A 144179-nucleotide genomic window follows, 5' to 3' on the forward strand; every position below is an offset into this window, starting at 1 on the left:
AAGGCAGGCTGACAGCAAGAGCGAACACATTCCCAAAGCCACAAAACTAATTATGTTGGCACACACCAAAGGCAAGTTTACCCTTTTCCCAGACTCCTGTTAGATGCTTTGTATCAGCCAACTCTATGAGAGGACTTTCCTTTGCAGAAAGTTTGTTACATGCGCTGTTAATACCACCTAGAATGCACTCGCTCTTCTTTTGGCGACCGTTCTCTAATTTTCCAGAGGGGAACAACCTCTCCCTCTTCTGACTCCATGGACTTCTAGTGGAGCTAAATCGATCCTCTCCAGGGATGAGCAGGTGACTTGAGCCTAGCCAATAGGAGCGGCACAGTACCCTAGTCCACCTTGATTGGTTATGCTTGAGCACAAGACCCAATCAGAACCAAACTAACACAATGAGATTTTACTGGGTTGGTGAGAGAGTACGTTCTCCTTCCCGCTGGGAATGCCAGCAGTAAGGATATTGTAAGACAGTGCTTCTAGGAGTCAAAGAGTGGAACCAGAGGGTGGAGATAACACAGTAGAGGACAGAGAAAATGAGCCCTAATGACTTGTTTGTGCTCTTGGCACCAGCTGTGCCTGAAGCCAGTTCTGTCCCTGGACTTTTCAGTTATGTGAGCAAATAAATTCCCTTATTTCCCCTAAGCCAATTTGATTTGGGTTTTTAATCTCCCACAATTGAGAGTCCTAATTAAAACAGGAATGAACACAATAATGCATTTTGTTAAATCTATTTCTTTAAAAACTATCCATTGAGCACCTGCTGTGGGGCTTCTAAAGAAGTAGAAGGCATTGTCCTTCCACCAAAAGTTGCTTGGTCACCAAAGAAAGAGACAATGTTCATACACCCATGAGGTACAGAATCACTTCTACTTAAAACAAAAGCGTTAAGTTTTGTGGATCGAATGATATACAAAAAGGTTGTGGTGATGCAAAGAGAAAGATCAATGTGGAAGGCAGAAGTCATATTTTCTTGGAGGTGAGATAAGCTGGCTCAGTGTCAATTTGGCATTTCTCCCCTCTTAGCCAGATGGGCCTGGGCCAAAGGGCTTAAGCTTGAGATAGCACTAAGAGTCATGGTCAACTTTGGGATCTTCTTACGGGCCACGGGAAAATCCAACCAATTCAACTTCCCCTTCTCACGTGCTCTTTGTGAAGCTGGATTTGGGGGACTATCCCAGTGCTCCAGAGGTTAGGTCAGATCATTTGAAGTCATGTTGCCATGCCCCTGCAATAAAGGCTATTAATGCACTACTCTTAAAACTAAAGAATTATTAATAAAGTCAATATTGATTAAAAGTTAAGAACATTTTTATTTAAAATCAATAAAGTCCTCTTATTGATTTCACATGACGATTATCTGAAAATCAGTCAACCAACATCTTCAAGCATCCATTGTGGACCTAGCACTTTCCCTGGTGGTGAGGGAATATGAATGCTTCTATGTAAGACCCTGCATTCCGTGAGCTTTAAAATCAGTAGCGACCTACACAGCAAAGTAGATAATCATTAAGTGCTTATTTGTGTATGAACTCAAGTGCTCCATGAGCAAAGGCACCATGTAAATATTTGCTGAACAAATGCATGAATGAATGAGAATACTATTATTAATATTATGCCCACACATGAGCCAATAAGATGATGGGATAAAGCATAAGAAGTCAAGTCAATAGGTACTCCATGTCATAAAGCTCAGAGAAAAATCGTAAAATTTGTAAACATGAAAAGGTGAGAATAATTAATTGGTAGCACATTCACAGTGAGCCATTAATGGAAGCTAGGGTGTTGGAAATAAAATCCTAAGCTCTGAGGCTAACATCAGAAGGAATAATTGTGGGATGCCTGGGTGGTTCACTTGGTTAAGCGTCTGCCTTCAGCTCAGGTCATGATCCCAGGATGCTGGGATCAAGTCCCGAATCAGACTCCTTGCTCAGCGGGGAGTCTGCTTCTCCCTCTGCCTGCCGCTCCCCCAGCTTGTGCTCTCTCTCTGATTGATAAATAAATAAATAAATCTTAAAAAAAAAGGGACAATTGCTCTCTTTCATTAACAGTCCTTTGGGCTGCTTCTACTATAGAATTAAGCCAGGTTGATAAAAAGGGGTACCATATAGTCAAACAAAAGAAATAGTTGTGATATATTAGTTAAGCTTAGCAGTCCATAAATGCATATGCATGTTTATCTGATCTCTATAAAAAAAAAAAATAGGGTGTGCAGGTCCAAGTAGGCAAAATCCTGAGCATCCTTGCTTACTGAGCATTCATATTCTCTTTTGCAGGAGAACCTGACCCTGGAGTTCACTACACATGCTGCTGTTCTCACCGAGTCAGGAACATTCTTGGCCATCTTCCTGGTGCAGGGAACAGCAGGACAGTTGAGCATCTCTGGAAGGCTGGAGCCTGCCGCACACCCAGGCATAATGCAGCAGGTTACCAAAGCCATGCTTCACTGCGTCCCTCCTCCAGGGCCAGTGAGGACAACCAGGAGCAGTCCTCCCTCTTGGAAACCATGCCTAATACAGGTTGTTTCGATCTAGGCTTGGAACATTCAGCATTGGCCTCCGTCATGACAAGGGAGCTAACTCTCACTCTTCCTGGCTGCTAAGGCAGAAGACATCATGCTTTTTGTCACCTGGCAGATAAATATTCAAGGGCACCGTCATCTAAGCCACAGGGGCAAGCTTATGTGAGTAATAGTCTCTAGCCTGGCACCCACTCCTCTGCATTAGGAATCACGGACATTAGAGAGGGGTCCAGACGGTAAAGATGATTCTGACTTCTTGATGATAACACAGGAACGTTGGCAACCCCCGATGCTGCCATAATAAAGATTCCGGTCATCAGAGTGCAGTAATTACCCTCAAGAATCAGGCAAAAGTTCCGGAGTGGATGCCACCCATGAGTAGGAGTGAGGGGGGCCAACTGGAGAGAGCTGCATTGATTTCAATGTCCATTACACATGCATTGGAAAACAAGACTCTCACTGAAGTCATTTGTTCTGAAATTTACTTCCCATGCTCTACTGTTCCCAGGGAGAAGAGCGGCTGCGCTCATGGACACAGACCTGCTTTGTAAATGCAATTAAAAGGAAATGAAGTTTCGCTTAAAACGCTAATGAATTTTCTTTGTGCTTGTTTTGTAGCTTGGGGGTGATAGGGACATAGGCTCATCTTTTCTTCCTATTAGAAGATATAAGAGTTTGTGTATAATGATCTGATGTCTGTAGATTCACTAATTCCATCCAGAAACATTAAAATAAGCATTATGCTGATGCGCCAGTTGTCACAATGTGGCGTAACAGAACTTTGCTTGGAAAAAAAACTGAAGAACCGGGTGCTTTCAATAGCACAGACCCATTTTTCTTTCTTTTTTTTTTTAACTGCTAAAATATTGATATATCCACAACTCTCCATTCATTTCAGTGGCCTACAGCAGTTGGCTCCTCAAGTCCCGGGTGGCTTGCTACTGGAAGCAAGTAAGGGCAACTGGTTCTCCCAAGGATGCAAGAAAGAACCTGGCCTTTTATATTTGCAACTTTGCCAAACCTTGTAGAAGTTTGTAAACACCATAAAATATGTTACGATGTTTACAGCATATGTCTCTTATTGTTAAGAACTATTATGAAAGTATGAGCAGAGTCTACTTCTTAAAATATTTTTTATATAATAGTTATGGCATCCAATTATACAATAGTAATTGTGAATAATTATACCAAACCCCAGTCTGTTTTATGACTACTTCTCACGCTGAGCTCGTATACTCCACATAAACACCATCTGTATCAAACATAAAACTCTTAGCTGTTCTAAGAATACAGGCTTACAAAATGCAGCTTATTAGTTCTGGGGCCAAGCAGTTTCAGGGCTGTTGCCCGGGCCCCCAGAAACCACAGGAATCCAATGATCCCCTCCTTCCTGGGCTGCGTTCTGTTTCATTGACGTAGAGCCTACCTACCTGTAAGCTCAGGTTTTCTGCAGGAATCGCGGCCAACGCGTGCAGACCCCTGACACACTTCTGCAGAGATTTTGTGTAGCACTGAGCATGCTTAATATGCTCTGGAGAGCTATGTTCATTTCCTGCAGGAGTGGCAGTGATAGAGGCGCTTGAAATTGACCAAATGGTGCTTTGTGAATTTCCCTTGGGGACGTGCTGGTGCCGTCTTGGGATGCCGGCCTTCGCCTCCAGAAATCCCCAAATGAAGGTTACCCAGGAAGAGGCCCCTCACTTTGTAAAAGTTTTTAGCAATTACGGAGAACAACTTTAAAAAATGTGACTCTGATCTTGGAACAGTTTTGGTTCAAGAATTTATTTTTTTTTTAAGATTTTATTCATTTATCTGTCAGAGAGAGAGAGCACAAGCAGGGGGAGTGGCAGGCAGAGGGAGAGGGAGAAGCAGACTCCCCGCTGAGCAAGGAGCCTGATGAGGGGCTGGATGCCAGGACCCTGAGATCGTGACCTGAGCCGGAGGCAGACGCTTAACCAACTGAACCACCCAGGCGCCCTTTGGTTCAAGAATTTAAAGCTCTGTGGAAAGTTACCTTCTCAAGAGTCTCACTTCCCTATTTTGTCCAAAATATGAACAAAGCACATATTTTGTCCCCAAAAGAGAAATAATACGTTCCTCAGCAATAAACAAACTTCAGGCACAACCTACAAATAAATGTCTTCAGAGAAGTAAACCCAATCCAAAAAAGATCATTTGCACCCATTTTAAAAAGTCACTCTGCTCTGACTGGTTGCTTGTGTCTACTGGTTGACTGAGGCCAAGCAGCACATTTTGGGGCTCTCAATGATCTAGAAGCAAGTATCATTGCCACCTTTCCTTAGCGTATTTCAATCCTGAAAATTTTCCCTGGTAATCGTCCCAATCTCCTTGCTAACTCAGATTTTAGGATTTAAACTGTGAGAAAACACACTTTTTTTTTTTTCTTCAGGGTAAGAAATGTCTACCTCCAAATAGCTTAAGCAACGATTCTATTTTCTGCATATGAAAGGCTAGCGCAGTTCCCCCATGGAATTACGTTCTGCTTTAAAAAGAACTATAGCTCTCCTCACAATCGTTGGCCAAAATATTCTGAACATCATTAAAAAGTCCCATGCTAGGTATGCCAGCATTTGGACACAATTTATAAAAATGTTATTATGGAGAAAATTGTGCCAGTCCTTCCAGGTAACTGTCCAAACATCCAAAGATGGATGTCTTAATTTGGCATCCAAAAAAGCACACCCGAGGTCGGACTACATGTAGGTAATTTCCTCAGATGCTATTATTTGTCCCCTGGGATTCTACATACTCAATAGCAATTACAGAGGAGAGGATTAAGAATGAGCAGAGAGGGTGAGGGTGGAACAGCAGGCCTGAATGATTTGGACTAAGATCTTGTATCAAATTTGCAAATTACCAATTAAGGCAGGTTTAGAACATGGCATCATTTTCTCTCATTGTGACAAAGTGAAAATTAAGACTCTCTCTGCGTGTCAGAGGGATGACATATAACGAGGACTGTCATCAGAAAGAATCTTACCTGGTAACAAGAGATCCTTGGATGCGAGGCAACTGACCAGAAAGAAAAAGTAGGCCAAAAATCTGAAAATAAGCATCAGACGTGGGTCTCAAAATAACCAGGACTCCGTGGACTCAGTATAAGTCACTCAAACACCTTGCAAATGAAAGCCCCCCTGAATATTCATTCACCAGAATGCTCATGCCTGGTGTTCCGGGTGAAGATGTTAGAATTGTCATTCATTTCTATTCGATCTTAGCAAGTGACTGTCTGCAAGGTAGCTTTAGAGCTGGGTTCATTTAAGATTATGGCAATAATAAAATCTTGCAGACAGGGGACAAAGGATTAGCGAGGTGCTCACCTCTGTATTTCCTTTAACAAGTGGTGGCCTAGGGTAGAGCACACCCTACTCAGCCAGGGGGGCTGTGGTCTCAGAGATGGAGTGGTAACTCACAAAGCAGTAGGCAGGGTCGCTAACCGCACAATCCCTAAGGAGATGCCTTCCCTATACAGTCACTGACTTCCCATGCTCAATATTGATTCACTGGATGCCTTAAATAATGCATAACAATGCACATCTACCTCACGTTCGCCCACCTCAATCTTCCTTAAAACCCGTTTTTTTCCCCTTCTTTTTTACACAGATGGTGTGGTATCGTACTTTGGCATTTCTGGGGTAGCTCTAGCCCTAACCCTCAAACACCACAGGTCAAAGCTGTTCTCCCGTTGGAGAACACAGAAGTGGCGTGCACTCTGGTTTACTGCCTGTCCAGCCCTAAGGAAAACCCGGGTTATTATTCTCTTTTGTATTGATGGATTTCTGTCATCTGTGCATCTATCTATCTATCATCTGTTATCTCTCCACATCCATCATCTATTCACACGCACATTTATTTACATACCCTGTACACAAATATATAACAGATACAAATATATGTCCTAGATATGCCATTCATATATAAGTATTAGAAGATGAAATAACAGGGATGCTACAATGAGAATATTTCCATCCCAGTTCCGACTGTGCCTCTTCTAAGCAGAGCTACTGGAACACATTACAACCCTCTCTGTGCCTCAGTTTCCGAATTTGTTACAGGAGGTTAACACCTGCCCTATCTAGAGAGGGAACTGCTTTGAAAAGAGCAGAACACTATACACATGCTCGGGCTAATGAGATGTTTTACAAAAGAGCATTATTCCTCTGCTAAGAAGTGTACATCCACATTCACGTTTTCTATCTGTGAAGGTTCTTCTTTGAAATTAAATTGAGACCATAACCAACATCCCTCCCAGGGCTGCCTGCCTGAGGTTTTACTCAGCAACAAAGCATGGGCTTCTTTTCATCATTCATCACATTTGAGTTCAAGCACCGAGAGGTACTTTTTACCAGTGGTGAAAATAGTTTTCTTTTCACAGCAGAAACACAGAAAAATCACCTCCCCCTTGATGCTCACGGAGGGATAAGCCTTATTCTACAGTCGTCGCCCAAAATGCCTTACTTTGGCTGTGCCGTTGGTGTGTTCTTGCACCAGGAAGGTAGGAGTGGGGTGAGGCGAGAGAGCACAAAGTGACAGCTTTATTGTGGTATGTGAATAATTTGAATATTGAGGTACGTTTTAAAGTGGCAATCTTGTTCCATTTTTCTTTCTGCTTCAACACCAACTGGATACCCCCTTCTCGGAAGTCAGTTGATAAAGCCCTTCATACATTTAATCAATCTTGATCATACCTTTCTCATTTGGACTTCAGTGCTTTTTGAGTTAAGCCCAAGTCCCTCGCCGGGCTTACCCAGACCTTTGACAAATCTAACTCCTAATTTCCTTTCTAGTACTTTCCTCTGCTTCCCTCCCCAGAAGCACTGTGTGTCCAGTTTGCTATCCTGTCTACTGCTGTTTTGATGATGCTTGTGCTATCGACATGAATGGCTTTTCTCCTGCTCCCCTTGTCTGGAGACATCTCCTGTTTGTACCAGGATATGACTTCCATCCTGGCCCACTGAAATCCCACCCAACCTTCGGGGTGCACCTTAAATGCCAATGATCCCACGCAGCCTTCCCTAATACCCCTAACCAATTGCGATCTCTTCCCTTTCTAAAAAAATACTCAATTTCTTAGATTACAAAAAAAAAAAAAAAAAAAAAAACAAAAAACAACCCACCCAGAACAATTTATGTCTCTTGTTGGCACACTCATCATTCTGTCCGATGGGTACATTTCCCTGCCACGATAAAAAATAAATAAATAAATAAAAGCTCCTGACGTTGAAGATGGCTTATTATTTTATTATTTTTTAAACCTTTATTATGGAAAGTTTCAAACATATACAAAGTAAACAGAAGGTCTTATTTATTTTTGCGTCTCCTTGGGGACCCATCACAGTGTTTTGCATGTAGCAGAGGTAAATTTAAGTAATTAGGGTGCTAGGCCAATGGAGCCACCTGTCTGCCTATCTCACTCCATGTTTCATGGGGGGTTAAGCTTTCCCGCCTCCATCCCATGCTGGCACACACATAGCCTTCACACCTGTAGGATCACAATCAACATGGGCTGAACTGTTCACTGACTTTAAAATTCAGGGGAAGTGTTTAATCCTGAAGGTTACTTCAGATAGTCGGCAAAGCTAACTATATTTGAGGGGACGGGGAGAAAATTTTATCCAGGACTATTTTCTAAGAGAATACTAATCTGGTTGTGAGTCTGTGTGCTTTTCCCAGTAAGGCACATCTCTTGTAAATGTGCAATATTTGATGGGTAACTGACAAACAGGAGGGCTGTCTGAACATACCAGGATCATAGCTTGTCTTTACCTTGCACTGTTAGCCGACACAATATCATCATGAGATGTCCTCTCCTTCCCCAAACCTCAACCTCTGACTCTTAAGTCTATAATTTTAGACAGGCTTTTTTTTTTTTTAAACTTGTGTCTACTTAGCCCATTAATTTCTGCTATTACTGTGTGTGTGTGTGAGCAATGAAATCCTGAAAGCGAACCAGAATTCTAGTGATAGATTACATGCCCATGCTGTGTCATATCCAATTAACTCAAATTGACTGTACAGTGCATTATTCTGTGAGTGCATGGAAGATCAATAAATATGGGGAAAATCCACCTCAGCGCCCCACTTTCCCATCCGATTCTAGTAGATCGGTGGCGGATCATGCTGCCGTGATGTGTACGCTGCAGCTCAGGCAGGCAGGTGGTGCGCAGACACCATTCAAACTTGGCCTATTCAATCTCAACGCCTCTAACTCGCCATTCATGCATAGCAAAACACCATCTGGTCCTATTTTGCCTCCAGCAATCACAGCTGACCAAAACCGATAATAACAGCTGTTGCAAAACAAAAGCCAAACAAAGGGGGTTGGGGGGGGGAGGAAAGGTTAGATTGAAGTCCAGTGCTGAAAAATGCTCCATGAAGTGAGTTACGGGGAAAGAAACCATTCAGAGGTCTGAAGCCCGCTGAATGGACACAGCGGAGGACTTCTACTTAAACTTGAGATATTAATCCATCTGTCTAGAACGCCTTCAGACCTCCGTCAGGTGGTAATATATGGCAGAAATTATGCTGCACGAAGGCATTTAAGCTTTTGTTCTTTGAGTTGAGAACTAATGACCCCGTGTCAGCTAAAAACGAAAACTCCTTATGCTCCTCCGTCATAAGGCGGTACAGGTTAATGCGAAAAAGGGAACGTGTCTAGCCGGAGTAATGAAATAATGCGCACCCGGCAGGGGGAGAGAAAAGGTGTGCGTGATAGAGGTGTGTGTGGGGGGGTGCCTGGTGGGGGGGGGGGTGCGAGGGAGCCTCGTTAACGTCTCGACACCACTTAAGAGGGAAGGCAGTTAGACCATTTAGAAATCCCACTAATCAGATACCACATTTCTCATGCCATTTTTCATTACCCTGATTTATTTCTGACCTGTAACCAAAAAAGTACAGCAAGTACTTACTGACGTCTCAGGAATAGGTACCAGTCACATGTATAAATTGAAATACAAGTTGATTTGTTATATGCTTTGGCGAATCCTGAGAAGAATCATCTGGTGACAAGGTTGGAGAATTCTTTTCATGATTCAAGCCTTTTGACGTTTTAAACATACAGTTTTGCCTGATGATTAATTTTCTTAAACTGTAGTAATAAAACGATTTTTTTTTCCTTGAAATGGACCATCAGTGGCTTAGCAGCATTTAATCAAATGTGATAAAACCCAAGATTTATAAAATCATTTAATAGATGTTACAACACCTGCTTCTAACTGCAAACAGTTGAAAACAGACTTCGCTTGCAATTAAGTCTTATCACTAGTGACATTTTTTTTTCAAGCAATACTTCATGGGTTTTCAAAATGACAATGACAGAACTAATACACAATTACTGTCACATGTAGTTTAGCAATTAATTTTGAAGACATTTGTCTAAAGGTTTCACAACAGAATATAAAATGGTTCTTATTGTTATGTAATGTTAGTTTCAATTCACAGAAAATCTCTTACCATCAGCTCTGCTTCTGATGGGTCGGAGGCAAGCAGATCATTTCTTTGTGGAACACAATTGCCTCCTTGTAGATGTGATTAGGCATCGTTCTAAGACTGTTTGAACACTGATACCTGTCAACTAATACATCTTATGAAAAGCTTCAATTTAGACATAAGTTTTTCTACGGCAAGAAATCTATAAATTTATAATTAGAATCTCTTGCTGTTCAATATTTGTACATAATACAGAGTACGAGAGGATTATGAAATATTGAAAGCTGAATTCATTATTCATAGCCCACAACATACAGTAAATATTCTTTGAAATACAACAACAACTTTGAGGAATCCATATCCCATTATTTCTGAATGTCTTGCACACGGGAGCTATGGACACCATAACCCACACCCTCATTTTTGCCAGATTAGGATTCTTGTCAGGGTTGACACTCGCTGTTTTTAATTTTCATTTTATCATAAGCAGTTTAAGACTGTTGCCAGTGGTAATTTGCAATTTTTATCAAGACCTCTTCATTACAGCTTCTGACAGGACAGATGCTGTAATTAATCATGCAAGACAACTGGGGATAGTGGTCACACTGTTCTCAAACAGGAGCCACTACAGAGCAAGAAAAGGGGGGAAGAAATGAACACTGAAATACTTATTTTCACCATCCTTTTTAATAGCAATAACAACACAATGCCGGCCAGTTCTAGCCCCAAATAGAAGACAATTGCTTTTTCCTCTATACTTACCTTGCCACTTGCATCTTAACAAAAGGATCATCAAATATATATATATATATATATATGTGTATATATATATATATTTTCAATTTTTTAAAGAGGTCCTGGATTTGGACCGTACGATCCAAATTCCTAGCAATGAATATCCTATTTCCAACTGAACAAGGAAGACGATGCTTTGGCTTAAATAAAAGTTGGTATGTGGCATCTTTCCCATCATATACGTAATTCAAGGAACCGAAAGTGAAATTTGACATATCATTTTATTTGAAAAGTGAACATTTTCCTGGTTGTTGCATCAAAATACAGTCCACAGTTTTTACTGAAATGTGTTTATTCTATAGCAAGATAAAAGCATTTTTGTTTTAGTTAAGCAAAATACAAACAACTTAATTGCTGCTATCGTAACTCATAAAAAAGTATAAAACAGCATAAAAACACAATAAGCAACGTAGCAATGAATGGTTTATGTCACCAGTGTTTACGTTAAAGCCTCGTTTATGAAAACTTTACAACACATGATATGAAAACTTACAACTTTGAAAGAAAATATTTACATTGATTATTCAGATGTGGTGCGTCTTTTAAATATTCTACCAGTATCACATCATAATAAAAACTCTTGCATTTTTTTTAAATCTTAACTTTTTGTAATAACTGTTTTCATTTAAGTGCATTTCCCTTTTTAAAAATACAGTGTTTTTATTTTTCGAAACTTGTCACTCAAAACACAGAATATAATATTCACATTCTTTTCTCCTAATTGGAATGAGTATAATGGGCTAACAGTGGCCATAGATACCATTACAACATATACTGTGGTTTGATTTGGAGAAGTCATGGGTTAAAAAAGTGGAAATGAGTCAATAATGGAACCTAATCACTTGCATTTTTTTTTTTCTTTTCTGGAGAGATTTAGGAAAAAAAATAAGAGCTTTGGCAAAAGTCTGTGATTTACATTATTTTTTTTTTCATGACAAAAAAATGCCATCAACGATTCACGTCATACAAATGTTTGTATGAAACTGGATCTTCATATTTCAGGTAATTACGACTGTGCTTTTTTATTTTTAGGGCTCCGGAATTTCAAATAGCCTCGAAGTGTGGTTTATTCACTTCTGGGGGAAATAAGGCCATTTTCTATGACTCAGAGAGGCCAGTTTACAGTCATCAGTATGTCCCAGGATTCATTAAACGGTTTGATTCACATATTGTAGGTATATAGCCTGAATAAATAAAAAAAGGCATCACATAAAAGAGCACAGCTTCTCTTGTTTAAAAACAAAGTGATTTATAGTCAGCTAGAAGATGATACTCAGCTACACTGTGTTCTTATTGCCTATCTAATAGACACTTGAGAGGACCATGTGATCTGTTGCACATTTCTGCATCACCACCAGCAACTTACAAGCTGCGGCCGCGGCCGCCCGGCGGACCCTCCTCCACCGCGCTCCTCCGCGCGCCCACATCCGAATGCACCTGCCTGTCGCGGGCGTCTTCAGAAAATACTGACCTGCGACAGTACTTGAGTCTGTGTCTGAGCCTGTACTTGCGACTGGTGCTGCTGGGAGGCCGGCTGGGGGCTCCCGATGGCGGGGAGGGGCGACGTCATCTGGGAGGTGGCGGGGGAGTGCTGCCGTGGGGAAGGCTGGGACGGGTGCTGCATGTGCTGCAGCTGCTGCAGCTGGATGTGCTGCTGCAGCTGCTGCTGCAGCTGCTGCTGGCTGATCTGCTGCTGGAGATGCTGCTGCTGCTGCAGGTGCTGCTGCATGTGGTGCTGGAAATGCTGCTGCTGCATCTGCTGCTGGATCTGCTGATGCATTTGGTGCTGCTGCAGCTGCTGCTGCTGCATCTGCTGCATCTGCTGCTGCATCTGCTGCTGCTGCTGGGTCTGCACGGAAGGGCTCACCTGGGTGGACGACGCCGAGCCCACCAGGGTCGTTCCCATGGCGCTTATCAGCGGGGCCCCAATGTTCGATGGCATGTTGGCTGCGATGGTGACCGATGTGACAATCTGGTTCATGGGGAGTCTCATGGTTAGGGGTTTGGGGGCGATCGACCGAGGGAGCGACTGTTGGAGAGTCTGAGGGGCGGCTGACACGCTTGCGTGTTGTGACAGCGGAGGGTTGAGAAGGAGCGAGGATGTCAGATTGGTGGACGCCAGGGTCTGCTGAACAGAGCGGATGGTCTGGGCTTCTGCTGATTCAGCAGCAGCCTGCATGGTGGGGGAGAAAAATCCCCAAATATTTAGATACCCAAGGACTGACAAGATTTAACTGGTTTTAAGTATTGTAAATGGATTTTTAAAAAAATGACTGCCATTACCCGTTCTTCCCTGGACCCAAGTCTCTTGTCATGTGACTTTTTAGCTTCCCCTCCCCAGAGGTAGAGGCAAATCCCTTACCCCTGGGATCTGGGCTGGCCCTGTGCCCTTCCAATCACTCTGGAAATCTGCCATCATCATGTGTGTGATAAGGGACGCATGGCCCAGGCACCACTCAAATGCCAGCCAGGCAACTGTCACATAGGTTAACGGGCCCAGCCCCCACCCCAACCTCCATGCTGACTGCAGACGGATGAGCAGGACTAGTGGATCCTGCCGGGCCTAGACTGCAGAACTAGCCAGTTCCCTGGCACGCTCTGAGATAAACGCTCCTCTGTTTAAATCCCTGGGCTTTGGGGCTGGTTGTTACACAGCACGATGTAGCAAAGGATGACTGATACACACGTTCAAGAAGAACTCTTCTCCAGCAGTTAAGTCTGAGCTAACCCGCATCACTAAGAAGCATATTGAAAGAACAGAGTATCGACTGCCTGCGTTCAAATCGCACTCTACTACTTAACAACTTTGTCACTCTGGGCAAGTTAAATTCACCCATCTGTTCCTCAGTGTCCTTACCTATAAAATGGGGTTCTATGGCACTTACCTTATGTAGAGGTTGTGAGAATTAAACTAACTCATATTTGTTAAGCATTTAGAATAGGGCCTGGCCCATGGAAACACTTAGTATATGTGGGCGATTTTTATGAATTAACAATTACTATTACTAGAAAACCACTACTCGAAAACATCAAGGCTCTGCACGTGCATGGCGGTGTGTGACAGTGCTCATGTGAATATAAGAAAAATGCAACTGAATTCCGTAGAGATATTAAATGCAAGTATTTTACAACCTAAGAAATTGTTTTAGTTTACCCAATATTTTCAAAGATCTCCACAATTTATCACAGGAGCCCTAAATGAGGGGAGAATGTTCAACACTCAGGTGACTGAATAACCTGTCACAAGATAAACAACTGATCAGATGTAAGGCTCAACTCTGGAGAGAAACGACCTATTACATTCTGTGCTAAACATACATAATTACCTCTACAAAAATAAATACTTTTACTCATGCAACAGTGACTGACATGATTGTACTTACTATTTTTTCTCTTATTCTTCACAAAATTAGGTGTTTCTGGAGGGGGGTAGTGGGAGCACCTTGGAGGCCTCCGAGCTGATAACCACTCTCTTCAGTGATATGGAATGTTTACTTCCAGATTTGTATTACTCACATTTTAAAAATCTACCATTAGAAGGAACCTCAGAGGTGATCTCGGATTGAAAACCACTCAGTGTGGGAGAAGCCATTGTTGATGGCTTCTGTTTGAACACACTATTATTGTGAAGCACCATCTATCAGTGGACAACTCTCTGGTTTTGTGCAGAGGCTTGGTGGCGTTGCATGCCTACTGGCTGGGCACATTCTAAAGTCTTAGGGTAAGAAGAAACCTGCAAAGACTCATTCATCATCTTTAAAAAACTATTAAATCACCCATAAGGTAAAATACATACAGTGTTGTACATATACACATGAAAATAATTCTTCTATATTCTAATGTTTAAAAATCACCCAGCTAGTCTTAGGATGAAACTACCAGGGAAGTCTGTATTTAGACACCTGGGCAATCACACCACTGTGCCTTTCAGATGCCATCCTAGTGGCGAGTAGAAATGAGTGGATGGAAGAGATCTTGTTTGCCTGCCAGGTTTACTCCCTTATGTTTTAATATTAAGCTCCTATTAATTTTTGTTGGTTGTTGGAAAGATTAAAAGTAATGTAGTAGAGACACACATCTTAAGAGAGGGGGCCCAGGCTCTGAATGTAGGGGCATAAGTTAAATGCATACATGATGCAACCCTACTCACTATTTCTAATGAAGGCTGAATTTTTGCTGCCTGTGACCTCACTCCTTGGATGACACCTCACTCCTTGGATGAGATCTTCTATCTGGGGCACGGAGTTCAAACTTGGGCTGCCCACATGATGGCCTTTAACTTGAGGACCAAGATCACATGCCCCCGAATCCTTGCCTCCCTGATTCTTTTAATTATTTGAATATGGCCTGACTTTTAGTCCTCACCATCCTGGAGGCAACTGTCCAAATGGGCTTTCGGTTGGCTACCATTCCTCTTTAAATTGTGGGGTCTAAAACGGAACCAATTCTTCAGATGTGGTCTCATCATCACGCTGTACCATGGATATTACTTCCCGTGAGATCACTGCATTAGAAGCTATCTTATACTTCTGGTTCAGACTGAAATTATTCTGAACTTCTACCTCAAGGACTATTTTAGTTCCCTACCAGGGCTCTGAATATAAATTAAGGATGCTCTCAAACTGCACTAACTTAAGGAAAAAAAACAAAACAAAAAACCCCCAACAAAAACACTATTTTAGATTTATTCTTTTTAAATTCCATCCTACTGGTTTTTGGGAATTGCTGACTTCCATTCGGAGATACTTCCGAATCCTGATTCTGGAACCCAGGGTATAACTTCACAGTATCCCTTCTACCTCAGTCACTGACTCGATGAGCCCAGCCGTGGTTGCTGTTTCCTGAATGCCTTTTGAGATACTGGCTCTTGGCTGAAATCCATGTGGGGTCACTTATTCATGCTCTAATGCACAAAGATCACCTATTCCTGCTTCTGGGTAAATGAATGAATGATCCACTTAGAAAGTACAGGTACATTGTTCCTCTATTCGCATCACCCTATCTCATTAGCCAACTACACCTCCATTCTTAACATCTGTAGCCCACACATTCGGCTGTTGTCTGCCAATATGCAAATCTGAGGCCAGGACTGGTACATCTTATATGATGTGTCTTGCAGCGTCTCAGAAAAAGGTTTTGCTATTGACAGGATGAATGTTTTCTCTTTCTAATGAAGTGGAAGGTGTCCTAACAGCTGACAGTGGGGAAAAAAGGAAGGACCTCTCCTCATCTGATTTGGCAGATCTTAATATAAAGCAGAAACAGCTCAGGTGAGGAAGAGAAAAAAGGAATTAAGCCCTTTCTAAATGGCTTTGCCAGCAACTCCCACCATGCCCTTCAGTCTTATGTGGTACTTGAGACAACAAGTATGACAATGGAATGGAATCCCCGATTGCCAGAGGAAATACATCAAGAGCAAAAACATTAGTTCAAATTATTCTCCCCAAAGCCTCTCTAAATTCTAGGAAGGCTAAAGACAAAGTTAATTAAATGTTAAAATATAACCTAATAGCTCACGCTCCTTTTGGATCAAGGTAATAATAATCTAGACTGACATTTGCTTTGGGATACTGGTACATTTTATAATACATCAGGGTCCATTTTATACTCTATGTATAATACATATAATGTCTTTTTTTTATGAAGTACTTGGAGCATAATTTTATTTTTAAATAATCATGAGGTTTATTTATTTATCTGATGTGGAACAGTTTGGTCAAAAATGCAACATCCCCTATTACGATAACACATAACCACTGGAGAATTTATAATAGGATGTCCCAGATATGACCAAAACACCGCCCTTGTTTAAATAGAGAACATTCGCACAGATCTCGGTCTCTGACTAAAAGCAAAGATAAAGAGGCTATTAAAGATCTGTCTTTCATATTTGTGTTTGTTAAATAGTTTCAACACACAGAAAGAGAGACCAGGGAATCTTCTGGAAAAAATTCAGATTCAGAAGCTCCCATTAACTCCTATTTTTTGGGCCATCACTGCGGTCATCTCTCATGGAAACAAGTTAAGTTTATGAGTTGTTCAAGATGCCTTTTTTTGGTCAACTCTAAGGGGAGCTGCCTTGATGTTTTCAACGCTCGGGGGCTACTTTCAACACTGTAATTCAGAGACCCGCCATCTCCGCACTGGTTTACCTTAGAAACGAGGCTGGCCCGGTATGCGGCCAAGGCCTTCAGGTATTCCTTTTTGGCAGCTTCTGTTTTCCTTTTATACACCTATATAAAAAAAAGACCACAATTAGGATCACCTTTAGCATACAATTTCTCAGCCATAAAATGACAGTCCCACAAATGAGGTCACAACAGAACTCACCTAAAAAGTTGGTCTCTGTGGCTTTGATTTTTAAATGTGAACACACACACACACACACACACACACACACACACACACACACACACACAGAGAAATAGTAAAACAAAACCCTGCCACCCTCACTGGAACACAATCTTGATGTTTCCAATGATAAATGAAAACGAGATTTCTGGTTGTAGGACAGATGCTTTGAGAAAAACAGCTGAGGGACTCAAGCTAAGGCAGGAGATACAGTAGCAAGAAGAGTAAAATTGGCTACAAAGGGTTCAAGTTATAGGAAATAATGAATTTCTCCCTCAGTGCCTTCTTTCCCTCACACACATTTCTTACCGGCACCAAATCAGAGGATTCAAAAACCAAGCACAATGGGTACAGTGTTGTGAAGGCACAAGAGAAAAGATGAAACCACCCCGGTTTTCTTTTGAAGGACAAAAAAAAGTGAGAAATAGTTTAAAGATGAGAAATTTCCATGAGTGAAGCCGTTTGAGTTACATAAACAAGTCCCAATATATTAAACGTGATGGGCGCTTCCTTTTCTTAAGGGCGTCTGACGGCTGTGTGTTAGACCAAAGTGTGACCATCTTTTTCTCCAGAGCTAAAAGAGGTAGCAGTCTGCCAGTCCCTTGGGATTACATTTCTGGGACAGAAAATCAGTGCGCCACATACAACAATAAACTCACCGCAGATGGGCAAATCCTACAGCTGCACCGTGCCAAGCTGGTAGGAATGAGGTCATGATGTGTAAAGAAAAATCAGGGGTTTTCCTCCCGTCTTCATTCCTGAGATGGCGATTCTATTTTATTACTAAGAGAGGTCTAGTCTTCTGAGGACACGGAACGTCCATTCCTACTAATGGTCACTGAGAGTTTCACTCAAGGAGCAAGGAAGCCATTCTTCCTCTCCATTTGTGTGGAGGCCCAGGAGTCAAGGCCCTAAGGAAGTATCTCCCACCAGCTTGACTAATCTCTCAAAACCTCTCATATGGCCGAGCTTTCCAATGAACTGGCAATAAAATTTCAAATGCCTGGTGACGATAATGAGACTCGCAGAGGTAGCTTCAAAGTTTGGAGACCCACCAGGACGGCACAAGTGTTTGGACAGATGATCAAAGAAAAGGCAAGCAGGATGGACCTAATCCCTCTGTAGTGCCCTTTCTGAACAACGGAGGCAAATTCCACATCACATAAAATGAAAAGATGATCATCAAAAGTTTATGCATGCAGGATGCTGCCTGAATTTCCCCATTTCTCCTCTGAATGGGTTCTGAACACCACCCTTAAGGGGGACCGAGAAATCCATATAATTGGAGAGGGGCTTGGATTTATACAACTGTGTTTCTAAATTCCATAGCTTAGAAAGGCCTTGATGAGAAACAGTCATATTAAGTGAACGTTCACTCAGAAAATGTATAAGAGGGGCGCCTGGGTGGCTCAGCTGGTGAAGCATCTGCCTTCTCTCAGATCATGATCCCGCGGTTCTGGGATCGAGCCCCGCATGGGGGGGGGTCCCTGCTCGGTGGGGAGTCTGCTTCTCCCTCTCTCCTTTGCTCCCCCACCCTGGCCCATGCTCTCTTTCTCTCTCTCAAATAAATACACAAATCTTAAAAAAAAAAAAAAAAAAGGAAAGGAAAGGAAAGAAAAGAAAAGAAAAGTAAAGAAAAGAAAAGAAAAAAAAAGAAAAGACAAAAGAAAAGTCTAAGAAACACTCTAGTAACTTTTTCATATACAGCTGTGCTGGGTCTTCACCTCACCTGCTTTTGTTCTTCTCCAAGGCTGTCCCACATAGATGCCACGATTTTTGAGACCTCTCCAAAGGTGGCATTGGGGTTTTGCCCTTTAATGGCAGCCTGTGTGTCCCTGAAAAACAGGGCATATGCTGATACTGGTTTCTGCGGCTCGTTGGGGTCTTTCTTTTTCTTTTTCTTTGGAGTCTTGGGCTTCTTGCCAGAATCTGGAGCAGCTCTTTTCTCTCCAATGGCCTGCAAAGCAGGAAGAAAATTCACTGCCTAGAATGTCCTCGCAGAGAAGGCGGCAAGACCTACCCAGGTCCGCAACTGTTCTTTGAAGGTTTTGTTCAGCTGATTCATCGACAGAGGAATCCCCGGCAAAAGCAGGGGAGGGGTGAGCTTTCTTAGAGTTAAACTGGACAGCAGAGATTAGCATTTAGAACATTGATTAATGAGACCCAGAAGTATCTTCAATACATTCACAACATATGCTCTAAATAGCAATTATGAGTAATGAAAAACAGAACACTCTGTACCAGGCAATGAAGTGTGTGTGTGTGTGTGTATGTGTGTGTGTGCAATATACACACGCATTACACGTGTACACATAAAATATTTTACATTTTCAGAGATTTTAGAAGTAAATCTAAGTAATTCAGGATGTTGATCATATTTAGATATTTTAAATGAGGTCCCTGGCCATAGTCGCATGCCATATATATGATCAGTCTGAATTGATTTTTTGAAGCTTCTTTTTTTTTTATTTTACCAGAATGTTACCTTGCTCACAGGTCTCCAGAAACTCCAGTGGAAATTAGCTACAACCCCTGAGCTTGCACAGTAAGAGAAAGGTCAATTTTATTTCTTTAAGTCATGATAACTTTCGAAAGAATAGGCTAACAAGAAATATAAAAAATGTCAAAACTCCTTTAACTGGAGACAGAGAGGAAATTGATATTCTTTATTAAAATTAAAAACCTAGAAGAGAACAGTAATTGATACTTAAAATTACCAAGGCTAAAAAGACCGATAAGAAAACATTCCTACGGAAAGTAACTCTGTTCAGAAGTTGGCTGCCACAGGGACAGTGAGAACCTGACACATTTACCATATGAAATCGCTGAGATCAAAGCCACAGAAATGACAGGGGTATAGTTCCCCACATCTATAGACCACGGAGCTCCAGATTCACCTGCCACTCCCATCATCTAATTTCAGTGATCATTTATCAGAGAAGCAGGAGAAAAGATGTATCAGCCTTGATGTATCCCTCTAGATTACAATAGGACTGAACTGAAGATCATTTTGCAGTTAACTTCATTGGGAAAGCTGAAATGTGTGACAAAATCGGTTTTAAAAACCAGCCTATGGGGAAGATCAACAGAGATAGACTCAAGTTACTAACAGATTGGTTTTTAATGGCCTTGAGTCTCAAATCCTAAATTCAAATTTTCCAAGAGTGTCATTATTTTCTGAATGAAAGGCATTTAGAACTTAACCCGATTACTAAAATTCTTAGGGGGAACACTGCTAAGTAACATGTCTCTGAGAGCTCTGGACCCTCAAAGGTGGGGGGAAACCACAAGTCCTCTTCTCCGTGGCCCTCTTTGACAGGTAACAGCATATGTACTTCATACAAGTAGTTTACACACTTCAAATGATGGTAAGCCACATCATCTCAACTCTTCTCCAAAATGCCATCTCCCGTAACTCACGATTCAATCATTTTCAATGGTCTTCTTTTCCCCTAAATTCTCCGGATAAGCGAGACTTGTTTAACTCTAGTTAATGAATCTGAACTTGTAAGAGACTCGGCTGCTTTGCAGTTAGAGCTTCAGCTGGGACCAAGTTTTCCTTCAGTGAAAAATACTGCTTTAGACCCCTGGGGGGGGGGAAAATAGAGAGACGCAGATTTTCCTAATTGAGTCAAACAACTATATATTGTTTTCCTGATAGAAAAGTTGGCACGTTGGCAGCAACGATGCCCCAACCAATGGCAAAGGTGAGAGTAATTTCCAGAGTAGCCTTTCCAAAAGAAGAACAGCTCAATCTTGCTCTCTGTAAACCAGCATTCCAATGGTGACAACCTTTGATATCTTCCTTGGATAATCGTGACTTGCCCTAATCGTGACTTGCCCTAATTACCTTTTAAGAATAAACCTGAAATGAAGAATTTCACGGTTTAAACAAGAGCTCAGAATTAATTCTCTGAAAGAAACCTGTGCGTAATTGACTGAAGAGCACTGGGGAAGGTGAAGTAGTTTTCCCCTGAAGAGACACCATCACCGATAATTTTAATCTTTCTTTCTCAGCTCAGTTGCTTAAAAGATAACAAACTGGATTCTTTGCCTTTACACAGAACCTAGACCCTTGCTTAAAATGGAGTAAGTGAGGTGTCGCAGATAAGGAAGGATTCTCCTTAGCCAGCAGGACAATTTCAGTGTGGTACAAACGTGAGCAGAAGATCTGTGGAAATGTGAGTGAAATGAAAGGAATCTATTTGAATTGTGCCCTGGCCAGCTGTAACTTAGCTGGGCCTTATTCACATCTCTTGAGTTTCTTTATAATCATTGTTTCTCACTTCACCGTCACAGAAAGCCTTGAGAGTGTGTGGAGAGACTGTGAATGCGTTTACCCAGTCTGTCTCCAGTAGGCAGTAGGGTGCTAACGTGTCGGGACAGAACAAACCCTTCTTCTTCAAATCCCTGCAACATATCTAACCTCCCTTCCCTCCTCACTCTCAACCTTCTCTAGTTCCTCTTCTTCCATTTGCTGCTCAAAAATAAATGATGCTTAGGGCTCTGGCCTTGACTTGCTCCTTACACACTCTGAGAAATCCTGATTACTTCCATGTCTTCACATCGATGTGCTGATGGTCCCCAACTCTGTAGTCCCACCTCCCACGGCCTGAGTTCTAGACTCATACGTGGGTGCTCTGAATTCAGCCCAGACCATGCCAAACTCTCATCTTCTCCAAGGGAGAAAAAGTAACACTCTTTTTTCTGGGCCGATTCTCTCATTTACTTATATCCACGCTGGCTCTCAGACTAAAGCCCCATTTATCTTTTATGCCCTCAAATCCCAGTGGATTACCAAAACTTCATGATTCTCCCTCTTACATGTCTCACCAATCTGTACCTTCCGTCCACTCCTTCCTTTGCTGAAAGGAAACACCTCATAGCAAGTGTTGATCGGTTTCCTTTCCTCCAGGCCCTCCCTCTGTAATGCATTCTCTATACAGCCAAAGCCATCTTTCTAAAGCATAAAGTTGCTTATGCCACTCCTCTAGGCAAATAATGACTCAGCTCTCAGCTACCTGCAGAAGAAAGGCTACCACATTTCAGCTACTGTTTTCTTCAATTCCTATTTCTTTCCTCCCCATATCAAACTGTTCATGATACTCATAAATTGACGTGTACTTCCATTGCTCCCTCGACCAGAATGCTGGCCTCTCTCTTCTGCCTCACAAACTTTTATGTATCCTCTTAGACCTAATTCAAATATCACCTTCTCAATAAAGTCTTCCTCAAATCACTCTCCCAAGCAGAATCGATTACGATCTTAGCACACCAGATATATCAATTATACCTCTAATCACATCTGGAGCTAGTTTTAAACATTGCTTTTCACCCCCAGTGGGGAGTCCCAGGGGGTAGCAATTCTCTTATAAATCTTTATATCACCAGAACCAAGTAAAAGGCCAAGCACAGAGTAGGTGTACAAAATATGATGAATAAGGAACGAGTAAGTGTACTAAGCATAAGTTACTTTATTGAAACAGAATACCTTTCTAAGCATTCAGAAAAGTCCTCCCTGAAACTAAGTTTTTATTTCAAACCATGTGTATTTGAATTATCACTCCCCATGACAAAAGAAGGGATAGGGAATGATTAGAACTTACTAAGTGATAAACATCAGAGAAGGCGCAAGTCTGTCAAATATGACAGCAGCTCAGCCAACTAACTGGATGAAACTTATCCACATGAACATTAACTTAGAAGCAGAGCACTTCAGAATTCCTGAGCAATCTAGGGTAAGTCCTCCCTTCTGCAGAATGAGAAAACCATGCCTACAAGAGTTAGGTGACATGTTCAATGCCTTATAACCAGTAGGAGAAGCCAGATCTCCCAATTTCTAGCGGAATACGCTTTTCACAGAAAATGAGTAAGTAGAAGAGTGAAGAAAAAAGTTAAACTGTCATGAATTTAAAGGCTAGCCAAATCCCAAAAGAAGGTAATACCATGAGTGTAATTCAAAGACACAGCATGGGGTGATTCCAAATTCTCAGGTGGGTGCCATAACTAAAGCAGTCAACTTACTCTGTTGGATTCATCACCATCCTCTTCATTGATGGAACTGGAAGGGGAAGGAGTTGCCGATTTGCTTGCTGGAGGTGAAGGAGACGTGTGTGGCATACTGGCGCCTCCCAAATTCAACCCCAACTGGGCGCTGAGCTGAGACTGGTTGATGGTGGTGAGCTGAGTGGGAGGCATGATCCCAGAGCGAGCAGCATCAGTCATGTGGACGATGGACCTCATGATCAAGGAGTGATCCTGACGGTACTGGGGCACTTGCGTGTGGCTCTGGTCCTAAAACGGCAACAGATAACAAGGGGGGGGGGTGGGATTCTTAGTTTTCCCAAATATCAACAAGCTGAAAACCTTAGCACTTACTCCTTAGATAGGTCTGCCCTACTCCAGGATGATGGTCCCTATTCATTAGCTCTAAGGACTCATGCCCCAAAGCTGAAAGGTCAAAAGCACAAAGCCTAGTCTATTTTGCTCGAGAACTGTCACTGGATGACTTTTAAAGAAAATAATAAAAGACTATTGGCAGAGAAAGAAAACTTCCAACTCTTGCTTCTTATTGAGGAAACGGACAGGAAAGGGTTGAAGCAGAGGTTCAGGCCTTTCTGGCTCACCATTCGATCCAGTCCTCCATCCTTCTTACACACACATTCTGGTTCCATTCCCCTTGACCCAGCTCTGTGAGGGGAGGCAAATCCAGTCTTTCTTTTATCCTTCCGGGAGTGCATCTGACATGTAGAGAGGATAGGCTTAGGGAAGCACAGAGCCAACATCTGTTTGCTTCAGGGCACCCTTTCTATAAAACCCTCTGTGGTTAACCAGAGGGTCATTCCAATTCTGAATTACATTATCGGTGGCATCTGGAAGTCATTCAATGTCTTTAGGATTGGATATCACTTTCTTCTTCTTAAACCTGCCTTGTTTTCTTTCCTTCAACCCGCCATGATTTAATGGACTAATGGATTTTTAAAAAATATGTATAAGGAGGAGGTAGAGATCATCAGAGTTAGCTTCTCTGAAAATTACCACAGTCCCTTCAAAAGTAGCCTTCTGTTCTTGGCAGTCATATAAAAGGCTTTAGAGTTGTTGCTGCCTCTTTTTTTAATTCCAAAGAATCAAAGAAATGAAGACATGCTTTGAAACAACTTACTTCAAGACTTGTCATTTAGTGTGAGTCTGTGAATTTTTATTCAAACCAAATTCTCTTGACTCACAGTGACCCAGAATCTAATTTTATACACAAGCCTACAAATTTTTAAGTGTTCTTCTTTTGAGTCTTTCTGATAAGACTTATTTTTGCTCTTTAAATAAGCAACAAATGAGCTGTAAATATCTAAATTGGAGCGTTTGGTTTCTTAATATTAAATATATAAACACCACTAAAGAAGAAGCTGTAGCTATCAATAGGAAACTAGTTGAATAAATTATGATGTATGGTACCAAAAGTATTATGAGGCTTTTTAAAATAATGAATCAGATTTATGTGTATTGACTTAGAACAGGGTTTCCAATCTTGGCTCTATTGACATTTTGAACCAGATAATTCTTTGTCGTGGGGCTGCCCTTTGCCTTGCAGGATGTTTATAGCAACCCTGGCCTCTATTAGATGCCAGTAACAACATCTCGCTCCCCACCAGTCATGACCATCAAAAATATCTCCGGACATTATCCCTTGAGGGGCAAAATTCTCCCATCTGAGAACCAGTGACCTACACTGATATCCAAAATATCGTAATTGAAAAAACAAGTTGTAAAATAATTACAGAGGATAGCTCCCCACCTTTTTTTTTTTTTAAAGGAGTATCTAAACTTTTAACAATGGTTACATTATAAGGGGTAGAACTGGAAGGGTAAAGAGGAGAGCATCTTAAACGTTTCCATTTAAAAAAACACAAAATGAATAAAAAACTAACATACTCTAGTCAGGAAAAGCCAAAAAGATCAATGAGTCATTAAAACAATATAGCTAATTGTTAGGGTTTCATCTTAAATATATAAACTTCCCATTCATTAATAATTTGAGTTCTTAAATTGCTGTGTCATCCCTGGAGAAACGTGTCACATGTACCAGAACAATCCCACTCTTCCCTGTCTCACTGACAGTATCGATACCCTCTTCCACTGTTCCTAAAATATCACATTCTATTGGCAGGTGTCCCTGTGCTGACTTGAATCACAAAAGTGGATTTTACATTATTGGTTTCTCCTATTTTTTTTTTTTTTTGATCAGCATTCTACCACTCAGCCTTTTCTCCTCAAAAATTTCAACTGTCTACTCTTCCATGTTCTTTTTTTTTTTTTGAGATTTTTTTTTTTTTTTTTTTTTTTTTTGTCAGAGAGAGGGAGCGCATACAAGCAGGAGGAGTGGCAGGCAGAGGGAGAAGCAGGTTCTCCACCAAGCAGGGAGCCCAATGTGGGACTCGATCCCAGGACCCTGGGATCACGACCTGAGCCGAAGACAGACGCTTAACCGACTGAGCCACCCAGGCGTCCTTACTCTTCCATGTTCTTTTGAAGTTCCACCATTGCTTGCTTAGATCACTGCCACCCTCCAACTACTGGCAATTAAGCTATCTTCTTCTTTTTACTTTTTCTAAGTTTTATTATTATTATTTTTTTTTTTTTTAAAGATTTTTATTTATTTATTTGACAGAGAGAGACACAGCGAGAGAGGGAACACAAGCAGGGGGAGTGGGAGAGGGAGAAGCAGGCTTCCCGCGGAGCGGGGAGCCCGATGCAGGGCTCGATCCCAGGACCCTGGGATCAGGACCTGAGCTGAAGGCAGACGCTTAATGACTGAGCCACCCAGGTGCCCCTATTATTATTTTTTAAATAGGCTCCATGCCCAACGTGGGGCTTGAACTCACAACCCCGAGATCAAGAGTCACATGCTTTACTGACTGAGCCAGCCAGACGCTCCTTAAGCTATCTTATTCTTCATTCTGCACTCCATATATGTTCTTCAGAATGCATTTTAAAAGTCCTTTCAGACTCATTTAAATCTAGATGTTTTAAGTATTTACAAGCAACTTCCAGAGTCCATTTGAATTAAGTATTTTAATTTGGATTGTGAAAGAATAAATTAGCTGACTGGCATGACCATGAAATATGATGATCTGATTGATGCAACTTTCTCATTAACACAGAAGTTCCATTGCTCCAATGCCTATGAAAATTAGCATGTACAGATACTTGATTGACTTATCCCACATCTATAGCATTCCAGATGGATCTCATGGTCAAACAGAAGGCCAAGAAATAAGTTTTCTTGGCTTCATCAGCTCTTTCTAGCTTCTACCTGCAATGTCATGGAGCTAGCTTGATGGGAAAACTGTGTTCGAGGGAGCCATGGCCCAACAGTGGAGGCATGTGTCGACAGAGAGAGATGAATGGGGCCCCGGGCTCTCTACCACCATCACCCGCCCACCCTACCCTTCAATGAAAGCACTCTGTATTCATTTATTTCATAAATTGAGAGTGCTCATAACATTTTATTTAAAAAAGAGAGAGAGAGAGAGAAATAATGGGGATTTTCTGCTGTGGAGACAGGGGGAACACCACTCATGAAGCGTACTGGTAGTGGGGCCCAGGCGTTACCAAAACTTAGAGCCATCCACATAGCCTTCACATTGGCAAACATGCTGGCCCCATCTTTCTTTTCTACCACGGGACAATACACCAAGAGCCTCTAAAGTCTTTTCAAGTAACTCCTGAACCACATCACTGATGCCTTATAATGTGCTAGCATTTGCCATGGTCCACAGCTGTCCCATAATAACTTCCTATGCGTGAGGATTACAGTACAAGAAGATTAATGGTAAAAGGGTCTTTTTAGAAATTCAAGTTCCTTTACGGCCACCAATTATTCACATCTACCTTGGGGAAGTTGGTGATTCTTAACAGTTCCAGTCATTTTTCCATAAAAAAAGGTAACCTTTGAAAGACACTTCCTTTGATCTTAGGATTCCCATTTAAAGAAAGATGTCAGCTCAGTTTAAAGGTTACTTATTGAGCACCTGCTATGTGCCAGGCCAGAGAAACCAATATACCAATGCTCAAATCCTTGAAAACTAGCACACGATTCTTTTAAACACTACCCGAGTTAAACATAATTTAAAACGGACTAATAGATTTACTCTGACAAAGCACAGGCAAGAATAATTCATATATACTCCTCAAAAATTGCTTGCAATTTCTCCTAGTAGTCACGACACAATAAGGAAGTATATAACCATAGATAAAGCCCTAAGAAATTTAATGCATTTTTGAAAATCATTACCTCTCACTTATTAAAAATTCAGTCTTAAAAGACTTACCCATGATCACTGAAAGGCAAAGCAACTAGTGGGTCATAACAGATTGCCACAATTATATCCGACATAAGAGCTGAATGCTGGTAGCTTTCACAATTACATTTTCTATCTAGAGTTCACTTGTATCATTTCCTAAGCAGTTCATCCTTTGGGAAAAACTCATTCTTCTCTTCTTGGTCTCACTCTGTCCTCTGATGTTACTAGATAAGAGTTTCCCAACCTCAGCAGGATTGACATTGTGGTCTGGATAATTCTTTGTTGGGGGAGGAGTATCTTGGGCGTGGTAGACTGCTTAGCAGCATCTCTGGCCTCTACACACTAGATGCCAGGATCCTCCCCTCTCCAACCTGGTTGTGACAATCAAAATGTCTCTAGATATTGGCAAATGTCCCCTGGGGGTGGGAGGCAAAGTTCCCGTTGTTTGAGAACTACTTTATTAGGCAATTATAATGAAAACGTCTTGGGTGTGGAGGATGAGGAGGAGCCAACCAGGAAAGGAGGGGAAAGAAGTCATGTTCCAGGCAGAGGGAACAGCATGTGCAAAGTCTGAGGTGGGGGACAGCTTGGCATGCCTAAGAAATGGAAAGGATACCGGTACAGGTGGGAGCAGGTTAGGCCAGGTGAAGAGTGAGAGGCAATGGATCGGAGAAATGGGACTGAGCCAGACCGTGCAAGGTGGGGTCATCAGGGAATGCTTCCTGAGGAGGCAACCCACTAGAGCCAAGGCGTAAAGGGAGAGTAGAAGCTACTAAGCTAGAAAAGAGGGAAGAGCATCCAAGGCAGAGAAGAGTATGTGCAAAGGCCCGGCGCACAAGGAAGTAAAGGAGAGGCCAGTGTCACCAGGCCGGGAAGAGCAGGACTGGCTATGAAACTGGAGAGGCAAGGAATGGCCATAAAATGATAAGTCTTGTAGTCTATTCTAGTAAGTCTGCATTTTATTCACAGTGTAGACGGATGTCACGGTAAGTATAAAGGCTTGGTATCTACCTAGCAGGGTTATTTATTCCAATAGATATTAACTGATCGCACCTCCTGGGCAACCCATCTGAATCCATGGTGGGCAATTTGATTATTATATAAATATATATCCTAACACTTTAACATACGTTTTGAAGAGTACCCAAGTCTTTCTGAATGGGCAGGCCATCGACTTCACAAGATAATAGGATGCGCACTGCCTTCTATTTGCCCATTAAGTACAACTCAACAAAGCCTTGATGGTTTGCATAGGTCTTGGTGTGGGGAGGGCTCAGCTGAGGTTCCCCTCTCTCTCCACCCGATAAAAGAGCCTCTTGTCTTTTTTTTAAAACAGGAAACCATGGAATGGATATTTCTGGTAGTGGTCCTCATTTTCTTAAATTGCCTGAGATCCAGCTATTCCTGAACATTAATTATTTGAGTGAACTGTTAAAATCTGAATAATTTTATATTAAAAAGCAAACTTTGGATCACTAGCATAAATTAAAATCTGGGGACACCTGGATCAACGGAATGCCAAATAAATACCAAGAAAAGGAAACAACACCGTTGTAGTCTTCTAAATATGGGGCCCGCCTAAGGCTCCAAGCCAGACCTCTGCTTTGTCTTATTTAAAAAGGATAAAAGAGGTGTGGAAGACTTATTAGCCCCAAACCGAGACTTTCTCCTGGACTTAATCAAGATTGAAAGAAATTGGCAAGGTGAAAAATGTCCTCACTGTGTAAATTACAATGGGGTATTACCCTGGCCAGGCTTCATATAAAGATATGTGAGAATCTGGGGGCACGGGGGGGGGCGGGTGGTGGTGGTGGTGGTGGTGGGAAATGGGCAGTTTGCTCTTACTTTTTCAGCCAACAAAACTCTACCTCCTCTACATATTAAAATCTGTTTTCACTCATTCCATCTGGCCTGGAGCAAGGGCCGGTCCTCCATGACATCTTCTTGGTGCATGAGTGGGACCCCTTTCCCTCCTCACTGGCATTTAGTATAATATCTTTGTGCCGCACACTTAGTAGTATATAATTACACATCCTCAAGTATTGGGTTTTGGTTTCTTTTGCAAATGCAAGATAGAGGCTTTCAAATTGATATCTTATCTGAGATATCACACATGATTACTCTATTTTTTTCTCATGACGGTGCTGCTGACTTCCACCTGGGTTGATTTTGCCATAAAGGATTTTTAAACATCTAATGTGCACCTTCTGTGCACATTTACAAATAAATATTCTCTGTAACGATCCAATGTTAGGTTTTCATAACAGAGGATAGCATCTAATTAAGAAGCAAATAACCCAAATATATTTGCACGTGTGACTAAACACATTTGCACTGGGGTGGTTTTTTAATCAATATTTCTTGAGAAACGGAGCAATTAAACAATTATCAGTAATACAAATTGCTTTGTATTAATAAAGATCAGAGAGCTACGAATGTAAAATTCAGGTCGGTAATTTTATGCTCAATTATTTAAGTTACGTCCCAGAGCAACGTTAAAATTTTGTCTCCAGATGAGCAACAATCAACTCTCACATACAGCTAGTGTATTACTAACCCCAGTAAACCCTGAAACAAACACCGTTATGACAAATGCATACCAAGGATAATTACAGACCTACATACTGCAAACCTTAACTTCATCAAAATATCTGCACTGAAATAGATAATTTTTACTTAATAGCTACCCTCAGGGTTATAATCAAACATACCTACACATGAGCGTTTTGTGAAAAACAGTCTTCCCGAAAGTTAATTAATAGTTTCTTAGCAAAATAAAGTTTCCAAGAGTTTACCATAAAACACTTAATGGTATTTCACCCACAGACCCTGTAACTCCTTTGTTTTTCCAAGGAGTCAGCTCCGTGCTGATTTCATTTGGGCCTCAATGAAAAGTTTAAAGAGGAAATCCATATTTACGGCCTCTCTTCCATTTTTACTCAGTAGTCAAGGTATGCTCTTAATAGCAAATACATAGTCTTTCATTCATTCATATATGCAACAAATAAAATATTTATTGAGCACCTAGTATTCCAGCCCAGACACTTCCAGGCGTGAGCCTGACAGCAGCCCATGAGACAGGCGTAAGCAGGGGACAGGCTGTGCATGGGCAAAGGAGGCCATTTCAAAGAGTGACAGGTGCCACGATGAAAGGAAGTGGGGCAAGAGCACAGAGAAACTGTGCTAAAACATCTAAAAAAATGTTTGAGCCTCACGCCAGTTTTATTCGGCAATCTGGGGGATTTAAAATGGTGTCTCTCCTGTCCTTGACCCACGGTGTTGGCGGTATGACCATATAGTAGGTAACTGTAGATTATATAGGCTAAAAACAAGATACAATAAATCACAGCATAACTTTCTAGCAATACTTTTCCTTGAGTGTTACCAATCAAGCAAGTGATCACATGTCACACTTCACACACAAGCTAATTGGGGTTTAGCAGAAATTTGGAACATGCTCCCCTTTTAAATAGATGACCCTAAAGTTAACTCAACCTTAAAGACAGAATAAAGAATATTGATTTTCAGCTGTGTATGGTACAAGGCTATTTGTTCTACAAAGAAAGGCAGCTCATAAAAGTGCCTGTGGCCTGTGTATTTGGGGCAGACAATGGTCAAGGTGTAGTGACTGCTAAATTAAAAGTGACTGTGGATGAGAAGCATCTTTTAAAGCAGTCACCAGACTCCGAGTTTTTGGATGACCTGGAAGAGGCGCTGGTATTCAAGAAAGCCACTTTGTCCATAGGATGGCCGCTCTCTAATTGTTAAGAACAATACATGGCACTTTAGTAGGTCTCAGCAAGTATCTGTCAAAGGTTCATACCGTTTCAGTTTGATAATTTGGACTTGAAACAGATAGGTCCCGCTCCACTCAAAGTGGGTGTTCTGTTTAGGTAAGTTGTGCCTTTTCTACCGTTGACTCAGAATAAAAATACTTTTTTTGACCATCACTTGACCAAAAATAATATCTAGCTGAAGTAATCATTCAATCTGTATGAGATTGTCGGCCCCTCCAATGGCTACGTGGCAGTTGTCCTGTGGAACGTAGCTCTACAGACCCTATTGACAATGGCAAGGAACATGTTCATAACAATAATAAGGGCTTGTTTTAATAGAACGTTCCACACATTAAACACATTAATGACCCATGAAATAACTGTTTTATCTGTAACACATTAAGCAACATGGCTAAAACAATGTATTAATTGAAAGTCTGCTACTTCGCGAAATGTAAGATTTTTTTTTTTTTAAGTATAAAAATGGCACGAAAGTCATTTCGTAAAAACGAAAATAATTCAACTTCGAAATCAGAGCCGTAACAAACGACTGTGAGAGAAACTTCGAAAATAGGCCTGGTAGTTTTCGATGTGTTATTCTGATATAGCCCCATTTCTCTGGTTAAAAGTGGTATCTGTCCAGAGTGTGACTGAAGAGTCTTAGGAATACTTTAAAAGCTTTTAATTTTCTTCTCTGCATGCGTATCTTCTACAGGAACTTTTATCTCTCCTTTTCTTTTACCTTAACAGGTACAGAGACTCCCGTACTCCAGTATGCCGCCACTTACTTCCTGCCTTTTCAATTTCCTAACTCTATGTTTGATGCTACCAGACTAGCATTTTCTATAAATATGCGGCATCACAATTAAATCCAAAGCAGTATCAAACAGAAAAATGTCAGTCCTCTAAACACGAAATATAATGTATGAAGAAAAAGTATGTGAATTATCAGTGTATTTTATAAATTCTCTTTTGGGGGGCATACAAACTATCAGACTAGAGACAATTATTTTACTGTTTCTTGGATATCAAAGAGAATTTTGAAATTCATCAAAGCTAACCTTCTGTTATGTACAACAGGCTAAGCTGAAAAGAATGTTAACAAGTTCAATTTTCATTCAATCAGCACTACTGCTCTCCGAAATGTTTCATTGCAGGAAAGAAATAAAAATAATCTATATGGTAATTATGAGGATGAATCCCCCAGTAACTTTCAGCTACATGAAAGGTCAGTTCTATTCAAGATATTTTATCAGTCCCCTGCACATACTCCTGTCCTGTCATTTTAAATCTGAACAGCATTTTATTTTCCCATTTACAGCTACCTGCAGAATTAAGTACTTAAGCCAAATAAGAAAAAAAAAAAAAAGAAAAGAAAAAAAAAGAAATGTTGAATGCTGGCAAAGGCTATAATAGCACAGAGATAAATCGTTCAGCTGCTCTCTCAAGCCTCTAGGGCTGCAGATTTTTCTTCTCCTGGTGCACTGTGGGTATTCAAAACTTGTTCAACATGATTTCATTTCATTTCAGGCACTGCCTCAGAAAACTAAATTACAGAATCAATCATACAGAAGGTCAGAGTGAGACTTCATTACAAGTATTGCATGCTTGCATGAATATCTTTCATTTATGACTGACCCAATATGTCACAATAGCTGTCTAGTAAAAATAATCCACTTTCTGAAATTGATGTACTACTGATGTCAATGCTCCTCAGCAGGCTGGGCAGATTATAGAGAGGTGTTAAAAAAAAAAAAAAAATAAAACACCAAACCCTTTGGAGCGCACATTGTAGATTTTTAGAATTGCAATCTTCTGGAGATTAAAATAATTTCCAGATGATCATCTGTACTGACAATAATGCTTAGAGGTAAAGATTTTTTAACCAGAATATACTGTTGGTTTTGACTGGCCAGCCATGTCCTGTTTTAAAATATACATATATCTACCACACGCAAATCAAGGTTGTTCTTTGAAGTCACAAATGCATCGACATTCAATTTTCCAACAATTTGCTTTTGACTACGAGGGCATTATTTGCATATTTTGAAATGTGAATGCTAATCACTGGACTCTTTTTAATCCCTCCTTTTTGTTCCTGCTTTCTGTCTTTACATATAATAGCATAAATTTAAGGAAGATAAACATGTTGTGCTTGTTGCCAACAAAAATGCAGCTAATCAGTAATGTGACAAAACTGTCAGTCTTTCTAAAGGAAAACCAGTGAAGCTCTGAAGAAAGGCTGGTTCAATACAACATAAACAAGCTGGCTTTTCTCCTTCTGGGATAGTCTTAATTCACCACAGCAATCCTTAACAGACAACCATATTCATTTGGATAATAAAACTTCTTACTTGCATATGGTATGAAATAGCCAAAGCACACTGGGAAGTCGAATGCATGATGTATAAAGTATTATTTATTATTTTTCTGGTGACCTTCCTAAGGGAAATCTCCGAGGAGCTGCTGTGCAGTATTATGATGTAGCCAGCCAACTCGGTACCCGGAGGGAGATATAGAAGAACCTTGACATAGCCTATTTTTAACCATGCCTCTGGCGATTCTGAATTCAAGTTTATAGGTGAACATGTCAGGTAGTACATAGAACAAAGCCAACGACACATTGTATTCATCATAATTCTGTCCAAGTACATTTTATTTTTTCCAACATTTGTGATTTAAAATCCCATGACATTTCTTCAAGGTGAAATTCCACTAGAATTTTCAACAAGATTAGTTTGTTTCAAGCCAAAATAAATATCACTCAGGTTCAGCAAAACTTCAGAAAGGCACCCCATAAATGTGATGAGGTCCATGTAAATACCATGACAACAGCCTGCACTTAGCTAAAGCACTTCTACTTTTAAAAAATCAATGAAATAATTCAACTGCTTTAGTGATTAGCAATACATTACAAAAGAAGCATTAAAAATTGAGTCCTCTCTCCCAAGGCCAGTCCGTGAAAGCATTGTTCTTTAAGTGTATGTGAATATCATAATTATTTTATGATTCCATCTTTAGTTCTTTCCAATATAGTAAATTCAATTGACCATGAAATGAAATTTCATAGTCAAAATGCCTCCTTTACACTTTTTTATAGCAGCAATAACAGTTTTATAGCTTTAAGGCAAGGTAATTCATCAGATGTTTAATTTAAAGGCAGATTCTTATATTATTAATAAATATTTACCAATTTAATAAAATACACATTTTAGCATGCATTATATGGTCTTTTAACTATTTCTGCAACTTAAATGAGCCTCGCTGAGCATCTATGAATAATGCTGAACCCCGGTAAACTCCCCTGGTGACTAAACACCCTTTTTATTTTTATGATTTCCAGGCACAGCAACTGCAAGCCTGACTGTAGAGGAACAGAGGACAGAACCCCTCATTCCAGTGTCAAAGGGACAAAAATATAAGAAAGTCCACAGGAAACAATTATTTGTGATGGCGAGGAACGTTTATGAATACTTAATGACCATTTCCCGACTGTTTGCTGAATTCTTTTCTGACAAAAAAGTAAAACTAAAAACCCTGATGTTCAGCTCAAACACAAAAGATCACAAGCAAAGAAAATTATGTTGCCACAATCCTATTTGGGAAAGTAATCTTATATTTCAGAGAGCACACTGCATCTTTGCGCTGCTAATCCACTATATATTTTGCAATCATCTGTTGTTATCTGGGGAATTAACAATGAAACCAATAAACATCACTGGCATGGTCCTAATGTGCAGAGAAATATGTAAACAAGCAATAGGATTTGTTTTTTGTTATACCAACACATCTGTTTCATTTCAGCAGGGTTAAAAAAAGAAAGCCCTATAAACTATTAATCTTGTTTTAAGACGTCTGCTTAGTACTTCACCTAGATAGACACAAATGTATTATATATACTATGATGGAATAAAAAAAACAATCCCAGCAGAAGAGTTTAAAATACTTAAGCAGATTTACTCTGGTGATTGCTGACTATAATTGCACACTAAGAAAAATAGAACCAAAATTATTGCATTAGTGATTTTGGCCCTCTGGAGTGCTTTATTCCATGTTTATGACAATAAATAACACGATTAGGTATATTTCACACAATAACCCACTGTATATTTTCCTCTGCTGGCTATGAGCAATTATTACTTTTTTTCCCTTTCTCTGTATCACAGTTTGATATTTCATTTGAGGTAGGAGCAAATCATGTATCATAAACATTATGTTATAATCCAACAAAAGGAAAAGACCTAGGTACCCGGTAAGGGCCTCCATTTCTAAAATCTCTCCTGGGCAAACTTTCGACTCAAGTACATCTCCGTTTTAGACCAAAGCCAAGGGAAGACTGGCTACTTCCAAACCAATGGATCAGACTTGTTGAAAATCATTTCAAGCCAGAAGGATCTTGTTGGGTCATCCTCCTTCAGGTGATCGTCAGCCAACCCATAACCTTCTTGTCCCTGTGTTTAAATGGCACTGGGAAGAACAATCCTCAGGTCTTTACCATGAGAAGGGCGAAAGATTAAAAAAAAAAAAAAAAGAAAAGAAAACACTTTCAAACAATAAATATAGCACCTACCATATGTAACCCACTGCTATGAAGCACGCCATCTTGTTCCACAAGATTTCTTGAGATTGTAATGGAAGGAAGATCCAGGCTTTGAGGGGGAAACTGGGGTGTGAATTCACTTCCCTGGGAAGGTAACGGATCGCTGAGGCCTTGAAAGGGTAGAAGAACATCGGGCATGCCCAGGGCAGGGTCTGACTCTGGAGGAGGCGTGATAGGGGGGATTTCAAACTCCTCATCCCCGAGGCTTGGCGTATGAAATGTCTGCTAAAAGGAAACAAAATAGAGACATCTTCATATTTGTTCCTACATCTTATTTCTCCTTGGAGGGGAAAAGAAAGATTTTGCATGAAAACACTGCATAGCTAGGCCAAATATTTATTTCTCAAATGAAAACATCTTAAACACAGATTTCCATATATAAAGTTTTGCTGATCATTCTGATTAAAGATTTAAGTCTCATTATCATATGGTTTTAATGGAGTATCAGTATTAACAGTTTTTTAATGCGTACTTAATTAGCAACATCTGTCTTTGTTGTTAGTTGGAGCGTCAGCAACATTAGATTTGGCTATATAACAAATTGCCACTTTATTGATATGTTAGCGAAACAGCTCAAACCGCTTACATTATCCACATGCTTCATAAAATGCTGACGATTTTGTGGTGCACACACACAACATTAATCCAGAAGTGAACATTGCACATATTTACTTTCTGCCACAACATATAAAACAAGTAATATTAAATTTGTGGTTTGCTTTTTGAATTTCCTTATTGGTACGTTCCCAAGTGCAGTGAATGCTTCTATGGAAATTGTTACGGTTTGTAATACACAATTTCATATAAGGATTATCAGAACATATATTAGAAGGTCCTGGTGCTTTTATTTAAACTATAAGGAGAGTTATTTTCTTTTATGATGATTTTAGTATGTATTTATCAGGACACTTCTGGCAGTCTTCAACTTTGAAAGACTATCTCTAGGGGCGCCTGGGTGGCTCAGTCAGTTAGTTAATCATCCTGCTCTTGATCTCAGCTCAGGTCTTGATCTCAGGATCTTGAGTTCAAGGCCCACATCAGGCTCCACTCTAGGTAGAGCCCACTTAAAACAAAACAAAAAAAGACTATTTATAGAATGAGCATAGAGATATGCCAATAGAGATGTACTAACTCCACTGATGTTGCTCACTTTAGACAAGTGTTATTTCTCGAGACCTAAGTAAACAGATGCACTACTTTCTTCACTGCTACGTAGATTCTTAAAGATGGCGTTTTGAAATAGGGCCTTTGGATGCAAATCAGGGCTGCCATGTTCTACTAAGCTAACCACCTTTCTTAAAATAGAACTTGGATTTTGTGGGGTCAGGGTAGGGGGGCTAGGTATAGGATACGAGTTTTGGTAGGATGAAGGGGTCAGATAGTTTTTGTTCTTAGCTCAGAGGATCAAAAGTATCGTCCATTATTAGTAGCTTTTTTTTTTTTTGAAGAATTAACTGGTGCAAGATAATTTGAATCTGCTACAATCAGTGAAGAGAACTAATTAAGAACTACAAACCATCATTCTTCAAACTATTAATGATGCTATAACTTAATAACCACTTGTGAGAAAACAGAAATGAACTCAAGGAAAAAAAAACAAAAACAAAACAAAACCATTCCTTGCATATAGACACTGTCAACTGGTAATTGTATCTTCCCAGAAATAAAGAGGTCACAAGCTATGGGAAGCTATGGTGGGACAAGTGAATATCTTGAGGCTCCTGGAAGAGTCAACATATGCAAAACATGAGAGCATAAGAACATATTTGAAAGCTAGAATGAAGTATGAGCTTCTTTGACATATTTATTCTAATCCTGACCCCCCAAAAGATGTTATTGTCTGCCTGTGGTACCCCGAGTTCTCAAACACAAAGGGATGGATTGGCCACAAACGTGGTTGGCTAATGAACATAACCCTATAGCTGCATTTGCCGTTACTTTGGCACTAATGTGGTCTAGTAACAGATGCAACTGTAATTTGTGACTCATTTGCTACCCCATTACTGCTTAATGAAATCTAACATATCACATTAACAATACGGATAAACACTCATTCTTGATATGTGGCATTTGGCTGTTTTCATTACCACTGTAATTAACACTTGAAATATTATTTCAATAAATATTTAAAGTACTTTAAAAATGGTCAGGGTAATCATGACACAGACAGAAAACATAAAGCAAATGTGTGAATTTCAAACTCAGAGTATCCGAGTCCCCATGGTGTTATCTACAGGGCAATATCTATGTGAAGGGAATTGGTTTCAGGCACAATTTCGACTTTACAGCATTCAAACCTAAAGTCTTTCTGAATTAGTTTGCACTCATTAAAATGTTAAAAAAAACCAAATAAATTTACTTTTAATGCAATGATTGGGAAATTAGGCACATGCTATAATGCGGTGCATTAACATTCACTTGGGCATTATTTTTTGTTCAAGAAAAGACGTACGGCAAAATCATTGCATCAGATTAGCTCTTAAACTCTAACATAAAGCATGTCTTATGCTAGGCGGTCAAAATTAAGGAGGCTTTCGTTTTTATTTTTGCTAAAGAACAGAGAGACGTCTTATGTATAATACATCCCTGTGGTGTAATTAAAAAAAAAACTAATTAATTTTAAGGAAGAATCGAGTCCATTACTATAGCATAACCTAGCAAAACAATATAATAAAACGACATTATAATACATAACCAAGAAAATGTTAAAATCTTAAACCACTTTTAAAAAGAGGCAATATACGAACTACACAGTTAAGCATTCCTTAGAGAAAAGAGCAAGCACAAACCCTGTCTATGTCTGATTTGATAACAATAACCACTTTTGGCCCCACCACCAACAAAAAAAGGACACTGACTTTTGCAACTCTGCCGCACGACCACTACCAGGTTCATCATCGCAAGTCTATCACGATTCCTTTTTACAGACACTGACTCTTCAAGTGTTTACCTTGAACATGTTAAAATAGTATGTACATGGTTAAATACCATCTGTACTGAAATGTTCAAAACATTTGTTCCTTTTGATAAAAATGCAAATCTGGAGAACTGTTGTATCAACATATAACAGCCAATGTCTGACACGGTGAATTATCACAGCTGGAATTAAATTGTCTCTGAACAGCTGCTGGGGGTAGAGCTTTCATCAATGTTTGATTCAAACGTAGGGAAAAAATCCTACAGAATGAAACATCATGTTGTCCTTACAGATGGGGTCTGTGTTCATTATCACAAACAACACAGCCGCCAGTCCCGGACAATATCCCTTATCTGGGCCGAATTCTTGGTGGGAGAGAGAGGATGGTCACCGTAAAAAATGATTAATCTATGAATACCCTTAATTCCTGATTCCCCATTTTTTCTAACAATTTCTCCAAGTTAATTTCTTTCATACCCACTTGCTTCCCTATACCAAGATCATTTACAAAGCCATTATGATTTTCATCCTCTGGGGTCAAACTAGTTCAGTTTCCTATATCTGAATGTATTTGGAAAATGAGGACTTTTTATTACAGGAACCCCAGGAGGAAATGTCCCATTTGGGCCACTGGCACCTGTGTGTTCTTGTTTTAAAATCTGAAATCTCACCGTTTGCCCTTTTTTTTTTTTTTAGGAAACTGTTTTTTTTTATCTCATCAAGATTGAGCTTTTTCTGGAGGGTGGGCCAGTGAGCCCAGACAACAGCCGTAGGTCAGTAAGTAGGGAATGCAGTAAAGACAGCAACAAGAAGACGTTTGTTCCATTTGTTCTGGTATGTTCTAGACAGACCCAGAGCCTGCGCGGTGCTGCCTCTAGAGTCAGCCACCCAGTTTTCCCCCTCGATGGCCAAGTCTTGGAGCATATCCTCTCATTCATTCATTCTATCTATATTCATTGAACACCTACTATGCGCCAGGCACCGTAACAGGCTGTGGGGAAATCTAACAAGAGAACAAAACACTCACTTCACCTCACTCCCCCCTGAAGACCCAAGAAACTATAATACTTTTCTGCCACATCATTTCCCCAACCATGGCATCTTAACGCAATTATCCCCAGTGCTAGGTGAAGTTGAAATATTTTCTACTGAAAGTCACTTCCATCCTTAGTTTTCAAAATCACCACCTGATTTGCCCAGATACCAATTCGGGTAGATAGATTTCATGTACTTTCTTCCGTATTTACTTTCATTTGCATGCGTATTTCTTTTCATCAAGAGATGTGTGTGAATTACTAAGGTGCGTAACAGCCTCTGGACAAGTGACAGACTTGTCAGGTCATTTTCTTTTCCAAAAGGTTTTTCTCATTTCTCCTCTGGAGTCGTTACCTTGCACCACGTAAGAGAGATAAATTCGATACTTTGCTTTTCCCTTCAAGCCTTTTAAATGATCTAAATGACACACAAAACATGAACAGACATATGAAGACAGACACCACCTACCTCACTGGCTGCAAAGAAAGCATTGTTTGCCTCAGCCATGTTCATGTAATTATTGTTACTCCCAAACTGAAAGAAAACAGATTGTTTTACGTTAATATGCAGAAAAATAAAGAATCCTGGGGGTTTACTTAATACTCCAATGGGATTTGGCAAGAATGCTGGTGTCATGAGATAAAAGAGCGGTTTTCCTCAGACCGAATGGGAACTGTGACAGAGGCTCTGGGCTACACGCTGTCGGCCGCTTTTCTCAGAAAACAGAGCACAGAGTTAAGCTAACTTGAAAATTCTAGCAAATGGTGGTGTTTCTCATCAAGACTGGCGGCGAAGGGAGACGATGTACAAACATTTGGGCCAACTGGTCACGAGTGGGTGTGGTTTGCTGAACTGGCATTTGTCAGAGGGTGGAAGGCAAAGTTCCCAAGAAAATCACCTTGACACATTTTTAGAGCAGGTTGGGATTTCATAGCGTACTTTTCAGGAACAGATGTCACAAGTGTGAGGAGGTTAAAATGTGAAATAAAGGGAATGGAATTCAATTCTCGGGACTCAAATTCTATTTTCTCGTGAATGGGGTGTGGCGTGAATATAAATAAATAATGAGACTAAAGAGTATTTTTTTAAATCTCCAAACAGAGTTGAAAACGGTATCTATGTCCATCAGAGCTGTTGAAAACAGTGATATTTAATCTCTCAATGTAACATTATGTGCAAAGAGGTTTAAAAAATAAGCGGGATCCTATGAACACAGCAATTTTTATTTAATTCCCTAACACAATAGCCCATTCATACCATCACAAACAAGACTGTATCAGCATTTCAGACATAAGCTCTTTACTGAGAGAGACCTGTTATCAAAATGTAAAACTTGGATTTTGCCAGAAATGTATTTTCAGGTTCAGATGGTATAAGTAGGCACGTTTTGTTGCTTTAAACATTTCGTTATCAGTCTGGCAATATGGAAAGGCTCTGTGAGCATAATTACTTGGAGCTATATTATTTTCATCATCTTTAAATGGTGAAAGAATGCCCTTCTTTTTTATAATGTGTATTATTTCCTTCCTTCAGTGCATCAAATAACACACAGGTTTGGTCTCCAAAGGGTGAAGTGTATATATCCATTCTCTAATATAAATAGAGCTAGTTAATTATTTAAAGTAAAAGGCATAACTTTCCCAAGGGGAGAGAGAAAGAGACAGAGGTGTCCAGATACACAGACAGATAAATGTAGACAATAAATACAGACACATAGACATGGAAGACCCGCATAATCCTCCTCTCAGCAAACCCAACACTTATTTCCAGGGGCCTCTCAGCCCCTGACTCTCAACCTGTAAGATTCGTGCACAGAAGAGGGATTGACATGCTACACCTTATCATGTCAGGGATCCAAGAACTAAGCAGGATTTACAGGAAAGGCTCCAATGGCTCCAGAGGGCTGCTCTGGTCTACAGAAGCAAAATCCCACCCTGGAAAACGACCCCTAAATACATACTCACACAATGAGCCCTCAGATTCATTTGGATAAACATCTTTATGAGGATTTCTGAAAGATGTATTTGTTAGCACTCAACAAAGACCTTTATCTAGTTTCTCTGAAGGCATGTGATATCAAAAACATGGGGGGATGCTTTCACCCACGTATACTTATCTCCAGACTCACCAAGGTGTCTACATGAAATAGGCAGTTTGTTTCATGTCCATCATATCTCAATAAAGTGGTTTAAAAATGATTTTAAAATTAAGAAAGGTAATGTATGTGAGCAGGTGCTCACGCACATTCACTGCTGCCCCCCCCACCCTGCCTCCAGACACAGACATATTTTCCCCATTTTTCTACACTGTTAATTATATGCAAGAAAAAGCATAGGTTTCTGTCTTGGAATTTTCCATGAATTAATGATCCTACGATAAAATCTCAGGCCCCCCTTCCGAATGGCCTTTCTGGGTATTTCTGAGAACCTGGGTCACGATGTGCATTCCAGACACCCATCCTGGCAATCTGCATCCCAGCTTTAACGTTATTTAAATGTAGGTTTTTGTTGGGGAATTAGAAATCCATTTAAGGAAAGCAGCTCATTATCAGAGAGTATTTTTTTTAAGATTAAACTCACTTATTATCTAATAGCACCTAAAACAACAAAGAAAAATAAAATGGCTATTAAACTAAGGGCCTAAACAATTCAAAAAACAAATTAAGCTTAGAGTGAAATAAGAACTGGGTTAGAAATCCTCTTCTGAACAGTTAGTATGCGAATGTAATTACTGAAGAAACTACAGCTAATCAGCTGTGAATTGTATCCATTAATTAGTATTTGCCCTGGAGAAATGAGAAAAATCAGTAACAACACTGGCACCACGGTGCGCTGATGAGCCACGCGCCCGCCGCGCTGCGTTTAGTCAAGCAGGTGGCTCCAGTGGTCCACGTAATTTGAAAAGCTCTCACCTGAAGTACTGAGCTGGAATTACAAAGCACTCCTTGCATATCTTTTGTATCTATATAAGGCCTTAATTAATGGCTTTTAATTTGGAAACACTTGGCGATCAGGCGGGAACAGTTATAAATCATTTCAAATAGGAGCAAAGTTTTCTGTTCAGTTTGGGGTAAAAATATCTCCCCTACAAAGATGGCCGCAAATACTGACTTACACGGGGAACGGTCTTTCTCTTGCACAGGTGGCTGGGCCCCTGGGTTAGCGTGGTAGGGTAGCTGGGTAAGATATAGGATATCCAGTTAAATTTGGCTTTCAAATAAAGAACTTAAAGCGTAAGTATGTCCCATGCACTATTTGGGATATACTTATAATAATAAAAAAGTATTCTCTATTTATCTGTGATTCCACTATAACGGGCTATTGTGTATTTTTACTTGCTAAATTTGGCCACCCTACAGTGTGGTTAAACTGATCAGGGTGAAAGGGATGCCACTTTCCATTTGATTTACCTTACCTGGTAACACTAGCTTAATTTAATTTGTTTTATTTTAAAATGTGACCTATGAATCCTCCTTTACTCATTGTGTGTACGAACAGATCTGATTCTGAGAGGAAAAAGTGATCCTTTGGGGCCCATCTCTAATATAATGACCTTAGAACAATTAACTTTAACTGAATTGTGTACAATTAAATTTACTTTATGTTCTAAGAGACAGTGACATCAGTAAACACAAGATATTACAAAAAAATCCCTAGGTCCATGAGGGAAAGGGGCTTCACTGCGTTCACCACTGTCTCCCCCAAAACCAACAACAATGACCGGCATATTATAAGCCCTACATTGTTTGTTGTCGGGGGCGGGGGGCGGTTAGAAAGATCGATCACATTTAACTTCAGCGTCTCATAATCACACATCTTGACCGGAGCAATTTTATCACTTACTTTTTTTTTTTTTTTTAAAGATTTTATTTATTTATTTGAGAGAGAGAGAGAGAGAATGAGAGAGAAAGCACATGAGATGGGGGGAGGGTCAGAGGGAGAAGCAGACTCCCTGCTGAGCAGGGAGCCCGATGCGGGACTCGATCCAGGCACTCCAGGATCATGACCTGAGCCGAAGGCAGTTGCTTAACCAACTGAGCCACCCAGGCGCCCCATCACTTACTTTTTTATGATGATATTGAGAATGATAATGATAGTAATACTAATAATTACCCTGACAAGCCCTCTACATACATGACTTCATTTAACGTTCCAAGTGTGACTACATGTAATTTATTTTCCCCAGAACAAGTTAGAAAAAAAAAAAAAAATCATTACCCCTATTTTATAGATAAACAGACTGAGGCTTCTAGGGGTCAATGCCCAAAATCAGAGATGTAAACATGGGTGTATGGGATCCCACTTGCTTCACAATATGTATCACTTACGTTCCAGTAGCCACAAAACCTTGAACATTTCACTCAGTGATCAATTCAAGGTTAAAACTCCATTTTTCTCGGTCTTACTCAGGGCTAGAATTTCCCAGGAGGTGTTTCCAGGTACCTCAGTCTAGGAGAATGCTCCTCAAGGAAAGAGTTCCAAGGCTCATAAGTTTGAGAAAGGCTGCAGACCACTGCCCCTCTTTGATGAACCACAGTGCCTGCTACACCAAGTTAAATGTTCTGAGAAGTCCTGCAGCTCATTCATTCAGCAAACATTTACTTATGCGCCTCCTGTGTGTAAGGCACTGGCCACAAAATGGTGAGAAAGATGACAGAGTTCCTATCTGGATGGAGCTTATATTTTTCTTTAAGTGGGAGATAGTAAATCTCCTCCCTCCCCCCAAATTTGCCATGGGACCTTGCTTTTGGTTTCCCCCACAACAGTCTGTGGGAACACTCTGGGAAACCTTGTTCCAAAGCCTTTATTGACAATACTCCTTTATTTTCCCTGAATCCTTACTAAAGCTAATATCCCCATTTTGTACCATGGTAAAGTTTACCCATTTTGCAAAATCACCTGAATAAGATTTTCTAAAAATCACACGTTCTGGGTCATCATTTAATTGGCTTATTTCCAAACTTTCTAGATGGTAGCTCTCCGTGCATATTCCTTGGAAGATCCCTAACTCAACCAATATAAGGTTTTATAATGTGATTTCAGGAGTCAAAACAAAATTATTTCGGATTTCAAACAGGGAGTTACCTATTGCAAAGAGCATATAAAAACATTATGAAAGAAATAGGCCAATTCCAACTGTTTCTAAGAGCTTATTATATATTGGGGGAATGGTCAACTGAGAGGCAGGGGCATTTATGAAGTACACTGGGGATGATCGGTCCTTTCCACTTTGATAGGCTCTAATAGATGTGATCCCCAAAGATATAATCCCCAAAGATATAATTATAAAGCAGAACTAAATTACTCTGCATGTCGAACTTCTGTATCTTAATAATTTCACAAAAGAACATCTTCATTGTACTTGGAGGTAGATTTGCTTTTGCTGCTTGATGAATAATTACAGCTTCGGCAAATACAATTTATGAAGGACATCAATTAAAAAGGAGCATTGCAGGATTTCTAGAAAAATTTATTAGAGACCATCATGTTCATGGCCTGTTTCACCGTGTGAAGTGCCAAAGTAAATTAATGGAGATTGTTAATTCTAGCTTGTCCCGCAAAAGGCTTGGAAGAAAGTAGAGCAGCCCAGACAAAAACCCATCTGTAATCACAAGACGAATACTTCAGCCTGATGAGTCCACACAACATCATTTTCACTGAAATTATTTTGACACCCATGTGAAGAACTGTATGGGCTTCTAATAAAGCAGCATTAACTACAGGGTATCAAAGAGCTAAATGGCACAAATTTAATCCCGAAAAAAAGATAATCCTTCGAATTCTTTTTTCTTTTTTCCCCATTAGATTTGTTAGCAGACACCATCCAATTTGATGCCTCAGTAAGGACATCTGTCAAGTTGCTTACACAAATGAACTGTGCCATCATGGCCCCAGCGTGCCAAGCACGGTCGCATGATGAGAAGGCAGAGTCCCTCTCACTCACAAAGTTCACACACTCTCAAAGGCTCGGCTAACTACCCCCCTGGAAAAGGACTTACCCAAGATAATCAAGTTTTAACCATTTCCACCAGCAGTCATCTGTTTCAAGATAGAGCGCCCCAAAGAGTGAACACAAGCCCAATATGGCAGATGACAATAAATGCTGGTGATTATCAGGGGTGCATCTGGAGTAAAGACAGCCTATACCAAAGGTTATGGGTGTGACAGTAGCTTGGAAACAAAAAACTGCAAACAATGGACCAGGACGTATAATCAGCGGGAGAAGATATACAGACAGCGCGCAAACACACATAATTCTGCTAATTATGTATATAGTTATATACAGAGAAAGTATACATATATCCTCTCTCTGTATATATGTGTACATATACATATATTAACAGGTTCAAATATAAAGCATTGTTTTTTTTAAGAAAATAAACTTTCAAAAATATCATTTGCCTTTCCATATGCTAAAAACTCCTAGATAATTATCTCCCGAGTGCCAGACTCATCTATCCAACTGCCTACAGCATTCGCATTTGGATGTCAATAGGCAGCTCGATCATATGCACGAAGCTGAATTCCTTATCTTCTCCCCAAACCCGCTCCACCCGCAGCCTTCCCCATCTCCTTTGATGGGGAGATGACTCATTCCGGTGACTCAGGCCACAAATCATCCACTCTTTCTCCCTGCCCCCATCAAATCATCAAAGATTCCGTTGGCTCATCCTTCCAGTTATGCCCCCACAGCTGACCACTTTGTCACCCTGGCCCAAGCCACCCATCCCCTCCTGGGTCACCGTGGTCACCTCCTAGCCAGTCCTGCTGGCTTCAACACGCAGAGCCAAAGAGATCCCTTGAAAACCTAAGTCAGATCCTATCTCTCCTCTGCATAGAACTTTCCAATGGCTTCCTATTCCCTCAGGGAAGAAGCCAGGACTTCACAATAGCCACCCCCCCCCACCGTTTCTTCTCTGACCCTTGGCCAATGCTCTCCCCCTTGCTTATCCTACCCTAACCCTGTTGGCTTCCCTGTTGTTCCTCCAGGACCCCAGACACATTCCGACCTCAGGGCCTTTGTGCCAGATGGGTTCCTCTCCCTGAACCATCATCCCCGTCAGTGTCCTCATGGGACACTCATGGGAACCTCATGGCTCACTCATTTCCCCTTAGAGTCTTTTCTTAAATGTCACCTCCTGACGATGCTATAAAATGTCTTTGCAGCCCTCCTCTCCTTCACCATTTTCTATTCCTCTTCCCCATCCTGATTTTTCCCACAACACTTTTCCACGTAACATATTTATTGTCTTTCTCCAACTAGAATGTAAATTTAATGATAAGCATGTGTTGCACTGTTTATGCTGATGTCCCAGTGCCAAGCAGAGAGCTTGATAAATAGTAGGTGTTCAACAAATCTGTACTGAATGAACGAACAGATAAATTAATTTCTAGATGGGAAAGGCTGGTACGCAGAACTGCTCAGGCCCGGTTTAGCACCTGAAATTCAAGCCAAAAGGAGAAACCAAGCATCTGTCCCCACAAGTCCCTGCACAAACCACACCTATGGAAAGAAGGGGAAATAAGAAAGAGTTCTATATTCTAATAAAATTAATATTTTAAACATTAGAGATACTTAGCTTGAAAAAAAAATGCTTTATCCTAGAAAATGCACCAACCCTTTTATAGAAAAGATAGAGAGGCCTGGGTGGGTGGGGTTGGAGTGTGAAGGGGGGTGTGCCTTGGTGGTTGAAAATACACCGCAGCGAGGGGTGCCTGGGTGGCTCAGATGGTTAAGCGTCTGCCTTCGGCTCAGGTCATGATCCCAGGGTCCTGGGATCGAGTCCCGCATCGGGCTCCCTGCTCCTTGGGAGCCTGCTTCTCCCTCTGCTTCTCTCTCTCTCTCTCTCTGTCTCTCATGAATAAATAAATAAAATCTTTTAAAAAAAAAGAAAAGAAAAGAAAAGAAAATACACCGCAGCAAACCACACTGATTTTGGCCTGCAGGTAGAGAAACCAAAGAACAGAAAGCCAATAATCTAACATCAAAGGGGCAAGAATCTGAGTATTAAATATTTAGTAATAAATACGACAGTTAATTTTTTTTTCTAATTTAAAATACTGTTTTTAAAAAATGTTTGCTTTAGGGCGCCTGTGTGGCTCAGTCATTAAGCATCTGCCTGTGGCTCAGGTCATGACCCCAGGGTCCTGGGATCGAGCACCACATCAGGCTCCCTGGCTCCCTGCTCAGAGAGAAGCCTGCTTCTCCCTCTCCCACTCCCCCTGCTTGTGTTCCCTCTCTCGCTTTGTCTCTCTCTCTGTTAAAAAAGCAATAAAAAATCTTTTAAAAAAAAAAAGTAAGTAAATAAATAAATAAAAATAAAAAATGTTCGCTTTATCAGCTAGGTCAGAGTTTCTCAAAGTGTAGCGCCAGGGACCACCAATTAACCAGATTAACCAGATGCCTGCTAAAAAATGCAGATTACTCGATTCCCCAAAGTTTACTGTATCAGAATCTCTAGGTGGCAGGACCCTACAAATCTGTATGTTTAACCAGCTTCTCAGGAATTCTAGGACACACTGATATTTGAAAACGACTAGCCTCGTTCATTTTAGATGAATATGAAAATTTCTTTTTTTTAATAAACCTTTCCGTACATCTGATGATGATCTCATTGAAATGCTGATGTAGCACAAGCTGTTTTGTTTAGAGCAATAAAAGCTCGGCTCAATTATTTCCAAACTCTTCTTACTGTCCTCACTTATAAGAAAATGGAACCTCCCATGAGGTGACCATCAGCCCATCTCTCAACCCTCATGAGCAGAAGAAGGGACAGGAGCATCCTAAATCGGACCAAGTAGGGAATGCAAGTTCCAGTATTAGATTTCTCAACAAGTTCTGTGGACCCACACAAGGAACAACAATGCCTAAACATATGGACTCTACCCAAACACGGAGGCCTCTGGATTTTCATGATCTGGACGCATTTGAGTCTGTAAATTGCATAACCATCTGGACTAGTTAGAGGTGGCAAGGGAAAAAAAAACCCACAACACCCTCTCAAACCCAACTGCACTTGTTTAATATCAGAAAAACAAATAGAAGCAGAGGAGAGTATACTAAGCTTCCCAAATAAAGTTTTCTTTTTAACAAAAATGGAGCCATCTTTGGGACTGGCCCAGCGAGCAAGCATCACCAATATTCAGAGAATGGGAAAAGCAAGCCCTGATTTGTCTTAAACACACCCCAACAAACAGAAGCCAACTGTAACACGTATGCGGCTAAGTGGCCACATCTTTGGTGTAATTCTGGTTTTTCCGCCTCTCCCCCGAAAAGGCCTTACCAACACTGAACCCAGTAGCTACTAGATGCCAACTCATAGGATACGTCTGGGGAATAAATCTACCTTTCTGAAGACAGCAAGAAGTAGAAGATACTCTTGTTGCTTTTAAGGGAGGACAACCCAGTTAGGGAGATGGGGCAACAACATTTTTCAACCTAAGTGCCAAGTCAGGGAACCACGCTGACAAACAATATGCACATTTAGAAGAACCAAAAGGGAATGGCCACTCAGGAACAAGTCTCGAGCCAAGGAAGGAGGGAGGAGGAGGGGGCGTCCCCAGGCAGAGGGAACGGAGTGTGCGAAGCTGCAGACCTACGTGAACAATGGCAAGACCAACGCGGCCGCAGGGAGGTGCCTGTTATTACTGAGAGAGGGGGAGGAAGGCTGGGGGAGATGGCAGGCAGCCAGGCCCTGGAGAGCCCCCAAGGCCAATCCAAACACTTGGAAATGCACTAAATCCAAAGGCCTGTGAAGAATTTTGTTGGAAGGAAGAAGTAGCGAGAGATGGAAAACCCACCCCTGGGCACATGGATAGCCTGAGGTGGACAAGGGTAATACTGGGAAAAACTGGAAGCAAGACCAGTTAAGAAGACTTCAAGGCTGGCATGAGGTGGCAGGTGTCTCGACTGGGCAGAGGCAAGAGTGGGAAGACTCGAATACAGAGAACACTTCATCTTGAGAGTCACACACTAACTGGCTTTGAACTGCGGTCCTGCCAAACCAGCTCTGGGAAGTTACTGAACTTGTCTTAAGGACACGTTTGAATGCCAGCTGATCCGCTTGCTAGCCATGGAACTGTGCACGAGCCACGAGGCCTCTGTGTGCTTCAGGGTTTTGAGGACTGAACAGGTTTGTACCTAAAAAGCCACCTTTTCCATCTGTACTAATGGCAAGGTAACATTTCAGTGAGCCCTGAAGACACCAAAACAGACCCCGCATGTCTGTTTCACACACTGTCATGGCTTCTATTGGCAGAACAGGAGAGTTTTACTACTCAGAGAACTCCAACAGCTTCCCAGTGATGTTTCGAGTACAATCCAAGTTCCTGTATGATCTGGCAGCTCGTTGCTTCTCCAGACTCCCTCCTCACTAAGCCCCAAGCACAATGCCCTGCACACTGCCCGGACGACTCCTCACTCTCTTCTCTGGGCCTTTGCCCCTGCTGCCCTCCTGACCCAACCACTCTCCCCTCTCGCCTCACTCTATGTGGGGTTCGCTTCACAACTGCCTCCATGTGGTCTCCTCTGGCCCAAGGACAATGGGTGGCCCACGGTATGCAGGTGCTCAGTAAATATTTGTTGAACGTGTGAGTGAATGAATAGGCCAGAGAGATCCAAGTTCAAATCCCAGTTCTATCGCTTACAAGCTGGAGATCATCAGGTAAGTTGCTTCATGTCACCGTTCTGAATTTGTTTCTTTACTTCTGAGGACAGAAGAACAGAGCTTTGGGGGGACTGGGCTGTAGAAGGAGTGAGACAACACAAGGCCCCCCTTCTTATATGGAAGAGGCACTTGGTATATGCGGAAAGCTGAGAGGAAGAGCCTGGAAAGCTAGGACTTTGGTCATCTGGGAAAAATAAATGGGTGATGGAAATATTTTACGTAGTATATATTAAGTACCTATAATATAAAAGAGGTAATAGTGGATACTGGGTAAAAAGTATTAAGACTCAGACTCCATGTGGCAGGTGCTACTGTGTATGGATATATGCAAAGCACTCCCCATGAAAAGTCAGCAGATTGCAAAGAAGAGGAGCCATCTGAGCGGGGCCTTGAAGGATGTGTAGGAGCTTGCCGGTGAGACAAGAGTATCGTGGTAGAGAAAACCATTTGGGCAAAGGCCTAGCGTCATAAAAGTGGGCCTGCCTGACCAAGAAATGGGGATACAGGCCTTCTTGGCAGGGAGGGCGGAGGGAGGGTTGAAACAGGAGCCAAAAGGTACAGAGTATATTTTGGAGAGGTTTAGCTCAAACATGCTGTATGGATAAAACGAGATTCACACACGTTTGCAGGTGGCGGCAAGACTAAACACCAAACTGAGGGGAAGAGCAGCTAACAAGAAGCAGAAGATAATATGATTCGGAGCCTAACTTCCAGAAAGTAAGAATAATGTCTATTCTGTGTGTTTCCGATCGTTTCCGGCAAACTGTGGGCATCTTTTACGTAACGACAGAGACTTGTAAAACAGATGTGCTTGGTCTATTCTGGTTTCTTGAAAAGCACTGAAATGATAGCTAAGAGTAGGGATTAGTCTGGATGGAAACGGTGGCTACTTTCTTTGAGGCAGGATTAGAACCAGAAAGACTCTGGCTCCCAAAGTTTTGACCATCACGTGCAGATTTCCATCACTAGCAGGACAGTGCCTCACCTGCATTTAGAAAGGGCTGAGTCTCGTGATAGATTCTAATATCCCTGGGAGGAATAAGAACTTAGCTCTCCTCTGTTAGAGGCACTTCAGTGTGAATTCGTTCATAGGAAATGGATCCACTGTTACTCACAGTAGGTATCATCTGCAAGTATGGTCAGGAACTAGCTCCTCGGAAAAGTCCTCCTTGGGACCACCTTGCCCAACCCTGGCTGCACCGAGTTCTCCTCCAAGCTCCAAGGTGGTCTGTGCATCACTCTGGGCTGTGTTCAAGTGATCTACTTTCACATCTGTCTTCCCTGAAGGCAGATGTAAGAGCCTCATTGGCCACTGAGCACCACTGCCTGGCACACGGTAGGTACTCAAGTGATCAGGCAGTGCCTCGGGATCAAGCTCGGGGGTACTTCCAGCTGGCAGCTTCGGTGTGGTTAAAAATGTGTAACCAAGCTATTTCTTTTTCTGTACACGTGATTCAGTCCACATCGAATTCAGGTGAACCACTGTTAAGGTCTGCCAAAGTACGGCCAAGCCTTAAAACAAAACAGAAAGGGAAAATCAGAGAAGATAAAATCGGAGTTATATTCCTCATGCTTCCAGACTCTGTGGTTCATACTGCAATCAAATGACTAAGGGCCTCAGAGACTTTCCACTGAAAACAAACTTTAAGGTCTCTCACGATGTGACCTATTGATACCGAATACCCTTACTTAGTAAGTCTCCTGGGCGGTGCTTCTTGCACACCATATAAAATTTCAAATGCAAAAAAAGGAACAACATATGAAGCCAAATGTCCCTCAGTTTTTTAAATGAAAACACTGCAACCAATTACAGCATTCCTTGAGTTCCGTAACTGAACTCTACTAACCAATGGTAAAACTCACGCTCTCTCATTTCAGTTGGTCACCGTAATTAACATTTATCATGAATTCCTTCAAAACATCCATGACTTCCTATTATCAGTCTTCTGTTCTTTGATCGCTAAAGTATAAAATGTAGTGCTCTTAAAGTGTAGCATGTTCAGGTGCCTAGAACAAATATGCTAACACAGAGATTCAGATAAAGCCATAGATGTAGATACGCAGATAGAAGCAGAGATGTAGACAGATCACGAATTTTCAACCATGGACAATTTTGCCACCCCCACTCCCCCCCCCGCCAAAAGACATTTGATAATGTCTGGAGAGAATTTTTACTGTCACAACTAGGAGGTGCTTCTGGCATCTAGTGGGCAAAAGCCAGGGATATTACCATGCACAGAGCAGCTCCCACAATAAAGAATTATCCTGTCCAAAATGTACAGTAGCAAGACTGAGAAACCCTGATATAGATCAGTCCACACATTAAGCATAAACAAAAGATATTCCAAGCATTTCAAAAATAAATATTACAGGATTATTGCTTCTGCACTATCCAAACACAATCAGTGGTCTTTCTTCAAGTGGGCATTATGCTGACTTTGGATAGATCTACTTATAAGATTATTGACTGCAATCAAGGATTACTTAAATGTATTTCAAATATGTATCAACTAGTTGGTTGTCAGCTAGGAAGCTTTCCATATACATAAATAGTCAGTTGCTTTTTTCCCCCCTGCTGCAAATACATCAAGAAAGAGAAATAGTGTAACATGATATGCTAAGGCTAACATTTAAAAAAGAGCAACAAATCTATAAATTCTTCCTGAAGAATTGTGACTTCATGTGTTTGTTTTCCAGTCTCAGTCATATTTGATAAACCAAATACTGCAAGCCTACTTAACTCCAAAATCATCAGTGACAAGAAGATCGCAACCAGGTATCTCCTCATTTAAATCAAATAGGATTCACACCTATGAATTCCCTCTAACATTTCCAAAAGTTTAAGAAAAAAGGCTCAGCTACTTGATAAGAATGAGCATTTAAGAAACTCCTGGCTACTGAAACATGTCAGGGCTAGAGTTTTAGAGCCTGGTGGCATGGAGCTTTTGCTCATCACACTGCAAGAACACCTTGATTACATACATCTTTCTGTGATTTGATGATTGCCTGAATTCTGTAGGGACAACCTTTTACCAGATGGGTGATCGTACAGTTTTCATTAGTTTCCTGTATCTCACCAGTTATGTTTGTTTTTTAATCTAACATCTTTGACTAGGAAAGGGCTCACACAAGACTCAAAATCCCACTTCTGATACGGTCTTGGGGCAGGAGGGAGGAAAATTACATTCCTTGCAACCAGCTATTCCAAAATCTGCGATTTAAGATCTCGTAACATGTTTACTTTTGAAAGAGAGGGTTTGTTTTTTTTCCCCCTAGACCTATATTTTAATTACTTTGAGTATGAGGCTAATGGCTTCTTAAACATAACCGTAAAATAAAATCCCTTCAAAGACAGGGCCGTTGGCTTTCATCTGGGAGACAAATAATGGAATTCAGTCAAGATGCCAATGTTAATCTGGTGGATAGCTCAAACTTATTCTAGCATTTTATACAAAATAACCATGAATTTAAGTATTCCTAAATAAAGGAGGCATTTTATTCTTGAAAGCCCAAATAGTCATTGTATACTAACACATTCAAGATTACCTTAACATTTCCTTGCATGAATTTAAGAGATGTGATTATACAGCAATTTGTAAGCAGCTCTCCTTAAATCATATATCAAATTTTATGCACTTCAGCAAAATCCCAATTCTATTCCAGAAGAGTGACTCAACTATATGAAGGACAATTGTATCAAATTGTAAATGTGAAAGTGACCAAAAATGAGGTAAAACAGATGCAAAAATCTTAAAACAATCATAAAAAGATATTTGTGAGGCTGCCTTTTAAGCTAGAGACAGTTTATGGGTACTATCTTAAAAAACTGCCCAACCCTCTTGACACACCACAGTTAAAAAATGCAACCTTGTTTGGGGAGCAAATTTTTGCTTAGGAACTTTATTACAAAAGGACAAACTGCTTAGCTTTAAAATAAAATGTTAGCACCTTTTTATGGTGACTCAAGTATACACATTACCAACCTGTACTGACTCCATTTATTCCTAGAAAGAGATTTTTTTTTTTCTCATTGCTACTAGCAGAAGAATACATATGGCACAAAGGAAAAATTGCTACACATTTCACAGCGCGGGTTAATAATGGAGGTAAAAAATAAGATCCGTCTATAAAGCCTATCTATAAATTTCTTCGGCCATCATAAAAATAAGTTAGAGATATGATCTTTTTTTTAAAATAACTGCAGCTGCTTTCATATCAAGATTAATATTGAAAACAAACCCCATATAATAGGGTCCCCTGGGATAAGTAATAGATTCCATGAGGGGTGTCCATCTGGTACTGACCATAAGCTCCTCCCTTCCCCATTGGGCTGAGGAAGCACTCCATACCAAAAATAAGCACTCACAGAAAGACCATGCCCTCAAAAGCCATGCTTATTGCCCAAATTGTTTCACTCTTATGTTTTAATAACTTTCATAAGGTGATAAAGAGGTGAAGCTGAATATCCTAATGAACAACGGGGCGGGGCAGGGGGGAGGGGAAGGGCATATAGAAGAGAGTTCAACGTAAAAGATGAAATTTCCCCAATGGGAAAATAAATCCTCCAGATAACAAGACAGACATTAGAGTAAGTCAAAGTTCTTGACCCTGGCGTTGACCATTAGAACAGAGCAGAGCAAATACCAAGTGTGCATCTCGTTCCAGCATCGAACAATGACAAACTCCCCTCACACGCCTTTCGAAAATGAGCTAAACCCTCACGTATCGATGCATCTACTGTTGGCCAAAGTTTATTTTAAAGCTGCTCCCTCTCCTAGTCAGGGCAGTTTTTAATACAAGAAAAGTTAACTTTACCAAAGAGACAGGATTACATTTCTAATGGCAGACCCCGAAGTTCATGCTTTATGTGGTCATCTGGAACTATACAGAGTGTTGCTCTGTAAAAAATATTGACCAAGGCATTCTCACCCTGCTCTTGAGGAATGTGAATGATGAAAGGTTGGGATAATAACACGTAGTTTTACAAAGTAGCAGTAGTACTGAAGTAGAAAATGTATCTTTGGCACTAAACACAATGTAATAGATTTTAAATGGAGCCTAACTTTCATCAAATCTTATGGACTCCAAGAATGTAGAGAAACTTCATTAACTACGCAAGGTCTTTCTGAGAGCTTAACCGCATCAAATATAAACATTCTAGAAAGGTTGTACGTCTCAAATTTATTGATTTTATTTTAAACAGTTCTGAAGTGGTTTTAATGACAGGAAAATGGCCAGGGTATAAACATTATGATTCAAAACCATACACATTGTGATATAATTTTTCTTTTTTCTTTTATTTTTGTATGCTTTCTAAAATTAGTACCTACTAGTTCTGTACTCAGAAAAAAATATATTTACAGTGGAACTGCTCAGGAAGGATTTCCCTAATCTCTATCAGCATAAAGCATGTAAGTAAATAAAAATCCTGGAAATAAAAACAGCAATAATCAATTTTTACTGTTCATTCACTTACTCATTCTAACAACAAATATATTCTGATAACATCCAAGTTGCCAGGCAGTTGGCTTAAGTATTGAAAATACAACATGAGCCCAAGAAGTCCTTGCCTTCACGGAGTACATGGCCCTGAGCAGGGAAATATGAGAACCATCACATGAATAGAGAACTATATGGTGAGGGGTGCCTGGATGGCTTAGTTGGTTAAGCCTCCAACTCTTGATTTTGGCACAGGTCATGACTTCAGTTGTGAGATTGAGCCCCATGCTGGGCATGGGGTCTGCTTAAGATTCTCTCTCCGCCCCTCCCACCCCCTCGCTCCAAAAAGAAGAGAAGAGAAGAGAAGAAAAAGAAAAGAAAGATATGGTGAAATGTCACCTGTGAAGTATGCCATGAAGAAAGGCATAGGGTGCAGAATGGATTAGAATGGGTGCTGGTAGACCAGCGAGGAAAATAATCCAACAGACCAGAGGAGAGATGATGACAGCATGAACTAAGGAGGTAATGGAGGGCGGGGGGTAGGGGGGAGGTGAGGAGATGAGGAAAATTAAGAAGTGGATGGAGTCCCAGGATTTTGACCCTGGACTTGATGAGTTGAGAGAGGAGAGCAAGAAGGGGCTGTCAAGGAAGACAGCTAGGTTTGGAGCTTGCATAACTGGACACAAGGCAATGTCATTCATGGAACTAGGGGAGGCAAAAAAGAATAGGGGGAAGGGGGGCTGAATCATGGGTGCATTTTAAATGTGTTGGGATTGAGGCACTACCAAGAGATGTCTGTAGTTTAAGCGAAAGGTGGGAAATAGAGATGGTGTGTGTGTGAAAGACATGGGTGCAGATGTTCAATGAAGCCAGGGACACGAATGTGCCCTAGGGAGAGAGAACCTACAGAGTGGGGCAAGAGAGGAGGCCAAGGGCAGAACCTTGAGGAACTGGAGTGTTTAATGACCCAGATATAGATCCAGCAAAGGAGCCTGTGAAAGTGGCAAGGGTTATAGATGGCAGCTTAGAGAGTGTGGTATTCCTGAGGTCAGGAGAAGGCTTCAGGAAGAAGACAGGGATGGGTGATGGTAAATACTGAGAAACTCAAAGTATGAGGAGGCTGAAATGTATCTGTTTGTTTTAGTGACACCCAGGCCCTTTGCCATTCACAGAAAGCACAGAGCAGAAATACAAGTGGTGGACAGGACCCCTGGCCCTCGAGGAGCTGTGAAGGCAAGACAGACAGACTTGCAACAACATGGAACCATATCCAAAAAAACCCTCAAATACTTACTCCAGGTTTGGTGGGAGAATACAAGAGGAGGAGCAAAAGGGCATGCTGTGGCTAAGGACGAATCACACATACAGGTGACCCCTGAACAGTGTAGGGGTGAGGGGCACCAACCTCCATGCTGTCGAAAATCCACATATAACTTTGATTCCCAAAAAACTAACCACTGACAGCCTACTGTTGACCAGAAGGCTTACTGATAACATAAACAGTCAATTAACACATATTTTGTATGTTGTAGGTATTATATACTGTATTCTTCCAATACACAGCAAGCTAGAGAAACAAAAATGTTATTAGGAAAATCATAAGAGAAAATACATTTACAGTTCTGTACTGTATTTACCCAAAACATCCACACATAAGTGGACCCAGGCAGTTCAAACTTGCATTGTTCAAGGGTCAACTATATAAAGAAAATGTGGATACCCATCATGAGTTCTTGATTTATTATGGAAGAAAAGATGGTAAGGATTATGCCCATAGCATATAAATTACCCCTCAATAGATAAAGAAGAGTCTAAAAATGTCTGTCAAGGAAAATTCCTTAGAATCAATGGACAAAAAAGATTTTCTTACAACAATGCAGAGATGTACCTTTTGGGATTAGTGAAATGGCTTCGCTCGCCTAGGAACTGTAAGTGCTGTATGTTCCAGAAACTTGTTGGTTTCTGGTGGTGACAAGCAGAGGGCCACTCCGTGCTCACGCCTCTACCTCATATCCCTCCCCATCGCCTGAATTATCAGGGGTCACTGAAGCAGCTGAGACAGAGGTGACAAAAAAGGAGAAAGAAAAAGACCCCCCCCCTTCATAATGAGTGGTACAAAAGGGAGTAAAACCCACTTTCTCAATACCCTCTCACTGCTAGGAAAGGTCATATGTTAAAAGGTATTACAGGTTGATTCCAACCTCAAGACTTAATACTAATCTAGGGGCAATTCAAAATTAAACATCCACGTATTGAACAAGAAATACCTCTAATCTCCAGCTTTATTTACCCACACCCTTTAAGTATGAGGAACTTCCAGATGTGTTCAGAGGAAAATGACATCCACTAGGAGAAATGGGATTAAAAGCATTACGCCTGTCTCTGGGACAACAATTGTAAACTGGAAATGGCCACTGTCGCTTGTCTTCACAATATTGTTTTAAAAACAAGAGAATCAGACTAGAATCTATAGTTGAAGTTAAGGCAGGAAATAGTAACTGGACATTTGAGGAAATTTCTCATAAAACTTGAAACCATTCCTCACAAAACAATTTGGTTTTGATAAACTTTGGTGTTGGGGCTCTTTTAAACTGACTGCAAAGCAAAGTGCGTTCCTACAAGGCTACAATTTTTAGAACCAAAAATATAATGACTAAGAAAATATGGAATAAATTCTGAAAGAAAAAATAACGATTAATAGGGAAGAGTGAATTCCATCCACCTTCCCCAATCTGATATTGTATAAAGAATGAAATTTGCCCATGTGGACTCCTTCCCCTTTCATCTGAGGTCCTGTCAGCTCTATTAAGTAAGCAGAAAACTTCAATGTCCCCAAACTTGGGTAACTAACCGACAATACTTTCCCTATATGTGACCTCCTGCGATATATTTTCTGCCTCCACCATACCCACCCCCGCAAGTCTCCTGACTTCGTGCCCCGTCTCCAACTGAAATGCTTCTTCTTTCCACCCCCAATCCAACAGGCCCTTGCCCACAGCTAGGGTCCTCTGGTCGAAATTCCTTGCATTCATCAAGATGCAGAGCAAACACCTCCTTGGCAGAAACCCTTCTCAGCTCAGGCCACCAGAGTTGCAGTGTCCTTCTTTAGAATCTTCAAAGCCCTTCCTTTCCACCTCTTTTATGGCACTCAGCATGTGCTGATAATAAGGAATTCTTCCTATGCTTCACCCACCACCCACTTCCCCCACTACACTGGAAGCTTCTTAAGGGCAAGGACCATCTTGTCCCCTAGGACTCTTTTGCAGGAATAACTATCCACAGAAGGGAGACAATTAAGTTTTTGGATTTATCTTTTCATTTTCCATGAACTTTTTTTTTTTTTTTTTTTTAGTGTTAGAGGAAATACCAACTGAAGACAAAGAAAACAAAGGTAATAAGAGTAAAACATAACAAGGAAAAGGGAGTCAAGTCTTAACATTGTATTATCTGGGTTCCAGGAAATAGACCCCCTCCAAATGGTCTGCAAATCTACAATATTTGACTTATTTATTCACCAAAGGTGTACTGAGTCTTCATTACGGAATATATAAATAGACACACACACACACACACATATATGTACACACAAAGGATTAAAATAAGCCTTGGAGACATGAGCACCAATAATATGTACGTCCCAAAAGGCACGATCTATCTCTTTATTATTAGGTTTCTGATCTCAGCAGAGCCCCTGTGAGCACTCAGCAATCCCTAGTAACTCTTCCTATTCATTTCCTAGAGCAGCTCTAGCAAACCTCTGCCCCTCCCCCACCCCCTCCAGCATTCTCTCCCATCCTTCTGTAAAGAACTTTGTTCCTTACCAAGAAACAGGCCATCAGTTGAATTCTTCACTTGTCACCCCCAAAACCAGCACCTGAAATCATCCTTTTCCTTCGCTTGCCAGAAAAAACACGTTCTTCCGCTGCTACTCTAAATCCCAGCTCCATCGAAATGTGACTCCATCAATCCACCTCTCATTTGGTTCTTCAGCTTTTCCCACCCCACTGCTTCCTCCCCCAACTTAGAAAAATGTTCCAACCCTGTTCATTCCTGGGGGGAGGGGGGGTAACCACTGAGACCACTGAGTCCCTCTCAAATTAGTATCACCTCGCTCCCCCATCCATCCCCACACCTGATCTTTCATTCATCCTTAACCCTCCTGCCATCAGTCTTCCTCTATTTAATAAACCCCTGTCATTAAGTCCACAGTGGACTAAGTCCACCTAATTACCAAATCCCATGGACACTTCCCCACAGTGTCTCGGTCTCAAATGATTACTTTTCCTCCTCTGACACATTCAACCATGCGAAAAGAGTATTTTCATTTGAAAACAGTTACTCTCAGACAGTTTTCTCATCCCCCTGAAGATTTCTCAGTTTCTTCTTAACACATGCTTTGATAATTCATCACGTCCGATGTGTCAACCACCACCAACTCTCCAGTCGAAATATCAGTCGTTATACCGAGTTGCGATTTTGATTGGGGTCTTACCAATAACTCAAAGTCAACAAACCCAACGCAGAGCTTTCCTTTACCAATCCTCTGCTTTTCCTGACCAACTGCAGACAAGTTCCCTTCAAGGAACCAGTCACTATCAGTTACATTTTCCATATGAAACATCGCCCTTGACCTTCTCTCTCTTTTTCCACGAGAGGTCATTCAGCTAGTCGCCTGGCCAGCTACCCATACCTTCTTTCACATTGTTCTTCTCATGGCACTGCCAGTCCCAGCCAGCCCTCAGATCCCAATCCAGATTAGAATCCTTCAATCCATGTCTGGAGTTACCTGTCTTTCCATTTACCTTCCAAATAACATTTTTATTACATTGTAGAACAAAATGGATAATACCGAAGAGTATGATGAACAGAAAAAGCATTTCTCACCCCACCTGACACACCATTCAGTATTTTTGTATAACGCTTTCCCAACGTTTTTGTCTTTCCTCTCCACAGTGTATGGTGTAACCTCTCAGATAAAACTTGGGACCAAAGTGTATATGTAATCCTTTTTAAGCTTAAAGATATTCCCCAACCATTTTCCTCACTGCTACCTTCTAAGATGTAACTTTTAATAGCTACCCAGTATGCCAACGCATGGGCATGGCATAACTCACATCATCAGTGCTCAGTAGGTTTAGTCTTCCAAAATGGAAATCTGACCATGCGTGTCCTTGTGGGGCTTAAAACCCTCCAAAAGCTGCCCACAGCTTACTGATTACAAGCTCTTTTCCTCAGTAGGTCAAAAAGGCCATTCACAAATGGACGTCACCTTATCTCTACAGCCTCATTCCCTTTCCTTCCCCTCCCCGACTGTCAACCTCACCTCCTCTACTCCCATGATCCTCTGCTTCTTGGTTCAGGCCATTCTCCTAGAAGTGCCCTCTCCTCCTACCATCCGATGGTGACAGGTCTTGCTGCCAAGATGCCTGGGCTGTCTTTCACAATGAGTATGACTGTTTGTCTTCCTCATTAGTCTGTGAGCCCCTCTACGAGACACATCACCTTCTTGCATAGCTAAAGACTCAGCAGCCCCTCAAATTTGTGTTAAATAAGCAGGGACCACGGTTTTTCATTCGGGAGTGTCACCAGTGCAGGACTTACGATCTAATACCTATTATAACAAGAGCTCAAAGTTACTGAATGTTAAGTGTGCGCCATGTGAAATGTTGTCTGAGCTTCATAGTTGCAATTTTATATGTATTTGGATAATTATTTGCCGGACATACTTGCCCTCCCCATGGAAATGCCATAAGGGAACCGCCTCCCTTTCTGTTCACTATTTTGTTCTGAGTATTGGACACACTGGGTGGAACATGGTAGGTGCTAAATAAAGGCTTCCTGCATCAGTGAACACCAGAACCTGGGAGGTCACTAACAGTGTAATCTTCACCCTTAAAGAGTGGAAACTCAAGTACAAACGCTAGGGCTGGGGTGTCACATCAAAACTCAGATGATGGTTCAGTATGGTTTCAATGTCCCCTGACAAATTTTCTGAGTGTTTCTTGTCTCTCATGAAAGAAGACATGCACGGCCATATGCCAAGCAGCGCTCAGGGCTGGATGCCACATCGCCCGGAGCAATAGAAAGTTGGGGCTTTTGAAGGACTCCCATCTGAACAGCTCAGATAGGCCCCCTTGACAGGACAAAAGACCGACGCTGAAACAGTACTCCCTCAGTTGTTCCTGGCTTTATACATTACATCCATTTTGAAAAATGGAGCTCTACAATGAACTTTGGTATCAAATTCTTTTGGCAATATTCTGAAAATGTTTTAACAGAGCCACTGATGCCAGTCACTTTTAAAACTTCCAAAAACTTCCTTCGTTTGCCTTTTATGTAGAACATTCCGGAGAAGCTGCATTTTCAATATACTGTACCTGGGACCGAACACAGATGGCCAATCAAAGCTAAGTCCCTCTTCCCCTTCCCAACTGAGTCGGGGCTCCAAACGTTACCAGGTGTTATCGGCTATGACAAGAAAAATAAAAGGCCATATCTTTGCTTCTGATTTGCAGAATGATGAAAAGCATCTTCTTCTTCTTCTTTTTTTTTTTCCCTCAAGAGTGGAGTCTTTCAACTCTCAATTTTGTTTTCATGAGAGCCACAAGGTAGATCAGACAACCCAACTGACAAAAAAAAAAGTTCACCCCAGCTTTCGTTCTGAGAACAGTCAGATCAAAAGAATTTTTCTGAAGGCAAAACAGGTGGGTTTTTCCCCTTTATACTCACAAGTGAAACAAATATGTACTTTGTACTTTCACTGAACACAGAACTGGTGGACAGAACCGCGCTTCTCTGGGCTTCGTTAAATACTCACATCGGCAAAGGACTCCTGTCTTGCAAAGGAAAAGGGGGACTAAACCAGTGACTTTATCACTGGGGCAAAGGGAAACAGGAACTCAGAAGCAGTACTGCAAACAACTCATGCAGAATAAAGTGCAAGGGAGAAATAAATGTAAGGAAATGTTAAGAAATATTTAACCTTATTCACACACACCCCCTCCCCCACCACACACACTCGCTCACTCACGCCCACATGCCCATCGACCCACTTCCTCTCAGAAACCAGCTCTTTGGAATGGTGAGAGCTACAATCTTTACTCAGGTTCAGCATATCCATAAATTGGACCATAAAATAAAAGTAGTAATGGTGAGCTCCCAGGAGAGGTTAAAAAATAAACGTCTAAATAAACGACAGGGTGATGAAAAGCAATAAAGCACTTTTTATACCAAATCTCATCTGAAGAGAATTACTTACTGGCAGGAATAAAGAGAGACAATCAGTGATAAATGTTTGACAGCCTTAAATACTCTCTTTGTCCTTCGCGACCCCTCTGTTTCTCCCCAGGAAATGTCCCTGGTGGTGTATTTTCATCCCAGTCTGTCACGCAGAATCTTCTTTAACAAACTGTGCCTTGGTTGGAGAACATGCCTTCTCCTCCAAAATGCAGAGCCTTTGTTGCCAGCTCTTGAACCCCCACCATTCCTGCAAAGCCCTCCCCTTTATTTGGAAGAAAGGTGGAAGATATTTCCCAAACTCCCATCCCCTTAAGTGCCTAATTACCCAGACAGCTCATCACTGCCACCCCCTTCTATTCAACATCAGGACTTGAAGATGCTTTTCCAGTGTTTTCTAACTCTCCCTGCAGACGTGTGCTCTTTAAACATTTATCTGCACCAATATGGAAAGGCTCGAATGTTCTATCTTAGCAGAGCAGGCCATTTCTGACTGATAATCCCAAAGTCCCCTTATAACCTTTCCACCCATAAGTTTAGGAATAATTTTCCTGGCTCTTCTTCCAACTCCCCAAAGAATCCTGCCATCCTGACAGACAAATCTGCTTGTCATTTGCTGCTACAGCGGACTGTTTTCTGCAAGTCAGGCTCCTCCTTCCATCGGGTAGCAGGGACTGGCAAACCCCTTGCACTGCGGTGTGGCCCTGCCCCCAGCTCTCGCACAGGCTTTTGTCACGGCAGTGTGAGCAGAAAGGATGGGCGTCACATTTGGGCCCAAGCGATTGAGAAGCAGGTGTCGCCTTCCCACTTCCTGTCCCGGCTGGCTACTGGCACTTAGAAGGAAGATGGCAGAGCCTCCATCAGCCTAGGTTCAGCACCAACCAGATCACCCTTGAACTGTACAGGTGAACAGGAAATACACCTCTACTATGCGCACCCCATTTCACCATTGGGGTCTACTTGTTACAGCCATTAGGCTATTCTCACTGGGCCGCTGTCATCTCCTGTTTCCTCATACTGCTCATGCTTTTGAGGCAATCGCCATGGTTCTACATTACTAAGATCATCCCATGTCCTTCATGTCCTTCAGATCTCTGACCAGATCCACCTCTCTAATAAAAACTTCCACCAAAAATCATCCTCTGGACACATGTATTGTTTACATTACCACTCACTTGCATCTGGTTCCATCAGTCTTTCAATCCCTCCCTCAATAAATATTTATTCAGTACTCAACATCAGATATGCAAAGTTTCTACCCACCTGCTTATATGATACTGGAGGAGGAAGAAGGTTTTTCTTGTTTGCATGATTTCCTGTGACAAATCATCCACCTGTGTCACAGGCCAGTGGGTACAAGAGTTTATGTCAACTGGCCCACAAGGGTTTAATTTGCTTATTTATGACAACACCCTCCTTAGTACCTTCCAAGGAAGGGGGGGCGGATAAATCCCCCGTGAAGAATTCCTACAAATGGGAACAGTGCCTGCTGTGGTGGAAAAGGGCATGGGTTTGCAGTCTGGGGGAGGTGGGTTCAAATCCCGCCCATGAGCTGGGGTGATAGAAGCTCTTCACAAGTTCTTTAAATCCTCTGCGCTCCCGCTTCCTCATCTATACAAGGGAGCTAATACTGAAGTTGGCCTTGCAGGACTGTTCTCCACCAGCTGATGAGAGATGTAACCCCCTGTACCTTGAAGACATCATAATAGCGGCTTCCAAAGAGTCCATGGACACACGTATTGTTTACATTACCACAAGTGCTTTTGGAAACAAGGAAGATCTTCCTGTTCCTCAACGGGCAACTACCCCGATGCCTTACTTCTCTTCAAAAATTCACTGGAGATGAATTCGAAGAGAAGATTCATTGGGAGATGTGGAGAAAAGCCATGTGACTTTTCACTAATAATTATCAAATGCTCTGGCAGTGAAGGGAAGGTTAGGTCCCAAATTTCGCACTCTGAGTCAGCTTTTCCAGGTCTTACTAGCTCTGAAACATCTGAGAGACCATACGAACAGCAATGTTTACTGGCAAATTTCAGTACACTGTACCTTGACCATAACCCAATGAGGGATGCATTAGTGTCTCCCCTGGTTGCAGACACAGCTGATTCTGAGAGAAGTCTAGTATCTTGTTCGAAAGTCACATAGTCCACACACATGGGGTGGACACAGGATTCAAAGGCAGTCTGCCCGCTGCCAGATCGTGTGCTCTTAACCACCACCATGGTGTTGATACACGCCGTGGCCCTTCCAGAGCCCAACTGGCACACATAAAATCTCCAAATTCTTGGAGCAAGGCATTGGTTCCTAAAATTTGCCCCCCTAGAGTCATCTAGAACTTCTCCAAATTATCCTGGGGGTGGGGGGAGAGCAGAAGGTCATCCACAAAGCCCTATTTCGGTATCGTGAAACTCAAGGATCACATTTTCTTCTCAGTATAGCCTTTTGACATGAGAAAGGTGGCCAGTTGCCCCCACTCCATCATCAACAATGATCGAATACTACCATCACAAACCACAGGCTGGTGAAAAGGGACGCTCGATCCGGTCCTACTAAATGCTGTTCACAAAAGAGTATCAAGTTCTACCTATGAGTTTTTTCTCATTCTTTTTAACTGAAGACTTAAAAGCCTACATAAAATAGTAACTGGGAGCTTAAGAAAACATGTAAAATACCATATAATCAAGATTGTTTAAATGTATAAAACTGTCAAGTAGATTATCCTTTATGCAATTCAAATGAGCCTTTGGGAAACAGAATTAACTGAGGGCAAACAAGAGCTTAACTTTAAAAGACAAAGAGTTGGCTTATATCAAGTTGACACTTCCAGATAAGATACCGCATTATACCAGGTTATACTCGCAATAATAATTTTTGATTGGCATATCATTTGCCAGCTAACTACTGCTTGGCTCCCACGGAGCGCACGCAACATACTATAAACTGTTTTGAAAGATGTCTTTGTATTGTTCAATATTTACAGGGTGTGTTATTTTATAAATGCTCGAGTTGGCATAAGTTAAAAAAAAAAAGACATTAAAACATTTCAGATCAAAATGATCTCCTCTGCCTTACAAAAGAAGTGCTATCTAAAGACAGGTGACAATTCTGTTCAGAAATCTTCACACCAAGGCTAAGTAAATGTTCAGTGGTAAAAACAGAATTGCTTTGTTCAGCTGCACAAACAGATTTCTACATCGCCTCTATTTGCGTATTCCTGAATATCCCCTTTCAGATCCCACTTTTATGGGGAGCAAAATCAATTTTCCTTGGGACAAAAAAGTGAGATCTGGTCTAATGATTTTAATCTTTTAAATAAACATGAACTGAACTTGGAGCACAAGCTTTTCCCTTAAGAAAAGATCTTTGTTGTTCAGAAAGATCTCTTTCAACCTAGGAGCAGTTAATGCCAGCCACAACCTAACCTGGAAAAAAAAAAAAAAAAGGAAAATCTGTATTTCTACCAATGTCCTTTTAAAAGAAATAGCGAATATTAAACACACACACACACACACACACACACACACACACACACAGGCACAAACACACAAAGCCGGCAACCACATTATCCTGCTCCAAGTGCAGACCGATGTTAAGTTTAATTTTTGAAGCAAATGAGGCTCCCCAATTCAATTTTAAACAAATAGAAAATTAGAAACAGAAAACTCTACCATAAAACTTTTATGGCTACTTCGCTAAAAAAGCACACTCATGTTTATGAAATAGAGTCTCCCTTAGCCTCAAAAGGGGAATTATTCTGAAATTCGGCAATGCTTGAGGATCCTCACAAACACCAGGCTGGTTTCAGCCCTGCTAATAGTTATTGTTTGTACAACTGTAACCAAGTACATTACCAACCAGTTGTTCAATCTATATAAATTTAAGAAACACACATTGCCAAGGAGTGACTCATATATCAGTCTATTATATGCTACAGGGCTGACTGTATTAAACAAATCACTCTGCCTACAGCCGAAGAATAGAAGCTATATACAGAGCAGAGGTGATTGTCTAATTTAAATCTTGGCTCGCTTCCCAGTGCTGTACAAGATTCCAATTTGTGGAAATGTTGCTCTTTGCTACTGCTAGAAAGGCTGCAGAAAATGGTATTGGGAGCCTTCCAGAAATATGTCTGCAAAATGCCAATCAACAAGTCACTAAAGATTAACAGTATGACTGTACCAAATTAATTTAAATTATAGAAACATATGGCTAGGATGTTTGCTTTGCACTTAAGACAACACCTTCCTCACAATGAGCTAGGTTTGCTCCACGGTATAAAATCCCAGCCCAATGTTCAGATTCCTGCAAAACGTGAACATCAACTAATAAATTGGGAGCTAGAGATCCTTGCGGAGCCAGTCCTTTTGAAGGTTTAGGGTCTTCTCTCGAATCTATTTGAAACATATGGGAAGGTACGTTTCATCGCAAGGTAGTTTTCTCCTCCAAAGATATAAAGAAAAAATCAACATTATTCAGCGACTGAAAACAATTTGCTCTGTAATGTGAAGAAAATTCTGGCTTTATTGAGATTTGCCGCAGAACCCAGAGGATGATGCGATCTATTGCACGTTATTCCCGATTCTAAAATATGAGAGTGGGCTAAGAATTTAATATCTAGCCAAGAGAAATGCACCAATTATATGGCCAAATCACGAAAATCAAAAGACAACACAATTTATACCCCGCCAACTGCTCTCAATATATATGACATTCATGCTGCCTCCCCATTATTTTCACGCGGATCCTTAATATATACAATCATGTCATCAACCAAAAGGGGGGAAGTCAATGGCACTTCAAGCCATAGTTACACATTAGTATGTGCTGTATTTCAGCTGAATAGGAAGAGAACTGTTTTATGTTTCTCTCCACTGCTTTTCTATTATTGCCTAGCTAATGGAAATACATCAAACAAATGTTCTACAAGAGCAATAAATATTAAAGTTGACCTATCCATCTGGGAGAAATGAGAACAATACTGCTCACTTTTAGCCCAAATATGACACTGATAAATGGAGCGATGAGATTCCATCACACTCGCAACAATCTGGGCCGGGGCCCCCGCGTGATCCCGGTACCAGCAATTTTCTCCATTCATCTTCATTAGGCAGTCACTTGACCTGCCTCCCGACATCCCTGTCAAATCAGAACCTTTGGGGGGCTTGTTGTACTTTCTAACAATATAGCCTAAATGTGCTCTTCATTTTTTTTTTTTTTTTTTTTTTTTAGAAGCCAGAAGAAGGCCTCAATGAGCATGAAAGAGGGTGCGAACAATTCCTCTGGATGCAAAGAGACATCAAATGTTACTCATGATTAAAAGGGAGAGCGCGGTATGAAATGGGGCTGTTGCAGCCCCCTGCTTGCCAGCGCATTGCCAAGGTGGCAGGGGAGGCCTGGGGGGGAGCAATGTGCACCCCCTGAGCCATACAAAGACAATTAGGTATTCAAATGAAGGATATATGCGGGGCTTTATCACAGATGTAGAAATGCTTTCCATTTCCTTCCTCAATCACAGTTGCAAGTGAGCTGGAACAAGAAAGGAGGACATTCTTACCTCGCACAATGAGCGGGTGTCATCACATTAGCGATTTTACATTGCAGTTCCCATTATTTTCTATTTCAACAGCATAATAAGAGGGGTGCTGATTTGATTATTCTGTAATAGTGAAAATGAATACCAATGCAATATAAAATTGCTATTATAACACAAAGCTACTAATATGATTCACAAGACCCCCTGGAAATTAGGTTCTATAACTATGATCACAGGGGAAAAATTAGAAAGCCAGTAGGCAAGAAGAGAATTAGGTGTTCCCACACGGGTCTTAGCAAGGCAGGCGGCTGCTCAAAGGAAGCCAGGCGGCATTTCCTTCGAACGACATACAAAACCCAGTCCGTGTGAATTATCTGAGATGCACTCCTTTGCGTCTGTCTTTATGGCATGTGTTCCAAATACTCATAATGTTAACTAAAGCCATGTTCGAGTGTAGTATTAAGGCAAGGTTTTCTGATTCAAAGAAATGAAAGCATGCTAGGCAAAGTATGAAGAATCCATCACTTTTCCCAGAACCAGATTTTTAGGGCCAGACGGATTCTAAAAATCCACAATAAACAGAATGATAGAAGCAAAACTGCCCCCAGGATTCAGGTTAAAGGCCCTCTTTTATCCCTGCCCTTCACCCCCAAATACAAAGGATATCAACCTCGTGATCATGGCTAAACCAATCTCCTCCCTAGCGGTCTTGGAAGGATCTAAGACCCAGCTCAGGATCCGCTCAGCAGGCAGGGAGTGCATGCCTGGTGCCTGAGGTGCTAACCAAGCTGAAAATACGCTTTCCCTCTAGCTTCAAACACAGACCTGCCTGGACAGGGAGCGGTCATGAGTACAGAAGCTCTGGACAACATCTCTGGCGCCCCCACAGGGATGAGGTAAAGATGCAAGGTCCTCTACAAGAGCTCTTTCCAAGTCAGTTCTCTTCCAGCTACTAAGGGTGTATGAGATGTCTAAGACGAGCACAAACCATGGCAAGCATCAATCTTTGGCTTCAACACAAGAGTCACCGGCTCCAAAGTGACAACTGTAAATTCTTGCTTCTGATCCCACGTGAGAAACAATACTCTTATGTAGGCCACAAGTCTTCCACCTCGGCAAAAACAGGGCATTCTAGAACTGGAAAAGGATTTCCTATTACTTGTAGGACAGGATTTTCTTCTCCAAAGAAAAGAGATGCTGCTATATTTAAGAGACCTCAGAGAAACAACGTGCTAATGTTCTGCTGGCAGAGGAAGCCACATTGCATCAAAATTTTACTCTGTGTCTGCATATTTCCTTCGCGTGTTTCAACATCTGTTATTGGAGGAGGCGGCACTACGGCGCGAACAAAAACCAAGGGTTATGTAAATAAAACAGGTACATCCCACACACATCACCCCCTCAGCACAGGCCATAATCCTGATACAGCCTTGTCATCACCAAATACCCTGCTAATTGACCAGGACTGGTACCACCTCAGCAGCATTGGATCATATGAACCAAGGGTATCACACTGGAATGCTTCACAAAGGGTTCCAGAACATTAAAATGCTGCCAAGTTTCTCAGGCAGGGCACCAGAGAAGCATTTCCAAGACTTGGGGAGGCTGACAGTGACACTCCTACCAGATATCAAGAATTGATCTCCAAACCTCTGCACTCAATGCCACTACGTTTTCGAATAATCCATATGCCAATGTGTCTTAATAACAATATTTACTGAGCACCTTCCATACACTGGGTATTATGCTAATCACGTCCCATTATCTTATTTCTCCTTTACAACTATCTTAGGTTTCACAAAATCTAAGACACCACTGATGGTAAGATAAAACCCAACTACAGATATCCTACAACATGGAAAAAATGTGTGCCTTAGGTCAATGAAATATGGTATTATTATTACTATTATTAATCCCCATTTGTACCTAAGGCTCAAAGTTCAGAGAGAGGTTAAGTAACCTGTCCACAATCACACACCAGGAAAATCTGGACTCAAACTGAGAACAGCTGGATTCTGACATCTTAAATTCTAAATAAGTAGTCTCCAGTGATTTTTATTACATGCCTCTACTAAAGATATTCATAGAAGTAATCATATTTAACACTTCTCTAATATTTGCCATGGTGCCAAACATAGTCCAAAGCCCTTTCTATGTGTTAACTCATTAAGTCGTCACAACAACCTAAGAGACTGGGACCATCACTGTACACATTCTACAGAAGAACAAACTGAGCACCTTGGCCAAGGCTACATGGTGATGCAGACAAGTGGGCTCCAAAGCCCACGCTCTTGAACTGCTATACGGTCTCTCTAAAAAATGGGCATCCACCCCCAACATATGCAGATTTACTTTTTTATAAATTATATACACAATGGCTGCCAGCTGATAAATTATGCATATTTTAATACATCAAAAATTATAATAAGAAAGGGCTGAAGATATAGAATTACTAATATTTTCTTCAGCCATAAAGGTCACTCCCTGAGCTCTGTGAACCATACTGGGAAAACCACTGTCTCCAAGCCACTAATCTAAACAGATTTGTTTTGACAAACTTCTCTACCTAGAATGATTAATAAGAGACAACCATGCCACCAATGAAGCTCCCTTGGCCTTCCTTCCTGGGGTAGCATGGACTCTTCTCAATTAAATCCTACAATTACTTGAGGGAAGGTAGCAACAGAAAAGGGAAGGAGAATATTACAGTTTCCTGTCATTTGAATACCCACCAAATAAAACTTGGGCCATGTCATTAAGGGAAAAGGGGAAACCACCCCCCAAGTAGCTTATCAATACATGGTATCCTGAGACACTACAACTCCATTTCTTCCTGAAAGTTCCTTCCCACCCTCTAATAAGATAAACAATAAGCATCTCTTGAGTGCCCACTGTTTGCCAGCCCATGTGCAGTACCAGGAACACAAAAATAAAAGCTATGGTCATTCAGGAACAAGATTTTACAGTCAAAACTAGGGGAGGAAAAATCAAACATCAGCGGGGAAAAAAGCCCCACTCTCCCATGCTTCAAGTTTAATTCTTATTTCTAAAATGTCTTCCCTTAATATTAGCCAGAAAGCCAGCCTCCAGTAAGATAAGCACCAATAAATACTATGCAAGTCAAACCTATAAGAACAGATCTTCAAGAAAAGGAAACAATTTTCAGATCCATGCTGCCTTGTTTAATGAAGAACAGTGAGGTTTCTAAGAAAATCTTTAGTATTGAAGTTTGACCAAAAAAATTACATTGTAGTCAAAATGAAGAACTCCACAAAGTTCTCTCAAACGTTATTTTTTAACAAAACTAAGAGCAGAGGAAGTATTTTACAATCATTACAAAAAATTTTTTTGAGAAACGAACATAAGAATTCCACGATATCCTACTGAAGACTAATCTCAGTAACTCAGTGTCTAGGCATTTGAAAATACTGTCAAATAATATTGCTTCTTCCATTAAGTATAACATTGGCCTGCTGGTAGAATACTAATGCTACTAGTAAAAATAACAATACATTTTTTCACATTATTTTATTTTTTTCACATTATTTTAAATCAGGGGTCGGCAAACCTTTCCTTAAAGGACCAGATCATAAATATTTTAGGCTCTGTGGGCCACTGGCTCTGCCTGAGGTGGCATGAAATCAACCACAAGAGACAGTACATAAATGAATGAGCGTGGCTGCGTTCCAATAAAACTTTATTGACAAAAACAGGCAAACCAGCCCACAGGCCATAGTTGGCCGACCCATGTTTTAATTATTTGTATCTATTGAGTTTCTTTTAAAGATTTATGTTCATCAGGCTCTTTCCATCATAAAAATTATGTCTGTTCATTAACATTTGGAAAGTATAAAACTGCAGAATGAGGAAAGAACGCTGGACTATGACATCAAACAAGGGCGAGGTTCCATGCCAGCTGTGGGACTCTGAGCAAGTGGCTGACCATCTCAAAGTGTGGGTTTCTTCACTCACAAAATCGAGATGATGACCATCCTGAGTTTATAGCGTCATCCACCGTGAGGACCAAACAAGTGAATGTGCGTACACCGTGAATCCACCACTCGCTCTATCACAGCTACTGTTATCAACTTTCTTCTAGTTGAGCTCTGATGATATTAAAGAACACCCAGCACAATGCCAACATAGAACTAAGTACTTAGGATGCACTCCTATGTTAAGAATGAGCAAATGGAAACAATAAAAGGACGGAGGGAGATGGCAAATTTTGACCTTAGTTTCCAAGTTAAAGTAAAGCCTGAAACTCCTAATGTTTTCTAAAAGAGAAAGGCAACAGAAAGTAATCGTTAACGTTTAAACTGCATTGATAGGTTTTCTAGAGAAAATTCCATATAATTTGTTTTTCTCGAACTCCCAAAGAAGACATAAAAAATAAAAGAGCTGCTATTATACAACATGACTTGAACCCAAGGATGCGTTCACAGAAACGACACACAACAATAATCCAAGAGTGAATGCACCAGACAATCACACATCGCTCCAAACTCGGCTTCACTGTTGTTTTTAAAATCCAGTGGTCCGGGCGCCTGGGTGGCTCAGTAGGTTAAGCGACTGCCTTCAGCTCGGGTCATGGTCCTGGAGTCCCAGGATCGAGTCCCACATCGGGCTCCCTGCTCAGCGGGGAGTCTGCTTCTCCCTCTGACCCTCTGCCCTCTCGTGCTCTCTCTCTCTCATTCTCTCTCTCTCAAATAAATAAATAAAATCTTTAAAAAAATAAAATAAAATAAAATAAAATCCACTGGTCCTATGCTGGTATTTGTCCCCCAGCAGAATCACCGCTTTCATATTCACGACAGTAGGAGATGAGATATTTCACAAATAATAGGTCAGGAAAATACAAGGATTAAGTCGTTTCTTTTGGCAACATTGGACATGGGGGCAGCGTAGGCCAACTTAGTTGTGCAATAATTTTTGTTGTTGGGAAATGATGTAAAAGCCCAGTGTGTTCCCTTAAGAAGTAGCTCACATTCGAAAATGTGGAGCATGAGGAAATGTCTCTGTGCACCCCCATATACACATATTAGCTGGAGAGCACGATTAGGTCTATACTCTATCTTGCCCACATGACAACACTTCAAAGCACAAGTGAGATTCAAAGAAGAGAAGAGATGTGGTTTGTTTCACTGAGGGAATAAAGGAAGCTTGTAAAAATCTACTGGGATGACCAAGTAAAGAATCAAGTGTGAGAGACAGAAAGGCAGGCAGGGTGAGGGGCTCAATCTAGGGAAATGGGAAGAGGAGATGAAAGATGTCCGATGGAACAGCAGTCCCTGGTGATGTGTTAAAAGAAGAGAAATTTTGAAAGAAGCAGGATAGTGAAGATCAGGTAAGGAGGGCAACAGATGGGAAAGAAAAGGCCTGGCTAGGAATCTCTGAACCTTACCATTTCGCTACTGTCACGTTAGCCATCAATGCGGTTAAGATACAATGATTAATTTATGCCACCAATAGTTCTGATTTTATTAATCTCTTGCTCAAACAACAATAATCATCTGGCAAATCTATTGCTTCAGAGGGATGACTTACTTGCTTGTTTCCTTAGCTATAATAAATTCTGAATGCCAGGGTCTCCAAACTAAGCATTAAACAAATTGATTGATAATTTGGAAGCATGGGAGTAATTATAGATTATGCTAGACAATATAACTAGATTGGGTTTTCATGAAGCTGATGACTGGATTTTGCCACAAAAATCACTAACTGCTTTGGCGTCCAGAGAATGGCCTCATGGATAAGCCCCAAGTTCCTCCTGGAGAATGCAAAACAGTCAAAATCACATTCAATGAGCTAATAATTTTTTATCACGATAAGAATTCAGAATCTCTAGGAAGGTCTCAATTTTCATCTAAACCTGTTTGAAACCTCAATGATAAATTTATTAACTTAGCCCTGAATTGACACTTCTAGTCAAAATTACAATCACTGTAGGAGAAGGGTTTCAGCATTAAACTCTTAGGCTATTTTGTTTACATCCAAGAATTTGGGGAGCCCTGTAATGAAAATTTCTCATGCTAAAAAAAAATGCATCAGAAGTACTTGGTTTCAGGTCTCACTAGGCACATGCCTGAAACACACCAAATGCTCAAGCTCCAATGCCCATGCGCCCAAAGGTCCAGCTACCAAAAGACAAGAACAAATAGAACAGATAAAGAGGAACATTTTCCACCAGCTGGTAGAAGCCAAGTCCAAGGTGAAGAAAGAGGATAGAACACACAAAGTCACTACTGCCTTCATCTCAACCCAACCAAGTAATATATCCAATGGGACTGCAGACAGAGTAGAAGCTTTATAAAGTTGCTGCTGTATACAACCGAATGGCTTTGTGAACTCGTAGCCCTTCTTTTGAAGAAGGAGGGTTTCTGGACAGTGGAATAACCACAGGCTCATGGTGGCCAGCCCCCTACCATAAGATGCTCAGGACCAGAAGCATGGTGGTCAGGTTCATAAAGTAATGAGGACCCTTTAGAAGCTACAGACAAGGTACAGCAAAGAAGACTCTTAGTGGGGCAGGAGGACAGGGCTGGAGAGGCCTCCAGTGATGAGATACTATTTACAATCATTGTAAAGATGAAAAAAGATCACTAAATCACCTCTTAACACTCTCCTCCTTAGAACTCTGCCTTTCCTTAGAATGTTCTTCTAAACCTACTTCACGTAAGAAGTGCTACCATTTATAATGTAGTATGGTTTGTGTCAAATTCTCAAAGGAGGTTATCATGGAGACTGGAAGTAGCTGGAAGCCTTAGTTAGAGTCACCCAGAGATGTGAATTCTGCTCAGTGTTCGAAGCTTCCAAAAAAGTGGTCACTGACCCTGAAGGTGATGAGACCACGACAGCTCATATTTATTATTAAAATGTGTGGTGTCTGGAGCCCCACGACTGGGGCACACAGACACCTGGGATACATACAAAACATTTGCAGAATTACAGAGTGAAGGTGATAGTTCCCAAATAATCAATTTTACTCAAAGCATGGGGCGAGAAAGAGAATTACGACTTACGTATTATAGCAAACACGGAGACACTATATAAAAGAATGTAAAATCTGCATTAAAAAATAAAACAAGGGACTTTGAAGAGTTGTTGCAAGCTAGTGACTTTGAAGGATAGGAGTTCTCTACCTTCTTTGTCATCAGGGTGCTTCTGTGATAAAGTTTAAGAAGGTGGGTCTTTCGGAAGTCACTGACATCTTCATTTCAACATTCATGCTCCACGAACAAGGAAAGAGTTAGGGAAATACTATGTCAAAGACTATTTTTAAGGAAAATGATCTATACTCAATATATCCATGTTAATGGAGAAAAGGAATGCCACAGATAACCCAAGAGATCAGTTAGTCCAGAAACAGTTCTGAAGTCTAGAAGTCATACACTAAGAAATGAAATCCACCAGACTTTTCACAGTTTATCTATGATCTGAATTACATTTTTTGAGGGCTAATATCTTTTTTCCTCTTTTTCTTATCTAGATTATATTATTTGAAAATAATAATCTAACCATGTTGGGTGGCAGAAGAAAGCCCAGGAAACAGAGAAAGTAAATCAGATAACTCAGCTACATCCCAACCGAGCTATGGAGTTTGCGTACCTACAATAACCCTGTAAGTTTCAGGTTGGTTACAGAACATGTTTAATATTTGATTAAAAATATTGAGTGCTTTTGATGAAGCATGGTAAGCAAAGAAACATGCTATCAAAGCAGAACTCCTCTAAGTTTCCATTTTATAAGAAGTTTCCCTTTGATTTAATTAGACGATCAAGCAAGCCTACAAATATCTGGAGACATTATTATGGAGAGTGATTTGGACAAGATGTCCAGCAGAGATACATTCTGGGTGGGAGAGTAAATTAGTGCAACCACTCTGGACAACAGTTCACCGTGACCTAGTCAAGCCTGTTATCCTACCTGAAAACCCATGAGTTCTACACCCCTTGGTAAGGAGATAAAAGGAACTCTTGCATGTGGCACTGGGGCACAGACACTCGGATGTTTGTAGGGATACTGTTCCTAATGGCGGGATGTTCAGAACACATCCAATGTCCACTGACAGAGGTGGTATTCATACAATGGAATACTACAGAGCGGTGAAAACAAAAGTACAGCACCGTGCATCAACCAAGAAGAGTATCACAAAAATAATAATTGGGGGGGAAATAGCAAGCCACAGAAGGAAATGTACAGCATAATTCCATTGTTACAGAGACGAGAAGTATGCAAAACTGAACAATATATAATTGAGGGATAACTGGATGCTGGTAAAACCATAAAGAAGAGGAAATGGTAAATTCAGGGGGATGACTACCTTTGGGCGTGGGGATGGAGGGAGCAGCAAATGGAAAGGACCCGAGGGTGGGCAGGGGGGTGGGGTGGGGGCTTCGAAATCACCGACAACTTTCAATGAAGTTGGGTGTTGAGTAAGGAGGTGATCATTTTATTATTATTCTTTAAAAGTCCTCATCAATCATACTCTTGTATATAAAACATATTTCACTATTTAAATCCACATGTATAGCTCTATATACATGTATATATTACATATGTAACAATGAAGAGGCTTAAAATGCAACGAAAGAGGGAATAAGCCCAAATCTCTGGCACACGAATAATCAAAAGATGATTGTCATTAATCAAGTAACTCAAAAAGAAGCATTAGTGTATTGCCAAAAATCCCGGCTGCTGTGATGTTCCTTCAACCCAGGACAGCCAAGTTAAGGGAAAGTTCCACTTTGTGTATCTTTCTTCTAAGCCTCAAGTATGAATAAATGTTTACTTGGAATTCTCTCTATAACTATGCTTGAAGCTAATGTTGCAAGCAATGCTATTTATATAGCCTCATATTGGTTTGAATGCTTATCATTGCATTTTTATTACAAAGAACATCTAAAAGATTTCTTTCCAAGCTAAGAAAAAAACAGTACCATAATAAGGTATCTTACATTAGCGGGTAAAAATACTCCATTTAGAGAACATAATATAATTAGTTTCTATTCCAAGTCTGTCAGTGTGCACTGTTAACCTCTGACAACTATACATGAACCTTTTAATTAGTGTGTTATCTTTGGTGCAATTAATAACTTGTACCTCATGTTATAAGCAAATTAAAGTTTTCCCACTAAAGCCAAATTCTTCAGTTAGTCTTAAAAGTTTTTGCCATTTAAATGAAATTTTAACATTCAGATCTCTTGCTCCCCAAATACATAAGCCATTTTTCCAGAGCTAGACAGCTTTTTGCTATCAGTGTTCTTACAAATATTTTACCTAAGACAGAGAATCTCATATTAAATTCAATTTCACACTTGCCAATGTGTGTATGTGTGTATGTGTGTATGTGTGTGCACACAGCACACACAGAATGCTTAACTACACAGAAACACATCAACTGCTAGGGACTGGTCACACAGATTTTTAGCGTACCATCTTCTTATACATTGAACACAATGGTTGATAGTAGCAGTTCTACTAAGATAACCTTTAAATGTGAACTCTTAAGTCCAAAGTCAAAGGTCCATAGCTGTGGTTCTCAAGCTCATGCTATAATGGTGAGTCAAGGTATTTATGAGATAAATCTAAAAGGAACCCCACCCTCCAAGTCTTACCTGCCAGAAACCAGAGGCATTTGCTACTGGTAATGGTGAGGAAGGAGCTTGTAAATACAAAATCAGCTATATTCCTCCAACACCTGGAAACCCACCTCCTCCCCTTGTGCCTCAAAAAATACATGTTGCATTTGCAAGAGAAAGAACAAAGATGGTTTAAAAAAATGACGCCACTTACAAGATAAAATGCAAGGCTCTTTTTTACTTGTCTTTCCCCTTTCTCTTATGACAACCTTAGATAATCTCAAAATATCTGTATCAGTAAAGTGATGCACAAGACATAAAGATTCAAGCAGAGAAAAGTATACTTAGCACGAGGGCCTTAAAGATCTAGAGTAGGTATGTTGAGCAGAAATACATATGGAAAGTTTATATTAGAACAAAATAAAAATGGATTTAGTAAAGCTGGATTTAAATTGAAAATAGCTATTTGAACTCATGACCTTAACCCAAAAATTATCTTTTCAGCATTCTCCTTAAAATGACCTAATGGAGAGGTCATTTCTTCCTTCCAGCAGTACTTAAAATGGAACAGTAGCCAAACTTTAGACTTGAATACTACTCGCCACTAAAAAGAATCAGAGTTCCTTGGAGAATAGTGGACTCCAAGCGTCGGAACAGGAGAAAATCGAGATTGACTGGAACTTCTTGTGGGTCTGAAAGCAAAAATGCTTTCAGAAGTGCCTGGGAGTGAGGCTGACTGGGCCACCGAGGGAGCTCCAGAGGTCACACTGTGACCATCTGAGAATCAACATGAGAATGCAGAGTATAATTAATCAGAACAAGTGCATTTTAGAAAAAGTTCTGAGTTCAAGATGCTAAAAAAGAAAAGTTCATGTAAAGTACATCAAAAAAGGTTATTTGTAACACAAAAGAGTGAGTCTAAGAAGATATTTTAAAATAAATTTTAATGGGTGGTGAAGCATTCAGATTGGGATGTTCTGTTTCTCCTATTAAGCATTTGCCTCTTTATTAAGTACAGATCTGCATTTTTCATTATGTTGTGTTTGTACAGAAGAATGAAAATGGGAACTCTGAGTAACCCAAATAGTTCCAGAAAAGTAAAATACATTCCGAGAAAGCATGAAGGATCCCAGCAACAGTTGGAAGAGTGACCTTAAAGGGTCAGGAAGTTTGGGGACTCTGAGTCCACACTCTCATGACTTAAAACTTTAGCGTCCTTAAAAAAAAATTCTTCAGCATAAAATCCCATTGGACTTTATCATTTCAAAGAATACTCAAAAGCAAGCAATATAGCTACTGCCTAACTGGATGAATACAGAACTCCTCAGGGAGGCAGTAGAACACAGTGGAGAAGCAAACTTGGAATCAGATATTCCAGGTTCAAACACCACTTCGCCTATTTCCCAACTTAAAAAACGTTAATGCCTGACATTCCTCCCTCTCAGAGAAAATGAAAGGATCAAATGTGCAATAATGTATTTAAAGTGACGATGCCTGTGGCTTGTATTTGTTTGATGGCATTTGTTGGTCCATCTTTAAGATAGTTGGACCATTAAAAGAATAAGACATTTTTTATTACCATACTTCAGAAATCAGGACTCATTCTGGGAAAGACAAATATTAGCTCCAGTTGATTTTCTTTTAACTGAATCAAAGGGATAAAAATTTGCCTCAGGAACAGTTGCTAAAGTGCCAGGAAGGTTCTGGAAGAAAAAACTACAAAGCTGACAGATGGTGGTCAACGTCCTCAAAATGATTCCAGCCCCAAATGCTCTATAACCCAGAGCTTTACTCTGGGGATATTCCAACCAACATGAGCCTCTGTTTTCCGTTTACCCAGAGCATAGCTACCACTTAATATGCCCATTTATACAACATATGCCATGTGCTATTCTATGTGTTTATGATGTAGCTAGCAACAAAAGGGAACAAGGTCCCTGAACCTGACAAGTGGGGACAGGCAAAGATAGATGACAACCAATAAGAACTGCAGATGAAGAAAATACAAGATAATATTACTTAAAATGAGTTGGTAGAAGGATACTTTTGAAAAGTGGGACCAGGAAAGGCTCCTTGGAGGAGGGGATACTTTGAGCTCAGACACACACAAGGAGGAGACAGCCTTAACCAAGCCAAGGGGAAAGAATTCCTTGCAGAAGAAAGAGTTGGAAAGCCCTGAGTTAAGAATGAATGTACCTGAGAAAGGAGAGAGAGGGGAGAGAAGAAGAAGAAGAGACGAGGGAGAGAAGAGAAGAAGAGAAAAAAAGAAGAAGAGAGGAGAGGAGACAAGGGAAGGGAAGGGAAGGGAAGGGAAGGGAAGGGAAGGGAAGGGAAGGGAAGAGAAGAGAAGAGAAGAGAAGAGAAGAGAAGAAAAGCAAGCAAGTAAGCAAGCAAACTAAGATGGTTTCAGCAAAGTGAAAGCCAAGAAGAATTATGACTTGAGCTTGGACAGGAAGGAAGAAACTAAAGAACATAATGTAAGCAAGGTAAGCAAAAAGAATAAATGATATCACTGTTAACATCCAAAAGTTGATCAAGTTCCTTTTTGCAATTCCAAACACTATGTAGGTACATAATGTCACATTGTGTACAACTGCAGTGGATCAAAAGGAAAGAATGGCTACAATGCACATACACAGCAAGAGATTCTTTTAGGGGCTTAAGAAAACAGAGGTGGAGGGGCGCCTGGGTGGCTCAGTTGGTTAAGCGTCTGCCTCCGGGCTCAGGTCATGATCCCAGAGTCCTGGGATTTTTTGAGTCCTGGATTGGGCTCCCTGCTCAGTGGGGAGTCTGCTTCTCCCTCTGCCCTTCCCTGCTGCTCGTGAGCTCTCTCTCTCAAAAAACAAAAAAAAAAAAAAAAAAAAAAAACCAGAGGTGGAGACACCAATACAAAAGGCTGAATAAATCACAGCCTTATCCAACAAACACTTGTAAGGACATATGCTGTAGAAAAGGCAACTGGTTCTCCATTTTCACTCACGCCCAACTGAGAGCTATCACTGCTAGTAATCTTCCAAGCAATGAGATACACAATGTCACCTGTGTCCTAGAAACATTCTGTGTTATGATAACAGGAGATTTACGAGATATTCGTTACAAGGATGATAAATAACCATCTCCTCTTTATACACTCAATGTAAAGAAATATCTAGGACCGGGTCCATACTTCCCAAACAGTCACATAAACTGGAGCTGTTGTAAGAGTAAAGGCATGAGTGAAAATCACAGAAGCCTAGATGAGAAAGAAATTGAAAATACACTGAAAACGGTTTCTCTTGCAGTGAAAATAGGATAATCTATGCAAAGCTCCTAGCAGAGTCCCTCAGATCCTATAAGGGTTCAGTAAATGTTAGTTGCTTTCCAAAATAAAAGCAACACAATTTTTTCTGTCTTGCTTCTACTCTAGTTCTAAAGCTAACTCTACTGAGTAAAAGCAGAGTAATCAAGAATTGCAATGGAAAAGTCGGTCAAATAAAACCTAAAACACAGAACTTTCAAAATAAGGAGGAGTTATTTGATTCATTAAAACTACTTAGCAGAAGGGCAGGGAATTTACATATATTTTTCTAGATGCTTTACATACATTAAACCTTCCAATGGAACTGAGGTGGATATTACAATCTTCTTATTTCTGAAGAAAAAATCATGGTTCAGAGATACTAAGTAACGTCAACAAAGGCACAAAGCCAATAAGTGGCAACTGTGGGAGTCAAAGAGAAGGTTTTTAGGCTCCAAATTTAGGTGTTTTTCCACTATATCAGATTGCCTCTCAGATATACAAATTTGACAAATTCCCAATCATTGGGACCTAAATAAATATCTTTTTTTAATTTCTTCTTTTCCTTTTTTATTGTTATGTTAATCACCATATATTACATCATGAGTTTTTAATAAATATCTTTTTTATTAAACACTTTATGTCTTCTTTTGTGTTGCTGGGTATCAATGCAACCATAAGTCAAGAGCCGATGCTTTCTAACTTAACTCCACATGACTGGTCTTCAGCAAGATCCTCACTGATACTTAATCCCTAAACTACTCATAGCACACTTCATTCAACTTTGGAACAGCCATTTTAAAAAAAGGGGAAATGGGTATTGTTTTCACGTATGGTTGTAAAAGATAAGAACAGTTCTAGCACGCTCAATAGAGCTGGAAATAGAAGACTTCAGAAGCCTATGAGAGGATGGGTATACTGGAGAAAGACAATTGGATTGAAAATCTAAGAACAGGTATTTATATGGGAGATAGGAATTATCTTGGGAGAGCCAAGCCCCAGAGGAAGAGAAAGAGCATATAACTTTAAAAAGGAACCAACTTTATAAAGGAACATGAGAGCAGAGTTTCGGTCTGTCTTGTTTCGTCATATAGTAGATACTAACTAGGTATTGTTGGATAAATAAATGAAGCAAATGGATAACTTAAAACCATAGCTATGTAGAGTTCATAAAAAAAATTTTTTTAAGTGGGGAGAGGCATGCCTGTGTCCCTGTCCTTGGTCCTGAATAGTTGTGTTTGGTTAGATATGAGTTTCCTAATCCCAGTTCACTGGTGTCCATCTTCTACTGGTTTTTCTTTGTTTGAATTTTCATCTTTATGAAATAAAGAAAAGAGTCTGATTTTTTGAGCTGCCAAACAAATCATTCCCTGACTTCTGCTCTGAGTTTGCATTGCTGGCTGCATGTACTTTCAACAGTTCTATCATGCTCCACTTATAAATATTTTCCCTACTCCCTTTGGGAAGTTGGGCGTTTTGTGTTTCTCATCCTCCCCTGATGTTATACTTTAGTTTAAAAATAACAGTCATTATCACTCAATTATTCAGTGATCAAGTGTAACACCAGGTGCAAACAAAAGTTCTGACAACACTAAAACATGCCCTTGTTACTGCAAAGGATTTAAGAGCTTGGCATTCATGAAGCCAGTGATCATGTTACTCTCTCATTTTGGAGGAGGTAAAACAGAAGACCAGCTTAAGCTGATTTTTTTTTTCTTTTTGCCCTTGTAACTTCCTTTTTCTTGCTATTAAGGATAGCTACAGCAAACCATATTAGTTACCTTCCCATTTTCTTCACCTTCTCCTCAACACAATCAACATCTAGAATGTTTTTAAATTATTTAAATTAGTTTATAATCAATCTTCTGAACCAATAACTCTAAAATAGCAACAGTACAATCACTTTGGGTTTTTTCTCTTTTCCTTTTCATTTATTATTCATGCGTGTGTGTGGGGGGGGGTCTGTATATAGACACCCCTAAACACCCACACACACACACAAATCTAATGCACACATATATTTTGGGGGGGAAAAAAACCCTCAAGGAATTATATATTTCAGAGCTGAAAAGGCATTTGAGGTCCAAACTCTTAGTGTTGCAGATGATCTCAAACGTAAACTAACTTTCAAATTTCACACAGATATGTAACATGGTCATGGATAACAGCTAAGAAAATCAGCCAAAGATTAGCATTAATACATTTAGATTTTAAAATCATCTCATTTAATATTTATTATCAGTTGTCCAATTTCAGGAACTAGATTTTTATAGCCCTGTACAACACACTGTGAAAGAAAAATTATATTTTCCTAGTATAAAAATAAATATATAAATGAAAATTTACAATTGCAAGAGAAAGGGGCCTGTATGCATCACATAAATGCTTTTAGAAAAATCTATCTCAGGGGTCTCTGGGTGGCTCAGTCGGTTAAGCATCCAAATCTTGATCTCCAGGTCATGAGTTCAAGCCCCATGTTGGGCTCCATGCTCAGCATGGAGCCTACTTAAAAAAAAAAAAAAAAAAAACCTATCTGATTCATCAGCAACAATGACACAGAAAGGCTGGCAACAGAGATAATTAATTATACTTATTTTTCAAGAAACAAATAATTTGGGGTATTTAAAAATCTTTTTTTGCTATAATTGATATAACTTCTTCACTAAAATTTCTGGCATTCCTTCTTTCTGATAATGACTCAACATTACCAAAAGTAGCAGGAGACTGAAGAAATAAAACATACGCTACTCCATAGAGACTTACCAATATGGATATATTTAAACATTTACATACTCACTGGCTTAAGTTAATTGCCTTAAATATAAATGTATATCATAAACACTATATAGACAGAAAGGAGATCCGTGGTTAGAGGTAAGTTGTACAAAGGGGCACAAGGAAACTTTCTGGGGTGATAGAAATGTTCTATTATCACGGGGGTGGTTATTCACAACTATCATATTTATCAAAACTTATCAAACTACACGCTTAGAATTGGCAAATTTATTGTATGTAAATTATATCATAAATCTGAATCCCCCCCCCCAAAAAAAAACCCAAACCCTGATGTACCATGACTCCTAAGAATAATTCCTGTGGAGTACCTATCTAGAAGATCATGTGCACACAAATACTATGACCCAACATAATACTACAAAGCATGCATAAAGTACATAGCGTTCTCCTACACACACACTACGCGTTAAGGAATAATAAGTGCAAAAATTCAGTTAGACACCATCATACAGAGCAGAAAACAGATTTCCCACCCCCTGCCCTAACTATCCCTTAGTCATACCCAGTCTAACTTAGGGCAGAATTGGGAGAATTTCCAGGAGTGTTTTAAGTTACTTCCTCTAGATACCCACCCCTCGAAGATTCCCCTGGTTCCCAGACACTTCCGTCTAGTCTCACTTGATGCTCAGAATGATTCTGACCAGGGAAGAAGAGTGGCTCACCTCCACCTATACCTCTGCTTCTGCACCAGTAAGAATCAGGCAGAGAAAGAAATTCAAATACTGGAAGGAAAAAGATCCAGTGGGAAGCCAGGTTTGTTATGGCAAAACCTCCTCTTGCCACACCAATAACTCCCTTCTCCTTGGAGGTGCCCTGGGCTGGCCCCCAAGAGTGTCTATAAATAGAGAGCAGAAGAGAAAAGCACTAATAATGACTAATGTAACATAATTAAATAATTTATGAAAGATAAAATATTAGAGCCAGGGGAGCTCTGGAAGAACAGAAAGGCTACATGTGTCTTATGTACAAGTTCAGTCTTTAAAAACCTGTCAGGGTGCCTGGGTGGGTGGCTCAGTCGGTTAAGCCTCTGCCTCTGGCTCAGGTCATGATCCCAGGGTCCTGGGATCCAGCCCTGGGCCTGGCTCCCTGCTCAGAGAGGAGCCTGCTTCTCCCTCTCCCTCTGCCCTTCCCCACCTGCTCGTGCTCTCTCCGTCTCTCTCTCCAATAAATAAAATCTTTAAAAATAAATAAATGAAAATAAATAAACAAAAACTTAACTGTCCTCTACAGCGCCATCACACCACGCAAACTAATAAATCAGAAACACTGTAGTCTTTTCGGTCAGAGTGAACACATCAAGACCACTTTGAAAGTGTGCAGGAAAACACAAAAGTAACAAAGCATATCATTATATTTAAAAATATAAACTACCAAAAGTATGAAAACATTGGTATTTAGTCCATCTGCAATCCCTCTCAAACCCCCAAGCAAAGGAGACACACATTTCGGCTTCCAAAAAATAGTTCTGTTTTTTTTTTTGTTTTGTTTTTTTGTTTTACAAACAGTATAATACATGTGCTTTCAATTTTATTTAATAAAAAGTAGGGCGAAGTAAAAAGCAGGTGCCTCTACAGATGGAATATGCTAAACACACGTAACCCCTCTGATAATTCTGGATCCCCACCCCACCCCCTGCTTTTGGAATTGACAACAGCCCTAAAAACCTGCATTTCAAATACTGCTAAATATTTAGAGTCTAAAAGGATGAGGGTCGTTATTTTGCATGGTAACACATCTTCAAATAATATTTCAGGCTAGTTTTGAAGATCTGCAATTGATATCTTTTCCATATATACTTAACCTCCTACAGATTTATTTGATTCTCAATAATTACTATTCTCTGGTAAAAGGCATATGTTATTACAGTACACTGCACTCCCACAAGCTGTCCATTCAGTGTATTTTAATAAATCTCTGCCAGAGCTGTATAAATTTGATCCTGTTTAAATTTAATAAGGATCAGAATATATCAAAGCACAAATACCCATGGGAGAAATAGATATTTTGCATAGTTATTGAATGGCCTATTCAGGGATACAATATGTAAGACCCAGACCATCAACCTTGAATTAAAAAGAGAGATTAATGTGTTCAAAGCTGGCTACTTGTTAAATAACATATGAAATTAGTATTTAATAAAACATCTTCTCTATATTGCTGCTAATGGTATCAGTCCTAATACAGCTTTAATATCAATATTCCCACACAGAATTCTAATATTTACAAGAATTGTCAGCAACATATTTCTTAAATATCTACATTCACTCTGATAAAATGCAATAGTAGTGATGCTATATGGCGCAGAGATGAAGAGTATCTTATAGTAATTTAGAATGCTTAATGTTCACCTGAATAATAGAAATTAAAAGAACAACTACTTTACCTGATATATTTATCACAGATTTCAAGCATGGTGAACAATGGAATTGCTTTTCCAAACATCCTCTTTCCATGGTAGGATGTTTCTGATTTGAATCCTATATCAATGATCATTAATATTCTGTGGCTGAGTAAATCACTTTGATTTTTTTCTACCAAAATTCACACCTGAGTGTAAACACAAAGGACAATGACTAATGAGCCTGGATTTAGGAGCAGGAAGAAGGTACAGAAGGGCAAAATGTCAGTTATCAAGAAATCCTTCCTCACAGTGAGGACAACTATCACCAAGATCAAAGGGAAACAGTATCACTCAAGGCATGTAAAACCAACCTCTTCTAGCACTAAACGACCTTCCATGGCAAATGGATGGGCTAAGCGGGCTCGAGTTATCTACAAATATTTTGGAGGCTACAAACTGTTTAAAGCCCATGAAATCGACATTAGCTCCCACATGTTATATTGAAATTTATGCATTGTGACTCCCAATCACTTCTATCTTCTTTAGAAATGTAAGGGCTAGTTCATTCATCACACAAACTGATAAAACACACTGCCACTTGGCCCACCAAGATCCATTAGCCAACCTTACCAGAAGATTAGGTCTTACTATCAGATACGTGGTTATCAGGTAACCAAGCCTCATGTCAACATGCTCTGCACCCTGAGCTAGGCAATCACCCCTCCCTATATCTTCTGTGAGCATCTGAGTCTTTCTTCTCTACCACTTCTGCCTCTTCTGTCCCTCTGCTGGACTGGGTTGGGTGAAAGAAGTGAATCCTAGCTGAGTAAGTGAAGGCAGGAAGAGATGGTTAGGCCATCAGCCATTTTTCTTCTCTGGTGAGAAGACATGCTTCAATACGACAGTAGTAAAAAGACCTACTACTACAATGGTCAATGGCCAATGGAAACTGAAATATGGATGCATATATCGCATGTCAGATAAACTCAATGGTATGAAGTACTAGTGCATAAAATCGAAGCATAAAAAATAGATCCATAAGAGCAATCAGTGCATTAAAAAGAACCTTGATATCGTACCTCTACATCTTTTTAAAAACTGGCTCTTGAATGTCTTCAGTTTTCCACTGAAAGTAGTGTAAGTCTTTTGTACTACATTTGCCCTGAGAAGCTTTTATTTTAAGATCAGTTTAGCAGGACTAGCACCTTATCTTATGCAGAAGACAGAACAAACAGAGATGCGACCACTACCAATTGTTTAGAGCAAGCAAAAGCTGAGTACTCTATCAGATGTCATGTTTGTTCCATTCATGTTAATATAGTCACCTCAAATCACAGCTCTTCACCTTATATCAGCATCTGCCAAATTTCAACTATTCGTACAACACCTTTATGCATTTTGCCATTTAAAGCAAATCCACATTCGTCTTTATCCCTAAAACTTTGGGGCTGGAATATGTTTTACAGTTGAGAGTTTTTAAGATTTAGAAAAGTAATACAGGGCATATTCCACCTATTATATAATACCTCTAATGGTCTGACTCAGTACCTCATAACCCACAAATATTTCTGCAGCAAAATGTCTTAATATTCACACAAAGGGGAATAAATACAGAACGAAAACAGTCTCACGTGAGCTCAGCTCAGGTTTTGCTGCAAATGCGCTGTCATAAACTTACTTTTTTAAACTTGGTTTTACAGAGCTTTTAGAATTTTGGAATTATGGATAAGGTATTGTGAACCTTTATTTCTCCTTAAGTCAGCCATTTAAATAAAACAATTGTGTTTTTTAGTAACAAAAAGAAACTTGATATCCTAAGTGGAAAAAAAAAAGTATTCTTTGCCATAAATAGAACATAATCACCAAAAGAAATACAATGAAAGTAAAATAAGTGATTTCATTCTAGCAAACTTCTAGCTCCAGAAGTATTCTGTAACTCAGTCCCCTGCTCTCTCCCTTCCTCATCCCTCCCTCTCTCCTTTTCTTCTCTGTCCCTCTGTCTCTCAACTCTGTGTTGAAAAAGAGATTACAAGTGTTAGGTGTTAAAAACAGATTGACACCAAACAGATTTTTCTCATTGATGTAGTAAGAGAGACTCGAAGGGAAATGGAAAGAAAACACATTCTATGTAATTCAATATGGTTCAATGACATGTCCTTGTAGCTAAAAATTAAGTCGCACCCTACAAACGGTAGAAGCTCGTCACCACCCAGTTTCCTCCTGCCCTACACCAGCGCATCCATCCCAGTGCTTGCTGGTGACCCTAGCCAGCCCTACCTTCTCCGTCAGATGTCTGGAAACACACAGAGGTCTCCAGTATTCAGCTGAAAGGAAACTGAAGTTATATAAGACCACAAGGGTCCAGGAAGGGCTTCATTTCCCATAAAACCCATCCGATGTCTGTTACATAGGTTTTGCCTTTGTCTGTGGCTGCTGGTGCAGAAGACACTAACATCACCAGAGTAGGCAAGCATGACAGCTGAGAACACCTGTGTGTGCACACAGCTCCAGTGGATGCCAGTATACTCTCTCCAAGGGTCCCTGGTCCCTTCAGAGGCCTCAGGATGGTTCAGAGCAATGGTACTCCCAGGACAACAGCATCAGCATTATCTAGGCACTCGTTAGAAATGCAAATTCTGGGGCCCCACCCCAGACCAACTGAATCAGAACCCAGCAATCTGGATTTTTACAAGCCCTCTGGGTGATTCTGATGTTCACTAAAATTTGAAAAACAAGGAGGAGGAGGGGACGGGGTAGGGGAGTGGAGAACACAGGCCCTGGAACGGTTGGGTTTAAATCCCAGATCTATCACCTCCTAGCCTATGACCGTGAATGAGTTATTTAATCTAGCCAAGCCTCTATTTTCTCATCTGCAAATTGGGACATTAAGAGAACTTGCCTCAGAGTTGTTGAGGGTTCAATTTACTAATACACATACAGTGTTCAGAATAGATCCTGGACATACTCCACAAATACTAACATCATTCCATGGAAGCTACCTAAAACCTTTACCTACAGCTAATAACGACACTTATTTTCTCCAAACAATACATTCAATAACCATGCTCTTCGTTTGCCACTTAAAAATTAAGATTCATAGGCCCTCTCTCCTAATGAATTGAAGTCTGGGTCTACTTCAGCAGAGGTAGCCAAATGACAGCCCACAGGCCATATGTAATCCTTAGACAGTTCCAGATTAGTTGGCAACATTTACAAATTAGAAACTATCCCAGAATGAAAATTTCTCATTCCCCGTGAAAAACCGGGAGCTCAGAGAACACTGGCCTACAATTCCCCCGAGCTGCCATTGACCAGGGGCCTGCCTTCAGAGGGGCCTGTGTTCTCCTGTTCACTGCAGCCCCCAGCCTCACACACAAGCAGGTCAGCTGCCGCCACGTATCATCTTCCTGGTGTCTGTGACCCGGGGGTTTGTGAGCCCTGTCCTCCTGCAAACTTGAACATTTTCCGGTACGTTCTCTGTGCCTGTGGTGACCAACTGTCCCAGCCTGCCCGAGACCGAAGGTGTTCCCTGGACGTGGGTCTTTCATGCTGACATGTGAGAGTACCAGGAAACCCAGAACACAGCGGGTACCCTATCCATGCATAGGGTTACCAGATCTATATTCCAGGGGCCTCTCCTGACCTCTGGTCCAACTATTATGGGCAACGCTCCCCTTGCAAATCCCACTTTTGCCTCAAAAAACACTTTTCTTCATTCATCTACACATTCCGCAAACACTTCCTGAATGCCTCCTCTATGGCGGGCACCATTCTGGGCAACAGGGGTAAAGCAGTGAAGAAAGGAGACAAGGATGTCTGTCCTCACAAGGTTATGTCCAACACGGGGGGAAGAAAGGCAATCAACAGAATAAATACAGAGTATTTTAAGACCCAACACTTGGAGAAAAATGAAGCAGGGGCGGGGGGTGGAGAATACCAGGGAGAGGAAAGTGGGTTCAACTTCAGACAGGGTAGGTCATACAAGGCTTCCCAAAAGACCCTGTGAGGATGAAGAAGGGAGATATGGGAAGTATCTGAGGAAGGCTGGGGGCAGAGGGAGGTAAACCAAAGGCCCTAAGGTGGGGGGTGTGTCTAGAGTTTTGAGTGATACCCAGGAAGCCGGTGTGTGGCAAGAGCAGAGTGAGCCATGCCTAGAAATGTCATGGTCAAGGACATCATGGTGGTCACCTAGTTAAGGCAGTGCAGGCCTGCATGTGCACTTCGACTCTTACCATGAACAAATCAGAACCACTGGAGAGTTCTGAGGACAGAACCAATGGAAGTGATAGTGGGTAGTAGCTCAATTACTTTTCTAGAATAGTCACCAACATACAGTTGTCTTTTTTTCATATCCAAGTCAGTTCAAGAAAGGTAGGTTCTACCCCTTCTATAATTCCAACATCGTTCCCATCAACAACAGGAACCACATTGAACATCACGGGGTCCTTAAGCAACAAAGACTGACAGGGAATCAGGCAGTTGAAAAGCAGGTCTGACCTCAGTTTCCCCACTGGGATTTATGTACTGCAGGCTACTCTGCTATTTGTGTTTATGAAGACATTCTGATGAACGATACTTTTTTTTTTTCCGCTCATGAAATTTTCAACATAAAAGAACCCTGAATTCCTATTTTGAAATCCATTGTGCCATTTTTATTCTGCCTGTATTTTAATATAGCATCAATATTTAACTACTCATTAAATGAAGTGTGACTTTTATAGTGAAAATGTCAGTCTTTGCAGTTCATTAAATTCATTTAAAGTATAGCTGCTTGATATTTTTTTTTTTCCTGGAAGAATAAAAGGACTATGAATTGAAGGCATAAACTTTAAATTTAAGCATGTGTTTTCCTCAAAATTAACATTCAGGATCTGTAACATTATTCATAAGATTGAGGGACTGTTTGCATCTTCCTGCATTTTACTTAGTGACTGTCGTCTTTATAGAGTACAGAGCTGTTTATCACAGTTGGATATGACCAGTGGAATGTCACTGTGGACATTAAGATGTCATAAGCTATTATGAATCTCTGGAATTCTGCATGTAGTATTAAAAAAAACATTATCTTGAACTATGGCATCAGAAAAAATAAAACCCTGGAAGATGTGAAATTTAATAACTCTCTGAATCCAATAGGGCCTAAAAGTTGTCTATTTCAGTTAAAAAAAAAATTCTGGTAGGACATTAGATTGCCTGAAAGAAAAGGGTATATTAAAGATGGAATTTGAGAAATGAATTCAAATGAATTTTTTAGATGTTTGCGATTTTTTCTTCCTAAAATTACTATGATTTACATGTATGGAGCAGTAAATGCAAATGATTTCAAATCACCAGGGGTACGTGTGCATGATTACAAAGTCTCCTAATGAGATTTCGGAAGACTTCAGCATTCACTGAACAAGATATAAAGAGAATGAAGACTTCCAGGCCCTTCCTCCTCTGGCAGAGGACTGAAAGGGACTCAGCTCTTGGGATAAGGACAGGGCCACTCCAGACACTCCTCCCTCTTCGCCTCTCCCAGGTATGCCCCTTGATGCCAGTTCTGACCTTCCCAAACAGAAATCTAAGCATGTCCCTTGATGCCCATTGAGCTACGAAGGACCTAAAAGAGAAAACCCAAACTCTGAAGCATGATAGCCTAAGACCTTCCAGAATCTGCCCTCAACTCTCCTCCCCAGATCTCCTCTCTGAGAATCCCCAGTTTTGCCTTTTCCTGACCCCGTGCCCTGCTTGATGCTGTTTCCTCTCCCCAGCACGCATCCCCCCCCCCATGTTCTTCCACTGAGGCAAAATTCCCCAAAACAGTTTCTTTAGCTGGAGTGATCATGATAAAGGAAAAATTCTCCTTTGTCCTATTCGAGTTTCAAACATCTGAAAAGGAAGCTATCTGAGCAGGAAAAAGAGGTTTGTGGGGGGTCTTTTAAGTGTTTTTTTAAAAAAAATAAAATTGCAGGACCTAACTGGGAATGTGTGTGCTGGTCCCACCACACCTACGCAGGTACAGTAAATAAAGCGACTGGAGAATCTTTTGGATGAATGCAGAGGTTGATGGCTGGGGGAGGGACTATCCATGGGTTATGATGTAATACACTTGACTCCCGTTTGCAGGGTTGTTTCTTCCTTTTCTTTTTCTTTTGTCCTTTTCCCTGCAGCACTCCTACCGGAAAGGAAATGGAAAGAAAACTTATCTGGAGCCCAGAGTACCTACCTAAATTACTCAAGACAGTATAGCACCTACAAAATAAAATAATATCAAATTCGACTTCAGGCATCCTGGCCACTTGCTAGCAAGCGTGCATCCTGCCATCAGTAACTTTATCAGCTACACCTAGAGGGGCAAACACTAATGTCAAATCACTGGCTACTGTCAAACGTTTGAATTTATCTCATTGCTTCCTTGCTGTCAGAGATAGTAGGGGCATGAATTACAAAGGCAGCAACCAAAGGGAGGACCTCTTTCCAGCTTTTGCTCCTCTCCCCCCCCACCCCTCCCCCGCTGGGAAGTCCATGGGGACAGCAGGTGCCTGAGCACCTGCATGCGCACACCCTAATTTTTTTTTATATTTTTTTATATTTTTTATATTTTGCTCACTCCCTTCTTCTCTATCAGGGATAAGGGCATTAACACTGTAATACACATCTGCCAGGTAAACGGAAAAGGAAGAGAAACTTTAAGAATGTGTAGTATAGCCCATTGAAAGATACCCCTCCAAATTAAATTATTTGAATTATTTGTTCTGACCTTTAAATAGCAAAAAAAAAAAAAAAACTTGGTCTGCCATAAAGAAATAAATGTTCACTTGTCTTCATTTAGATCTTCCAGAATTGACTCTACAGGAACTGCCCCTGAGGTCTGAAGTAGCTACTTTTTATAAAAATTTCCCACTGCCTCTAAAACATTCTCCAACATTCCCACTGGCTTAAGCATTCTCTCCTACTTTTCTGCCTAAATTTGTAGTTCTCCAAATTTAATTACCCCAGAACAATTCAGTCATCAACAACCATCTAAAAGAGCATGGCATTTTTCCCCCCATAAATCTATGTATTGAGAGTCTACCAAGCCTGGAATGTCCAGGGACAGATTCAATAATCAGGGGAGAAATGAGTTGCAGAAACTCAAAGAGAACAGAATAGCCAAGGCAGGAGATTAAGAAACCAGAAGATGAGGGTTCACTGAATTAAACATTCTTAAGCAGACTTACATACATAATGAATTGGTCAATTCTGTCCAATGTTTCTGAAAGAGATTACCCTTCCAACAAGCCAAATGAGTGTTCAAGGATGGTAGCTCGGATGGATTCCCGAACAAAATAAGTGTTAATCACTTTATCTCCTCCAATCTTTTTTGTGAAGAAGAGCAACTTTTCATTTCCATAAAGCCTTGAAATTGTGGGCTGGCAGGGAATGGGGAGGGGGGATGGGCAAGAGCTGGTTAGAGGATGCGGACAATGAAGTCCCTGAAAAGGGGGATTTCCTGACAATAAAACCCTGATCACAGCCAGAGAGGGGACATTGTTGTCTGCAGCACTCCCCCCTTTCCTTTGGGAATTCCAGGCATGGTAGAGAGGAAAGGGTCATGGCGACAACTGAGTTGGGAAAGATCAACCAGGTAGGCTTTGCAATTTATTGCTTGGGAAATAATGCTGGCCCACCACAATACATGTTCTTGGAATTTGTCCTTTCAAACCCAATGCTACAGCTTCCTTGAGACATCCTGCCAATGGTTCAAAAATTGTGTATAGTAGTCAGCCTACGACATCTTTAAGCAAGGGACACTGAATAGCGGCATGAAATCTTATAATGAGTTACATGCTGAAATGTTCCTACACACCAGACACAGTGCCAGGCACTGAAGACGGGGCAGGGAACAAAAGAGATATGGTCACTGCTGTTTCTGAAATTTCTGTGCATGCCACACCATACACGGTAGCCATTCCATAGATACTTGAGGAATAAATGAAGAAAAGACTTCTGCGCTTAGGGTCCATGTGACTCAGGACTAAAAAAAAAAAAAAAAAACCCAAATCAAATCAAATAAAAAATAAGCAGCACATAAACTGGGAGTGACCAGAAATCTGAAATAGTCAACTTGAGTGTGCCCTCAAATGAAAAGAAACAGGATGAGAAATTGAAATTCTTGCAATTCTATGATTCTAATACAATCATTGCACAGAGCTAGTCACCAGCTTCTCATCGGTGTTTTCACAATTCATCCCCAGTGGTTTTTGTGACTTAGTTCAAGCACCTAGAGACACAGGTGGGCCCTAATGGTGCCAATTCCCTAGTTGATGGTCACTTCTTCCCTCTAAAAGATGCTGGCTTTCTCTTCTCCATCCTCTAGAGCACACAGTTCTCAAAATTAAAGACATTTTTACTAACTCCGAGAGATTCCCAACAGGATTCGAGAGAAAAACGAAAGGCGGCCGTTGGCAGGTGCCGATTCTTTTACTTGGCCCTGGAGCCTCCTTCCCTGGTGGCCATCCACTCCTCAGAATGGAACGCTGGCCTTCATAACCCTTCTGAGGGACACACAAGTGACGGAGGCTCCTTTTAGCTCCATCAGGCCCGAGAGAAATAACCGCCCTATATTTAGACAGATGCCCTTTGCAACAAAGGAGTAACTCATCCCAGTTAGCACTCTCGAAATGACCAAACTGGAAAGCTTTTCCAAAATATTCCTCTAGCTCCGTGGTTCTCAAGCAGGGGCAATTTTGCCCCCATGCCTCCCACCCAGAAAACATCTGGCAAAGTCTAGAGACCTTTTTGGGTTGTTGTCACTGTGGGTGTTATTGGCATCTGGTAAGTAAATGCCAGGGATGCTGCTAAACATACCACAATCAAAGAATTATCTGGCCCAAAACATCAATTGTGCCCAAGCTGAGAAGCCTGACCCAAGTTATAGTAAAGAACAGGAGGGTCAACCTAGCAATGCTCAAGTGTAAAGTCCCCCCAAAGAGTTCTGTTAAAATATCAGAATATTCTGTGGCACGATTCTTCTCCCATAGTCTATGTCAGCAATCTATCCATAGGTTAAGAGATTTACCCGATCTTAGGATAATAACAGTATCTTACAAAAACCATGATGACAATAGCTAATATTAACGAAGTACCTCGTATAGAGTTATAGTCAATATTTACAACAACTCTATGTTGTAAATACTATTAGGATTCTCTACACAGTTAGCTTATTACCCACAATAACCCTATGTGGTAGGTGGGTTTCTAAGTCCCCAGAATCTAAATGTGTTCAGGCAAGACTTTCTTGGTTTCATTCACCACTGTTTATCAAGCACCCAGCAGAGGCAAATGCCCATTTTAAGAGAGGAAGACACTGACAGGCTCAGGAATGTGCTGGAAATCACAGCGCCAATAAGTGGTAGAAACGGATTCAAATCAGGCTTCTGCCCTCACAACCTGCCAACCTGCCAACTGCTCAATATTTGAAGTCATCAAAATCCAAAGGACGTCTTGGGCCTAACCTTAGACAAATAAAACCCACAGCAACCTAAGCAGGAATGAATCAGGCTGCTTTCCAAAGTTACCAAAATAAAAATTTCTACTTTTCAGGAAGCTGATTAAACAAAACAGTGACCCCAAGACAATGGTGAAGTGCATTTGCATTGCCATGAGTCACTTGAAATCAATCTAAGAGGGCGGCTGGTTTTACAAGAAGTTAACTGCTTCTTTTAATTTGAGCAGGGCTCACAAAGCACCAGGCAGGTCTCCCCAGGCCAAGTCAGCAGTATTTTCTCAAAGGACAAATGCCCCAGGTGAGCGTGGAAACTCTTTCCAATCACTGGGAAGCCAACCCATGGGTCATGGGATGCATGTGTGGACCAGTCAACACTTGACAATTGGTCCAACGGACCCCTCAATGCCAGGCTAATCTTCGCATACATCTTCCTCAATTAAGATAGATGCTGATTGTGGCATGATGTGAACGTTCAGGAATTGGTACTTTTTGAATAATAAGAGAGCTCAAACTTTAATTGAAAGGCTCAGGGAGTGAAACCAATTTCCCTATTTTCATCATTTCAAGAGATGCCATAATTCCAGGGGAAACATCCTATAAGAAACAAATTCTACGAAGTGCTATAAGTCAAGAATTACATTCATCCTTATAAAAAGACCAAAAGGGGAAGTGTTAAGTTATAATATTGGCACAAGTAGACTTTAATTTTTTTAAGTGGAAATTTCTCTTGTAGAAAGATAAGCAAAGTATCCTTGACACTATACAAACATATTCATTGCAATTCTAAGTACTTAAGTATTTATTCACAACCTGCTTTTCTCCACAAAGAAGTTAGGGGTGACTTTTTAAAGTATTTTTGATTCTAAAAGGAGGGGTAATACTTAAAAGAACTGAGGCAAAGAAAAAATAAAATTAAGACAGTAATAAAGCCAAGATGGCCAGCACACAGGAACGCATGTACTACTGTGATCAGTTACATGTTGGTTTCACGTTTGGTCTCCAAGCTTCTTGGAAACTAATGCCAAGAAGGAAACGAGAATGACAAGATTAATAATACTCATAAGATAAAACTAAGTGATTTTTTTCAGCTCTTCCTGATACAGTAACCTAAGAAGACTCTGGTAAATCATTATAAAAATGGACACTCTGATATGTAACAGGCTATATTCTAAACAGAGCCCCAAAAAAGGATGGTTCACAAAACCATTATTCGTAATTCCACTCAGTGCAAAGTGAGTGTGCTAATTCCATACATGACAGACAGCTAGTGAAGGTAACTGTGGAGGGCCATTCACCGCAGCGTGCCATCCTGAGCATTCAGCTCTCAGTCTGGCTTCAGAAGAAGCCTCCCATCAGATTCGGTTCTCTGGATGAATGGAAGCACTGCATCTTCTTCAGGCCATTCTCCATAAATATATTATTTCTTACAACAGAGCTTTTAACAAGGATTCAGCAACAGACTTCAAGACCATAATTTCTGGTAAGAAACCAAAGGACAAAAATGCTGTGTCAATCGTTAAGTATGATGGCAAAACTTACCATCAGAAAAAAATTTCCCAGAAATTTAATTCTAACCTGTACGGGTTATGTCACAGTGGGAAATTTTAGTCAGCAACTATAATCAAGCAATGAGGGCAATGAGGTGTTGTCTGTCATCTACAGTATCTGCTAACTTTAGGTTGAATTGGCCTCATTTCTTAAAAATCTACCCTCTCTTTTTCCTCTCCACAACTGGATACTGTTGTTTTGTCTCTCTCCCTTACATAAGAATCTTCTAGATCACTCTCAACCATTGTCACTCTTCTTGTCTTCTGTTATCACTATTCTTACTCTTCTCATTGGTCTATCAGAATTCCTTTAACTTGATTTGGGTTTCTTCACTTGGTTTCTGCCTTGAACTTCCACAAGTTTCTCCCTAAGAAGCGTGCCAGGCTCAAGAAATGTGGAGGAAGGGGAATGGTAATGGCAACCCACCATCTTGCCCCTGTTTAAATACCAGTAAGTTCAAAGTGCCTATGAAGAGAAGCTCAGTTGATCAAAGCAGTATGTATCATAACTACAGAGTTTTCTAGGAATCTAAGATTGAGACAAGCCATAAAAATGGGAATACATAGACTATGATTTTAGCCCATTGGCAGTTAGAAACCTGTTAAGCCAAAGCCTGAATTGAAGAGGATATTTGAAAAATTATTAATGAAGACAGAGCAAGGCTATTATGCCACCAAGAAAGTTATTTATTATGAACAACTGGGCTTTGGGGGACAGGGAAAATAGCTATTTCAAACTCATATTTTCAAAACAACTAATATGTCTATGCAATATGTAAAAGTATTAAGACAGGCAATTCTACTTTGTGGTGCTGATCTATAACCACTACAGTGACCTTGAGCAAAACTCTAAAATTTAAGAAAATTCACCAGGTTTTTTCTAAGGAAGTTCAGTTTTCCTTAATGTGGTAACTTTGGTGCTAGATACAGAAGGTTTTCAATGTCAAATTAAAGACACAGCAATTTATCCTGTAGGCCAGTTCTCTCGATATCTATTATGCATACTGGACTAATTCAATTGGTATATAAATAAATTTGTAAAATATTCATAGTTATGCATTTATTATATAGGTAATTTTTATATATTGCAAGCTAGAAAAGGTTGCCTCAGGCAATAGTAGTATAAATTTTAAAATGAGTCAATGTAGGGGCACCTGGGTGGCTCAGTCAGTTAAGCGCCCAACTCTTGGTTTTGGCTCGGGTCACAATCTCAGGGTCATGAGATCGAGCCCCGTGTCGGGCTCTGTGCTCAGCAGGGAGTCTGCTTCAGATTGTCCCCCTCTGCCCCTCTCCCCGCTCTCTCCCTCTCAAATAAATCTTTTAAAAAACATAAAAAATAAATGAAAATGAGTCAATGTAAAGAAATTCAAATAAATAGTAATACCCATGGTAGGTGGCTGTGGCCTAAATGAAGGTGGCAAGTCTGAGAAACCACGGCTCTGCACAAAGACAAGTGACTGGAAGTGTTTTCACAAGGAGAATGACAGCTTAGACTGATACCCTTCCAAGGATTAAAGCAGAAGTGGGGCATAGATTCAACTGGAGATGGAGGAAATCCAGAGTACAGAGAGTCAGTGAGGACCCTGTGGCTCTAGCAGAGGCCCAAGCTAGGATCCGTGGAAACACAGACACAAAAGAGCTCATTAAAAGGAAAAGCAAAGCCCACGTGAAGACTCATTGCACGAAGGGAGCGAAAGGGGACAAGTAATCAAAATTTGTTTTGTGTACCTGAGAACGATGGGGGCGCTGAGAGAAACGGCGAGACCCTGAAGAGGAACTTTGGAAGGGAAAGGGAAGCAGGTTCCCATGCAGCTGATGTTGGGCTTGAACTGACAGCCCGCCATGAAGGGGCCGCATCCTATAGAGAGCTGCCTGCCACCCAGGAGGGGAGAGCCGCAGATCAGGGTAGGGGGGTAGGGATCTGAGGCCTTGGGGTCGGCCAAAAAAAAAAAAAAAAAAAAGAGCCACAATTCTTCCCACCTTCCTGTATCTATGCCCCTTTGCGATGTGATTGTTGAGGCTCCTCTCCAGGAGAAATGGAATCTATTTCCTTTCCCCTTGAGTCTGGGCTGGCCTAGGGACCTGCTCAGGACAGGAGAATGTGGTAGAAGCAACAGTGTGACATGTCTACACCTGGGCTCAAGCGCTCCAGCGTACTCCTCAGATCGCTGCCCCCAGGATGGCTCTTGGGTACACCTCAGCATGCTGGGCAAGAGGGACTCAGTGCAGTGAGAACTGAGAGGCCCCAGCTGGAGCTAGCCAATCTCCAGAAGCAAAGTCAAACCTGCAGGTGACCGCCAACACTGCAGGGAACCCAGCCTACATGGCAGACTGGCAGAATCACGAGGGAGATAGGTTTGTGGGTTGGTTGGTTGGTTTGAAGCTTCAGAGTTTAATTTGTTACACAGCAATAGATAACTGATACAAACGGGACCAGAGAGGGAACAGCTAAAGGCAGAAAACAAGATGCACATACAAAATGAAAAGAATACAGAGGCAAAAGAGTAAGAAGCCAAGCTTTGGGAGGATATCCCCCAATGCTTGGGAAGAGGGGCGAGAGCAGACAAGTTGACAGAGCAAAAGCAATCAGAAACATCCAAATGTACAACAGTAGAGAACCAGGGACATGGGAAGGTAGGGGAGACAGAGGGATAGGGTGGAAAGAGTAGAGTTCAAAGGATCATCAGAAAAGTGCAACCCCAGGGCTTAGGCAGTATCTGGCCTAAGCAGGCACTCCATATTCTTGCATGAATGAAAACAGTCAGATCTGGCAAGGTGGAGCACCTGGGGAAGTGCGAAAGGATAGTTTTGGTAATAGAACAGAAGTAGCTGCAGGGTGTTAGGGAGGGCCTGGGTGGGAAAGACATGGAACCTAAGGTAAAGATTTCTGGTTTGAGGAACTGTTCAGAGAGGTGTTAGAACAGGGGCCCACGGAGTCAGGCGAATGTGTGAATGTGCATGGTCCTTTCTCTTGGACTCTACAGCTCCAAGAGTGGCCAGCAGCCAACAGCAGCTGCATCCCCTGGAAACGTGTGAGCAACGCCAATCCTCAGGCTCACCCCAGACCTGCTGATGTGCATTTTATCCAGGGCCCAGTTGACTTGCATGAGTAGGAGAAGCACAGCTCCGGGAGGTGCAGAGAAAACAAACCAAGAGAGCCTTTCATTACATCTTGAGAAAGTCATTCTGTTTTGAATTCCCTTTCAAGCTCCCCATAGCCTGCCCCCCCCCCCCCCCCCCGCCCCCAAGATAAAATCAAAGACAAAGTCTCAGCTCGGTGCTAACGGGTCTTCAACACCTTCCTCACACTTGCAAATCTCCCTTTTCAACAAACAGAGGGCAAAGCCTTAGGCAAGCAAGGTCTCCAGTAAGCTTTTGATAATGGTGTTTACTCCCCTTGGGTTTATTTTCAGGATTTTCTTCTGTGTAAGGCAAGTGATAGGGCTTTCCATTTGTGGTGGTCTTCATTTCACATGTACCTAAGGGAAAACCCAGAGTTAAACAAAAAATATGAAGCATAACAGAATGTGGATGGAATGAGGAGCGAGCAAAAGTCATCACAAGGGAGGCGACGCTCAACAAACTGAAGACTGGAAAATCCTTGTGGGGGTCTGAAGACACTTGGGCACTGGTGGAAAGTACAAAGGAGCAAAACAGGAAAGATGGGAGCTGTGTGTAAAACCAAGAATATGCAACAGTCAGAAAGGGATTAGCACCGTTGGAAGGATTTACCCCAAATAGTAGAACGGCTCTCCCCTGGGTCTGGAAAAATGAGACACCTGCTTCCCAGACAAGGCCGGGACAGAAAATTATCAACGTTTCCCATAAAGTGAAAGATCAGAGTTCCCATCTAAGAAAGAAAGTAGGGCTGGCTGGCTAGACTACAACGGGCAAAGTCTTGGACTAGCCATTGTGAAGGATGGCCAAGAGAATCAACAGGTGAACGAAAGGATGACACAGCAAAGGCCCAAGTATTCGTCGTTAGTAAGGACAATGGGCACCGAGTTCAGGCACCCTCAGGTTGAGAAATGCCACTTCCTGGAGGCTGATAAAACATACACAGCCAAAGGAGGGGGACCGAGGGGGTGGGTGGGACTGAGGATGGTGGACATATCTGTGTAGCTAAGGTTGCACAATGGTCAAGGGTTAACAAAATCGGTCAGCCGAGGAACAGAGGAGGAAAGAGCACACAAGAGCATAAAAAACCACAGATTTCTAGGGATGAGGTTCTGGTGGAGTCAGAGGTAAGCTGGGTTTGATCAAAAAGGAAAAGCATCAAGTAAAAAAAAAAATGTCTAGTTTAAAAAACGTTGCCTGAAGATTGACATGTACTCAAAACTTTGTTACCAACAGTCAGGACCAGAGAAATGGCAGTATAAAAATTCAAGAGGTATTTTTAAAAAGAAGAGAAATGTGGGCCTGAAATACAGATAATCAGTTAAAATCAGGACATAAGGATTTGCAGTTCCTGCAAAGGACATAAATCACTGGGTATTTTAAGCATGCCCCAAGTAAGCCCCCCCAAATGAGGAAAGGACTGAAAAGCTATCTTGTCACAGCACATCGCCAAAAGGGGACCCTCCAAAGAGCAAATGAAAACGAAAACACTGAATAAGGTTTACCAAAATAGAGTGCTACACTTGGTACACAAAAACCTCAAACCATGAAGATACCCAAGAAGGGTTTCCTGGACCTCACCCATCATTCTTTCGCTCCCATGCACCCGCTAAAGTACCTATTTTGTCTGTCCTGCCTGTCCACTCACCCCTTCTTCCACAGCAGTGGCATATAGAGCTGGGCAGAGGGCCAGCCACAGTACGGACCACATTTCCTGAATACCTTAAAGGCAGAGGTATGGTCATGCGTCTCCGTTCTGGCCAATGAGAAATTAGCAAGTGTCACGTGGCAGCTCCTGCAAACCTCCCCTTTCCCTTGACCACCTTCCTCCTGGTTGGATCACGGATGATGATGGCGCTCTACACTGAAGGGTCAAGGGTCATAGGAAACTCAGAGGTAGCTTGGCTCCCAGTTGCCTACGAAGCCACAAGACCTCTGGACTACTTACCTCTGGAGATCATCAGAGAAAAGAGAGATGAATGTCTACCTCATTGACACCATTGCTACTCAAGTTATTTTTTTTTCTGCCAGCCAACCTTAACTAACACACTCTTCTTTGCCTTTTAGCAAAGTCTCCCTGTCCTTGACCATTTGACCTTCCTTGGCCAGCCTGAATCCTCGGGGCTGAGAACAGTCATTTCAAATTCCCCTTTTCTCAACCCCTGTTCTCTCATTCCTGCCTAAGCAAGATGCACCACCTTGTCCTCACCACCCATCGCTCTGTTCTCTGCCAACAGCACATGAAATACTGAAAGGGGAAATTTAAAATAAAATTTAAACTTAAAACCGTCCAAGAAGGATCATTCTTACAACCACAGACCAGCTCCTCGAGAACAGGACAAGTGACTCCTCTTCATTGCACTCCCGCTTTCTCCAAGCATCTGGCATATAGTAGGTCCAACATGTGTTTATTCAAAGATTAAATTACCATGAGATCTACTCAACAGTACTCTTACTCATCTCTAGTAGTTCGCTCCTTTTCACATTTTCCTTCCCGTGCCAAGCAGTGTTCTGGATGCTAGGCATACAGTGGTCAGCAAATATCCCTACCTTCACAGAGTTTTGCATGCTGGTGGAAAGAGGTAAACAGGGAATCTATGAATGAATGAACAAACAAAAAGTTCAAACAGGGATACTCGCTATGAATGAAGTAATGAGACAGTGACTGGAGGTTGGTGGGGGGCAGTGGAGAGAGATTTTAGATATTCAGATATTTTTAAGTGGTCGGGCCATACTGGTGTGGTAAGACACACAAAGCCAAGGTGGAGGGAGTAAGGGCCAGAAACGAGGTAGAAATAGGCCGGGGATGGATCCTGGGTTTGTCAGTCAACTCCCCCACCCATTTCTCCTCATGTTCTCCTTCCTCCCTTCTTCCCTCTCATTCTGTCTCTGTCCCTCTCCCTTCCCCACCATCTTTCCCACTAAATGTGTATCTGGATCTTCAACCACCTTCTCTTTCTGTCCAATTATCTCAGAGAAAGGGTTACCCAACTTTCAAGGCAAATCCCCCTCTACCTACAGCCTTCATTCCAACATCAACTGACCGTCCATCCATCATTACATCACTCTCTCTCTTTGGGCGTCTTTAATCTCTCCTTCAAACATTCTCAGGTACAGTCTTAAAAATACCCTCTCATCCTCCTCCCCCACTCTGTTCAAATGGTCATCTTCTACGTATGCACACACACATATGGAAACACACACATATACACACAAGCAGATGCACCCACACACGCATACAGGCACACATCCTTTACTAGTATCCGTTGGGTGAAACCTCACATCTTTCACCAGACATGCTAGCGCCTCCACACCCGCAGCTCCCACCAAAGGAAACTTCTACACAGATGCAAACTTATCTCCATACATTGTCCCATGGGACCGTCCTACACAGGCCTCCAGTGGGACCTTTGCTAGCTTGTCATGTTCATGCAGAAGCCCTGCCTGGAATTCCCTCTCTTCTCTAACATCCCGTTTTTCCCACTTGTCCATTCCAAACCTGGCAGCCTCTGTGAGCTTCTGTACCTGACCACACCACCCCTCAGAAACTCAGAAACCACTTCTCTTGTCTGATCTGTTCCTGGAGTTCTTTTACCTACTAGAGTATCTCCCTTAGGCTCACATATATTCTCTCTCTCTCTCTCTCTCTCTCTCGCGCGCGCGCACGCACACACACACACACACACACACACGCACGTATTTCATGAATGCTCATGTGTTTACATCTGCTCCCATACCAAACTAGAGGTTTCTTAAGGCGGACCACATCTCATGTCAGCCCCCAACATGAAGTATGTTCCCAATAAGTACTTTAAAAATGACAATCATTGTATCTTACTCAATAAGCACAGGCTCTTTCTGGTTTCCACAAAGAATAATAATAAGCACGGACAACTCAAGTCCTCAGAAATCTTCAAACTTGACAGGCTTCATGTCATTTAGCATTTAAATGAACTTTTTCTCCCACCCACCTTCACTTCCCCTCCAGATGAGGCCGGCACTTTGCTCTCCCTCTGGAGAAGCACTGTTCCAGACTCTCAGCCCACGTGGTTTCCATGGGGATAGCAGCACCTGCCCCTGCTCCTGAGATGAGTATACAACTTTGGGCCTGAGCAGCGGACCCAAATCTGTCCAATGAGTCTCAATCCAGAGAAGTTTCTCGAACAAGTAGGAATGAGAAGCTGTCTCTCCTGGGGAGGCGGAGCTGTGGGGACATGTCTTGGAGATACTGCTGGACACCCTCCCCCCACCTGAGTGGAGCCTGACAGGGAAGCCAAGCTGATGAAAGCAGAGCTAACAGAAGGAAGTGTTGATAACATCCCTGGAAACCCTGGGTCCAGCCATGCCGGAGACAAAACTCACTATCCCTTTTCTATTAAATTAAAAGTTTAAGGACTTCTTCCCATTTGCAATCAAAAGAATTTTCACTAGTACAACAGTTTTAACTACCTCTCCATTAAACATTTTTATCAGAATTTATATAAAAGCCAAATAATATGGGTTGAGTTTCTCATTAAAGACACACAGGCAGAGAGGAGGAACAAGACAGATCTACTGAGGGATGCCCGGGTGGCTCAGTCGGTTAAGCGTCTGATTTTGGCTCAGGTCATGATCCCAGGGACCTGGGATCAAGCCCCATATTGGGCTCCCTTCTCAGCCTGCTTCTCCCTCTCCCGATTCCCCTGCTTGTGCTCTCTTTCTCTCTCTGTCAAATAAATAAATAAAATCTTAAAAAAAAAAAAAAAGACAGATCTACTGAGTATGCTGGAGCGCTCGTCCAATGTTTCTAGTAAAGTTTAACTCATCTTTTTTCCAGAAAATCAACTTCCAACCAATCATACAGATTTCATAAAAGCTTTCTAGTCAGTCAGCATTTGAGACTTCTACCTCCTATACCAAGAAGATTTTAAAAGAAAGTGTAAAAATTTCTATTATTCTTTAGTACATCAAATCCCTTGCTCATTACAAATTGGAGGGGAAATTGCTACAAATTTTCACAATATGGTACCATCACTGAGGTAGTTTTAAAAAAACTCACCTCCCTCACCATATTTAATATAGTTCTTCTATATAAACAACTGAATCAATGTAGAAATGACCACATTCAACTTGCAACATTTAGAATACAAAGTCCTAGCTTAAATGTATCTCCTCCATATCATTCAAATATGTATTTAGAGCAAAATCCAAATACTTCTTGGTATTGGCCAGTTTGTTTAACTTATGGATTATCAAGACATTCAAATTATTCTTTTATAAATGAAGTAAAATCAAGTTAAGATTAAAGACAGAATGTTGGTCATAAGAGAAGGGCCATTTCCCAATGTCTGATGTGCTTCACACAAGCACAGAACGTATTTGAGAGAACATGGCCTCCCTGAGGAAGGGATTAAGGATACAAACCCAGGAAACAAAGAAAATAAAATAATCTACTACAAAGGGGAAAGATAAAACCTATCAGAGGCTCATGCAGACCTTGAATGAAAGCCTCTATTTTATTTTAAACAGGGTTTTTGTTTTTTTAAGAGCTCAATCCACCTTCCAAATATGTATTATTTATAAGCATACTTAGCAAAAATCCTGTCCTTCCTCATTAAGCACACTCAAAACAGATTCTCCAAGATACTCATGACTTCACTAATGTCATAAAATCCAACTTGAAATTGAACCTCTTACATAAAGAAAAGATATGAAACATTTTAATTCATAAATGGCTGATACGGTTTTAAATTATGTTATTATAAATTTTACATCATTCCCCCTTAATAACAATTTAAAAATGTTTCTTCCCAAACAACTACTGAGATGAAAAGGATAGACCATCATGCACACACACACGTTACTCCTTTTGTACTGTTGTTGTAATGGTACAGCAGGATTTCCAAGTTTTCTGAGACCCACACATTACTTCCTGAAACACTGCCTCGCCAACTGGGGAGGTGAGTTTGCAAACTTGGGGGGCAGGCACTTGCATTTCCATCACTCTACTGCATACAGGACTCCCACTTGGTTCCTCAGCCCTGAGCGCTCTCTAGTGCATTAGTGCAAGTGCCTACCATGATGTCTCTGTGGGACTACTGCATCAAAATAAAGCTTTAGCTTTCCTTCAAAACCAGCTTCTTCTCTGACCTCTCTGCTTCTGCTCCAGGTCCTACCATTTGTTCAGGGCCCCAGTTCAAACACTCTGAGTCACCCCTGCCTCCTCTGTCTCCCTTCTAAGTAACAGATGCTCTATTCAGTGCCCTCCCCTCCTTCCCATCCATGTTCACATATCCTTAGTTCGAATCCTCTTGCACCTTTATCTCCATTGGGTGGTGGCATCCTCCCTGGTCCTCCCACCTCTTGTCAGGCTCTACACTAATCTAGTCAAAAGGTCAGATCCATCCTCATGATGTACAACTCCAACCACACCACTGGTCCACTCCAAAGTCTTCAAATGTGCTCAGTTGTAGAGCCAGTTGTCTTTCCAAAGGCCTTCTTCCTTGCTAATAGACCATTAAGATCACTGATGCTCATGTGACAATGTGCTTGGCCCCCAGGGGATGACATGGGATTGGTCTAAATTGATCACAGCAATCTCCTTCTTCTTTGTCAATGACTGGCCTAGGGTGGGCATGTGATCCATTTCTGAGAGTCCAATGGAACTGTTCCCAGGAAAGCTATTCCTTCTTATTAAGAGATATACAGAAGAACTTTTGCTATTACTTCCACCCCCACCACTACCTTGCTTCCCGTTTTGTATGCTATCGTGAGGATGTGATGTCTGGAGCTACAGCAGCCAACTTGTAACCGTGAGGAGACTGCTGAAACTTCAAGAATAGCAAAATAAGAAGAAAAGAGGGTCCTTGAAGACATGGTTGCCTTCACCCAAAATAGCCTGAGACTGCCTCCCTAAAGACTTCTTTGTTAGTTAGACAAATGTCCTTATGCTTTATACCACTGTTTGCTGGGTGTTCTCTTACCTATGGCCCAAAGTATTCTGACAAACTCTTACAAGAAACAAACTCTTTACTGTACCACTGGAAGGTCCTCTGGGCCATGCTACTCACAGTGCAACACCAGCATCACGTGGGAGCCCTAGCTTAGACCCCAGGATTCAGAACCTCTAGGAGTAAGGTCCAACAGCCTGTGCTCTTAAAAAGCTCTCAAGGTGATTTTTGTGCCCGCTGAGGTTCGAGAAACACTGCTCTGTAATATGATCACAAATTACTTTTTTTTCCATTCACCTACTACCCTACATACCCTGAGGAACACTGGGGTCTGCATTTCTCCAGTGACGGTAACCCCACTTCACTAGGTTTGAGCATCACATTTGTTGCTTGTTTAACTTCATCTCTTCTTAAAGTTTTCAAACTCAAAGCCTCCGGGGACTGCAGAGGGACACCGAGGGCTGAGTATGAGAAAGTCACAGTGGAGAGGAACACAATGCCATCCAGGATTGCCAAATTTATGCTTATGTCTTGGAAGGAAGGAAGGAAGGAAGGAAGGAAGGAAGAAGGAGAAAAAGCTGAAAATCCAGATTTACGTGCAAAGATTTTAGACACAGACAACTAACTGAACTGTTTAAACTACTGGTCCAAATTAGATAAAACAAGTCCTCAGATGGACTCAGCATCCCCCCGACAGTTTGTGGCCCAAAATAGTGAGTTCTTAAAATATGTACACATACTTTGAATGTTGTGGCCATCTACATTCACTGACTTGATCTAAAACGACTACGGCTAATTCTCTGCGGCTTACCACAGCTTATCAGTTGCTACTAGGCACAGGGTATTCATCAACACTCCCCTGTTTGGGGTGGCAAAATGGTAAGTTCATGGACCTTTAGTTAGTGTCAGCAGGACTATTTTATCCATCAGTCGGTGAAGACTGGACATCTAGAAGCATAGGCTTCTCAAGGGCCTAAAATAATGCTTAAAATGTGAGGAAAAACAATTAATTGGCCACACCAGACACACACACACACACACACACACACACACACACACGAAGTTAAAACTAACAGATGCCTATAACATGAGAACATAAGTCAACTAATCAGCATCAAGTCAGAATAGGGTATATTAATATGTCATAACACAGTAAATGCAGAATGTGGATACAGCATTTTAATGTCTGATATGATGTGGAGGAGAGCCAGATCCACAGTGCTTAGGACCTGCCGAGGTCCAGAAAAGGCCCTGAGTGCCAACCCGGAACCAATAATCACTCTGTTGTAAGTGTTGTCTACTTTATAGCAATCCCCAACTTCTTTACCCAGTTCTACTGCCTCTTGAGGTTGCTTACTCCAAAGGAGGATCCCCAGCTTAAAACAAAGTCTTCAACCATGGCTGCATGTTGGAATCACCCAGGGAGCTTCAAAAACACTTCCCCAAAGGCTCTAACTACACTGCGCTGGGGTAAGGCTGTGAGCCTGCGTATCTTTCACGAGCTTTCCCCCAAATCGCCACAGCTGGAGAATAGCCAGGGCTAAACTCCCACCGTTTTAGAGACATTCTTGAAAACAGTCTCTGAAATACTCATCTCCCCAGTTACGCCATCTTGTTAACTAGATTTTTTCTACTGCCAAGTCTTGGAACAAAGGAAGATCCTGGGACCATCGAGTGCTCTAATAATCTAGAACAGAGGTCAGCAAACTGTTTCTGTAAAGGGACAAATACTAAATGTTTCAGGCTTCGCAAGCCACACAATCTCTGTCACGACTACTCAACTCTGACATTGTAGCATGCAAGCAGCCACAGATGATACATAAACAAATGAGTGGGGCTGCATTCTAATAAAACTTTATTTATGGACACAAATGTGAATGTCATGTAATTTTCACAGTGATGAATAGTCTTTCTGTTGGTTTTTCTGCCATTTAAAAACATAAAAACCATTCTTAACTCACAAACCAAGCAGGAGCAGGCAGTGGGCCAGATGTGACCCATGGGCCACAGTTTGCCAACTCCTGATCTAGAACTATTCCACTGACTCAAGACCCAAAATTAATGAATGACAGAATTCAAATTATCCAATTGGAACTACGTTGAAAGTGGTCAGATTCTACTTCCTGTACTCACTCAACTGAATTGTCCACGCAGTTGGATGTGAGAGTGGAACTGTGCAGAGTTGAACATAAACCATAAACGACTTACTAAAAAATGATTTTCAAACCTCAGCTGCATCTGAGTTTATCTAAGATTTAAAAAAAAAAACTGCAAAGAAGCAGTATGCGAGCATGTTTTAAGGGTCCCACATAAGGATTTCAATAATGTGTTAATTTGCTGCCAACATTTAAAATTCAGGATATTTCACATAAAAACTCAGATTATCATTCTCTTGGAAAAATAACTGCAAGATGTGGATACTGGGCCCAAACGTTGGCATGGCAACAATCTACGGATGCTGAACAAGGCTACTACCCCTTTAAACCGGGCATGTTCTCCATCTGACCACAAACCCTATCTTCATGTAGGTTAACTGGCTGTCCCTAGAGGCATTGAGTTTATGACCCCTTGTCTAAGGTCCTTAGAAAAACCTTCTATCTCTTTCACAACATGGCTTCAATATCTATCTTGTTTAAAGACCTCACATGGAAATCTCTCAATCTGCTCTCAAAATTCAACCCCCCCATACACCAGGCCCTGGAAACAAAATCATTGGTTGTCATGCCAGTGCAAGGTAACAACTTAAGGTGAGTTTCAATCAAATCCCCCTCTCAGTGTGTTCTCAATTTGAACCATGGTCTCCGATGAGATAGACAAATGACAAATGACTCTTCAGGTCTTCAGCTCTTCTAAGTCTTCAGGCTGGCCAAGGTAGAGGCCAGCCCAAGGAGGTGGCACTCACATCAGAACACCTTAATTAAGCAGAGAGATTGATAACACATATAGTAATTAGAAAGCACGGTTTGGGACTGATGGAGTAAAACCAATAAAAGGCTATTCTGCGTAAGATAAGAAGTCAATAGTCAGATTTTGGAAGGAGGGGGGTAAAAAAAAAAAAACACCTGAGAATACACAGAAAAAGCTAGTAACTAGAGTTTGATCCAAGTTCATTATTAACTCACTGTGTGATTTCACTTGGCTCACACCCACCTCCAATACAATAGTTTATTTTGGGGTGGCAGACCTCTGACAACTACACGCTAATTGATCTGATGCATATTATCTTCTTACTGGAGAAAGGACCCAGGGAAAGAAAAATTCCAGATATATAGACAGTGGATCACTAATGCCCTTGGGCAACATAAGCCTAGCCCCCACCACCTTTTTTTAAATATAGGTGTTAGTTTAATTTGTTAGCCACATCAGAAAAAGAAATGTTCAAACAGTAAATTTTCCACTTGAAATTAAAATGGAAATTAGCCCTTAGAAAGCAGAGATGACTGTAGTTTATACATCAGTGGCTGGTTCATGAATTATTAACTGATTTTAATGATCCTGGCTATATTTTATTTGAAGTTATTCTCCTACTTGCAACGACTTTTGAACCCTCAAAACTCTTTCATCCATTCTCCGTAGACAGTACACTTTCTGAGCGCTGACATTTAAAAAGGATCCATATACTCACAGATTGTAAAGATAATACACACACATATAATTTATACAAAGGACTCTGGTCGTTTGTTAAAGAGAGAAATGAATGAGACCCTATTATTCACGGTTTGTAAATAAATTTAAAGATAAGCGCTAACTTTTCACTTGTTAAGCCTGGAGCAGAGGGTTCTGTATTTCTTCTAAAGTTTCCCAGATGGTCGTTGAAAACAAGAAAGGGCAGAAACATACTTTTTTGAAACCCATCATTTCCCCTCCGGAGTGATAATACACCTCACCGAGAGTTAAGTCTTAAGAGATTAATAATTACAGGTATTTCCGAATAAAATGAATGCATGTCTTTGTAAGCTACTTTTTATATTTTCAATATAAATCTGTATTGAATAGGACCACTTCAGACACACAAGTTAGCTGTGAAACAAAATGCTATAAACCCTTAATTAGTACTTGCTGTTTTATACCCATAAAGTTAATACTTCCTCTTCTACTACAGTCTCCCTATAAAGAAAAATTACTGGGAATAAAATTGGGTCTTTCACGGCTGAAATTAAGAGTAGGAAGATAAAGTATTGGGGCTCAAATTAAAGATTATTGTATTTTTATCTGCAAGGAATTAAATGCAAACACCCCTTAAAAGAAGTACATGTTGATTTCTACCAATATTAAGTGCTGTGTCTAACTTGCGGAAATTGGATACACACAGCACTTGCCACCACCAGATTGCTGAATTACTAAGAAACCAGGTTTTTGGGGGCAAAAAGCTGCGTTAAGAAAATATGACAACAAACCAACTTGCGTCCTCACTCTCGAAGTTGAACAAGCATCTCAATAAATAATGGGTGGGGGGGGTCGAGCTTTCTATACCCCCCCTGAAGTAAATGTTCTGAGTTTAAATGGGCTCAAAATAGCTTTTCTCAAAAAAAATAAATAAATAAAAAGAGACACACACAAAGCACCCACAATATCCTCTGGTCCCTTGAAGTACCCTTGGGATCTCAGTGAACAGAGAGATTTGCCACGCATTGCAGTGACTGGATTAGTACAAAAGGTTTCTATTTTGGTGTCATTCGAGTGTTGCTGATCTTAAATCAGAGAAAGAAGTAGTTACATTAAGCAAGGTAATGGCTTCCAAAAATAAGAGCATGCCCAGTTATCCAAGGCTTGCATACACAGGCTAAGTTGTAAGGAGATAAATAATACCCCACTGGAACAATTAGGTGGATTCTCAGAAACACGACATACTTAATTAGGCTGCCTAAGTCCCTAACTGAGCATACAAGGGGGACTTTTTAAAGCATTTAATAACCTGAGTAAATCCAAAATCAGAGGACAGAAACCAAAACCTTAACCCTGGCTACTGCCAGAGGCCTTTTCTTGCTTCCCTTTCAATGCTTAATGTACCACTCTCGGAATTTTGAGAGCAAGAACGCCCCCCTCCAACCCCGCGCCCACCACCGCCAGCACCCCCAAAGGGTTAAAACACACTGAATAATGTCCCTTCGTTCTTCACTTGTGGGGAGGCCCGCGGTGCCAGGCGCGGGGCTGGGCGGCAGGGACACAGGGGTTAGGCAGAGAGACCCCAAAGCTCTTTCACAAACTTCAGTACGGGAGTTGGGAACCGAGTAGAAACAAATAGAAAGGAACACGAGCTTCCATCAGCCACGGGGCACAGCAAACTGTTCCTCACTCTAGGTACAATTCCTCCTCTTCCTGTTATTTATTCATTAGTTTTGTATAGCACCTTTCTTTCAGCGGCTCCTTATTTCCTCCTCTGTTATCCAAGCAATCATAAACAAACTACGATTTGAAAGAAAAGGGGGGGGGAGGGAGGAGCAGGGGGAAGGAGAAAGAAAAACCACATTCAAAAGGCACAGGCCAGCCAGAGCACAGCTCTTTCTCTGAACGTCGCCCTCGGGGTGATGTTTCCTCCAAAGCTTGGCCCCGGGGGCTTCAGAAGGACCAAGAAGGGGAGTCCGCGCCGCCCTGGCCCAAGGGCTGCGACTCCAGCCCCGACTCGCCCGTCCGAGCTGCGCCAGCTGCCCGTCTGAGACCCACCGTCGCCCACCTGAAACGCTCGGTCCTGGAAGTTGGCGCGGGGGGGTGGGGGAGAGGGGAAGGAGGTGGGGTGACCCAGGGCGTGGTGTGGAGGTCTCCAAGCCTGATCTCCCCGGAATGCAAAACTTACCCCTCCCCAAAAAATGAAAGACGAGAAGCCACTTGCGCTAACCAGGGAGGGGCCGGCACCTCCGTTCCGTGGTCCAAGGCGCCCTAGCGAGGGGGCAACAGAGGCCACCTGCGGGGGTCCCAACACTTCGCGCCCCCCCCCCGCCCCCGCCCAATCCAGGGCACGCTCAAAAGTTTGTTCCTTTCCTCCCCCGAGCGGCTCCGGGTCCAGCTCTCGAGTGCGCGGGGAAGGTAAGAGGGGCTTGGGGGCGGGGGGGGGGGGTGAGGTCGTCAGACCACGAGATCAGGGACTCCTGCGATGCCCCCCCAACTCAGGGGCGCTGCGATCGTATTTACTAATAACAACAAAGAATCACAAGCATGCCCCCTCTTTCAGTCCTTTGGCTGCTCCTTCGCTTCTTTGGGGCAGCAAAGGAGAGTCGGCGGGGTTGGAGGGGGGGTGGGGGGGAGAGAAAGTGGAGCGCCGGCAGAGGGACAAAAAGGGGGGGTGTGGGAAGGGGGCAGAAAGAGTAGAGTGAGAGAGTTGGACAGAGACGAAGGCGCAAAAGGAAAAGGAGTGGAGAGGGGAAGAGAAAAGTGCAGCGGGAGGGGAGCTGGAGCGCGGGGCGCGCCCGGGATGGGGAGGTGGCCCCCGCCCCGCCGCCCCCCGGCCCCTCCCGGTCACCTTGCTGTAGCCGTAGTACCCCAGACACTGCGCGAAGTCCAGGCCGGCGGGGTCCCCGGCCGCCGCGGGGTAGAACCTCACATCCATGCCGGAGCCGGGCCCGGGGCCGGGGGCCGGGGCTAGGGCTCGCCGGGGCCGGTGCCCGCCTCCTCGAAGCCGCTAGATCCACCGTCGGGGGCGCCCGGCCGGGGTTGCCCGGGGGCGGCGCGCGGGGCTCGGGGCCGGAGGGGCGCCGCGACCGGAGCCCGAAGAGCCCGGGAGCCGCGGCCGCCGCACACAAAGGCGCGGCCACGCGAGCCGCGGGAGAGCGGGAGGCGGCCCGGGGGACGCGCCCCACCGGGGCACCGAGGCAGCGCTGCGCGCGGGCCGGGCGCCCAGGGCGCGGGGCGCGGCGCGGGGGCCCGGGCGGCGCGGCGAGTTCAGGTGCGCGGGGCGAGGCTGGGACGGCGGCGGCGGCGGCTGGCCCCGCTCCTCCTCCTCCTCCCCGGGCGGACTGAGGAGAGGAGCCGCGGAGACAAGGGGCCCGGCCCCTCCCCTCCTTCTCCCCCTCCTGCCTCCGCCGCCGGTCCCCTCCCCGCGCCGCCGCCGCTCCGCCCCTCCCACCGCGGGCAGCTGGCGCGCCGCCCGCCCCGCCGGTGCGCTCCTCGGCCCGGACCGCCCCCGGGTGCGCCGACCCCGCCCCGCCGCGGCCCCTGCCCCTCGCGGCCCCTCGCGGCTCACCCCGCGCTTCGCGCAGCCCTGGCGGTGCCCATCGCGCGCGCTGCGGCCTCCCCCTCCCCGGGGCCCCTCTTCTCCCCACCTCGCCCCCCTTCCCTCTCCGGTCCTCTTTGTCCCCGATGCCTCGGAGCGCTCCTCGCTCCCTTCCTCCCCTCGGCCGCTTCGGCCGGCCGGTAGGCAGCCCGGTGCCCGGTGTGGCCCTCCCGCCCCCCCTTTCCGAGCCCCCCTTCCCTTGGCCTCCAGCTCCTGGCACCGGCGTCCGCACGCCGTCCGCTCCCTTGCCACCCCTCGTTCCATCGCTTTCCTCCCCTCGCCCCCATTCGTCCCTCGTGGTGCCGGTCGCCCGGTCCGTCTACCCTACTCCGCCTTCCCGCACGAATGGCCCCTGCTTGGAGGCACCTAACCTAGCAGCTCACCTGCATGAGGGCCTCCCGGGAGCTGGACCCCATGTACACCTGTGGTATTTTCCAGAAGGGGTGTTGGGGCCTGACCTTTCACAGGTAGGCAGACTCGAAGCCTCCCGGGTTAAGCCTCGTGTCGGTTCTCTTCGTATTTCCTTTGCTCTTGTTTGTATTCGAAAGGCATTTGAGTAACTGGATCTAGGCGGATCATTCACTGCTCTCGGAGAGAAAATGTCCCCATTTTCTTAAAAGGTTCTGGGTGATTAACTTCCTCAAACTGCACTCACCCACCTCCTCTTTATTTCTTTCTCTTTCTTTAAGTTACATCTCTCTTTCTCTGTCTCTGTCTCTGTCTCTCCCCCAACTTACGCCTCCTCCCCTCCACGCCCCCCCCCCCCCCCCCCCGCTTTATTGCTTTGGGTTAATTTGGCCCTCAGCCTTGGCGAAGGGAAGTGACTTTATTGCTAGATGAGAACGTTAGGGAAAGGCGGTGGGATTCTGCCACCCTCCCCAGTTTGGTTATCTAGAAGCTGCTTTAACCGGAAGGGAGAAATTTTCAAATATTTTAGGGGACACTCACAAACACTTTCGTCCCCTGAACACACTTGGCTGGCCCCGGGGCCTGAACTTTTTCAGACAAGCATCAGATGGGTTGCTTTTCCTTTCTTCTGTTCTCCAAAGTAGGCTCTCCAGCTTGGTGACACCTGTGTATGTACCTTCTCCCAATATTATCTTTCTGGAACCAGGCAGGAAAAATAAACGTCAATTAGGTGAAAGTTTGTGTATTTGCACTTCTCTTAGCCGAAACGTGTGTTTGGATACTGCCCGAGAGATTGGTGTGTATTCAGGGAAGGAACAACTGCTCATATTATCCCTGGGTTGACTCCAATCCCCCCTCCCGAAAAAGCTTAGGTCCTCTCTCCCCGGTCTCCATTTAACGTTGACAACCCAGCGGCGCTCCCTAATGGCCCAGCGGGTTGCACAAATTGGCAGCGAGCTGAGATATTATCAGGACAACACCCCATTGAGCAGGTTCTTGAAACTGCAGACGTGGAGGCCCTTTCTCTGGGCCACTGGGCGCCTGTGGCCTTTCCACCAATCAGAGCTGGAGGGTGCAGTGGCCACCTGTTGTCTCGCAAGAGAACATCTTTTAAGTTTCACTATTAGTATTTAACAATGGCGTATAGGGCAGCATCTGGCTGCAGGAGAGGAGCAGCCTGCTGATCTGAGGTACCAAAAAAGAAATTATTATTTTTTTCCCAGATAGTTGTTAACAAGGAGCCCCAAAGTCTGGGGAGCAGAGTTTTTCATTGCACACTTAACCTTGCCCACCTTGTGCTCGCTCTGGTGTGCATCTGGAGCAATCTGAGCTTGATTACACAGGATGAAGGAAAGTATAATCAAAGTTACGGAGAGACTAAACCTGAAGTTGTAATCAGACCTTGAGGATCAAGAATACAAATATTCACAGTGGAAACCCCACTAGCTGCGAGCCTGGGAATTGCATGTGGGCTGACATGTTGCTACAGCACTGAGCTGTAGACACTGGAAACTGAAGTGAGAACCTTCTCCCAGGAGGCTCCGGGGAGTTAGGAATGCAGGGTCACATCCAATACCACCTCTTGGCCCTTGTTTTGAAAAAGCCTTCCTCTGAAAATCCCCCCTCCCTGTTATGATGCAAATGCCTCAGGGAGGGGAACAATATTCATCGGTTGCTATTTTATTATGATGATGATTTAGGAGGTAAGGTAAGTGATTTCCAAGTGTAGATCTTGATTGGGGGGGGGGAGAGAAACTGAGAGGCCGGAGGATACGTATGTTGAGGCATTTGGAATGAAAAAAAAAATCACTAGAACAGAAACAGGTCCTTCGGGAAGGCTGCGGACCTCATGGTTTTGCCCACAGTCTCCATGCCCTCAGCAGCTACTTGCTTGCCTACTCCGTGCCAGACACCATTTTAGGCACTTGTGAATGAAAAAGAGGGTCCCCAAATGACATGCGTGGAAATCCTCAAGGGACGCTATGGTTTGGACCCATCACATTCCTTCTCAGACACATATCTATATGCACACATGTACACATGCCCTGTCCCATCCACTCACCGGGAGATCCTGGCCTGACACAGCTACCAGTGCTATTGCGAGAAGCAATCTGATAAACAAATTCACAAGTAGTAGGAGGGATGCGAGGCTCGGCACCTTCTAGGTATTTGTAACAGAAAGCTCAGGGGTGGTGGCTCAGGATAGGCTTGCTCAAGAGCCGAAGCTGGATGGCGGCAATATCCCAAGAACCGTGGACCATGCTTGGGACTCAGGGGGTTTGCAATGAATGAATATCCATTTAAGCAAGGACAGTGAGAAGAAGAAAAGCAAGAAGGGAGAGGGGGAGAAGGGAAGGAGGGGGATGGCAAAGAGATATTTTAATGGTGGACATGCATTCCCAGGGAACCTGGTCAAGGGAAGATTGGAAAAGAGGGAACCCAAGACCTCTGATGCGGATAAGAACAAACTACCTGAGGTGCGGGGGGCAGGGGGCAAGATGGCTTTTGCACCCTGCTGTTTTGGATCTCTTACATACAACAAAACTAGAATTATATGTTGTTTCATTCAGAGCTGATCTGATGCAACTGCCCGTTTCATTCAGAATACCACCTAATTTTAAGGGCTCTGGTGGATTTGAAGCCCATCCATTAAAAACTTGAGAATGATGCCTTTAAAATATTAATGCATTTGTAACTGCCGTGCTATTCTATTTGTCATCTTAAGGGTGTCACCTTTTTCAGGCTGTAAGCATTTGTTTCTGAAATGCCACAGACAAAGGTTTCCTTTATACTAGGTTAGCCTTGAGTTTGAAGAAACTTCTCCAAGAACATATCTTAAACATGCTTTGAATTTATGTTGAACAGTGCTAACAGTTACTGATTTAGAAGGGCGGCACAAGAATCAGTTATACAGAAAATACAACTTCTGGGCATAAGAAAATTCCTGTAAGGTTTTTGGATGACTTGAGTCAAAACGGTCAATCTTATTAGCTTGATGTTTCCAATTGAACAGTACGTATGATCCAAGAATCTCTAAAAAATGGGGGCAGGGGAGGGAGAATACACAAGCTTATCTTTAAGAGGTTCAGTGAAAATAAATGGTTTTTATGAAAGCAGAGAAACCATGATGGGAAAACTATCTTACATCTTGACAGAACTCAAAAACTGTATTTCTCTACTCTGTGTCCAAATTAATCAAGAAGGTTCCCATGAGGATTGCCTTAAACCCGCCAAATTTTATACCCTAAGATCTTACTGAGACCCCAGCTTTTAGGGAATCTGTGAACAGTGATTTAACCTCTCTGTGAATTGCTTGCCCAGATGAGATGAGGATACTATTAAACATTATATACAGTTTAATTTTCCTGAGTTTTGGTCATGAAAAGTCCTATCCAAATATTATGATCCTTGTTTGCAGTATGTAATGTAGCCAAATTAACAGCAGCTCCAAATGGAAATTAACAAGGCCAGAGCTACTCGAGTTTCTTCTCATCCTATTCCCATAGTAACAGCTAATGTATTATATTGGTAAAACATTTTATATTTGGTTTTATGTCTGAATTTGGCTTCATGTCATAAAGCATAGCATTTCTACCCAGCATGGATTCTTAGTATCTGTATAACTCATCTCCACAAACTGTAGAGTTTCATGTCAGAGAATCACCACTTCGCGTTCGTAGTCTAAATCACATGCAGATAAAAATCAAGACCTACCCAAGGTTCTCACAACAGTGGATGGTAAAGAGGAAACATTCTGACCTCGGGCCCTCAGTACAAATCCCCAGTGCAGACTCCAAAACTGCTCACCAGGAGAGTTCCACACAGGAATCATAGTGTGAAAAAAAAAATCCCCAAGCTTCATTATTGTTAGCTTCAATTTTCCTTGAATCCAAACTTTTCAGGTCTGGAAATATGAACTATTTTGATATTTTTACTTAGGTCAAAAAATACAGAAACATGAGCAAATTGGGGGAAAAAAGCGCACTTTTCATACATGTTTACATATATGTATATATATATGTATACATACATATATATTTGTGTGCATGAGATTTCTTCTCACAGTACCGCAACGAACTTCGGCCATATTGGTCTCTGTGCTACCAAGCACAAGAACCTCTCTAGAAAACCAATCATTTTCCCAGTTGACTATTACTTTTACTAAGAATAGATACGCCCATAGGTTCTGACAGATATATAGTAATTATGGAACAGTAACCCCAAAACCCCTAGTAGCAAAGAAGTACTGAGCTGAGAATTCATTCCCAGAAATATGAAATGCAGCAAGTATTTGCTTGTGACCTAAGTAGCTCTTCAATAAAGCTATTTTAAAAACCAATACACTCGACACAATCAGGAGGTGTGCAATTTTCAGTGTGTTTACACCCTGCCTTAAAAAAAAATATCCTGTATTCACAGAAATTCTAAACTGTTGTCCTGCCTGTTTTCTGAAATATATTCTATTTCTTTTAAAGTGAAAGAATGACCTCTTTTGCAGGAACAATTTTCAGAGACAGCGTGTTTATCAAATGGTTTCTCTGCTTTCATAAAAACAATTTATTTTCACTGAACCCTTCAAGATAAGCATCAAAGCCAGGAAGAATGTACAATGAAGTTTATAATTACACTCCAGAAACAAATACAGGGTAGTTTTTATTTTGCTCAAGTGAGAAGATTTTTTTTTCCCCAAAGAGACAAAGGTAGCGATGGAGGGGGAGGTTTATACAGGAGTGAAAATCAGGAAGCTCAGAGGTTTTCCAGCAGGAGGGGCCCTGCAGAGTTGCCCACAAAGACAACTGCCAAACAATGAAAGCTGAGGGCCGGGACTCTCTTAGCCATGGGTGGTGGTGTTGGGTGGTGGCGGGGGGGGGGGGGGGGGGGGGGGGAGTCAGTCCATTTTTTATTCTTCACCAAGGGGCGGCTAAAAGAGCATTAAGGAAAGAAAATCATTAAGCAGATATTAATTAAACCCTTCCACGACAGATCTGTATACCATTGCTCATATGTATCTCTCCTAGTTGGAGCCTCTGGTGACATCCTTTCTTTGATAGGCACCCATGTTTCTAGGCTTAATTTATATGGCATGTTATTATTAATAACCACCGAAAAATAAAACTATTCAAATAACCGAGAAAAGAACTGAGTTGAATAAAGATTCTGTTTCTTAAGAAATGGGAAACAATTGCATTTGATCACAGAACAGCCAAGGACTAGCAGCAAAATAATCTCCCCTAATTTACATAGATCTGTGCGTGCCAAACAGATGAGTGTTTGCTTTTCGAGTAATAGTGCAGGTGCGTATCCTGCAGTGACGAAATCTCTAACTCATCAAACTGTTTCGCCAGAGTGAGACTTGCCCTCTTTTCTGGAACAGTTTCAAGCTTTCTCCCCAGCATTCCAGCCACCTGTTTATGGAGTTCATCCTCGGGAGTACATGCATGCAATTAGGAACAAGAAAATGAAAATAAATGACCTTGTTTGTTATTTATAACAAAGAAACTCAGCGAAATTAATGCTGTGGAGCTTGACCTCTTGACCCCGGGAAAAACAGCCACCTCTTGGCTTTGTGAAGGATGGATAATACTCCGGCAGCTCCCTTTTGTCCAGCCAGCCTGACTTTTGGCTGGTCGTTAAAGCCGTATATCCAAAATATTAAATGTTTTACAAGTTAGATTAGAGGATTTGCGCTCTTTAAAAAAGCATGTTTAAAGAAGCGAAGCTAGTGAGCAAAAGAGCTCGTCTTTTTAAGGAGAGCAGGTAAAATCACTTAGTTTTATCTACTCAGTGTGTCCTGTGTCAACAATACGTTGAAGAAAAGGAAAATATTAAAAAGTTTGAACTAGAGCTTTGGGAGTTGAAGGATTCTTAAGTATGTAATGGAACTCAAATCAAAAGGTGGTCTTGCCAAGTGGTTCAGGGAAAACATCGTTTCCTTGTTGTGGAAGCTACTGGGGAGAAAGGAGAGGACAGCTTCCTTCCGTTACATAAATGCAGTGTGGATGGTGCCCCCAGGAGTTGTGCAATGAAGTAGCGCTGTCATTCCCTGCCCTCTCAATTCACCTCAACCCACACAGTCCAGAAACCCAGGGCAGGCAGGACATGAAGATCACGATGTGGAAGACTCTTCAGAACCACGACCTGGGGGTTCCTGCGGGGGATCAGTCAGTTAAGTGTCTTCCTTTGGCTCAGGTCAGGTCATGATCCCAGGGTCCTGGGATTGAGCCCCCTGTCGGGCTCCCTGCTCAGTGGGGAGTCTGCTTCTCCCTCTCCCACTCTCCCTGCATGTGCTCGCTCTCCCTCTCTCTCTTTCTCTGTCAAATAAATAAATAGAATCTTAAAAAAAAAAAAAAAAAAAGAACCAGTACCTGATTGAAACATCTTGAGGTAGAATCACTGGTCGCAAGTGACACTCCTTAACTTGTGTGGCTGATCCTAAGGCTGCTGCCTTCTTTCTCCCCTCTTGGATCCCTCCTTCATTCACCCACAATGCACTCCATGAGTGACCTGGATTCTTCTAGTCCTTAAATGGAAATCTAAATTTGGTTGTTTTTCCTCCTCAAGTTGTTTATTTAATGTCCTATCTGTCCAGTGCTACTAGGTCTTTAGCTGTTTTATTTTTCCCCAGGAACTCTTTTCTCAAGAAGGACTCTCTACTGTTCGTCGTGAAGTCAGTTTCACGAGTTATGCAGACTGCTGTACAAACACTACCCTAGTATTGACCATCCCTCCTCACCTTTTCTTTTCCTTCTGATGCCATGGGGTCCTTCATCCTGTGCCTCTCCCCACCTTTCACTGGGGGTGCTGCGGCCATAAATCTGGAGAGATCACTACCAAGCCTCGTTGGTCACTCACATACACACACAACAACAAAATTATAGCCACAACAGGCCCAACCTTCTGGTTAACATCTGTGGGACTGGCCCAGATGTTAACTGGCCCACTTCTCAGGCCCAGAAAAGGAAGCTTTTGTGTTTAATTGGTCTAACGAAACCCATTCCGCAACCCAAAGCCACATGTCAGTTATCCTTTCACTGAAAGACTAAGCTCTCATAATCTAGAAACATCACCAAACGCATTCCCACTGTGTGCTTCAGATACCAGGTGTTATAGCTGCTTTCAGGGGGAGACGTAGGGTAGCCTGTGATTACTCCATCTGTACCCAAAACTGAAACTCGTGTTACTTACTGTTCAACAAATTCTCACTCTGCCTTTGTGTGTATGTGGTGCTCAGGTTCTAGAAATGGGGGGGAGGGGGGAAGCATGATCACTGTCCACCCTGAAGATTTTGAGACACAGGGAAAATATTATAATAATGAAATTTTTTCATCGTTGTCATAGGAGAACCATCCCCTCCCCGATGGTGTCAGCAAATATTTATTTACAAACATTTACTTACAATTTATTTACAGGTATTATGGGTAACATGTTAAGGTGTTGCTTAGAGAAAGGAGAGATTGTTGATGATCAGGATGATCGGGGGACGCTTCCTGGAATAGACAGTTGAAAGTTGAAAGTATTAAGGGGAGGCAAGAGGGATAAAAAAGTGCCCAAGGAGGAGAGAGCTTTCAAACACAATTATTAAAGAGAAGAGGTCATATGCATGGTGGGGATATGAGGTTTTATTTGGCCATTTCTTGGATAGTTTATGCTACAGTAACAAATAAGCCCTAATACCTTGGTGGGTTACCACCACAAAGGGCTGGTCCTCACCCACAGTTCTACCTACCACCAACCAGCTGCAGCTCTGCTCCACATTTTCATCCTGGGACAGAAGCTGTCTTGAGGCAAAGGAAGAAGATAGAGTAGAACAATGCTATGACCTTCCAAGTTCCCGCTCGCATGGCTTCCACTAACTTCACTGGTCAAAGCCAGTCAGATGGCCAAGCCTCCTGCCAATGGGGCTGAAGGGATGATCCTCCTGTAGGAAACAGCCTGTATTTTGCAACAATGCAGTCAGTGACGTGGGAAGGGTTTGTTGTTGGTGTTGGTGTTGTTTTTTAGGGACTTAGCAAAAGTCTCAGACAACCAGTAAAATTGTTTAGCGGAGCAGTTGAGTGAGTGTTGGAGAGGCTGGTGAGCTAAGATGCTGGAAAGTTGTGGGGGGAGGAGGCAGCCAGAGCAGAGAAGCGAGTGGAGTTTCGGAGGCCAGACAGCTGAGTTAGATTTGATGTGGGTGGCTACGTGGAGGATGACATGAAAAACATGGCGGGGTGCTCTGATCTCCAATTTGTGTAAACTCATCTACAGCAGATTCATTAACATTTTATGAGTCTATATCCTGTGCCAGTTGAGGTGTGATGTAGACATTTGCATAGGTATATATATATATACTTTTTTTTTTAATTTTAATCCTCATGACATCTCCCTGAGGTAGATCGTATTCTCCTTCTTCTTTAGTTGAAGAAGTGGGCTCACAGAGGTTAAATGACTCGCCTAAGGACACAAAAGTGGCACACAGGAGCTAAGATGCAAATTGAGGTCTCTTCTTTCCACTGCATCACTGCAGGGCAAAGAAATAAAAGTGTCATCTTGCTTTAGTACTGACTTGTTATTCCTTATGTCTTCCTAATACCCAACTGTCTGAAAGTGAGGTTAATATGCTACTTTTTCTCCTCAAGCAGAAGTTGTCATGAACATGATGTTTCTATAAGCACTCCTTGCATAGTACAACTTTGTGAGTAAAGAAGAAACGAGTCTTTACTTGAGGTATTTATTATAAAATCCTGTGGCAGAGACAGTTGCTGTTTACTAAGTGTTCATGTGCTGTCCCCTGCCCCAACCACGTATTTCTCAAAGTGTCTTGCCATTAGGTGACCAGGTCTGGCCAATGGACGCTGAACACACATGTGTCTATTCCAGGCTGAGACAACTAAGAGCTGGTATGCATCCTCCATATTCTCCACTCTCTCTTTCTTACCGTACTGTGGTGTCCTTCATGGCCGGGAAGCCCAGACACCCTAGGTAGAAGATGGAGGAGGACCATCCAAGCCTCAGAATTTACATGAACAAAGTCATATCTCTATGGTATAGAGCCGTGAGATGTCAGTGTTTACTAGTTACTGCAGGCTAGCCCACCCTGATCGATACAGATCCCTCTGACTTTAAATGACACAAGGAAAGGCACCATATCTGTCTTGCTCATTCTCTGATTGCTGTTGCTGAGTACAGAGCCTGCCACATGGCATATGTTCAGAAGATACTGGTGGAAGGAAAGTGAATGAATCCAAAATGGAGTCTGGTCTCTGTACGCTGTTTAGTTAAGCCACCTACGAATAGTTTTTGGCAATCAGCAGTTTATCAATCCTCCTGAAATATCTTGGCATCATATCGGTTTAAGACTTTACTGTATATTTTTCAATTTCAAATTCCTCCCCCTAACATTCAAGGTTCTTATAATCTGACCAGGATTCCTGTGATTTTTACCGCCTTATATCTCTCTCTACTGTAAGCCATGTGACATGTGGCCTCTGGTCGTTGGAGTGATATTAAAGAAAATATCTGTATTTCAGCCACACATTTGTCAAAATTTTCCCTGATAATCTTGTACATACAATTGCTGTCTAGGGAATCTTGGTAACAGGAACCAGGAAGACACTGTTGGTTACCTTCTCCAAATTCATTCTCCCTTCTTTTTGTGTAACCCTATCTCCGATGTATATGGTCCTGCCGTTCCCCATGTGGCCATATTCACTCAGGGTGGATGCTATTGTGACAGCCCCATTTTCACTGGCTACAATGCATTTTTGGTCCAGGGGGCATAAACAAGGGTGCAGGAGGGTTTCTAAGAAGAGTTTCCTTGCTCTTAAAAATAAACACTCAAAAAGACATAATAATTTCTTCTTCCAGACAATATCATGTCTGGCCATGTTGCACCCATCATGTCAACATGAAGGGATCTAGCCTGAGGTCAGAGCTGACATACTGAGTAGAGAATGGTGAGGCAGAAACATGCAGAGGACATAAATCCTTGACAATGTCGTGAGTCTCTGAATTAACCAACCCTGGATCTCTTTTCCTCCTGATTTCTAGTTATGTGAAACAATACATGTGCTTATCCTTGAATCCAGTTAAGCCCCAAGTCTTCTGTTTATACAATTAAAAGCACTGAAACCCACTTGAACTTGCTGTATTCATTTGCCAGGGCTGTCATGCAATAAATATACCACAGACAGGATGCTTAAACATCAGAAATGTATTTTCTCACAGTTCTGCAAGGTAGAAGCCCCAGATCAGGAGGCTGGCAAGTTTGGTTTCTCCCAAGACCACCTTCTTGCTGCCTCTTCTTGTGGTTGCCCCTCTGGCCTCATGCATCTTTGGGTTTCTCTCTCTGTCCTAATCTCTTTTTGTAAGGATACCCATCCGATTAGGGTAGGGGCCACTCCAATAGCCTCATTTTAACTTCAACATCTCCAAATACAGTCACATCCTGAGATCCTGAGGTTAGGGCTTAGACATGACTTTTGGAGGGAACAAAATTACAACACTTGCTCAAGCCAAAAAGGGAGTTAATTTTAAAACTACAGAAAAACTCACAGAATCAAAGTGTAGGTTATGAAGTTAGACACCTCATGGGAACTGGGAAGCCAACAGAGAGCTACTCTCTTCATCTTTTTCCCTCTTTCTGGTTTCAAATTTCTGTTTCTCTCAGCATGTATGCTTTGGTTCTTTCTTTCTCCCTACAGATCAGCCCCGACTCTGCTGCGCGGACACGGCCCATCATGGTGCCCCACGATGTTGGCCTCAGCCCCTAAGTCACATGACCCTCCTGTTTAGCTCCCTACAGCTAATAGACTCAGGCTTCATGTTTTATTTCTCTTTTCATTTTCTCCAAGTTTTCTTTAGATATCATTGACATATAACATTGTATAAGTTGTGTGAGGTACACAATAGCATTATTTGATCTATGTATATATTGCAAAATGATGACCACAATAAGTTTAGTTGCCATCCATCACCTCACATAGTTACAATTTATCTCTTGTGATGAGAACTTTTAAGATCTAATCCCTTATCAAGTCTTTACTAAGCTCCTGAGATAGAAAATCTGATTGGCCCACTTAGTTGACCCTTGAGCCAACCTAATGCAGCCAGCTACCTAGGGGCTGGCTCTTAGGGTCTATGACTAAGTCAGTTCATCAAGGAGAAGATTTGAATGGGAATGAAATATTTGGCAGGGCTAGTGGAATGAAGAAAATATGGATAAGTTTCTACTACAGTCAGATGGATTTGAGGTAGATTGAACAATCATACACAAAGGGTGTTGATTTATTATTGACAACCCACAGAGAAGCCTTTAGTAAAGTCTCACTTTATTCTGCCCTTGATTCTGATTTTTTAAAAGTTTTCCAACATTTTAATAAATAACTTAGATTAGGACATCAAAGACATGCCAACTGAATTTTCAATTGACAAAATGATGGAAACATTCCCTAATATAGTTGGAGACAAAATTCAGACTCAAAATGATCATGAAAGACTAGAAACCCAGGTAGAATGAATAGGATGAAAGTTAGCTCAGATCAGTATTAACTTCCAGATTTGGAGTTCAGTGTTCACCTGCAAAACAATGGTATGGAGTTTTCAAATTGAGCCCTTTTATAAATTGTAGCAGTGTATAAACCTGTGTCTTCTCTTCCCAAGAAGAAAATCCTTTTTAATTAGTTGTATGCTAAAGTTAGTTTGGTTAAGTAAATGTTTTCCTAATTGGAGGGTTCCTATAATTTTGGTTTCCCTTTTATTTGCAGATCAAGTAGATAACAAGACCCAGTAAGTAATTTCAGGTTCCCACAGGTAACTCATCAACCTGGAAAATCCTTGAACTAAGAAGCCCCTTCATAAAATAGCTTAACAAGGGGAAACTACTGTAAAATACAGCGTGAGTTTAACCATGATCTCTCTCTATATATAGCTGGATATTCTGTAAGCTCAGCTTTCCCAAATTAGGGAACAAAAATAAAGACAAGCTCACTTTCCAGCTGCTGTATCTATTATGCCATTTCTATTTCTTTAATTTTTTGAAATGACCTTATTACTTTCCTCTTATATATGAATATATCCTTATTGAAACTGAAGTCCAAATGTTATAAAAATATGTTGTGTAGAAAATTAAATACTGGGCACCTGGGTGGCTCAGTTGCTTAAGCATCTGCCTTCGGCTCAGGTCATGATCCCAGGGTCCTGGGATCAACCCTTGCATCAGGCTCCCTGCTCAGTGGAGAGCCTGTTTTTCCCTCTCCCTCTGCCTTTCCCCCTGCTTCTGCTCTCTCTCTCTCTCTCTCTGTCAAATAAATAAAATCTTAAAAAAAAGAAAAGAAAATGAAATATTACATGATACGTAACCCATGTAAATAGTTAGGTGACTACTCCTTTCTCAGATTATATTTCTATGCATGTTCTAATAATTTATCAATATTTTATTTTAGTGAATATAGGATCACACCCATATTCTTCTTAACTCTCTTTTCTCATGTAACCATATATCCTAGAGTCTATGATGGTAGACTTATTTGCCATATGCCAGTTCATCAGCCAAGGACAACTAGAAAAACCAGACAAAGTATTTGATTAGGTTTGAGGCATCAGAGAGCTACTAAGACCACAAGGACTTGAGGGGGTAAGATTCTTGAGAAAAGGCAAGTACAAAATGGTGAACTCAGAATTCATCCTGCTTTCCCCCTCAAGGCCTTTATCTGGTTCACAAGCAGTAGCTGAGGACAGAGAAGCTGAGCAATGCTTCTGGCAGTCTTACCAGACTAAGGGGGAAAATGGGAATTCAGAACCCAGTAAAGAAAAGAGGCCATGATACGCATGCCAGGTTTTCCGTTGGCATCCACGATGGTCTTACTCTAGAAGTGGCTGTGAACCAGAAATAAACCAGCCCTCACAAAGAGTGAAGTCCCGTTTTGAATAAACTCAATCTCTGATAGGATTAGGTGATTTGCCTCTACTCTGATTGCCAGAAATAAAAGCAAGTCTTCTTTGTAAGAGAATAAAGTTACCCAGAGCCTCAAATGATCTTAATTGTCTTATATATGTACAACACAGGTTTGAACTGTGTGGGTCCACTTATCTGTGGATTTTTTTTCAATAAATACAGTACAATGTAAATGTATTTTCTCTTCCTTAGGATTTTCTTAATAACGTTTTCTTTTCTCTAGCTTATTTTATTATAAGAATACAATATGGAATACATATAACATAAAAATACGTGTTAATTGCCTTTATGTTATCATTAAGGCCCCCGGTCAGTAGTAGGCTGTTAGCACTTACGTTTTGGGGGAGTCAAATGTTATACATGGTGTTTTACCTGCATGGGGTTGGTGCGCCTAACCGCTACTTTGCTCAAAGGTCAACTTATGATACCTGGCACCTAATTCTAAACTAGCAGTCACTTTAGGAAACAAAACTACATGATTGAAAAAATCATTGAAAGAGGCACATTTAAAGGGTGTCCAGGTATTGAGCTTATTAGACTTGGATTTTAAAATATCCACGATTAATACCTTAAAAAATAGTCTTGTAACATGGGGAATTTCAGCAGAAAACCGAAAAGTATAAAAAATGAAATGGAAATTCTATCACTGAAAAATCATTGATATTAATAAATCATTAATTTTGACAGTAGGTCAAATCAAATCATTTTGACAGTAGATTAGCCACAGAGAACAGGGAGCTATTTAGAAGAAAACAGCTGAGCTAAAGTGGGTGCCTGGCTGGTTCAGTCAGTGGAGCATGCCACTCTTGATCTTGGGGGTGTGGGTTCAAACCCCACATTGGGTGTAGAGATTACTTAAAAATAAAAATCTTAAAAGAAAAAGAAAAGAAAATGCGTGAGCTAAAGCAAAGAGAGAAGGGAAAAGAATGAATGCAGTTCAGCCTAGTGGTCATATGGATATGGTTTTTCTAGAAAGATATGTAATTGGACTCTGAAAAGAAGAGGAGAAAGCAAATGGGGCAGAAAAAAATACATGAGAAAACAATGGCCGAAAAATTTCCAAAACAAATTAAAGGCTTCAATCCACAGATCCAAGAAGGACTTTGAATCTCAAACAAATAAATATAAAGGAATAACACTGGTGCGCCTGGGTGGCTCAGTCGGTTAAACATCAGACTCTTGGTTTTGGCTTAGGTCATGATCTCAGGATCATGAGATTGAGCCCCGCATCAGGCTCCACGCTCAGCACAGAGTCTGCCTGAGATTCTCTCTCCCTCTCCCTCTGCCCCACCCCCTTTGGCCCAACCCCTGCTCATGCTCTCTCTCAACAAAATAAATAAATAAAATCTTAAAAAAAAAAAGAAAGAATACTTAGCACATTATAGTAAAACAAAAAAATCCTGAAAGGAAACATTCTTCCTTTAAAGACGTAACAATTAGAATTGCAAATGACTTCTAAATGAAATGATGGAACTCATTATACAATGAAATAATACATTCAAAGTGGAGAAAGAAAATAACCACCAACCTAAAATTTTAAAAAGAAACTGAAAACAATGGTACGGTATTGCAAAGACATCTACTCTCCCCAAATTTCTGTGCAGAACAAATGCAATACCAATAAAAACTTCAGCAGAAATTTTTTTCTTGAAGAAACTGACAAGTTGATTCAAAATTTTTATTAAAATGAAGACGTCCAAGAATAGCAAGACCATCCTGAAAAAGAACAAGTTGAAGAAGTTATACTATCTGGGATAAGCCTTATTATAAAGCTACAGTAACAAAGATAGTGTGCTATTGATGCAAGGATAGACTGAAGGAGACCCACACACATTTGGACATGAATCTTATGAAAAAGATTACACTGTAGAGCAGTGCAAAGAATGGTCTTTCAGAAAATGGTTCTGAATCCTTAAAATGCATATGAAGAGGGCGTCTGGGTTGCTGAATCAGTTAAGTGTTTGACTTTTGAATCTGACTCAGGTCATGATCTCAGGGTTGTGAGATCAAGCCCCGCTGGGTAAGGAGCCTGCTTAAGATTCTCTCTCTCCCTTGCCCTCTGCCCCTCCCCGCTGAAAAAAAAAATCATATGAAGAAAAAAAGAATCTTTGATTATTCCTCATCCTATCCAAAGTGGATTGTAGATGTACATTTAAAGGTAAAATAATAGAGTTTTCAGAATATAATTTGGCAAATGTCTTTATGCTTTTGGGCTAGTCTTCCTTAACATGACATTATAAACACTATAAAAGAAAAGATTGTCGCTTTGGACTTCATGAAAATAAAGAAATTGATCTGCATTACAAGATATCCTTAGGAGAGTAGAAAAGCAAATACAGAGTGATGAATGAATTTGAAATACTAAAACTAAGAGTCATGTCCAGATTATGTGTAAATTCCTACAAACAGATAAGAAAAATAATAGGAAAGTGGGAAGAGATTTAAACAGGCACTTCACAAAGAGGGTATCCAAATGGCCAATAAACACATGGAAAAATGTTGAACCTTATTAGTCACTGGGTAAATGCACAGTGAAGCTACAAGTACTTATCACTGTATATTCAACAGAATAGCAGAAATGAAAAAGACTGTTAATACCCAGTGAGGTGAGGCTATGGAGCAACTGCAATTCTCATACTGCTGGTAGAATTATCAACTGGTAAAAGCCACTTTAAAAACTCACTGATAGGTCAGCCGGAGCAAGATGGCTGAGGAGTAGGAGACCTGGATTTCATCTGGTCTCAGGAATTCAGCTGAATAGGGATCAAACCATTCTGAACACCTACTAACTCAAAAGGAGATGGAAGAAAAGAATAGCAACAACTCTCTGAACAGAAAAGCGACCACTTACTGGAAGGTAGGACGTGCGGAGAAGTGAATCCGAGGCGATATTCCGGAGGTTAGACGGCGGGAGAGGGGGCCTCCGTCGGCTGCTTCTGGCAAGTGCTAGAGCCACGGAGCACAAAATCGGACCTTTTAGAAGTCGGCTCCGCTGAGGGACGTCGCTCCAGTGGCTAAGCGGGGGGTGGAACCCTCGTGGGACAGTGTGGTCTCAGGACCCTCGGGGTCACAGAAAGACCGGGGGTGCCTGAGTGCAGCAGAGCGATACCTGAGTGCAGGTATCGGAGCGGGGAAGCCGGCAGCAGAGACAGAGCTGAGGCGCGGGCTCTCAGCTCGGGGTGGCCATAAACTGTGATCCGCGGCCCAGTCGGGTCACTGCTCCTCCAGCAGGGACCCAACAAGCGGCAGAGCCGGGGAGACTCCCCTCCCTCCCCCGGGAGGAGCGGCGCGGGAGCGCACCGCAGGGATCTGCTGGGTTTGGAGACTCCACACGGGGTCGGGTGCCAGAGATAGAAACGCTCCGTCACAGGCCGGGTGAGCAGGGAGTGCGGCTGGAGACCGGGGACACGGGAGTGACTGCTTTTCTCTGGGGGCGCACTGAGGAGCGGGGCCCCGAGTTCTTGGCTCCTCCGGGCGGAGATTGGGAGGCCACCATTTTCACTCTCGTCCTCCAATGCTGTGCCGAGAGCTTGCAGGGAACAAAAGCTCCCGAGAGCAAACCCAAACAGATTGCTTAGCCCGGACCGACAAGGGCGGGGCAATTCCGCCTCCGGCAAAGACATGTGGGAACCACGGCAACAGGCCCCTCCCCCAGAAGACCAGCAGGAACAGCCAGCAAGCCAAGACCAAGTTTACCGATCAAGGAGAACGGGAGAACTCCGGCTCTAGGGGAATACTGCACGCAGAATTCAAGGCTTTTTTACCATGATTCATTAGTTTTTCAAAGTTAATTTTTTTAACTGTTTTTTTTTTTAATTTTTCTTTTTCCCTTCTTGAACCAACATCTTCTCAATCCCTTTTTTAAAAAAACATTTTTTTCATTTTTAGAGTCATATTCTGTCCCTTCATAGTAGTTACCCTTATTTTTGGCATATATATATATAAGTTGTTCTCTCTTTAAAATTTTGAGAGAACAGTTTCTTCTAACAGACCAAAATATACCCTAAATCACTAGTGTACGGCTTTGTTCTGGTCTCCTGCCTAATCACATTCTCTCCCTTTTTTCCTTTTTTTAAATCTTCTTTCTTTTCTCAAACAACTTCTTATCTTATCAATTCCTTTTATAAAATCTTTTATAATTTTCATCTTTACAATCATATTCCATCCCTTCATTGTATCAACCCTTATTTTGTACATATATAAGTCTTTCTTTCTTTAAAATTTTAGGAGGCACTTTCTTCTAAAGACCAAAATACACCCAAAATCTAGTGTGTGGCACTGATCAATCACTAGCCTGATCATATTTAATCATATTCTGTTTTTTTTGTTTTGTTCTGTTTTTGTTTGTTTTTATCTTTTTCTTTTTCTTTTTTTTTCTCTTTTTTCTTTCTTTCCCTTCTTTTCGCCTGGTTTCAGGTCTTTTCTGATTTCTTTAGAGTATATTTTCTGGGGATGTTGTTAACCTGTTAGCATTTTGTTCTCTCATTCATCTATTCTCCTCTGGACAAAATGACAAGACGACAAAAAAAATCACCTCAGCAAAAAGAACAAGAGGTAGTACCATCTGCCAGGAACCTACTCAATACGGACATTAGTATGATGTCAGACCTAGAGTTCAGAAACATGATTTTAAAGATACTAGCTGGGCTTGCAAAAAGCGTGGAAGTTATTAGAGAAACACTTTCTGGAGAAATAAAAGAACTAAAATCTAACCAAGTCAAAATCAAAAAGGCTATTAATGAGGTGCAATCAAAAAATGGGGGCACTAACAGCTAGGATAAATGAGGCAGAAGAGAGAATCAGTGATATAGAAGACCAAATGATGGAAAATAAAGAGGCTGAGAAAAAGAGAGATAAACAACTACTGGATCACGAGGGCAGAATTCGAGAGATAAGCGATACAATAAGATGAAACAACATTAGAATAATTGGGATCCCAGAAGAAGAAGAAAGAGAGAGAGGGGCAGAAGGTATATTGGAGCAAATTATAGCAGAGAACTTCCCTAATGTGGGGAAGGAAACAGGCATCAAAATCCAGGAGGCACAGAGAACCCCTCTCAAAATCAATAAAAATAGGTCAACACCCCGACATCTAATAGTAAAACTGATGAGTCTCAGAGACAAAGAAAATCTTGAAGCAGCTCGGGAGAAGAGATCTATAGCCTATAATGGTAGAAACATTAGATTGACAACACACCTATCCACAGAGACCTGGCAGGCCAGAAAGGACTGGCATGAGATCTTCAGAGCACTAAACGAGAAAAATATGCAGCCAAATACTATAACCAGCTAGGCTATCATTGAAAATAGAAGGAGAGATAAAAATCTTCCAGGACAAACAAAAACTAAAGGAATTTGGAAACACAAAACCAGCCCTCCAAGAAATATTGAAAGGGGTCCTCTAAGCAAAGAGAGAGCCTAAAAGCAGCATAGACCAGAAAGGAACACAGACAATATACAGTAACAGTCACCTTACAGACAATAAAATGGCACTAAATTCATACCTTTCAATAGTTACCCTGAATGTAAATGGGCTAGATGCCCCAATCAAAAGACAGAGGCTATCAGATTGGATTAAAAAACAAGACCCATCCATATGCTGTCTGCAAGAGGCTCATTTAGACCCAAAGACACCCCCACATTGAAAGTGAGGGGGTGGAAAACCATTTACCATGCTAATGGACACCAAAAGAAAGCTGGGGTGGCAATCCTTATATCAGACAAATTAGATTTTAAAACAAAGACTGTAATAAGAGATGAGGAAGGACACTATATCCTACTTAAAGGGTCTATCCAACAAGAAGATCTAACAATTGTAAATATCTATGCCCCTAACATGGGAGCAGCCAATTATGTAAGGCAATTAATAACAAAAGCAAAGAAACACATTGATGACAATACAATAATAGTGGGGGACTTTAACACCCCCCCCGACTGAAATGGACAGATCATCAAAGCAAAAGATCAACAAGGAAATAAAGACTTTAAATGAAACACTGGACCGAATGGACTTCACAGACATATTCAGAACATTCCATCCCAAAGCAACAGAATACACATTCTTCTCTACTGCCCACGGAACATTCTCCAGAATTGATCACATCCTAGGTCACAAATCATGTCTCAACCGGTACCAAAAGACTGGGATCATTCCCTGCGTATTTTCAGACCACAATGCTTTGAAACTAGAATTCGATCACAAGAGGAAAGTCGGAAAGAACTCAAATATATGAAGGCTAAAGAGCATCATACTAAAGAATGAATGGGTCAACCAGGAAATTAAAGAAGAATTAAAAAAAATTCATGGAAACCAATGCAAATGAAAACACAACTGTTCAAAATCTTTGGGATACAGCAAAGGCAGTCCTGAGAGGAAAGTGTATAGCAATACAAGCCTTTCTCAAGAAACAAGAAAGGTCTCAAATACACAACCTAACCCTACACCTAAAGGAGCTAGAGAAAAAACAGCAAATAAAGCCTAAACCCAGCAGGAGAAGAGAAATAATAAAGATCAGAGCAGAAATCAATGAACTAGAAACCAAAAGAACAGTAGAACAGATCAACAAAACTAGGAGCTGGTTCTTTGAACGAATTAACAAGATTGATAAACCCCTGGCCAGACTTACCAAAAAGAAAAGAGAAATGACCCAAATCAACAAAATCATGAATGAAAGAGGAGAGATCACAACCAACACCAAAGAAATACAAACAATTCTAAGAACATATTATGAGCAACTCTATGCCAGCAAATTAGATAACCTGGAAGAAATGGATGCATGCCAAGAGATGTATCAACTACCAATATTGAACCAGGAAGAAAGAGAAAACCTGAACAGACCTATAACCACTAAGGAAATTGAAGCAGTCATCAAAAAACTCCCAACAAACAAAAGCCCAGGGCCAGATGGCTTCCCAGGGGAATTCTACCAAACATTTAAAGAAGAATTAATACCTATTCTCCTGAAACTGTTCCAAAAAAGAGAAATGGAAGGAAAACTTCCAAACTCATTTTATGAGGCCACCATTCCCTTGATCCCAAAACCAGACAAAGACCCCATCGAAAAGGAGAATTACAGACCAATATCCTTGATGAACATGGATGCAAAAATTCTTACCAAAATACTAGCCAATAGGATCCAACAGTACATTAAGAGGATTGTTCACCATGACCAAGTGGGATTTATCCCTGGGCTGCAAGGTTGGTTCAACATCCGTAAATTAATCAACGTGATACAATACATTAACAAAAGAAAGAACAAGAAACATATGATCCTCTCAATAGATGCAGAAAAAGCATTTGACAAAGTACAGCATCCTTTCTTGATCAAAACTCTTCAGAGTATAGGGATCGAGGGTACATACCCCAATATCATAAAAGCCATCTATGAAAAACCTACAGCAAATATCATTCTCAATGCGGAAAAGCTGAGAGCTTTCCCTCGAAGGTCAGGAACGCGACAGGGATGTCCACTATCACCACTGCTATCCAACATAGTATTAGAAGTCCTAGCCACAGCAGTCAGACAACAAAAAGAAATCAAAGGCATCCAAATTGGCAAAGAGGAAGTCAAACTCTCACTCTTTGCAGATGATATGATACTTTATGTGGAAAACCCAAAAGACTCCACCCCAAAACTGCTAGAACTCATCCAGGAATTCACTAAAGTGGCAGGATATAAAATCAATGCACAGAAATCAGTGGCATTCCTATACACCAACAGCAAGACAGAAGAGAGACAAATCAAGGAGTTGATCCCATTTACAATTGCACCCAAAACCATAAGATACCTAGGAATAAATCTAACCAAAGAGGCAAAGAGGCAAAGTTTATCTGTACTCAGAAAACTATAAAATACTCATGAAAGAAATTGAGGAAGACACAAAGAAATGGAAAAACTTTCCATTCTCATGGATTGGAAGAACAAACATTGTGAAGATGTCAATGCTACCTAGAGCAATCTACACATTCAATGCAATCCCCATCAAAATACCATCCACTTTTTTCAAAGAAATGGAACAAAGAATCCTAAAATTTGTATGGAACCAGAAGAGACCCCAAATAGCCAGAGGAATCTTGAAAAAGAAAAGCAAAGCTGGAGGCATCACAATTCCGGACTTCCAGCTCTATTACAAAGCTGTCATCATCAAGACAGTATGGTACTGGCACAAAAACAGACATATAGATCAATGGAACAGAACAGAGAGCCCAGAAATGGACCCTCAACTCTATGGTCAACTCATCTTGGACAAAGCAGGAAAGAATGTCCAATGGAAAAAAGACAGTCTCTTCAACAAATGGTGTTGGGAAAATTGGACAGCCACATGCAGAAGAATGAAACTGGACCATTTCCTTACACCACACACAAAAATAGACTCCAAATCATTGAAAGACCTAAACGTGAGACAGGAGTCCATCAAAATCCTAAAGGAGAACACAGGCAGCAACCTCTTCGACCTCAGCTGCAGCAACTTCTTCCTAGAAACATCACCAAAGGCAAGGAAAGCAAGGGCAAAAATGAAATTGGGATTTCAATTGGGATTGGGATTTCATCAAGATAAGAAGCTTTTGCACAGCAAAAGAAACAGTCCACAAAACCAAAAGACAACCTACAGAATGGGAGAAAATATTTGCAAATGACATATCAGATAAAGGGCTAGTATCCAAAATCTATAAAGAAGTAACCAAACTCAACACCCAAAGAACAAATAATCCAATCAAGAAATGCGCAGAAGACATGAACAGACATTTTTCCAAAGAAGACATCCAAATGGCCAACAGAGACATGAAAACGTGCTCAACATCACTCAGCATCAGGGAAATCCAAATCAAAACCTCAGTGAGATACCACCTCACACCAGTCAGAATGGCTAAAATTAACAAGTCAGGAAACGACAGATGTTGGCAGGGATGTGGAGAGAGGGGAACCCTCCTACACTGTAGGTGGGAATGCAAGCTGGTGCAACCACTCTGGAAAACAGTATGGAGGTTCCTCAAAGAGTTGGAAATAGAGCTACCATACGATACAGCAATTGCACTACTGGGTATTTACCCCAAAGATACAAATGTAGGGATCTGAAGGGGTACGTGCACCCCAATGTTTATAGCAGCAATGTCCACAATAGCCAAACTGTGGAAAGAGCCAGGATGTCCATCGACAGATGAATGGATAAAGAAGAAGTGGTATATATACACAATGGAATATTATGCAGCCATCAAAAGGAATGAGAGCTTGCCATTTGCACCAACGTGGATGGAACTGGAGGGTGTTATGCTGAGTGAAATAAGTCAATCAGAGAAAGACATTTTCCATATGACCTCACTGATATGAGAAATTCTTAATCTCAGGAAACAAACTGAGGGTTGCTGGAGTGGTGGGGGGTGGGAGGGATGGGGTGGCTGGGTGATAGACATTGGGGAGGGTATGTGCTGTGGTGAGCACTGTGAATTGTGCAAGACTGTTGAATCACAGATCTGTACCTCTGAAACAAATAATGCAATATATGTTAAGAAACAAAAAAGAAAAAGAAGATAGCAGGAGGGGAAGAATGAAGGGGAGTAAATCGGAGGGGGAGACGAACCATGAGAGATGATGGACTCTGAAAAACAAACTGAGGGTTCTAGAGGGGAGGGGGGTGGGGGGATGGGTTAGCCTGGTGATGGGTATTAAAGAGGGCATGTTCTGCGTGGAGCACTGGCTGTTATTCACAAACAAGGAATCATGGAACAGTACATCAAAAACTAATGATGTAATGTATGGTGATTAACATAACAATAAAAAATTTAAAGAAAAAAAACAAACTCACTGATAGTGTATATAGAATTGGACATGCACATATCCTATGATCCAGGAAGACCACTCAGAGGTATATTCCCAACATAAATGAGTGCATACATACACCAAAAATTACATCCAAGAATGTCCATAGTAGCATTATTTGTAATTGCCAACGTTTGGAAACAAAAGAATAGACAAAGTATTGTATATTCATAAAATGAAATACCATACAAAAAGGAAAATATAAACTACTTCTTCTTGCAACGTCACAGATGAGTTTCACAAACGTAATGTGAAATGGAAAAATCCAGACCCAAAGAAGTGTATACTGTATGATTCCATTTATATTAAGTTCAAAAACAGAGAAAACTAATTCATGATGCTAGACATGAGGATAGTTGTTCCCTTTGAGGAAAAAGCAAGGGCTGTGACCAGTAGGAAAAACAAGTGGGGCATCTGGGTTGATGGTAGTGTTCTATTTCTTCACCCAGCTGGTGGTTGGGTATTTGACTTTGTGTTAGTCATCAAGCTTTATGCTCGTATTTGTGCATTTTTCTGCGAGGAAGCTATACTTCAATAATTTTTTATTTTTATTTATTTCTTGAAGATTTTCTTTCTAAGTAATTTCTACACCCAACATGGGGCTCAAACTCATAACCCTGAGATCAAGAGACACATGCTCCCCTGACTGACCAAGCCAGGTGCCCCTTTTATTGTTTTATTTATTTATTTATTTATTTATTTATTTATTTATTTATTTTTAAGTAAGAACTATACCAAACATGGGGTTTGAACTCACGACCCTGAGATCAGAGAGTTGCATGCTCTACCAACTGAGCCAGGCAGGCACTCCTTTCAATAATTTCTTAAATTCACTCTAAAGCTAGAGGAGTTACCAGAAAAAATTTGTCCTGGTGCTCTTCCCAGTTCACAGACTTCCACTTCTAATATTTTATTCCATCAAGTTTTAAAGGCGATTCTGATGGGTGCTTCTCCAACCATATACACACGTATCAGTGAGAAGCACCGAATTGCAGGAGAATTTCCAGGTTCCCAGCCATGACATTCAGGCTCCTCCTTCAGTGATCCTTCTTTGTGCTCTGGTACTTGTAGATTCAGTAATACTACATCACATAGAATTTATTTATGCTTTTCCCTTTGCCTGGAATATTCATTATCCACACCCTAACCTCTATCCCTCCAATCTAGCTCAGTGAGTCTCAAGATACAGTGAGCACAAAAGTTATCTTGGGAGCAACTTAAAATGGTTGGATCCCACCCTCGTTGCCAAATAAATAAATAAATAAATAAATAAATAAATAAATAAATAAAATGGTCAGGCCATTTTCATCAGAGAATCTGATTAGATAAGCACAGTTTCTATATAGTGACAGGCTACCAATGCACAGACAAAGTTGAAAGCCATGGACTTAGGTAGTGCACTGGCTCCCAAATGTGTCTAAGAATCACTTGGGGCACTTTTTTTTTTTTTTTTTAAGATTCCTGGGTCCTTCTACCGGAGATTCTGGTCTAGCTGGTCTGAAATGGAGCCCAGGAATCTGGATTTTAACAAGTCCTATAGAGCATTCTCATGAACAGGCAATTTTGAATAATAAAAAGTGGGCCTATCCTTTAGGATTTGGCTCAAAGATTACTGCCCCAGGAATGCTTTCGATATTGAATTACTGTCTCAGTATTCTCATAGCATCTTGGGATTCACCTATCATGATAGATATTAAATTTTATCATATATATATTGATATCATGATTACATAGCCATTCTTCCCCATTATTCAAAAGATATTTAGTACATGACGTTATTGCACAAAAGCTTTGTTAGTAATAGTCATGCAACGAATATTTAGTGGTATGATCTGATAAATTAATCCAAAGTGGTGGGTTTGCAATTTAACCCTAAATAATTTATGTGCAATTAAATTTAAACCTGAATAATTTTTGTGCAATTTAATTGAGGTTTCTGAAGACCCTACCTTAACCCAAGGAAACCAGGGTGACTTAATGTAGCACACAGACACTAAAAAGTCCTCTCCCTTTCTGTCCTCTTTTAGTCCTTCTGATCATGTCACGGAGGGTCTCAGCTCCATGCTAACATGTCATTCATACTATCTTACGAGACTGGATTTCCCTTTTTAATGATAAAAGACCTTAAACTTGGACCATTGCCAGACTGTATATTGGTATCTCTTCTCCACGCGTCTCCAGGAAGATGCTACAAGCTCCTTAGGAGGTTTGGTGAAGCCTATGGACTCTGTATCAAAATAACATTTGTAAATGCACACAATAAAATGCCCAGTTTTACAAAGGAAACAACATGTTGAAATAGAGTTTCATTCGCCATCCCCTTGGCACAAGGCTTATGATCATTGTATTCATATTTACGGTTACTCTCTAATTATGGGAAGTGATATTGGTTTCTTTTTATAGTCATGACATACAATGTATAGTTTAAATGTATTTAAATTACAGAGGAGAGATGAGTGAGAGAAATATACTAAGTAAATAAGCATAGGCGGTAAGACAAAATCCATGGGAATGATTATGGCATGATTGAGTCAAGAATGCTGACACACCCAAAGAGGTGACATTAGTGGTGGGAATTTCAGGCTGGTGATTTCACCAGACCAGGCTTGGAGCACACCCTACCTATCAGTCAGTCGACGTCTACTTACTGAGCAGGCCCACCAAATCCAAGACACTCCTCCAGCTACGGAGATCAGGCAATGAACAAGACAAATAATCTACTCTCAAGGTGTTTCCATTCCAGTGGAAGGATACATACAGCAAGCAGAAAACCACATCTAATAGTAAGATTAACTTTGATGCTGGTATTGGCCCTGGAGAGTCACTGGAGAGGGGGTGACTTGAGGTACAAGTGGGAATTATGAGGGAGGGAGTCTTGCTTGGCCCCAGGCCTGGTCAGTAAACAACAGGCCTCCACTCCAGCAGTGCCTGGAAAAATGCAGAGGGGCAGGCTGGGATTTCTGGATCATTGCCGTGAGGAAAGGAGTAAATGTGTGTTCTCTCTCCGTCCCTCCTCTTGACACCTGGGTAAATGGCTGTTTGCACAGGCACATCACCCAGCCGCTCCCTCAAAGGTAAACAGCTGCTTCCTGCCTTCCCTGCTAGCACAGATTGGGGCCCCGAAACGTTGTGTACCCAGAGGAGAGAGGAGGTGGTCCTCCATTCATGTTTTCATTAATTCATTCAAGCAAGATTTATTGAGAGCCTCCTAAGTACCAGGCACTTTGGTAGATACTGGGAATACAGTAAGGAAAAAAGAACTTCTCCTCTGACCTCTGTCCACTCCCCTTAGAATCCAGGGTTGCCCAAGCTTAGAAGTGCTTCAGAATCCCAAGGCCACCCCGCTCATGCTGTAGACGGGAACATCCAAATCTGGAGAGGGAAAGTGATTTGCCAAAGATGCTAAGCCAGGTCATTGTAGATCTCAAGCTAGTCAGCTCTGAAACTCCTTTGTCAACTACTTTCAGTTGTGTGCTGCTTCTGAGGTTGTCCATCTCATACAGTATTTTGAATGGACTCTTTTGGTGTGTTCTCCATTACACCAGAGGTTCCTTCTAGAAGCACATTGAAATGTGATCCGATTCTAAGTTCTTAAATCACCACCTGGGGTGCCTGGGTGGCTCAATCTGTTAAGCATCTGCCTCCAGCTCAGGTCATGATCTCAGGGTCCTGGGATCAAGCCCCTAGCATAGGGCTCCCTGCTCAGTGGGGAGTCTGCTTCTCCCTCTCCCTCTGCCCCTGCTCATGCTCTCTCTCTCACCCAAATAAATAAAATCTCTATTTTATTTATTTATTTATTTATTTATTTATTTATTTATTTGACAGAGAGAGACCACGAGAGAGGGAACACAAGCAGGGGGAGTGGGAGAGGGAGAAGCAGGCTTCCTGTGGAGCAGGGAGCCCGATGTGGGGCTCTATCCCAGGACCCTGGGATCATAACCTGAGCTGAAGGCAGATGCTTAATGACTGAGCCACCCAGGCACCCTAAATAAAATCTTAAAAAAAAAAAATCACCACATGATCTACTTGGACTAGCTGAATTTGTCTTAATGTTTATTGACCTTATTTTCCAGAGGATGTGCCCCAATTCCAGTTTCCATGTTGCAAGTAGTACAGCCTATAGTTAGGACAAGCATACATTACATTTAACCATACCTTCCATTTTCATAACTCACTGTATTTTCAGTGGTTTCATTCATTTGTCAAATCAGCATTTACTGAGTCCCCCCTGTGTGCCAGGCCCTGTGGGAGGGGCTGAGATTTAATGGTCAGCTAAAGAAAAACAAATCTCCGAACTAATCCCTGCTTTCATAGTTGAGTCTGAGAGGCACCAAGCATCAAATAATTGTATTTATAAATCTAAATTTATCTCCATAGTAGATGCTTTTGCCAGTTCAGGTCCTCCAAGAAGCAGATGCTAGCACAGGACTAATATGGAGGAGATTTATTTGTGAGTGAGAATAGGGAGGGGGCTGGAGAAGACTGGGAGAGCCATCAGTTGGTGAAGCAGGTCTGGGGAAGAGAGAGATGGGTAGTCTTGCACCACAGGGTAGTTCTAAGGGAGTCTCGGCTAGGCCAAAGTTATCCATCAGAAGAGTCTCACGTTCTGAAGAATAGACCTGCCTTAGTGTTCCGGCTATGCTCCATCATGGGCTGGGAGTGGCCTGTGGGAAGTGTGGCCCCAGCAGAGGGGTGGTGGTTGATTCAAGGAAAAGCAGCTGGGGCTGTCAGTCAATTAGACTCCACTCCGTAAGAGATCTAAGAAGTACATTCTTGTGACCACCACAATGCTACAAAAGAGCGAACTCCGGTCATAATGGTAGATAAATTAGACATACTTGATCTCATCTAGGAGAACAGAGACTCCCTGAGAAGTAATCTGTGTTGAGTCAATGAGGTGAGAGTCCAGTGTTCCAGGAGAAGACAGCAAGTACAAAGGCCCTGTGGCAGATGGCAGCATGGGCTAAAAAAAGGCCAACGTAGCTGAGTAGAGAGTGAAATATCCAGCTGAAGAAGTGGTTATTAGTGGGCGGCCACACAAGACCTGTAGGCAAAGGATGCTGTTTTAAACACAGGGAAGAGGGTGGAGTGCTCTGCATGTCCCTGGATTTCCAGGTGGTTTAACTCCAGCAAGACCAGTGGGGGTGGAGGGGTGGAGAGGCTCGAGCCTCAATGTCACACACTTTTGTAAGGATTAGAATTGAGGTTACAGACTGGTGGACCTCTTAACAAATATAACCTAAAGGCATGTTTCATTTGGCCCAGACACTAGGTTTAAATTTTTTTAATTTCTTGCTCACATTTAAAAGTTGACCAATTCTACACAAAAATCGGGGTTACCAGCATCTCTTAAAAAAGTGAATCTAGCAACACTAGGCCCTTTCCTGCCTGCAGACAATTATCTGGTAAAGAGTAGAAGCCGAGGTCTTTTGATACAGAGCCTACTGCATGGTAGTTGATCAAATAATATTTACTGATTAAGTGTAAATGAATGAAAAGTCAGAGACTGTAGGTCAGCATGGGCTGTGAGAAAGAAACCCCTCTTAGCCTGAAAGACAATGTGATTTAGGACTGAATCCAGGGTATGCTGGTAAATATTTAACAACCAACTCTTTGGAGAGGAAAAAAAAAGTCCTGAATTGGACTGTTTCTGAATTTTTGTGCTGCAAATATTCCCAGCCACAGCTGATTTCAAGCTACCAACATGCTATTACTGAATGTGGAGTTGAAGATGCCCACAAGCAGGTCTCACGTGATGGTTCAAGCCAGCTCCAGCACACCATGTATGTTGGGCTAGAATTACTACATCCCTGAAATGATGACCTTCTGGAATAGTTCCTGGAACATAGCAGGTACTCAATACATGTTCATTAAGCCAGGAAGGGTGGAGCCAGAAATGGGAATTCAATGGAGAACAGGAAAGGATAAGGAGGGGAATAAAGAATTGGGTGCTGGGACACCTGGGTGGCTGTCAGTTAAGCATTCAACTCTTCAACTCTTGATTTCAGCTCAGGTCATGATCTCAGGGGGGTGAGATGGAGCCCCGTGTGGGGCTCCGTGCTGAGTGTGGAGCCTGCTTAAGATTCTCTCTCTCTGCCTCTCCCTCTGCCCCTCCCTCACCTCTCATGCT

General features: G+C 41.6%; 1 protein-coding gene across 1 annotated transcript; it reads right to left on the minus strand.

The window, feature by feature from the left end:
• Positions 1 to 11024: 11024 nt before the first annotated feature.
• TOX3 (TOX high mobility group box family member 3) lies at positions 11025 to 114293 on the minus strand. Its single transcript, XM_028095551.2, has 7 exons — positions 114140 to 114293; positions 40217 to 40282; positions 35767 to 36021; positions 23144 to 23413; positions 18849 to 19076; positions 16921 to 17001; positions 11025 to 12941 (listed from the first exon to the last, which is right to left on the minus strand). The coding sequence occupies exons 1-7, from the start codon at positions 114224 to 114226 to the stop codon at positions 12225 to 12227; spliced, it is 1704 nt and encodes a 567-aa protein (XP_027951352.1). The 5' UTR covers positions 114227 to 114293; the 3' UTR covers positions 11025 to 12224.
• Between the last annotated feature and the right edge of the window lie 29886 nt (positions 114294 to 144179).

This window comes from Eumetopias jubatus, unplaced genomic scaffold (assembly GCF_037043125.1).
Source record: "Eumetopias jubatus isolate StellerSeaLion01/CBP00866 unplaced genomic scaffold, mEumJub1_p1.0 scaffold_10, whole genome shotgun sequence".
NCBI lineage: Eukaryota > Metazoa > Chordata > Mammalia > Carnivora > Otariidae > Eumetopias > Eumetopias jubatus.

Excerpts from the sequence above, each read along its gene's own strand:
- TOX3 (XM_028095551.2), bottom strand. The coding sequence starts at position 114,226 with ATGGATGTGAGGTTCTACCCCGCGGCGGCCGGGGACCCCGCCGGCCTG. Across the intron at positions 19,077-23,143 it reads ATGGTGATGAATCCAACAGA|GCCATTGGAGAGAAAAGAGC; the intron begins GTAAGTTGACTG and ends CCTGCTTTGCAG. Across the intron at positions 17,002-18,848 it reads TTGGAGAAGAACAAAAGCAG|GTGTATAAAAGGAAAACAGA; the intron begins GTGAGGTGAAGA and ends TTTTTTATATAG.